Below are 102,181 nucleotides of genomic sequence, written 5' to 3' on the forward strand. Positions count from 1 at the left end.
CTTACTGAAGTCATTAGATGTTCGAGTAAGCAGGCATGGTGCTGGAATCTGACACAAATAAAACAACACAGAAAAAGATGCAAGTCTGTGTTTCTTGAAGTGCACATTTTCGAGGTCACGTTTCTTTTCCAATACTGTGATTCTCTCCTTGGATATAATTTGCAGCGGATGTTAAACTTGATGAAGCCATGCAGATGATCTGTTTGCTGCACTGAAATCACAGCCTATGCTGCAGCAAACACACCTGTGCACCAGAGGACATCAAGAAAACAAAAAACACCTTCTAGCAGACAGCAGGTGTTTCGAGCTGAAAAAGCAAAGGGAGAGTTGAAGCTCGGGGAATAATATTGTACAGATTTGTACAGAACTCTGTGAGTGGCTTTGGCTTTTGGGAAACAGTGTGGGACTGATAAATCAATGCATCTCAAGTGTATTTTTAACACCAAGCACTCCTCACATACTGTAAGTAGACAGTACTTATTTCCACCACCAAAAGCAGTCCCATTAAAATATTTCCAATTTAGATTCTGCTTCTTGCATCAAAAAGAGAAACAGACACACAGGCATCGATCCAAAGGAAAAAAAATATATCCAGTATATATATAAATATATTTTGTTGAAATCGTTGTGTGGCCCGAATCTGCACAGCAGTGTCCTTTTTAAATTCTTCACTTCAGGAGGTAACGACTGTGATCAGCTGCAGAACAGCACCAGCAGTAGGGGAGGTAAGATTCTCAGCAAACTGCTCGAGGACACTTTCTCATCGCAGGTGCTTCAATGTGTGACTCCACATCTTAACAATGACGAAGTGGAAACTCTGAAGCAGTGAACGAGCTCTAGCAATGAAAATTCAATGGGGGAATAAATAAATAAATAATCTGTCTAACTCAATTAAGGAGTATTTTATGAATTACAGCATTGTTGCCTGGTGTCATATATAAAGCAAAGTTAATTAGTTACTTCTATTGAGTTTTTTGTGTTAATGAAATATTGAGCAGGAATCCTTTATCAAAGGGATGGTGAGAGCAGCAATAAAAAGGTAGACCAATCTGCAGAAGAATGCAGTGCTTTCACTCCAAGCACAATGAGCATGCGGTTCATGTAATTGACTACAAGGTTGTACTTTTATTCGCTGAATCTTTAGCCCCTGGATTTGATAGCAATAGTCGGTTTCCAGGCTCTTGAACACTGCCCTCGCTTTATGCATTTTCATAATATAAATATGATATATGTTTACGCCATATGACCATTGTATGTTTCCACATTTTCATGGCTCTTGTTGCCTTTCCTGTGATTTGAGTGAATTGTGTAGTGCTTGAAAAACCTGAAAATCCCCCTGAAAATATTCATTTTTATTTATTTTGTGCTATGCATTGTTCTGGGCCTAACGTTTCATGTACACGAGCTGCAGCGTGTTTTCATTCCAGCTTCGAGATGCACAGCTCCGCTATGCTACTCGCATTATACAGGAATGCAGATCCTCTGAGCTTTTGCATTACGTAGTCATGCATGCATCTGCCCAAGGAATGCTAAAACCCATTCAGGTTCTGCAGGCGAAGAAAAAGAATTTAAGACTCTTAATAAAGACAAGAAACGTTACACCGTCGATTCTGGTGATGCAGAAATGAGTGTTTTATCCCATTAAATCTTATTTCTTCTAACAATTATAAATTCCACAAGCCCAGAACAGAATGAGGGATCTGAACACAGCAGTGTTTTTGATTTTCTGAGTGGTGAATGTCACTCACAATAGTAAATGGGCTTAGCTGTTCACTGCACCCACAGAAACCAAATCTCAGTTTGGCTACTCTACTTCTGCTGTTTCAGTAGATGTCCCTCTAACAATAGATGCTTATGACTGTGGCTTTAGCAGGCAGTGGCTGGGATCAGTGGATCTGTAGCAACAGTTATAATGAATAAAACACAGTGTTTTCATCAACAGGGGGCTGAGTGTGTTTCTCGACATATAAAACGACATTTTCTTTTACCGTCGGTGATCTCGTCTGATGGCCACCACTGGGTGCTGAGTCTAATGGAAGGCTGCCCACAGCTCACCTCCTACTCAAAATATTTCCCCAAAAATTAAGTGTTATTCTCATGTGAACAGCAATAGCATCAGCTGCTAGAAAGAAAAACACATTACCCCCCTTGGCAAAACATCACACATCAAAACACACACACATTTCTAACGGTCGGTGCAAACACATCATTGCTGACTGGTGCGTGTAGCTTCCGACCCGGTTTCCACTGTTCTCAGTGTTGACAAGGGGATCGTGTTTTCTCTTTACACCTCCAATATACCCCAAACTAAATCTACAGGAGTTTGAAGATGCTGCACCACAGCTGCTGTTTACAAAAATTGATTGCATCTGACCAAAGTCCCTCTTTTGGATGCAGGCAGACTAGGATTTTCAGCTTGCTTTTGCTTTGCTAAAAATGATTACAAGAACTTGCTAAAATGCTTTATGCACAGGCATTAGTAGTATCAAACTCCCGTCCATTGCCCAAGTTTCAAATTTCTTGCTCACAATTACCAATCTTAGAACTATAGAGGAAGTTTCAATCAGGCAAACTGCAATAAGCTTCAGGCAAAATTCAACTTAGATGCAAAGTGACCTCCAATCAGAGAATCAGTCCGTCCACGTGAATGGAAATGAATGCAAAACCCTCACGCTTCAGTAGGCTGTTTTTACTGTACATTTATTCTCTGTAACAGATTTGCCCTTTCAGTGAACTCTGCCCTCTGTCTCCAGCACCATGCTGATGTTGCCTGTTATTTTTCTGAAAACAAGATGAATCACCTTCTTCTACCTGACAAAGGAATTCATTATCCTTTCCCCCTCCCAGAGGACGCAGGATTGGTCTTCTCAAATGTGTTTGTGGCATGGCTACGTTCCAAAAAAGCAAGAGAGTGCAGTGATGTGCTAACAAGGATGAGACTTCATGTCTTCAGTTTCAGTTGAGGCACACCAAAGCTTGCTTTCTGAATTTGTTGCAAGAGCAGCAACAAATTCAGAAAGCATGGATATCAGCTCAACATCTGACTCAAATCTTACATTGTTCACATTGTTGCTTTGTTACATATTTTTTCCAGGGAGCGCTGACAAAACCAGTAAGCATGCAGGATGAGCTTTGACACGCTGTTTTCCAAACTTACTTTGTATCGAGAAAAGGCAGTAAAAAAAAAAAAAATCACTTTACTGTAAATACAAAAGTAAAAATGTGCATCAAACACCAAAACTTTAACCTCGAAATAAAAAATGTGTCTTTTTCTTTACTAGAGGGGAAGCCGCAAGGGGATTAAAATGAATTAGATGATAGACCTTCTAGGTACAACATGCAACTTAGGCCCCTTCGCAGATGATTTATTGTGATTCATTCATTAGCCTGCTAAGTTCATGTTATCTTTTCATTACAAAGGCTATTGGTGTAGTCGGCATGTGGCCATATTTGGATTCCCCAGCGAGAGATAAGGTGCCAGCAGCTTTACATCATGCCTGTCTCCTTACAGCACTGTGGGAAAAATAATAATAATAATAATGGATACTTTATTGATCCCCATGGGGAAATTACTTGTTTTTCTCTGCATTTGACCCATTCACTCAGTGAAGCAGTGGGCAGCCCACTAAGCAGGCGCCCGGGGAGCAGTGTGTAGGGACGGTACCTTGCTCAGGGGTACCTCAGGGTAGCCGTTAAGTGGATTCGAACCGCCGACCTTCCGATCATGGGGCGACCACTTTACCTACTGAGCTATCCCTGCCCCACTATAACCCTAAATTAGGGTTATAGTGCAATTATTGCCAAAGATAACCAGAATGCAGCAGAGGGGCTTGACGAGGGGAAGCTGTGCTCTCTGAAAAGTTACGCTAGTGTCATGGAAAATATTTAAAATCCCCTCACTAATGTGAACACTTACACTTGGCACAGAGAGGCAACCTAGTAAATGAACTACACGTGTGACAAGACAGATGAGAAGAAAACCACATTGGAGGAGAGAGAAAGAAAAGCATGGTTCTGGTGTAAGTCTAAAATGTTCCACACTCTGATTATCAGGACATTTCAGCTTCCTCAATGTCTGATTCAGCCTGAATTGGCTGAGCGTTGCAGTGGGTGAAGAGGCGTGAGGCTTCCATGATAAATGATAGCTTAGAGTCCCACACATCATCCTCTGTGTGCCGGCACGTGCAACTGCAAGTAAGTGCACTGCAAGACTGAACATTTTCCAGTTTTAGGAAGAGGAAAATAGTTAAGAGCAATCATCCGCACTTCACATCAACACTACAGGTAGTTTATCTCGCTGTTACATGAATTCCCCAGGCTAAAGCAACAGTGGTGCCATCATTAAGCACAGTTCAGGAAAATGCCAGACTGATAAAGAAGACATGTCATTTGAATGCTCTGGGTTGATATTTGGACAAAGCTGTTTAAATCCGGCAAAGTACCCAGAACATTTGACTAAAGAAAAAAAAAGAAGGTGGTTAAATACACTTATATTAGCGGTTAAAAGGATTTGCATTTGTTGAGCTTAGGGGCTTTAGAAAAATAATTTAGGGTTAAGAAGAGGGCTAATTCTCGTGTTTTCCTTTTAAGGCAAGCAAGACTTGCCCCGGCGGTATTAGTGTTTCCTTGTAATGTAGCCCAAACCCTGGCATCTCAGAGTACCCTATAGCCAAAATGATCAAAAAGCATTTTAAGCATTTTAAAGAAGAAGTGGTATTGTAATAAAATGTAATAATATCTCCATAATGTCAGAGCAAGAGAAATAACAAGAACCACCAACAAGCAATGGGGTTATGAGCAAATTTGTGGCATTAACAGTAGCTCAAGGCACCAGATAGTCAGCATAAAGCAGAGTTGCAAAGTCTGCCAGTATCAGTTTGGTAAATGCAGGCAGATGTATAGTAGCTCTACAAAATGTTTTACAATGTGTTTCTAAGCCATCCATTCACAAACACTCACCAATGGCAGTGAGTCACCATGCGAGGCATTGTTCTGGCAACAGGAGCAGTGTCTGGTTCAGTTTCCTGCTCAATAACACCTCAGCATGTTTAGGGACCAGGGCTCGAACCCCTCCAACCCCGTGATTAGAGCCAATTGTCCGTGGCCGTACTGATGAAAATGTGTGATAGTTGTGTGGCTATGTGAACTACAATCCAATCTTCTGCTTCCATATTTTTGCTTTGCCTCAAATTTCACTGGAAAGGTGAAATACATTATAAAAGTGGAAAAATGTTAAGACAATGTTGAATTCATAGTAAAATATAAAATTTAGCATCATGTGACGCCGCTAGCTGACACATTTGTCTATGTAATTGTTGATTGTGACGGAAAAAATAAAGTCATGATACCAAGTCAAGATTTGTGCACATGTTAAAGCTGACCTAGATGACAAATGCATAGCTATTTATCTGGATTTTCCAATAAATATCATTTGGAAAATAAATTACAAAAGGGAAGGAATAAACTGCTACCTCCTTCTTATATAATAATAATAATCGTTTTGCAACAGCGTCTTACCTTCACTTTGATTATACAGCCAATCAGAAAAAGACATTTTCAGTTACCATTGGATACAAATCACTTTAATCAATTTATTCCACATATACGAGACATGGCTGATCTAATGGCAGATCAACTGTGTCTTACATATGAGGAATACATTGATCTTCTGCAATTAGGGACTATTAGCGGATCATAGAGCTGAAAACTGATGAAAATGGTGACGGAAAAAGACCACATGCCTGTAGCATGTGATAGATAATCTTAATTAGCCCCAAAACTGAATCTCATTTGAAAAACATGACCAAAAACACTTACGGTACTCAAATAAATTTCCTAACCTGAATATGGAGCTGTATGATGTACAAAACTGGCGGCTGTTAAATCATTTCATCAATTAATAGTGGACGGACTAAGCCCAAGGTCTTGAATACGATCTGATTGGTCCAACCGCAGAGCTCGTAATATTCAGCGCTCCCATATAAACCCGTGCAGACTTGACGTGCAATCTGTCATGTAAGTCAAAAGGATAGCGAGGAGTCCAGTGTAGAGCCACAGCTGACAGCCTACTCGCAGTAGCCTTCATTTGTTCTGTTTTTGCGCTGCAGAAGGTTTTTTTTTTTCTTTTTTTTTTTCGGGGCGCTCTTCTTATGAATTACACACAAAGCAGGAGGCGTCTCTTTGCGTTTAGTTGTGTTATCTGTGTTGACAGGACGATGCCTTTGAGAACCGGACTTTTTCTCCTGCTGGTGCTGAATGCATCAGCCTATGAAGTGGATCAAAACGAGTCCTATTCGCCCAGGAGAGCACGCTTTTCTGCCAATAGCCCTAGTAAGTAACACGCTGCTTCCATCTGCACATCTCAGAGTGCACTGCTTGCTTTCTTATTTTTTATTTACTTCTATCTATTTATTTATTTATTTTTTCAAATGCTCAGCCTAATCTATATAGAGATCTTTCCTTCTCATAAATGTGTTGGCCTATGCAGCCGTTTCTGTCTTAACGAGCGCGTTGATTCGCGGAGAAGGCTGCGGGATTAACGCTGTGGTTTTTGCCGGTGTCCTGCCGGCAACAGATGAGCATGGAGCTTGGTGCTGACACCTGAGAGTGCAGGCTGTGTCATGCTGTTAGTGTCTTTCTCTTGGCTTCCTCCTTCTGCTGCATCGGTTCCACTATTTAGCACTAAAGCGGATTGAGAGGCTTTAAACACGGCGTTTTCTGGATATCGCGGAGCATTCTGGAGCCTTGAAGTTAGAAGAAGTAGATCACAGCATTGTGCACCGTTGCACGAAGCAGAAAAAAGCAAAACTGCTTGTCACTGGGTTATGTCGTTGGGATTAATAAATGCAACCTCTTTTTTTCCCGTTTCCTTATGTGTAAAGGGAAAAAGCCCAAATCTTTCTAATAACCACTAAGAAAAAAAAGATCCGCCGCTGTACAGCATAAATCTGTTTGGCTTCATTCAAATGGTGAGTGTTAAAAAATATTAATATTCTTTGACTACAAAGGCACAGCTCAGTGATAAAAGGCAGTGGGTAACAGGGATGCTCTTCCCCATCTGCAGGAATTGCTTCATCATCATCATAAGATTTGCAGCTCACTCTCTGTGTTTCCAGAGCAATCTCTAGTCCCTGGTGGCAGATAGACTTAATCTGACTGTGCAGGTCAACAAAAGGGCCCAGATTCAAAGCCCAAGAAGGCTCTGGGCTCCTCTGTGACATGTCTTAATGGTTATTACAAAGGTCTTCAGCCAGGCTTTTTGCCATCTTAGCGGACTCTGAGATCAAGGATAAAGAAACGGATTGTTTTAGACCTCTGTCTAGAAGTGTCAAGATTTAAGCCAGCTGTGTGCATGTGCGGCTAACATAATTTTTTCTAAATTTCTGGCACGTGGATCGAATGCTGCTGCAGCATGGCTGTGTCACAGCTCTGTCATAGAGATGGGGGTTGCTAGTGGGTTAATCATGACGTGAGCATGGCAGCATTTTGTGAACATTTAATTCATTATGTAGGTGTACACGGGATCGGCTCTGGAGGCAGAGTCCTCAAGATCAACTTGACAGCTATTTTGTGTAAAATAATTGAAGACAAAGATTGGTGACAGAGTGTGTGTGTGTGTGTGTGTGTGTGTGTGTGTGTGTGTGTGTGTGTGTGTGTGTGTGTGTGTGTGTGTGTGTGTGTGTGTTTGAGGGGTGCAACTGTATGTTTATGTGTGTCTACAGGCATGCCAACAATTTTCAGGAAACTCTTTGGTATTTCTGGCGCTGTTCATCCAAGCGCTGCTGAAAAGAACCAAACACTGGAATATAAGTTCCTGCCAAAAGAAAAGTGAAGTGGTGCCAAATAATGTCTGAGACTCTTTGAGTTGTAAGGTGTCCAATCTTCAGTCAAGTCACTGTTTGCCCCGAGTGACTGTCTGTGTTTTGTGAAGCACCAAAGTATGAAAATTCTCTTTTGTTCGCTGCATTTTCTCTTTTAGCTGAAACCCTGGCAACCCTTCAGTAATGAGCTTAGTGAGTGTGCAATGTTTCCCAGTGAACCCACTGTTGACTCCCCTGCTGATGGTTCATTCTCTGTGCCCACAGCAGATGTGGCACGCTGTCTCAGCAGTGCCCTCCAAGTTGGGTGCGGAGCCTTCGCCTGCCTGGAAAACTCAACTTGCGACACAGATGGCATGCATGACATCTGCAAGTCCTTCCTATACAGTGCTGCTAAATTTGACACTCAGGTATATGCTTTCATTCTCTGTTGCTATGTGCACATGAGCTGTGGAGGATTATATGGGCGTATGTGTCAGGACAAGAGTGTGTAAAGCACTGCTGTTTTGTTTTTTCTTACAGGGTAAAGCGTTTGTGAAGGAGAGCCTTAAGTGCATTGCCAATGGCATCACCTCGAAGGCATTCCTCACCATCCGCCGCTGCTCCGCCTTTCAAAGAATGATATCTGAAGTCCAAGAGGAGTGTTACAGCAAGCTGGATATCTGCACGGTTGCCCGATCAAATCCAGATGCTATTGGTGAAGTGGCACAGCTGCCAAGTCACTTTCCCAACAGGTGAGATCGTCCTCTGCTGTATGTGCTTTACAAGTTTTCCCAAAACCAAGTTGAGGAAAAAACCTCTGTGAATTTCAGGCAAATAAGAGAGTGCAGCTTGTTTATGAGCAGCATAAGCAATGACTACACTTGTCTTGATTTGCATGTTTTGATTAGCATCAGCGTTTTGCATTCTTTCATGCAACAAAAGAAAATCAAACAGGAATGTCAACTTTGGATGGTTTCATTCCTATTGTTGTTCTAATACATATAGAATTGCAGTTTGGGAGTGGATACAAAAGGATAGAAGGGTGGAGCACGAAGCTTAGTAGGCCAGCGACTGGAGCCGGGATGGTTACGCCCATAGAGATGACATCAGGCCATCTAGAATGCGTGCATAGAAATGCTAATTTTGAACCATTACAGATTACGACGACATGCTTTCTTGCTGTGCTGCACATTTTGTCCTTTTTCCCTTTTAAGCCCCTGAAAAAAATGTAAAAATTCATTCTGTGATGCCTTTGTGGTCCAAGGTTTTATGGTAAGCTGTTACAGAGCCTGATGGACTGTGATGAGGACACGGTGGATCGCGTTAGGACCAGCATGGTGTCGCGGCTCGGCCCAGAGATGACCATGCTTATTCAGCTGCTGCAGAACAAGCCCTGCCCATCCACCGCTGTGGCTGCAGCTGCCGTCATCCCAACTGGAGCAGAGAGCCGTGGGAGCTGGCGGCTGTCCATGGGTCCCCATGTGTACAAGATCCAGCCTAATCTGCGAAACAGAGACTCTGCCAGTCATTTTGGCAAAAAGCGCTCCGCCAGCGACAGCTCCTAACTTCCACTTCCACTCACCCTCAAAACACCACAAAAGCTCCTCTATTCCCTAGAGGTGATACCAATCTTTTCCTCTGCTAGACTGGAAGTTACAGAAATCCCACCTCTAGGGAATGCCGGACCACCCGTAGAGTCCATAGAGTCGATATCAGTTTGATTGTTGTTATATTATATATCCTACACTTTAGACTCGAAAGAACCCCATCTTCCATAGACTGTTTTCAAATGTGCGCGCTCACAGTTAGTGTTGAACAGGAGGCTGCTGCAATTGTGCGACGTGTTCCTGTTCGCTCCTCTTATCGTCCTTTAACAGAGATTAATTCGTAAGTCTTTTGACGACAAGCTAAAAAGGAAAAAAAAGGAGAGAAAAAAAGAGAAAAAAAGTGTTTCATGAATCTAGAGCACAAGCCAGTACTTTAAAAGTAAAAAGAAAAAAAATAAAATTTCATAATCCTGATATTTGTTCATGAATAGGAAATCAGTAGTTTGGTTATTATTGGTTTATTTGTAGGAATGGGTAATTACTAGTAGACTTATCTAATATTTCTGCATTGAGATTAGTCGAATTGTGAGCATGAGATGTGGCAATGAGTTTCATAACTGTTTTTGACACTATCATAACACTTAAATGTACTGTATACTAAGTTACCAGAGACAGCCATAGCTAGCCCTCTAAAAGAGAGCGCTCATAATGGAGTGAGGTCTGTAGAGGTTTCATGCTAACCTTTGAGAGGTTACCTTAAACTGACCAAAAAACTTCTAACTGCCCTGAATGCTATTCATGAAATACCAAAATTGCGTATAGCTATAGCACTTATAGATTTTTTTTTTAATTATTTCTGATGGCAGATGTAGCCATGGTCATGTGTTTTAAATCATTATCCTGCATGTAAGGATTGTTCAGGTCATGGCCAAGTCTATCAGAAGAAGTCCTTTTAGCATATCTTGTATCCAGACACTTGCAATGCATAAGACTGTTGAGCTCTATAGTATATCTAGTATGGGACCATGCTTAGTGAGATCTGTGTCCATGTTCTTAACTGAGTGCGAAGCAGTCGTGTGTGCGCGCAGTAGCTGATTAGCACGTTCACCGCTGAGACTGAGAGCAGAGTGTCTTCTCGGACTGATGAGCATCACTCTCTGAGGTGAATCATGTGACATGCACACTGGCTTCCAGGTCAAGATGGAGAATGACTATTTAAAGAGAAAAACAAAAGCCTTGTTGGAATGATATTTATTTTCCTACTATATTATTTAATGTTTTTATTTTTATTTTAATGCATTATTGTAGTTTTAACTAATTTACAGATTTAAAGAGCAGTTCAGTCATGGCTCCTATTTGAACATGAGCTCTATGCCAAAAAAAAGTGAGCTGACACTCTGGTGACTGAATGGGACCCATGTCATGACTCTGTGCTGGCCATAGGGGAACAAGGTTGGTCATTCAGGTCAGGTGATCTACTTCGCGGAGGTTACACGGGACCACAGCAAAACATTAGCTTAGTTTTTTGACACAGTTTCTGGTTGTCGGTGCAGCTGCTAGATGCTCACGTGTGGTGCTGGGGAGTCGTGCACGTTATTGAATCTAAACCAGGTAAAACAAACATCAGCACCGGGGGGCCTGTTAGGGAAGCTTCTCGATGGTTCTACACTTGCTTGCAGTGCTTTTCTTTGCGCAGAATGAAGGTGAGGCATAAATTTAACAAATATATGACACATAATCCGAGACATAACCTTTGATTTAGGTTGAGCCACATCTCTCACAGCAAAACTTTTGATCTATTTTTGCTAAGACTGGCCTTGTATTTAGCTAGAGTTAATGATTCGATGGGTAGCAAGGCGAAATATAAACATAGGCAGCGTTTATGTAATAGCGTAATGATTTTGGGTTACTTTGGACGCTCATGCTTTAGGCTGTAGCCAAGCAGTCGTGCATCCGTTAAGTGATTATCTTTCAAAAACAAATTTCACAGCTTTGAGAGACCAAGACAATCATCCCAAACCAGTGCACGATCATAGAGCCACAGTCACTAAGAAGGGTCTTGATGCTGGTGTTTGCTTTTATAGATAGATGGTGGAACTTCAATAGGATAATCCATGGCTTAGTTTAGAGAATAAAAGTATGTTGAGTAAGTGAGTAAATATTTGTGCACATTGAAAATGCAGTATGGAGGTTTGAAGTTTGAACTAAGAATGGGTTGAGTTCACTACTATACAGGTTTATTTAGCAACTATCCCATTTTTAATCTTAAACCTCGCAATTCGGTCGTCTTGAAATTCTTTTACTCCCAAGTCGTGAGAAGTAATTGCCTTACGTTTGACTTCAGTCAATAGAAAATGAGCTGGACCCAGTCCTGTTTAAAAAAAAATGCAGAGGATTACTAGTGAACTGAGTGACGCTCAGACCAGAAAAAGAGATGTTTTATTTTTCAGTGTCAATTTAATAGCTATGTTAAAATTCCAAACTATGCAATAGTCACACACAAAGGATTCACAGCAACACAGAAATTGACCTTTATTTCATTCAGTGCCAGCTGATGCTGTGTGAATCAAGCAGCAGCATGTGTGCTCTCATACTGCACTCACAGTGTGAAGGCGATGCTCCTCTATAATGCTTTATGGTTCTGTGTTTTACTTCTTTCAGATTTTATTTTACACTCGCATTTGTTTTGTTCTGTGAATCGTTTCTTTTGTGTCGTGTGGTGCAAATGGACAGCTGTTCTGAAGGAATCTCTTAGGAAGTTAAGAGCTATAGTCACACTGTAGTATATCCTAGCTTATATTTTCTGTTAAATATGCACTTTGCATCTTAACCACTATAAAGGGCATTGAAACATTCAGTACATGTGCAACTGAGACATATTTTATTTACGCAGCGAATGGAGATAAGTAGGAATATTTTGCATCCTGAAGGGTCAGGGCTTCTTCATGTGCTATTGATACATATGTCTATATCTTTGTTGTCCATGGGTAAATCCAAAACCCAACAGCTGCTGCTAAACTGTTACTAGCCTGATCGATGCTGTCTGGATGCCCCTCTACTCTGGCCGCTCTGATCTGTCAACGTGCAGTGAGCTCAGCATCGGTCCATATTTGCATTTAAACACACATTAATGTCTATCCATGTCTTCATATTTATCTCCTATGAACATTCTCCATGTCAAATATATTTGGCACGGGCAAATTGACTGTTTCCTCACCAAGTAAAATGTATTGGTACTTTTAGAGAATGTACCTGTATACTGAATGTCTCGTTCGACAAGGACATGACCGAGATAGATGACCGGTGAAGGTTATTTGGGGGAAAAACAAACAACAACAACAAAAAAGAGAAGAAAAGCTTTTATTTTCTTTCTGTTTCAGATTTGAATTCAGGTATAGGGCGCTTAAGGTGGTACTGGAATATTGTTCAATTGACCCATGGTGAGTTTTGTGAAACTGTTTCTGTCAGTGCTAGAGACAAAAATCTCCCTGACCTCTGGCACTTCGTGGTACTCTTTCCTCTCAAGACTTGAAATGCATAAATAAATGTTGTTGTGCTTAAACGAAATCGAAATGCTTCAGTGACTAGTAAAGTTTATTTTGTATTCATATATATATATATATATATATATATATATATATGAATACGACACTTATTTTAATATCAGATTCAAAAAGTTATTGCTAATTTAGGGAATTACTGAAGTTCCTGATACAGATGCTATGTAACGCATGATTGACCCTTGTGAATCACTTGCACTTTAAAATATACCCATATACATATATGCCCATACTGTGTATATGTTTGGGTTTTTCCTCTGTACTGAAAAGTCATGAAAGATACAAATGCATCAGTTGTCTGTCTTTTGCTGATCAGAAATAAAATATTTATCATATCTGGCATATGGTATGCAATATGTTGCTTTGCTCTTCTTTCACTCGTTCCGATCTTTTATAATATGCTGATTTAAAGTCCCTTAGGCTCGCATTTTTTTTCCAACCAGCTTGCCTAAAAATATTCACAAATGTCTCTTGACTTGACGCCTTCATTTTATCTACCGGCAAACTGCAACATGTGCAGTTTAATGATGGAAACTGAGGAGAGAATTTTCTCATTACATAAGCTTTGAGATGCATTTATGTTCAGACTATAAAAGATTTTAAACTACGACGACCTCCCAATTATCCAATCCAAAGTGTCAGTGTTGTACTGGGTGTTCTTTTCTGCAACACTTTTGCTGATCCTTCTCATTACAATGCTTTTTATTAGACCGTAAACAGTGTTGCCCATTGCACCGCACACTGGAAAGACACTTAAAATGATATTAAGTTCACTGCACACTCCAGCTTTGCGATGGTGCAGTGCAGTCAGAGTGTGCAGCTACAACCTTTATCACGAAACTACGATTAGCACTGTGTTATAAATGCACATAAAGCAATGGCATGTATAGATTTTGATCTTCACACCAGTGCAAAAATAAGGGGCTTTGCAGGATTATGTCAGATTGTGGATCCTACGGCGCAAGTGGATGAGGGGGTGAAATGCAGTGAACTGCGAAATGAACTGCAGCAGTGGCAGCAGGTTAGAGTCAAGACAGATTATAGGTGAGCAGCAAGGCGGCAGGAACGGCAAAAATTGAACCTTATTTTCTGACTACCATACCTTTTCCTTTTAACTCTGCTTTTCAGTCCAACTGTAGCACTTTAGCTGCTAAATGCTCACCACTACATTCACCGTCTAGATGTAAAATGTTTTCCATTTGCTGTCATAGAGATGACTTTCTCAAACATCGGTTATATGAATGAACATTATGTAATAAAACTGTAAAGCTTGGCATGTGGGAGGCCTAGTTAACTTTATCTTTAAACCTCCTCTTGAACATCACTATGATATGCCACCATTGAGAAAGGTGCATTGTCACAAGAGTGAGTCTAAATAAATGAACACAGGCCGCCTGTTGGGCACACCAGCTTTGCTTTATTTGTGTTTGTATAAGAGATGAAGAGGTAATCTAATATGGCTTTCTGCCACTGCCTAACCAGGCCTCATCTATAAAGGTTACACTATTAAAGATGATCTTTTAAACACAAGTAACCTGGAACACGCAGTGGTCGTGATTACTAGTGCCAGAGAATATAATGAAGCATCATGTCCCATTTGGTGATATCAGACTTTCGTATTAATCACTGTGGTAGCCTGTGATATTACTTTTCAGTGACTTCACATCTATGATCTGTCTTTGCCTGCGCAGTCTTTATGACTGTAAAAGGATCACAAGAGAATCCGGCTGACTTGCAAAGTAATTGCTTTACCAAACACCCTAAGTATGTGTGACAAATCCCGCAGGACCCGTGAAGGAAGCTGAAGGACGGAGCGAGCACCTCCTGATGAAAATGAACTTTCTTAAACTTCAGCACAAACAAGCTGAAACTGCACTGTTTGGTTTAAGAGCCTGAGGAAAAGAGGGGGCAGAACGTAAGAGGCTCCACGGACGCTAATCTCAGTCAGAGGGAGATATAATTTCATGCCTATTTAGAGAAGAGTCCTGAAGGGCTTTCTCATCAACCGCTCTCCAGTCTCGTGGATAGGTGATGCAGCAGCTCTGCACACAGATTCTATTATCTGCTTGAAAGAGACATCCAATCTCAACTCAATCAGTGGCTCTAATGCAAGCATGATGGACAGGAACACAACATAAATGAATTCTTCCATATGGTCTGCGTCTCACAGTCTGTCTACACAGCTGCAGTTATATATAGTGGGCAACTTTTGAAGGCAATTTGGATGGAATTACTGCTTTCAACACACAGGATCATCTTGTTGCCAGGAAACATTTGAACAGATTTTTGACCCTGCCTATTCACTTCGTTGCCTGTTGCTTGGACTGCTGCCGAGTGTATCACCATCCTGACAATCCCAACCAGAATAATAATGAATAATGACGAAATTAGAATATCATTATGCAGATGCAATTCATACCATCTGCTTGTGTTTATTTTACCTCAATGTGGCTCCTTTTGAAAAGCAGTTGTGAAACAGCGCTACATTGCAAAATCCTTTCAGCTTTACAGTACATGCACGTCCGTAAAGAACATCAAATATCACAGCATCGCATGAATATAAGCCATAAATGCATGCATTCCCTACAGCGCTGCATGGGGAGAATGACCCTGAAGGCATAAAAGACCACAGAGCCTCTGATACCAGCCTGCAGGCATGCAACAGACCCACCATTGTTTGTCATTGTTTTAACCTCTTGATTGAATTTTGAGGGAGCAAAGCAATGTATCCACAGTGCATGCAAAGTGTCAGCAATTTGATGGGACAAATGAACAATGCACTGTGGTTTGTGCGGTACGGCAATTACTTCTCCTCTCTCCCAGTGTGTTTTATATTCATTATGTTCTTCTCTTTCCCATGAAACTTGTGGCATATTCATCAGCAGTGTGACAAATTACATGTGCAGTGAAATGGAGTATGACTGAGAGCAGTGGAAGATTAGATCCACTCCAATCTTACCCAGCAATCACTATCCCTTCATTTCTGTGGGGAAATACCCAAGGACGGGAAAGAAAATGAGATCAAATTTTTTTACTCAAGAAAGAGCTGGAGTGGCAGGGGAAAGAGATGAAACGGAGCGTTTTCCATTTGTGCCAAAGCGTCTCTCTCAAAGGATTTGTCTTAGAATCGAGTGCAGCTTATAGTTGTGACTGTGCTGATTGCAAAAAACTAAACATTTACTCAGTTGCACAGAAAACGCAGGTAGATGGGTAGATTTGTGCACCCATCTTTGCCTCAGCCAATCAAAGTGACGGGGCCAACTGAGCATCATATCCATGAGTGCAGCTGAAATGCTCTTGAACACTCTTTAATCTTGCTTTCTCTTGAAGGGCCTGGCTATTTTAACAGCTCTCCAGCTGAATGACGAACACTGGAAAATGCAGGCAGATTTAACTGGTATGGCTGAAGCCACCATTAGATATTGTATGACTTTTCTTGATGCTGGAGACTAACAGGATAGCTAACAAGATGAGATTAACATTAACACACTGCTGCTACTACTTCATTCTGAGATGATCTTGGTGTTGTAGACACAATACGTTTACTGCAGTTTTGCATATGAAATGTGAACTGAACATGACATGTGGATTCAAGAGATTGACAGCAAGAGTCATGTACTCTCGTTTATTGATCGCAGAGTGTGGACAAAAGCATGTCTGAAATGAATACAGAGTGGCAGAGACATCTAGTGGACATAAGCAGGTCTCACAGATTTCTTTCTCCATTCAGGAGCTGACTCCAGCTTTGCTGTGGTTAATTCAAAGGATTGACTGTTTTTCTACCTATAATGGATTTAAAATGATGATAAAAACACAGTCTTTATCACTACCAGCCTACTGGGAATGTGACGGTGAATTTAAGTCAGTGTTAACCGTATAACACCAAGTGTATCGTATTTGAGTTTTTGAGACTTCTGTATTGTCAGTGGGATTTTTTTAACCCCTAACAGTTTGCAGTGAGCAATAAATTGCACAAAAAATGCTGTATGTAGCAAATATGAAACAAATTAAAAACAAATGCACCTTCCTTTGTTTTTCTAAAATTTGTCAGACGATTCAATGAACACTCCAGTTTAGGGAAATTTTCTGGCAGCTATTTCAAGGTTCAGGCTTTACGGGGATAATGTAGAGAGGAAGTTAGTTCGTGAAGCATTTGGATTCCCATTTATCTGATCAAATCTATCAGAAGAGATGGAAGCTGATTCAAATGTTGGAAAGTGAATAACTTATTATTAATAACAGTAAAAGTAACTGAAACCTGAGTTTTCTTAGTTTTCAAAAATTACTTTTTATGTGAATTGTTTTCAATGGTGCATGGATATTGTTGTAATAACTGACAAGATCCTCCACACTAATTCTCAAAGTTTTAATTACTCATTAGCAGGTTTGTTGGATTGCTGTTACATCTGGTATAAACTGTGCGGTGCTACAGTTGCTCAGTTAACTGAAGAGGAAATTCTCAGTTTTCAGTCTATGGCTGTTATCGCCTACGACCAAGTTGCAGAAAAATGTGTCTCCTTTCAAATGATGCATTCCTTAAAGAGGTGTACATCTTTTCATCTGTAGGCATTTGAGTGACAGGAATGCAATAACTGCCTCATGGAGTATAATTCGATCAAGGATTTTCCTTTTAAATCCTTCTTTTGAACATATTTTTAACAAAACTGAACTAAAAATACTTTGGATTTTATAAGCCATATTGTAAGAGGAGCCATAAGCGCGTTCAGAGACACATTGACTTGTTCCAGTAAAACACGCAGAATGCCATCACTAACTGCTGCTTAACAGACAGAGGTGCAAGCAACTGACAACTGCCAAGCTGATGCGGGTGAGGAAAGTGTATCTCAGGATCTTTGTCATGAATGAGGGGTGAGTGGAACAGGAGATTGACAGATGGATTTGAGCTATGTCTCCAGTGATGGTGACGCTGATGTGATGTAGAGAGAGATGAGTGTGAGAGTGAAGCTCTCGATTTACTGGTCGATCTACATTTTCAGACTCACCTATGGCCATGGATGGGTGGACACACACACACACACACACACACACACGCACGCACGCACGCACGCACGCACGCACACACACACACACACATATATTGCCTTCTTCCTGGTTTGAAGGTCTTCCAAGTTCTCTATAATATTGATATCTGGTTGAAGAAGAGGGTTAAAAGGAGCCACTGAAGGTATAACTACAGTAGTATATTTTGGTCTTGGTGTCCTCCTCCATGTTGGGCTTCTGATTTACACCCACAGTGTTCTGTATATCCCTAAAAGAAGCACCTTCAGTAGGGGGTGTCACGGGCTTAACCCTCATAATGTCCCCCCGATTTCCATAAACCTGTGGTCCTCAGGGGACAAAAATGTCCTCACTTCATTTGAGTGTTTTTTAAAGTATAAAATATAAATTGTCAATCAATTCAGTGTTAGACCTTAGTTTTACTTCAGACTAACACATTACCACAAATTTACCCTTCATTTTACAATTTAGGGGCACCGGACCTTGTTTCTCTGTTTTTCAAGGTTTTATTCATCTTTATTCCAACTCATTACATGACATTTTTCTATATTTTGGCATGGTAGGTACACTAGGGCATGGGTCTTAGTGAAGGCAAACTTTCATGAGAACAAAGGGGTGTCCATATTTGACACAGTTGCAGTTGCAGGCCAAGGGCACATGAAGTAAACAAGTTGTTACAGGTGATTGTTTTCTTTTGGAAACCTGCTGGAATGTTAGCGTGTCCTGACTGCAGGCCAGACGGTTTGCCATCGTACACTAGCATGTCCATGCACAGCTCGACCTGGCATCTCATACTGCCCATGTTTTTATCTCATAGTTCCCCGGTTTACTTGGGATGTTCTGTTGGAATGGACAGAGTCCTCTGAAGGGGACGTGGTGCTCATACACAGTCACATCAGTACCTGGATCTTACATCAACAGCAGGAAAAACACCCATTGTCCCATACACCTCAATAATTGCGTCATGAATGATGATCATCTATTGTGTCTTTATCATGAAATGATATCCTTTTTGCGATTCTATGATTAATCTTGTGTCAGTCATGGTAGCATGAAAACTTCCCTACCAGACTCAGGATGTCATAAACTGGCCGTGGCGACTTTACTGGATGCACGGCAATAAGAATCAACATACCCACATATACCTACAGCTGCATTTGATCCATTTTTCTTCCTCACTTGTTGTCCCTCCTTGTTTTTCATTGCGTTGGCTGTAGAGCAGGTCATCTACTAACTGGATGTTGGTTCAATCTCTGTGTGCTCTAGTCTGGAGTTGTTACCAAGATGTCCTTGGGCAAGTTACTGAACCCCAACTTGGTCTCTGATGCATCCATGGGCATGTGAAAATTAAAAAGCATAATACAAACATAATACATTGTGTATAATGCTTTCAGTACTCCAGTAGAAAAGCCACTTAAAGAGCATGGGACCTGGCATATGTGCTTAGACCATGGTAGATTGTCTTTCTCTGTGACGCACAAGAAAGTCATGCATCGTCTGTCACTGGGAAGGATAGAAGACCAGATCAATGTTTCCTCACATTACTGCAAATATTCCTCTGTCTCAGCTGATTCCTCTTTCTTGCTTGATCTTCATCATAATTGAAATGGAAGATGTGTAGTCCTCTGACACATCTTCTATTTCAGTTTCACATTCTGAAAATTCAAGAAACTTCAAAAAGCCCAGTCACTTTCTTTCCAATCTCCTCAGACTACCATGTCCTGGATGCCTGAGAACCTACTTGAACATAGTTCAGATTCTTCATCACTTTCCTTCACTTCATAGCCTTCTTCCACTTCTGCAGGTGGGTGATGTGCTTTTTCAGAGAAAGGTTACCATGTGATCTAAATATTGGCAATATTCTCTTTATCTTCTAACCCTGGATCTTCCTGAACATTGATTATTCCTCCTCATTATACTAGAGGACAATATATGCATTGTTCTACTGGTCATTCCTTTCCACAACATGGTAAAAAGAAATTAGCTCCAGTGCAATGGAGGCTTGTGAGCATATTATTGTAGGTGTATGTATTATTGTAGAGTCTACAATATAAAGCACCTTGATGCAACTGTTGTTGTGATTTGGCGCTGTATAAATAAAATTGAATTAAATTGAATGTAGAGCACCTGCCTCCTCGTTGTGCTGCCTGTTGTTGTTGTTATGACCATTGCTTGACCCCACACATCAGTGATCCAAGATCAAAGATGTGTGAAAGCAGTATGGTGTGAAAATATGGCCCTTTGCAACACTTTGTACTTTGGGGACGTTTTTGGCCCCGAGGACAACAGGTGTTATAAAATCCAATAAAAACCCCATAAATAAATCAAATTACGTATTAGCATAGTACTGAATAACTTTGATAGCAAAAGATTTCTTTTGCTCTTCTACCGTTGCTCCATTGAAAGTGTGCTGACTGCATTTGTGTATGGTTCTCCAGCTGCACCATGGCACACAAAAAGGCACTTCAGAGGGTCATTAATGTGGCCCAAAAAACATCCTCTTCCCTCCCTGAAGGACCTGTACAGCACTCGCTGTCTTAAGAGGGCACGCAGCATCCTACAAGACTGCACACACCCAGGACACCGGGTGTTGAAGCTGCTGCCGTCTGGCAGGAGATTCAGGCTGCTGAGGTTGCGGACAAACAGACTCAAGGGCAGCTTTTACAGGGCAATAGCCCTAATCAATGCAATCAGCTGACCCGATTGGCTACCTTTGTGGACCTTTTTTTTGGGGGGGGGGGGGGGCAATAATAACATCCATCCAGCCATCCATTCACTTTGGCTTATCCGTTTCAGGGTCGCGGGGGGTGCTGGAGCCTATCCCAGCTGTCACAGGGCGAGAGACGGGGAACACCCTGGACAGGTTGCCAGTCGCAATAATAACAATAACAATAACAATAATAATAATAATGTACAATAAACATACACTCATTCTTTTATTTATTAAGTCATTCCTTTGTTCATACCTTTCTTGCACTTAAAAAAATCCACTTTAAGTTACTGTGTTGTGTTTTGTTGTGTTTAGTTGTGTTTAGTTGTGTTTAGTTGTGCGCAGTGCAGACGTGGGACAGTTTCCAATTTCGTTGTACTGTTGTACTAGGTATGAATGTGCAAGGACAATAAAGAGTTATCTTATCTTATCTTTTGTAGTTCATTCCATCTATCCATCTATCCATTGGTCTTTAACCAGTGACTTGAATACATCTACGAGTTTCGGCTTATTTCAGCTGTTCAACATATGAAATGCAGTAACTGGCAAATAGTGGATGTTTCTTCGTGGTAACCTTGAAATCACAGCACCCCCCCACCCCTCCTCTCCACATTTAAAATCCCAGTTTACGGTGACCGACAGGAGGCAACAGGTGTCTCAGATTTTCTAAATAAGATTGCTCAGTTTCATACAGGAAATCTTTCTGTTGACCACAGTCTCTCTTTTTTTTTCAAAATAAAAGCCCTGGAATAATTTTAGGAATTGAACAGAATTATTTAAACTCTTTCTTTTTCTCTGTAGTAGTTCCCAATTACTTAATGGATATCGTATATACCATATTTTCAATATTTTGTTTTTTGTTTTTTTTCCCAAACATTCAACCTTTAATAGCAAGCAACATTCAGGTCCAGCCTCAAAAAGTTGATTCTGTGCATCTGGCGGTAACTTTTTCAGTAGGAGAGACAGTAAAAACATACAAGAGACAATGTCTGGCTGTAGCAACAATTCCACCACAATTTCTACAGAAATTAGTTAACAGTTAATAAACTACCCAAGATGAACTTTGGTGGAATAAAGATCTTGAGTGGCATCAGTAAACTGCTGTTTATTTCCCCCCTACACTGTAAAAACTGTGACTAGAGGTTACTTAAAAAAGTTATGGCAACAAAGTGACACTTGAAATAATTAAGTAGATTTTAATTTCAAAAGATTTATGTAAAATGTAGAGAAAATGTTAATTAAATTCAAATAGAAAACAAAAGTAGATATTAATAGAATTAAACTGTAAATATGTGTTGGATTTAGGGTCAAAATCTCAAACTGAAGGTTGAAATTGCCCAACTTTACCAAAAAAAATAATTGATATGAAATAAGTCTCTGAGAAAAATTACTTTGAATTTACTAACTATCTGGCAAAGGTTTAGTAAAAACTTCCTAAAATATCCATTACAAAGAAATGAAATCTTCTTGTTTTTTCAGTAAAACTCAAATTGGATTCAATAATTTTCCAAATAAACCTTAAAAATAATGACTGAATAATAAGAGAAAATGAAATGAATTTTACTTATTTTCTGAGTAAAATGAATCAATTTCACAAAGAAAACATCAAAACAGTAATTTGTTTTATTGTGGAAAATAAAACACAGTAATTTATAATATAACATTTTTCTGCTCGTATACACTGAATTCTCATCAACAATCTCCTGATCTCCTAAATACATTCCTCTGCTGTAAATTTGTTTTAGTGTCATAAACAGTTTATCACACAGCTTTGTGTACAGAGCAACAGCAACATAAACTGCATGAATGTAAACCAGTTTTGTAAAAAAGAAATTAATCTTTAGACTGTAATATCAACATGAACCTGAAATTTGAATATCCTTTACCGTTTCCTTTATCTCTGTTACTTATTTATGATTGACAAACAAAAACTTTAGTTTGTCAATCTTTTGTTAAATTGAATCACTCAATATAACTGTAGAACAAAGGTTTTTCACTCATGTACATGGAATATCAATAATGTAAATCAACCTTTTATCCCAATTTGGATGTTTAACCTGAGAAAATCTAAGACACATGTAAGAGGAAGTAACATTTCTACAGCTACAGGACTGCACTTCTGTTAAATTTTAAAGTTGTTTTAAACCAATGTTTTATAGTAACATACACTATAAACAAAGAAAAGCTTCACTAGTGATTCCTCCAATTTGCTGCCTTTCAAACAGAATATTCCTAAGAAACTTGTAGGTAATAAAAAACAAAATTAAAATGAAGAGCACAAATACAGCCTGACACATTGCAGGTCATTTGGGTAAGATATGAATAAGATGAAATTAACTTAAAAACTGAAAAGATAGCTGCATCTAACAAAGACAAACCAAAGGTTTTCAGTGAGCTTACTTCCCTTTCATTCTTTCAGAGTCCTCGTTTAAGCCAATAACTTGTTCTTGAGGTTGTTCACTTTTGGTGAGAGCTTAGCACAATCCAGTTCAAGGAAAAGTTTCTGGAATACTTCCAAGGTGTATTTTAGCTCTTTGGGATAGGCAAGATCGACTGCATATGTCAATCCAACCAGCATTGCGCATGCTCTTGGAAAATTGCCCAGAGCAGGCATAACTCTCACACCCTCCAGCACAATGCCAATGTCATCCTCCTCAGATCCAACAGCCTTGATTTTGTAGATTTTCATCCTCTGTTCAGAAAAGATCTTGTGACACACCATCCTCATCAGCATCCTGAAACAACAAACACATGGGTTTTCTGACTGTAGTTGCACACATGAAATATTTCCTGGACACATCCTGTAGCTGAATGACAAATAAAACATGATAATGCCTCAAATTATTTGAAACTTGACAAACACATATGAATAACAAAAACAGAATAATGTTTCTACTTCAACACTTACACTGTACTCTTTGATCAGTTGATCAATGGACTCCCCAAGGTACACCATCAAGCACTGAATAACCAGATTTCTGGTTATGTTATTGCTAGGATTGCTTGGTGACTGAAAATGAGCAAGAATTCCAAAAATTACCATCAGATAAGTGACCATTTATTAAGACAAAACTGTGAGAATTGGCAGTATTAAAAAAAACTGTTAAATATCAAATTATCATCACATGGAGCATTATGTGCGATAATTAGCTGATGTTAATGCACATGCCTGGGTGCTGACAGTCAACACAAAGGTATTGTCAACATGCTTGACAGGTTCAATCTTTAAATGTGTCGTTTTAGTAAATTACATTAATTTAGTCATTTAGTTTTTTTATCTAATTTAGTTTATGTTCGTCAGAAAGGCTTTTTCCTTCTTGGGACAAAACAAAAACCCAGCAATACCTGTACTTGTGTTTTTTTGTTTGTTTTTTGTTTGTTTTTTTTACTAAGAATAGACATGTATTTAAAATACAAAACATGAAACCCATAATTGTGTTGTTAATTATATCAGTGACGTCCTGGCGTCCTCTTGCACTGACAAAAACATGCAAACAAATTAGTGGAGCTGTGCACCATGCAAATGAAATTTGACAAAAAAATTCTTTAAATAAAATTCCAAGCTGAAATGTCTGTGGAAAATACCTTGGCTATGATAGCCTGCAACTTCAATCCCATGCTGATCAGGTGAATTTAAGTTGAGGGATCTTCCATTACCTGAAAGGAAAGCAACATTATCATTTTTGACGTTTAGTCAGCTGTGTAAAAACCAAGGAGGAACCCACCTGGGGGATTAATAAAGTTTTATTTTATCTAATCTAATCTAATAACTTTAATCTCAGCCAAACCGATTTACTCACGAACAAATAAAACACTGAAAAAAACCAAACAATAACATTTTTAGGTTGTCTAAGTGACTTATACATTACGTTTAAACTGAGTAGCGAAACCCCGCGGTGATCTGAAAATGATGTGCGGGGAGTTGTGCCGTTCTCAGCGGCTTCAGTGACACTCGAGCTCCCGGCTTGCTATCGAGCTGGTGGGTAGCAGATGCTCCGAAAACGTCGAAGCACTTTTGCAAACATGCGATATCTTGATAAACCGAGCAGATATTTGATGTTTACACAGCTACTTTCGCGCCTGAAAATATGTTAAAAGTTTATTTTGTGACCCAGAAAGATTACTAAGAGTAATTTTAAAACTTAGTAGCGGCCGCCATTATTGGAAACTGGAGTTCGAAAAACTGACTGTGGCTGACAAAATCACTCACAACTGACCGCAAAACCTTTTCATGAACTTTTAAACGTGGATGAAAGACGTTAAAACTCATCGGAATATACCGTTGATATTTTTTAATACGGTAAAACATGTGGTTAGTTAAAGCTGTTCAGTAACACAGTCGTGAAGGCTTGGAAAGTGACCTTGTGCTAGCAGTCCACTAACTGCCATTTGTGTAAAAATACGATACTATCATTACAGTGATGATTATTAATAAAATTTCGACGTATCATACTGTTTAAAACCTTTACTCAAAACCGATATACGTTATTGTTTAAACCGTGTCTTATATTTGAACAAATTAAGAAGTCTTACCTCTGACAAAATGGAGACGTCCACTCATGAAGCGCGTGTGTCCTGCACGTGGCACAAAGGATTATGGGCGGAAGTGTACAATGATTAAAATGAAAATGCTTTCATCAGTTAAATCTATTAGATTTCTTAAATTTTTTTAGTACTCAAACATTTTTTTTAAATCTACTCAACAAACCATTGCTGAATTTACCCCAAACAAAACTGTGTAAATTTAAATAACTGAACATCTCAAAATTGTTGAATTTTGCTTAGATTTGATTAAAACTACTCATACACGTTTTTACTGAGTAATAATTACTATTACTCTCCTATTAGATTCTAATTAACCCCAATCACAGTTTTTACAGTGTATAGATCACATTCACCCAGTTCAGTTTAAATCCACATTTTTCTTTCCTGGTACCAGTTTGAGTTTGAGTACCACTCCTCAAGAAGACGACTGCATGTCCGAACACTCAATGCATAGCCTAGAAAAGTTTGCTCAAATTTTATCTTTAATCGAAATTCATCTAAATTCTGTTAATCCCAAAAATAGATACCGGATATGATCGGCAATTATAATAAAGTTTCCAAAGCTGACTACTACAAGTATATTATCCAAATCCCCTCTTTGTGAAAGTACAGCAAGTACTCACATCTCCAGTTGCGTATAATCAGAACAGTGAGACAATTTTTTGCACTCAGAGTTGCTGCAAACGTAAATGTTATTTGCATGTCCCAGAAAATTAACCACGTATTATCGTCAGTAATGTTGCTCTGGTTGTTGGACTTTTCAAGCACAGAGAAACTGTGGTGGTGGCAGTCAGGCTGTGTGTAGTCATTTCAAGCAACTAGCGCACCCTGGTGCCTCTGATAGCCTTTTTCAATGTCAGCAATTTTCTGAGTGATCCTCAGTGTACGAAAATGATCTTATATCTTGTAACTACTGTATGAGTTTACATAGACTCTGCCTGAAAGACTCCTTCATTCCTGAATGGAAACATCAATGCAAGGCTGGTTTCAGTTTCACTCAGTGTAAGGAGACCCCATCTCTTCTTTCAGCTGCTATCAACCTCCTATTTTGCTGTATGATGAATTAGGGGTATTTGTGGTAAACTGTACTGAGCTACCTTCTTATATTACAGTTAGAGGACATGTGGTGGAAGCAATGAGAAAGGCTTTGATTTTAAACACGAGCAGTCACAGAAACCCAGGGAGAGCATTGCTTCAAGCCTCTGGAGAAAACTGCAGCAGTAATTTACTCATCAAACTGGACACCCTGAAATACCCAAGGTGTTAAACAATTGAAAGTTGACATTGAGATTTTGCCCCTCTCTGCTTTTGAAGTTCAGGTTTCTTGGTTTGTCAGCTTGTTTGTCAAAATATCACCTGAAGCTGAGCACATTTTAAAAGTTCTTCTTACCTTTTCTGAAGAAACAAAAACAACACATTTCTTACTGAAAGAACAAATCCAACAAGTATGACATAAAACAAGGCAAGCAGCAAATCTCCGTGGCATGATGATCACTGACACATCTTGTGTGTAAAACAAGATATATCGCTTATTTTGTTTTGTCTTGTTTACTACACCTTTATTACATCTTTTAATGCCCCACTGTACACATGCTGCACAATGATGGAGTAAAAATCTATGAATATTAACTTTTGCACTGCAGGTAGTCAATAAGGTCTGTGAATGAATTAAACTTCCACACAGGACAGAATAATTCACGTTCATTATTCAAACATCTGACATAAGTGAGTCCCTTTAGGATTAAATAAATTAATGATTCGTTGTGGCTTAAGCTGCGATTTTATTGCGTTACATAAAACTATTTGAATTCTTTTCTCTATTGATTAGCTGACTTATTTTACTGGATCTGGAAGATTTTATACCAGACATGCCTAATAAGTAAGTCAGAATGAGTTAACTCCTAATCTGTTAGCTCAAAGCTCAAACATGTTGGCATATTGACTTTTAGAAAGTATACATTCATTTCTGTTGTGCAAATCTGGACCAGAGGAAACTGCGCAGGAGCGCACGTGAGGTGTTCCTTCTGTTGAAGAAAGCCCTTTAAAAACTTAAAAAACTGTCACAGATCAGCGCCCCACTGTGGCTCACTGACTCACGACTTTCCTCTGGACTGTGGGTGTTTTGTTGCCGTTTTATTAATTGTGTTACTTTTCATTTTGCTATATTTTCCTGGTTTCTTTTACTCATGAAAACCATCGAACTAAAAAAAACTATCAGGTTCTGAACAAATGTTAGTACCACATAAGTCTAAGTAACTAATCTAATAACTTCTCAGGAGCTTTTAGCAATTGTTTAAGAGAAAATATTTTAAGGGTGGTTTTAAAACTGGCGGACACACTTCAAAATGAATTAGCTCTTAACTTGCAAACACAGTCCTCTATTCATCCAGGTAAAGGTCTCATTGAGGATAAAAATACCTTCTGTCAGGGTCCTGACCAGGAAGGCAGAGTTATCTTTGTTTTAACTCGCGGCACACAGCACCCTGATATGGCAAGCCCTGAAGACCATCGAGTTCTCTGTATTTGTGCTTTACAATTGAACATGTTCGTCTGTTAGAACCCCACTTGTTCTATAATATTAAAGGGCCCTCTAAATACTCTCAAAAGCACCCATCCCCGCAAATGCCCTCTAGGCTATATATCTGTGGCAGTGGACAGGCCGTGTCTATCCGTGTTCCTGTGTCTGTGGAAGCACGTCTCAGCCTTCAGTCAAGCATTGCAGGCTGGCGCCGCTGCCTCTCCACTTCCACAACATCAGGTGTAATGTTACTGTTTGTTGTGGCCTGAGAACACTAATAACATGGCTTGAAAACAATGTTGACGGTAAAGCTGGTCAACATCACCCGACATCACTCAACCCCCGAGGACCTGCACGCTGATTAAGCGGCTCAGCTCACAAAGAACGAGGACTGGCGAGACTCTGAATAAGTGCCTCCCATTTTAAAACAGAGTAATTAGGCTGCGATGGTTTCCCTTGATTGGCTATTATAGTTTTCCTATAGCAGCTTAACTTTATCTATCTATCTATCTATCTATCTATCTATCTATCTATCTATCTATCTATCTATCTATCTATCTATCTATCTATCTATCTATCTATCTATCTATCTATCTATCTATCTATCTATCTATCTATCTATCTATCTATATATATATATATATATATATATATATATATGAACAAAAACAAAAAAGCGATTGCAGGTATTTAAACTGCTACAAATCATTTGCAGGTATATGTTCTGTCAATCATGTCTCAAACAGAGACGTTTTCAAACATTTCTGGAGAGATCCTAACAATAAAGATATTTTAACTGGGCAAAAAAGACCATGTTGATTGTCATATATAACACAGAAACAGAGAGATACTAGCAAAACAGCTCATTTTTTATTTTATATATAAGCCTTTCGTAAACCACGTTTACTGGAGCCTCATTTCCAGCTTGAACAAAGATATTAGTCATAAAAACCCGCATAGAAACATCGGCAATCACAATATTTTGTGCACAATGAACTAATTAGCGCATACTTTCCGCAACTCCAGGAGTTTTGCGGTAGGCCGCGTGCTTACTGATACATGCGCTCACCAAAAGTCTCATTTCTTAATTAAACTCGGGAATTGCACCTTTGTTTCGCAGGGAGAGAAGGGCGGACATGATGAAAGGTGTCTCTGTAAGGTGAGAAGGAAAGCTGGGGCTTCAGGGTAGTGTGAGCAGGCTGTGGGTGTTGGTCATTTGGTCAAAAAGGGGATGATGTTGACTGTCTACCTTGCTCATTAGCTTGGACCATTGAATGATTCAAATCAGGCCCTCACTCACCAGTCAGTTAACACATCTCTCTGGCTTCATCAGCAGCAGCTCGAGCTCATCGAGGATCAAATCTAAGCACTGAAATGGAAGGCATGCATCCCAGTTTGACGACCTCGACACCATTTTCCGTGAAGGATATCTTGAGGATGGAGCACCACCACGACTATGAGCATGATTTTCTAACGGCTGACCAGGTTGTGCCCTTGCATCATCAGCACGTGCACGCTGCGCCCCAGAACAGAGACTTTTATGAATGCCACTCGGAGCCGCGCGCCTCGGAGATACTTGACAAACTCGATACTCACAACCCGGGAGCAGAAGAGGAGATACACGAGCAAGGTGATGTGACACGATGGACAACAAAGTAAGATTCAATTCAGGAGCCGCTGGTTGTGGATTTAGGCAGCTCCACAAAAACACGATACAGGACGCGTTAATGAGACGGGGCCCGAATGAAACAGTTTCATTTTCCCTTTAGATCTTAGTCTGATAACCTAAACAGACCACAAGAATCTCACTGAACCAGTGAGAAATGTTTCCCTAAAGTAATCAGCACCTAAATTAATAAATTAAAAAAAAATTCTGACAATTTTCTGCAAACTGCAGACTTCAAGATCAAAATATGAGCTAAACAAAATTTTTTAATGTTGTCAATGTTTGCAGTTTTGTAAATTTTGCCTTTAAAATCTCAGAAATAATCAAATTAGTTGTTTGGTTTTTTTTTACTACAATTTTCCACTTCATTTAGGCTTTATTCTTAAAAGTGTTGCACATTCCGAACAATTACAAATGATTTGGAAAATTTTAGGCAGTAAACAGGTCATGGTGTCAGAACGTGACTGTGTTTTTGTTTTGTGGTGCAGAGATGAGCGGGTTCGACAGTCCATCTGATTGTGACAAACCCCCCCAGAGGCCCAGCGTGCGCAGGAAGCCCCGGGTCCTCTTCTCCCAGTCTCAAGTGTCCGAACTAGAGAGGCGTTTCAGACAGCAGCGCTACCTGTCCGCCCCGGAGAGAGAGCACCTGGCCCACGTGCTCCAGCTCACTTCCACCCAGGTGAAAATCTGGTTCCAGAACCGCAGGTACAAATGTAAACGTCAGAGGCAGGACAAATCTCTGGAGCTGGCGGGTTATCTGCCTGCACCCAGGAGGGTCGCGGTTCCCGTGCTGGTGCGGGACGGGAAGCTGTGCGGTGCCGGTTCCCATTCAGCGCCTTACAATGTAACACTTGGACATTATAACCCCGCGCTTGGATACGGAAACAGCAGCATGTACGGCTGCAGTTATCACAGCGCGTCACCTTCTGCTGCACAGATGTCCAACAGCAAGCTAAATGATTTAACAGGAAACACCGAGACGCACTTCGGCCACGGGCCGTTTCAGGCCTCTCTACACGGTATAAGAGGCTGGTGATAAAGGGACTAAACGGCTGTATAGCAGGAACCACTGAGACATTTCAGTATCAAATGTATATTGTATAGTTGGTGTGGGGTCGTATTGTAATTTCCCGTTGTTCAAAAAGTTTCTGATGAATCGATTATGAAGAATAAACGCTTTAATATTCAATTATACTTTTCTGTGTCTAGACGCAAATTCTGAATTAGGGCAATCCGGGGTTGGTTGATACACTTTTTGCTCTTGCTGATGTTTGGATTACTTTCAATAATGAGTCATGAATCGAACAAAAACTAATGAAGCATCAACGACACTCTGTGACAACCAGCCCTGTAACGGGGTTGGTTATCAGTGGGTTTCAGTAAAAAATGGTGATTAAAAAAAGCACAACTTTTTATTCTATATCAATGTATCAAAATTTAGAAATGAAATTTTAAACCGTTTTTCCATTTAAGCCATGAATCTGAACCAGTCACAGTTATTATTTATTATAGTTAATATTCTTCATTCTTACAGTGTTTTTATACAAAAACAACTGAGAATAAATGTCATATTTTTTCGAACTCATGTATCACTTTAAAAACGGGTTTTGCAACAGGTAAACTGAGCGAGTCAGCGCAAACACGATAAAAATGAACCACATTATTATCTTTCTGACTCTGAACTGCTCTCCATTATAAGTCTTGGTCATGCTCGATCGCCTAGATAAGGAAGGTTTCCGGGATCTCTCTTCTAAGGTTGCTAGTTTTAATGTGGGAACCCTTTACTGCAATCAGAATCACACGAGTCAAATGCGCACTCCTGGATCGCCTGAGATAATCTGTGTGAGATCAGTTTTGACAACAGCACACGGAAGCCTCATTGGTGCTAAGAACTGATTCCCAGTGTGATTTTTATGTGTAATATCTTTACTTAAAATTACTTGTATTTGTAAACAGACCTCATTGAGCAGGATTTACAAAAGGTCTATATATGCAATTTAAAAATCACCTGTTTTTCAAGCATCTTTATGACTGTGTCTTATTGCACCTATACATTATAACCAATCCGGCCCTTTTTGACCACGTAAAATATGTTTACAGAACTATTGTTATATTTATTGCAATTTCTTCTTCTTGGCGAGATTACTCTTAGAGATTTTTTATGTCAACTTTTTATCTGGATAAATAAAGTTTTTAAAAGTCACTTTGCCAAAAACTGATTGCGGTTTCTACTTTGTGACAGGAATGTTGTTTGTGACTCAAGGTGGCTTGATGTCATTCACTAGTGATACATTCGAGATATATTTCACATATTACATGGCAAAAGTTATTTATAGCAGTTTAAATACGACCAATCACTTTTTGGCAAACACAAAAATTCCAAATATTTTGATTTAGTTACCACAGTAAAAAACGGATTCAAATCAAAGTGATTACTTTTGGCTTTTCTCCATAAGTGTGCATTTTTAAAACGACTAATGTTGCGTGAGCTTTTCATAAAATTCCACAAATTGACCGGTGCAAAACGATCGCGTGAAATACCCACAGTGCCCCATGCGTCCTCTACCTCCATGTAGTCTATAAACATGTGATGACTTCATATAAAGTGAGCTTTAAAAATATCATTACTGTACTATATTGCTTTTCATCAAATTATTCCTTTTTTATTTCTCCGTAGCTTTTGAGTGAAGCTTTTAAAATAAATAAAACAAAGGAGAAGCTTTTTTGAAAATTATATAAATTTGTAAGACTTTGTCACCCAGTTTTCCAGGAGGAGCTCAAAAAACGACAGCATACCTTATTAGGAACCTTTAAGTGTAACTGGTTGTGGCGTTGTCGTTTGCCAGGTTTATCAAAGAGAGCCATCAAACAGCTAATGGATGAAGTGACATCTGACCTCTATCAAAACTCAGCTCCTTATTGCCCCATTCACAAATCCGCTGATAAGGCCGGAGAGCTTGTCCTGTCCCGGGGCTCTGCTTGGTAAACAAACCCGCAGACAGAGTGGCTCTTTAACTTCTTCAAACTTTCAATCAAGCGGGAAACAGTTCCAGTCTGACGTGTCGTGTATCGACGAGCCACAGCCAGGTGAGCGCCAATCAAACTTCAAAACACAGATTTCTGTAAAATAAAATTCAGTTATTTTTTATCATTAAAACGGTCCCTTTATATCTCCACAACAACAAAGCGTGGCATTAATTTAAAATTATAAAACCATAAAATCAAATAAATCAGAGATACACATCAGCGCGACTCGTTTCCCGTCAAAATCACTTGATTGGGGGGGAAATACGTTTGTGTAATTTTTTTATTGGGCGTGAACGCAGAGAATAAACACCTCTCAGAGAAGAGTCACGGGCTGAAGGAGCATCTCTGCACAGATAAGGATGAAGCTGTAGACAGAGAGTGTGTGTGTGTGTGTGTGTGTGTGTGTGTGTGTGTGTGTGTGTGTGTGTGTGTGTAAGTAAAAGGGTTTTTCAGAAGTTATGTTTATAGTGTATGACTTTAAAATGTAACTTTAAAAATATATATAGATCTTATTCTTATTCTTATTCTTAATACATTACATTATAGATCACGTGTAGCCATAACCTTTGGTGTGAACTATTTCAATTTTAATTTAGAAGCATAAAGAAAAGCCTTAAAATGACGTAACCCGGTGATCTCATGACACAGTAACTGTCTTTCAACTGAAGTAATTGGTTACTGCAATCAGTGAAAAGGTCCTCTGTCACTCATGACAGATAAAGATTTTTTTTAAATGACATTCAGCAACATCTCACTAATGAATAGTCAAATCTGTGTCTTTTCAGGGAGGAAAACTGTGAGCTCATGCGCAGTAGCTCTGCTTTGTTTTGAAAAGGTGGAGAGGGAGTTTTTCTTTTCTCCTCGTCCACATAAAAGGTGCTTGATTACACTGCTTGTGATGAGGGGCAGTTTAAATAGAGAATGACGTGAGTCTGACCATCGCTTGAAGAGACATTATGGTTTCCAAAATCCACAAAGGGTTTAAGTCATGCTGTGGTTAGAAAGAAAGACGCGTCCCTGACTATGTCAGAGACTTCAAATGTCAGTGTGATGATGAAATGATGAACTGTTGTATATGATTGTGCAGGAGCTCATCCACATTGCAACAACTCGCCTAAACAAAATAAGAAACTGTTGATTTTTGTAGCTGAGCTGGTTGTAGACGAAATAACAGTCCATGGTACATAATCCCTTTCTTTTAAAGTAGCTGTGAGATTGGCTTTAAAGCTCCCTCTGGTGGAAAACACTAGAATTGCATTTACAAAACTATCTCACACAGACCAAAGATAAGTTACTTTAATTTTCCCCTCACTGAATTTGGAGAAGAAAAAAATGGTTCACAGTTACTAAATTCAGAGTAATTGTTTCTTTATCATTTAGTTTTTGTACAAACTTTAAACTGACCTGTTTCCTCTGATGACATATTGGTTATGTCGCGCACTTTACAAAGATGATTCTTGTGCAACAGCCAGGCGTAGGGATACTGTATAAAACAACTCTGATGCTGAGAAGATAAGAAGACAGAATGCTGACAAATCTGCTGCTGCGACAAGTCCTCGCAGTCACCCTCTCAGACAATGAAACAGCAGGAAAATAACAGAAGGTTGATGGCACGTTTGGTGGCTCAAAGAAAACATCGTCACCACTGCACCGGGGAGGACAAATGCCTTTCCAGGCTGAAAGGTCAGCAGCTCTCTTATGCTACCTCTGATGCACATCTAGATAACTATGCCACGACTGTCTAGGACAGAGTGATTGTAGAGGAAATGCCATTGTTTGGAGCAATCATGCCGATTGTCACAGAATAAGGGTGGTGGATGACTGCACAGAGTCTTAAAAGAACCACTTCAGTCGTAGGACTTCCCCTCCTCACACAGCCCAGGTGCTCGCTGTCATTGCTGACCTTGTTTTTGCTTATGTCATCAGACAGGTACGTGAGTTTTGTTATTCTGCAAAACATCCTTTTAACCACAATCAAACGTTTTTTAGATGGTGAAATAAAAGTGACATATGCCTCAAATAAATGCAATGTATGCATTTCTAGTAGAAAGTCATTTTGCACACAGCTGTGGTTTTGCTTGATTCCACGTTCAGTACAGTATGATCCAAAAATAAACGTAAGGAGTTTTATGGGGTAACAAACAATGTCTAGACAAAAGTGGGATTTTCTGTGCTTACAGTTCAACATACTTTAACAGGCAGACAGTCGCATGCAAAGATTTCACGGTGAGACATATCAAGCATTTAATCTTAATACGCTGTTGACAAGACAGCAGGTAATGCAAACGAGGAACCTTAAGAGATTACACACAGATAGCTTTCATAAATGATTATCCACAACACAGGAAAGAACACGGCAGACATGACTTAGTCTGGGGATGATATATATATATATATATATATATATATATATATATATATATATATATATATATATATATATATATATATATATATATATTTATATGTATATATATATATAACATATAATTCTGGATATTGATACATAGTGTATAATGCATACAAGGATGCAGTTTAAGTGCTGCTGATAATAGTAGCAGTCATCAGTGTGATGTAAGTGTGTATTTGGTGAAGAGAGGCTGGTGGCGTCAGCGCCATCAGGGGCCACGGAGAGGGCTGTGTCTGTCATACCAACATTCACGCATTTCCAAAGGAAGCATGAAATCCCAGAGCAACTCCGACAACGCCTGTAAACATCTTAGTAGACGGAGAAAGGTCAGACCGGACCGCAGAGAACAACAAATAAACAGCCGTCAAACAATGAGCGTGTCCATTCAGGAGCCGGCCTAAATGTGTCCAAGTCATTAGTGCTTCAGGAGGCATGACCACCCACTCTGACCCCAGCCACCGGCCCCACCCACCCCCGCTACTGGTACATTTGTCTCACTGAAGCCGCTGTGTTACAATACTGAGCTGATGGAGGGCTCAAATTCGAGACTTTTTAGTGTGTCTGGAGCAGGTAGCTCCGTCCCTCCTTGTGGACTCAAACTTCCTCCACAGAAAGACTAAACACACTTTGTGAACATGCACTGCTTGCTTTTCTGATACTAGTTTATTAGCTAATTTTGGATGTCACTCAGTTCTCTCTGTTAGGAATAGATCATAGCTAAAAAAGTACATTGCCAACATGCACCCATTATATTTTCTTGTACAGAAATGAGTTTCTAATCATTTTGTTTGAGTTTAGATCACATATTCGACACCTTTCTGCACATGTGTATAAGTAGAACCACATCAGACTGTTTTTCATTTAAACATAAAAGCATGCATAAGGACAGCTATAAATATATAAATTCATCTTTTTACAATCAGTCTAAAGTTTTAAAATCTTTCTCTATACAGATCACTTCTAAAATAAAAAAAAAGGATCAGTACTTCCTTTTGAATGTTTCAGTATTTTTATGGACTTGATACATTGCAGCAGAGCTGAGTAGGAAACTTGAATGAAAGTTAGTGAAAGTAGAAGTAAACTTTAGCCGTCCCGTCTCCTTAACGCGTCAGTGCAATCTGAGCCCGCCCCTGCTATTGTATAAATTCAGACTGTGTAAGTGTGTGAGGACTCACAGTGCTTCAGCCACTTCTCCCACTGCGCCTCTGATGCACCGAGAGTCCTCGGATTTTTTTTTTATTACTGGCTGGAAATGTCTGACTCGGCCAAACCTCTGACTTCCTTCCTCATCGAGGACATCCTCTCCAACAAAGACAGTGCGCGATTCAATGATAAATGCTGCTCGCAGAAGGAGGAAAGATGTTCGCAGTGGAATGAAGAATCAGGAAAGTTTTCACCACAGCTCTGTCTTCAGGAAACAGCCTTTGGATTACAGACAGGTGAGCGTCTGCAGGCTTTCAACAGCAGGTTTACTGCGCTTAGATAAAGTGACCAAATCAGTTTGATGTGTGTTGTTTACTATGAAGAATGTGCAGAATGGTGCAGTGTAACAACAAAAGACTTGCTTTAAAATTTTATTTGTAATGGCAGCTGTTTATCTTACAATGATCACAAACCAGTTCACAAAGCCTGCTGTAAACCAGTTTACCTGTTTAATGACTGGATCTCATCTGTGCTTCACAGAATCTCTGAACACATCATGCCCCAGCTCCTCAGAGTCAACTTTGCCCTCCCCCGGAAAGCAGAAGCGCTCCAGAGCTGCGTTTACACACCTCCAAGTGCTCGAACTGGAGAAGAAATTTAATCACCAGAAATACCTGTCGGCCCCAGAGAGAGCTCAGCTGGCCAGAACCTTAAGACTAACTGAGACCCAGGTGAAAATCTGGTTTCAGAACAGGAGGTACAAAACGAAGCGGAAGCAGCAGACATCAGAGTTTTGTAAGGATTTGTACAATGCAGAAGGACTGGGTCTGAAAGAGGATTTGGTCAGATCATCACTGATTACTTCCTTCTACAAAGCCTACCAATACAGACCCTACCTGTGGGACTACAGTGGCCCCTGGGGCCCAGTGTTATGGTGAAAATAAATGTATAACCCTAAAGTTTATCATCTACAAGCTTCTAAAATCTATGTTTACTGTCACAACTGATTCTTTGTCAGATTTGGAACATGGTGTTTGCTCATGTGTTGACTTTATCCATCTTGTGGAGTGATTTCGCTCATGAAAATGTGCTATCATACAAATCTTGCTGTATGGATATGACATGGATTTGCACAGCCAACTTGTGACATTGTTGATTAATAAATTATTAATAAATTAATGCTTATACATTTAACCTTTGTTAAGAGTGCTTTAAAATTTCGAGCATTTGAATGAAGTTAAACTGTGATAAAATTGCAGTTGGTGTCAATGAAGGCGAAAGAATGAGACCCGATTTCTTCAAGGAGCTGATGCCCTGATTGCAGGAAGATAAACTGCTCTTTCTAGAGACAGCACCACACGGAAAACGAGAGGAAACGAAACAGTAAGAGAGTCAGCTGACATCACGCATTCCAGATGCTTAGACATGCTGACATAAATACAAATATGAAGGCTGGCCAAGAGGCATCTTTGTTTAAATCAGAGATAAACGGAGCTCCATAAGGCATCGAGTTCAATCAGCAGTTGTCAGCTTTGCTTTCTTGAAAGTGGGGCATGAGGAGGTAAAGCTGTCATGTGGCTCACCTCCTGCATGCCATGGTGATTGTGAGTATACCTGGCAGTTGGTAGATAAAAAAGTAACAGAACGTGTTTCTTAAGGTATGTTCTGTATGATGTATAACAATAAGTGAGGATAACACACAAAATGTGATGTAGACTTTAGATCTGGGCACATTTTGTGACCCCTTTTTGGAAGCTTTGGTGTAATCATAGCCCTGTACACTCATGCATGTAACACATACTACAAATCAACATATTTTTCTAAGCACCTGGATTGTACAAATAAAAATTTTAAGAAGTCTGGCAGCACGATTTTTCAAACTGACTGACGTCTTGTTAGTTTATAAAGTGAGACTTACACTCACACCAGCTGCACTGCGGCTATGAAGCATTTCGGTGGCAGAGTGTTCTGCAGGTGTGTTATCACCTGGACTTCTCATGAGCTCTTTTTTCCCTCTCAGTAAATGAGGTCAAAGTTTCCTTTATGAATGTTCTTCATATCATTTCCTTCCCACTGAGTAATGCTGTGCTTCACTTACATATCCCCCAAACCCTAAAGAGTTTTTAATCAAGCATCTAAACAACAACTGCTATGTTCTGGCTTGCAAATTTACAACCACGAAATCCCAATGCTTGATAACCTCAAGTTCACCAAACACCAAGTTTAAACATGCTGTGCACATACAAAAAACAAAGACAAAATTCGGAAACAGGTCTAACGTTGCAGCGAGACTTACACCGCACTATCCCAGTCAGCTGAGAGTGATTGTGGACTGACCCAAACAGAACCAAACTTGATAATGAATTAGTCCATGGCTACAAAAAACAAACAAAGACAATGAATTTACTGCATATGAGCTTCTGTGGCTGACCCATGTGGAGATAGATGGTATCTCAGTCCTTTGATTGGTTGAAAAGCAAATGTGACAATCTCCCGTGGGGTCCAGAACCAGACAGCTCAGTGAACAATGTAAAAATTATGATGAAAAACTAAGTAAAATCCTATGAGGGAGTTTTACTTATTAGGGAAGTGAACAAATCAACAGCTTGTTGATGACACTGTACTGAGTTTTATTTAAGGAACACTTGGAGATGTTTTTAATATTGTTAGTAACTGATAAAAAAAAACTGTGGCATGTGGGTGTGGACCTTTTTTCTCTTTCTAAAGTTGCTAATAGTAACGTGTTTTTTTAGTCTGTAATATTCAAAACTTCAGAGATTTTTTATCATCTGTGCAACTGATTTCACTTCTGCTCCTCTTTATACTGTGTTTCAGTGTTGGGAAAGAATGACCAACTCAAAAGCAATTATAGAATATAATAGCCACTTTAATGTTGAATTCAATTTCAAAGATTTAACTCACCATCGGGGAGATTTTACGTCATAGTAAATGCATCTAAATCTATACTGACTTCCTTACACTGGTTTGGTTACCCCTGGATCCAGGCTTAAAAGCAGAGGTGATGGAGTCTCTTCAGTGGTGCCCAGTCCCTCAATTATTTTAAAAACCCTTAAAAATCCTGTTTGAGTCTAGTTGAGCATCCTATCCTGGCTTTGATTACGCAAACACACTCTTTCTTGCACAATTAGATATTTGTTGTGTACTTATTGTTGATTTAGCGACTGTTATCTATTGTGTATATTTTGTATAACGTGTACAGCCCCTTGCAGCCGAGGCTGTTTTTGACTTGTCTTATTTATACAAAAGCTGAGGAACAGCGCTGAAAACTAAGAAGCAACTATAGCTTCCTTCAGGATGGCATGCTGGTCTGACTCGGGACGGTGCTGATAAGATGACACAAAGGATTTAGGGCTTTACATATTTAAGAAGGGCATGTTTGTAGTAACATAACTGAAGTGTGAGCACAGGTCTGATGGAGGTGATAGGATATTTCAGCTCTTTCACACTGCTAATCTGTCTGACTTTGTGCAGCGCATGCCCTTATGCAAACCCCACAGGGCAACAAATGCTAAAAACACAACTGCGGGCATTTTTTTTTTTTTGCCCACTTCTGTGTTTTAATTGTCGATCATTCTTCTAAATGAAAGCCTCGCTCGTCGGTCATGAGGTTAAACCTGTACGGGGAGTTATAAGGTATTAGAGTGTCAGCTTAGGAAAAAGCACACGGTTTCTCATGCCGGTATAGAAGCTGGAGAAATGAAATCATTCCTCAATCTTGATGTCTAAATATTTCCTCAAACTAAAGTGACTCCTTATCAGCGATGCCAGCGGCCGTGCTGTTCACTATTCATAGGCCCTCAGAGTAAACAGGTAATTAGACATGAAGAGGGGCAGATAGCATCTGTTTTGACGGCATTTGAAACTCTGACTGTATCTCTCAGCAACTCTCTGTGTCTTTCAGCGGCTCTCAGTGTATATGTTCATGCTCATCAGATAAGGGAGCCTGTTGAAGGGTGTAGGGTTGGGAGAGCCATTATTATACTTGCCATGTGATACCTGCACTTCCGCAGGCTTGAAGAGACATGGTACATTGATTCACAAACACACAAGGCTTAAAAAAACAACTATATCATCTTGTGTTTTTCTTTCTCTTTCGTTCTTCAGGTTTGGTAAGTGCCTGTCTGCAGCCTACCTGGATTAACTGGATTTGGCAAGCACATGATGAAAACAGAGAGTAGTTGAAAACATCACTCTCTTATCTGTTTTTCCTCTATTCGAGCTGTTTTTGTTGTTGGGTTTTTTGGGGAATAAACAGGTATAAGGCAATAACTTTATCTTTCAGAGGTCTGATTGCAATACGCATTAAAAAGCACGGTCGCAGAGCCTTTCTCTTCACGGTGGCCAATGATGCTTTGAAAAACAAGCAGATCTTCTTAACAGATGGGGAGAAAACCAACCCTGACCACAAAGACAGCCTTTGTCAGTGCTCCAATATGCCGTGACTGTCTTACAAATTTGTTGGACTTGATAAGGACGTTTAAAACAGCCCTGATCTTCTCATGGGAACACTCATAAACTTCCTTGAATAGTGTAACTGGATCCCTCATGTTACGGACCCTGTAGAACAGCTGCCTTTCTTTCCTCATCAGCAGATACATAACAGCATCCAACTTATCCGATGGCTGACATCGATTGTGCCTAAGTACGTGTCGTGTGTGACAGAGAGAAAGGATGTGGGAGGAGATAGGCATGCTGAGGGAGAAGAGACTTTTTCCCCCCCCCAGTGTACTTTGAGATAAAGATATAAAGTAGTGAGACAGTTTACGGCAGATTAAGGTGATTAGAGAAAACTATAATGAGGACAGAAGACGTGGGTGAGGGGGGCTTTCATTGTGTTGTTCAGATAAACAACCTGTATGTGGAGAAGGGCGAAAACTAAACACTTCAGGGTTCCAGCAGAAGTGTACGTGTCCTGCAGCACGCTGGTTTGGAAGAAAGCTCCGCGCTGCCTGCATCTCAAAAAAATCTGATTTATTTTTTTGTCAGCAAACAGGGAATCATGGGCAGGACACACATCTGAAATATCATATTCACCTTTGCACCAATGCTGGAAATAAAATAATAGAATTACCAAGAAGATTAGTGGAACCAACATGAGGTCAATGAAAAGAAATTAAGTACACTGATGCTCAAATGTTTGGGGTCACTACAAATTCCCTGTTTTCATTTAAAAATAATAAAAACACTCAGTCAATCATCGGTGTTCTTAATGACAGTCGGTGATTAAGACCAATAAAACAATCAAAAACAATCGCTCCCCTTGTCCAGTGGCACACTGAGTTACTTAATGGAAGTTTCCACTGATGCTAGCGTGACTTAAATTTGTTTTGCTGATTAAAGAAGCCACTACAGGAGTGTCTGGTCCATCAGCCTTTGTGGACATCAAAACAGATACAATCATCATAATTAATACTGATCCAAGTTCAACATTGAAAGTATACCAGTCACATAGTTGCAATATGGAAACAACATCACACAATGCACTAAACCCTGACTCTAACCCCATAACCCTGGGAATTCTCGGACACAAAAAAGGACAACACTGAAAATAAAAGACATTCATTCTTACCTAGGGACTGACCTCAATTTGGAAAAGGATGCGGGGTTGATGCCCCGTGCACTTCCTGTTCCTCCTTCGGGTGCGACGGGCTCTATCTCCTCAATCTAACCCCATAACCCTAACTGTACCCTAGTAACCTTAAACCTAGCCACGGTTACATCCTAACCCCCGACTCTAAACCTCATGGTACCTGCCACCTTTTTTGGATTTTTTTCCTGAGTTTCCTAAAATGTTTTTGTGCTATTATGTAAATAGCACAAATTGGCTCTAACCACAGCAGAAGGGGGAGGCCACAGAGAGCAACTGTACATCAAAGCCTTTAGTTTGAGAAGCAGGCATTTCAGGTTGACCGTGTAGGTTCTCAGTTATCAGGTCATGGTAGTCTTAGAAGGTTAAAAAGAAGTGGACTGGACTTATTTAAGTTTTTTGAAGACATTTCATCTGTCATCAGAGAGACTTCCAGTGGCCTTCTTTTTCAAGCTCTTAGAGCGTTACAGGTCCTTATATAAACAGCTTGGTAAAATGGTTTCTGTAAACTCAGATTGTGTTTGTGAACTTAGTGCACACTATTGTATGAAATCTTAATTCTTGTGTAGAAAACAATAATGTGAGAAGTATTTGCCCCACTCCTTCCTGATTACTTTTTCTTTTGCACGTTTGTCACACTTGAATGGTTCAGATCCATCCTTTAATTTTCAACACAGAGAGATACTATTCACATTCACACCTATGGGCAATTTATAATAATGAATTTACCTAACCCTACTAAGTGCATGTCTTTGGACTGTGGGAGGAATGTGGAGTGCTTGGGGTGAACCCACACAGACGGGGGAAGAATGCAAAGTCCACATAGAAAGGATCGAAGCAGCAAAGCAGCCACAGTCACACTATCACCACCGTGTTTGACTGTTGGTATGATGTTGTTTTTATGAAATGCTGTCAGCATTAAACCAGATGTAGCAGAACTCATACTTAATTTTTTCTTGTCAGTTCACAGAATATTTTCCCAGATGTCTTGGGGATTGTCAAGATGTTTTTTGGTAAATGTGAGACGAGCCTTTGTGTTCTTTTGGGACAGCAGTGGTTTTCATCATGGTACCCATGGATGAGTACCATGCTCGGTCTCTCTCTTATTGTTCAATCATGAACTCTGACGTTAACTGAGACGTGAAGAATGTGATTCTTTAATGTTGCTCTGGGTACTTTTGTGACCTCCTGGATGAGGTGTTGATGTGCTCTTGGAGTAATTTTGGTTCACTGCTTTTCCAAGCTTTCTCCATTTCTGTATAATGGCTCTCACTGTGGTTCACTGCAGAAACTAGAAATAGTTTTATAATCCTTTCCAGACTGATAGATGTCAAATTTGTTTCTCAGCTGTGTCATAATGTGTTGCTTTTTGAGGTCTTTTAGCCTGCTTTACTTTGTCAGACAGCTTTTATTTAAGTGTTTTCTTGGTTAAGCATGTCTGCCATTAATCAGGCCTGTGTGTGGCAAGTGAACTTAGCTTTTCAAAAAATAGTGACTTTTTCGCAAAGAGTCAGGTAGGTTTGCATATTTTTTTCCCCCTTAATAAATAAAAAAGTATATAAAAACTGCATTTTGTATTTACTTGGGTTATCTTTGTCTAATATTAAAATTTGTTTGATTTGAAATATGTAAGAGAGGGAAACAAAGAGAGAGGGAGTAGGCTTTCACAGCATTGCGTTTTCACTGTTCAATTTTTAAGAACAGGAGTACTTTAAGTTTTTGGGACTGATTTTTTAGTCATTTAACTGACCAAACTGATGCCACAGCAAATCTTACCAGTTCTAAAATATGAAGGACATTTGTAAAGCCTCTGCTCTAGACCATTTTTAAAGCACTGTTGATATACAGTTAGATCAGGAAGTACTCTACAAGGACAATTAAAAAAACAAAAATGTTGCCTTTGTAAACCAGTGTAGGGACTTAAGATCAAATAATCAGTGTAAAATTTCAGCTTTAATTCAACAAAAGTAAAGGCTCAAAAGTAATGTAATTTAAATGTAAGCATATGACTTTTTTGTTTAAATATTATTATTTGGATGACAATCTTTTGCAGTAACTGCCTGAAAACTAGATCCCGTGTTTCCTGTGTGAGCTGTCAGCCCCTTACTGCTATTTTAATGCTCTACAATAATAATAATAATAATAATAATAATAATAATAAGTAATCTTCCTTGTAACTATTAAATAAGAGATCACAACACTTTGACAGCAAGTCAACATCACTGATTGGCGTGCCTGTTATGTCAACCTTTATGTAACAGCGCCCTCTACCGAAACTGTATTACTCTTACAAGTTAAAGGGCTGGTTCACACAAACAGTAGTAAAAAGGTTTTTCGCCGTGTTTGCTTTTCAAATAGAACTATGATATATCAGGACTGTAAAATATGCTACTTTAAATCAAACTCCACTATAAAACCTTTTGCTGTTGTTCTATGAAACAGAACAAACATCTTCCCCAATCTGCAACACTCATTCCCAACACAAATACTCCAGAAAAATCAAACACAAAAGGGCACCATTTCTCACTTACATGTTTATTTCAGCTCCAGTGTTGCATACTGTAGCAGCATTATTACAATCATTTTGTATTTGCAGGGTCAAACTTTCAAGCATTCCTGTCACTGGAGATGACACTCACTTTTGCGTGTAAAGATCATAAAAATATTTACATTATTCAAATTCCCACATAGAACATCAGCTTTTCTGTTTCAAAATACTTTTGACACTACTTTTATATCTCAGTTGTTAACAGATACCTCAAAATCTGAGATTTTCCTCAGCGGATCCAACTAAAAAAAATAATAATAAAATAAAAAAAAGACACAATGTGTGCAACAGACTGAAACATCAATCTACTTTTATATTGAAACATGTTATCCATCCATGTGAAAACAATTCAATATGAATAGTTTATGTAGTCTATTCCAAGTCAACCATATCACTATGTAAAAAATTAGGTTGCACTGTAGTTTTTCAAGATTAATTCAAACTTTTTTTTATGACATTCAAAAGAACAACAACAAAAAATAAAAGTCCAATGGCGTTTGCTCAGAACATCACTGAGCTCCAAACTTGAAGATGTGACTGTAAATCTTAACACTACTGAGTGAAAACTACATCGCAAAAAGTGGAATAAAAATCCACCGCAGGCAGGCACGCAACATCGTGCAGATTAAAAGTAGAATGCATAGGTTGTCTTTGGTTTAGTATCATTTACCCGACTGTACAAATGTGAGGAATCGGTGGCTGAAGGGGCTGCGAGATCAACGAGAATGCGTCAAACTTTTCCAGAGTAAGAAAAATATCCTCCTTAATTCAAAATAAATACATCTGACTGCTTTCTGGATAACATCAAGGTCTGGCAAAATGACAATAGGCTGAAAAGAGCAGAGAGCACACAGGAAACGTTTAACTACAACAGGATGAGTGAAAATAAAAGAAATAACAATGCCTGCTTACCCTTACTGATGCGATCAAGTTTTTACTGACCTCATGGTAACAAAGTGTACGTCTGACGTCAAGTCATCACGTTGCACTTTGCATCACAGGGGGTGTGCGTGTTCGGCTAAAGCCGAAGATAAAAATAAAAAAGCATTTTACATACAATGTACAGCTTTAATCTTCACGGTCAGCACGATTCACACGAAAGCTGAACATCACACCAGGCTAACAGAGAGGCTTCTCGGAAATAGTCACCGCTGTGTATTCGTGTTTTGAATACACATAAACAAGCTGCCTGTCTTCAGTAACAGCGAACGATCTTTAAATTGTGCGTGATTCAGATGCACTGCAGTTCTGTGCAGGCAAAAAGCTGGACCGCTACGGCCTACACACCTTCATGCCGAGAGAGAAACGGGATCTCTCAGGGGGCAGGAAGAAAGTATTTAGTATTTAATTTAAAAAAAAAATAAAAAATACAAAAAACCCCAAAACAATCAGGAGAATTGATGCAGATTTATGTGTGCGTTTAACAGATGTGACTGATGCCAATACAAAGAGCCTGTATTCATTCATAATTCATTCTAACAGAATTGTGTGCTTTTCATGATGCAACTTGGACCAAAGAAAATGTAAATATGGGAAGATTTCCTATGTCGAGAACAGAAAAGGAAAAAGGGTTAAGCAGGGTTTTATATGCTTATAAGGCACTTGGAACGTGTAGCTGTCCCATCAGCAGAGACGTGCAAATAAAGAATGTGCTGTGATGGTTCTGTGCAAACGCACCCACATACACACATGTTAAGAAAATAAATATAGAGTTCCAATATTAAGAAACAGAAACAACAAACAACATGGGAGAGTTTGGAAAAGCTGGGGTTGGTGAGTTTGTGGACTGGAGGAAGAACAATATCACCTCTTCTACAAGTATCCATCCATCCATCCATATATATATATATATATATATATATATATATATATATATATATATATATATATATATATATATATATATATATATAGTGATCTTTGTTGCATATCATGGTTGTGGAACATTATTAACTGAAAAATAACACACTGTTAGGAGTGTTTCTCTCTCTGCCACACCCCCACCATTCTTCCTTGTGCGAAAATGACTCATGTTATTTCATCAGCAGCATGTGGAAAAAAACCAAGACCTCTTACACCTTCATGTCGGAGTTTTCTGTCATCAGCCCACCTGTGTGCTGCTCAAACGCACTTTCTGTTAGAGAGGGCGAGGTCCCGCCTCATGCTCCTGAGGCAGCTGCTGCTTTGTCAGGAAGTACTTAAAGAATTCATACACCGACCAGGCGATGGCGGTGGAGGGCATCTGGTATATAACCCGAGCTTGGACCCCTTTGAAGAAGGCTGACAGACCACCGAGCTGGTACACCGTCCTGAAAGCGTTCGCCATACCGGTCAAGTGACCGCTGACATTCATGGAGCTGAGCGCTATGTTCTCTTGTGTGTTGAGCAGTGTTTTGCAGACATCGAGCGGAGTAGTAATTGCTGCGGAAACGGCTCCTGCTGCTGCGCCTGACAATATGTGGCTACCGGGGTGGTAATGTCTGTGAGGGTTTAACTGCTCCTGCATCAGTTCGTAGGTGATAAAGTGAACAGCCTGGAAGGGGATGTTCATGGTCAGTTGTGTGCTGTAGCTGCGGTAGAAGGCTCCAACGCCTTCAGTATATGTTACAGTTCGGATGCAGTCCCAAAGTCCTCGATACGGAGAGTTGTACATTTGCATCCTCTGCTTTATCACTGGAAACAGGAAGGGTGTTAGTGTGTTTGATTGCATGTATTCTATATAATTTCATGCTTTGCACACAATATCTCTGATAAAAAAGGTAAAAAAACAACAACAACCATAAAGTGATTTATTAGCCCTTCTTTTTTTTAAGAGCTCTAATTTTAAGCAGGAATGCGGTGCAAGTCTGAGAAAACTTTACTTAGAGAGAAATAAAAAGCACACACTACTTTAATCTGCGTATTAAAATTCATTCAGTGCATTTGCTAAAGTAAATTTTCAGGTGCACTTTGTACAACAGCTAAGCTGAGCGGGACAGAGGGAAAAAGTGCATTCATACACAGATAACTCTTATTAGAAGGATTAGTGACAAAGGACAAAATACCAACACTGTTAAAAGGCAAAGAAGTACCTTGTTAGGAAATGTTCTCAGTTCTTACCTTCAGCTGGATTCATGACTGCATCGTGAAGAACAGTTGCCACACTACCAGCCACACCTATTCAAACAAACACACGTTGACACGTCAAATATCTGAAGCAGTAATAAAAAGAAGACATCCCCATATTAGTTTATGACTAATATCACCCTTATTTTTGGCATTTTAGTAAAGGCTGTGCTGGATTACCATTCTTACTAAAAAAAGACACTGGCTTAAATGGCATATCCCAATCATAACACACGCTGTTTGGATTTCTCGTGTTTGCGATTGGGATTTGTCCCAGCCACTGTAAACAGGATATGACTTCTCCTAACTCAGCTCCTCCAAGTCTTGTGATGCTTAGTCTACGGTAAAAGCAGTCAGTGTAGATAGTCAAGTGGTTTGTGTTGAGATGCAGAAACTTGTACCATTGGCTAAATGGCTGTTGCCGCCGCTCTGAATGACGTCGCTCAGTGAGCGTTTCATTCGTTCGTAGCAGGCAAAGTAGAGTGCATGGGCAGGCCCCGCTCCAATCATAGTGATGTTGAGACCTCTCAGCGGCCTGAAGATCCCCTCAGTCCGGATGATCCTTTTCAGAGCCTCGTACACACTCTTGTACTGTGCATTTGGGTCCGGTTGCAGGCTCTGCATCCTTGTCTGAAGAAAATAATAAAGATCGCTTATCATTTATTCCAGCACAACAGTTACATTATCCAACTGAGGTCTTGGTATGAACGCACAAGTGTGGCCTTAAAATCAGCACCTGATATAAGCCAAATCATTGCTATTGGGCATATTTGTCCTTGTAAGTGTTATATTTTTCTGACAGTAAGTGCTCCTGGCAGTGTCACAGCCTGAGTCTGAGTGATTTCTATCTCTCCCAGGCTGGCGTAGGAGGCTGTGGCAGCTCTTTGTTTTACTCCATCATGCCAAGTTCTCTGGACAACACAAAGCATGTTTGTATTTGCGGGGCGATCTAGGGCTGGCTCAGGAGATAGGCCAAGTCTATCTTCCTCAGCATGTTCCCCTGTGTTTCCTTCCTTTGGGTTGACAATAAAATATCAATTACATTTCCGCAGGACACAGATTTGGGAACTTTGGGCATATAAAACTTGGCAGTGCAATTTACGTTTAAGCTTGTTCCACTGCATTTACACACAAGAAGACAAAACTGTCTGCTTAAAACAGAGGAACTGATATGAATGGTTAGTCACACACCATCAGGAGAGGAACTGAGAGGTAATTTAATTGGTCTTGTTTTAAACCCCCAACTTCTTCTGAACATTAAATAATGCTGGGTACACAATAACCACAAGCAGCAAATGTTTTAGATTTTTGTGGTAACTTTTTGAATACATGATAAAAACATCTGAAGTGCAACACAACTCTTTTCTGCTGTAACCAAATCCAAGAGATCAATTCTGGAAATTAACTGACTAAGGTTCAGCATCATGTTAGGAAACATTATAAATAAGGGATTTTAAACCAGCCTGGGAATTTGTATTTAGAATTGAAACTGTGAAATGAAAACTGTGGAATAACACTATTTAACCTTCCAATACTAATAATGCATCACACTCAGTGCCTGTGTAGTAAGAAGCTTAAAAAGCAGGGTTGTCAAACATAAGGTCTGGAGGTCATAATTGGCCTGGCAAAGACTCCAATCTGGCCCACTGGATGGCTTTAAGAAGTGTGTGTTTGTGTGTGTGTGTTGTACATTTTACTGTATTTTCTTAAGTTTTACAACTTTTTCAATTGATAAAGACCTCAGTTTTTCAAGTATCTACTACATTTACTACAGAAATGTTCTACCATAGAAATAAAAGTACATTATTATGACTACAGGAAAGTATTAAAACAGATGTTTTTCACTTATTTTACATATATATCACATTAAAAAAATACAAATTTTGATGAAACTGCACTGATATAAAGACATCAGGGATTACATGTTTAGTTAAATGTCTTTACACTGACACAAAGTGGAGTTTCACTGGTCTCACCCACTTAAGATCAAAGTGGGCTGCATGTGGCCCATGGTGTAAAATGTATGGATAAGAAAGATCTGCAGCTATGAACTCAAAATGAGACTAAATGCAAAAACTGTCCAACAGTGGAGATGATTTTTTAAAGCAGATTATATTATAATGGTGTTTTCAGGTACTAGTAAAAAATAAATAAATAAAAAAAATAGGTGGTTCATGGTCTTATATATATCTTTTACTATGGTCAGCTGATGTAATACAACAATCCCCAGAAGCAAATATCGATGCGGCCTTTATGATGTGCTGAAAGAAAACATGACCATTGATGGCTTACACTGTCCTGTCTTTTAGTTTAGCTTTGTCTGTTGTGATTCTGTGGCCGTTTACTAATCAACACTTGAGAAACGCAACTGCACACACACACACCCTTTGCTGTGTGAGGCTGATTCCGAATGTGTGCAACAAAGATAAGACACCCCTCCTAACAGTAACAGAAGCCCCTCCCTGATTCCCAGATGAGTCTCATGTTTTACTGGAAGACTGAAACATACAGTGAGTGGATTGTCAGCCTGATTCACCAGGCTTGAAATTCAAAATAACACCAAGTCGGTCATTCTGCAACTCGCATTTCAAAACCTATGTGAAACATACCACACAGCTTCCTAATTTGAGTTTGTTAACTAGAAATAAAGTACAGTGTGCTCTGAATCCAATCTCTTAAAATCTCATCTGTCTTTTTTGTGTAATGTGGAAAACGTAAATGGGTTAAAATGGAAAATTTCAAAACTGTATAAAGCCTGGACCGAGCAAGTGCATCCACAGCTCTTTGCGCTTATGAAAACTTTGAAAAGTCAAGAGGAAGCAGCAACAAGGCTTGTGCAACAAAGGGCCTACAGGTCAGTGTGGAAATATGTCAAGACTATCACACTGTGGGGAAAGAGGATCGAGTGTCTTTTATGGATTATGCTAATCAAGCTGTCTGTGCCGAATCAAAATTATTGTTAGGAGACTGCAGCACTACAAAATAAAGCACCATCAATACAATGCCACTCTGTTAGAAAATAACTGGTGAGCAGGATTTAGAGAGGAATGAAAGGAACAAAGTTCACCACACCTAAACCGCCCAGTTTACTATTTACTTTACAGATGCAAGTTTTTTTTAACAAAACTGGACCCTCATTTCATTATGTTACTGAACACTTACCTTTAGGTGTTAGTTTCAACATGGCATTAATGGGAGGGAGAAATGACGTTCCTCTCTTTATAAACTTGTCTGGTAACTATCAAGTGTACAACCAAAACAGGTTAGACAATTAAAAATCCAGTCATTCCTACTCATGACTTACTGTCATTGTGTTTAGATGAAACTAAATAATCTGTACTCATTATTGTTCCAAAGAGTCAGTAATTTAATCCTTTATTGCTTCACGTTCACCTTTTGCCTACACTAGATCAGTTTTACACAAAGCTAAAAAATAAAAGGCAAATAAAATGTTCTTGGCTTGCCATTTGTCATTACTAGTTATTATTGGTATTAGTATTATTAGTAGTAGTAGTAGTATTATATAAATAGCAGTCAAGATCAAACATGGGCTTTCTCATTCTAATGGAGTGTAACTGCTGTATGAAATGTATATTGTGTTCATTATTTTCTTCCTGTGCTAATAGATGGTGATGCCTGTAATAATGTGAGAAACCAAGATCACACGCTGTGTTAAAATGTTCTGTCTGAACAGCAGCCCACATTTAACAAAAAGTAGCAAACACATCAAATACTCATATTTGAAAACAGAGAAAATAACTGGGAGCATTCACAGTTTCGAAAATTGTGCCAAATTATAAGCCAATGTCATTATTATTCTTGTACTGACTTACAAAATATATAAACTAATAAATTTGCATCTATCGTGTAGTGTGTTTGTTTCCCTTAAACAAGCAGAGACAACTACAGCTGCTTCAACGAGTCTGAAGAACACAGACCAGCTTTTTTGTTAGACCAACAGCTTTAACCTGGTAGAAGGGTCATCACGACCCAGCGAAGGTCACAAACCAAACAGTGGGTTAGATTTGTACATAACACCTGTTTACTGCCACACACACTGTATATAACGAGTGTATATGCACTTTGAAGCTCTATGTAGACTGCAGTACAATAATAACCACATTATCAAACACAGTTTGGTAGGACTCTGTTAGCCTTTATTAATTAGTGATATCATCTAGTCGGGGTGGCAGGGTGTGTGGGACCACAAGTGTGCTTTTAAGTGCACTACAGAGTAATAACTTACAGAAAGGTGTTTATAAATCTTGCCTTAAATATTGGAAAAAGTCTGATATGTGATGTAACCACACTTCAGACCTGACCTTTACTTTGCCTACAACGACTGCGGGAATACCTAACTTGCTTCACTGGCTGAAAATAAAACCGTGATTCTGAACTTTGCTTTAACCTTGCTAATATGTGCCTCTTATGAATTAAGGTTACACCGGGCGTTGAGGAAGCTTCACATGTTAGCAAGTTAATCGTTGTATCGAGCAGGAAGCAAAAAAAAAAAAAAGAAAAGAAAAGAAAAAAAGAAACGAAACTGTTTGTACTTGATTGGTTTAACTATCATATTTCTTTACTCTGATTTACTTCATACGAGCCTGTGAAACTAGTTTGTTCAGCCAGCTCGTACCACGAAGGCTAACACCAAGGCTAACCGAGGATGGGCAGCCCGGAGATTTTATAGCTAGCGCTCGTTAGCGAGCTATGGTAGACAGTCGGGACAGTTAGCGCTGCTCTGGAGCTTGTTGGTGAATGATCTGTGGCGGCGAAGCAAGTGTGAACTTGTGCTTCGCGGTGAGTTACCTTGACAGAGTCCACGGGGTACATCACTGTGTGCTCCAGTATGCCAGCCACTGCTCCCGCTGTCATGTGGGTCGTCACGGAGACATGAGGTGGCAAGCTCTCGTAGTCCCCGTCACTGTTGAAAGGCTCCTCGTCTTTGCTTTTGTTCTGCGACATATCCAGCGTTGCCACCACACGGTCCGAGCACAACTCCATGCGTGGGGAGCTCTACCAGAAGCTCTCCCTTACCAGACAACACTCAAGAGAGGTAACGGCGGCATGGATAACCACAACATCATCACTACTGGAGTTCCAGCGCCCATGTGACGTAACGACCGAGGGCGTGGTTGTATTAATATGGACCACTCGCGTTTCATGTCGTTAATGTTCGGGCGGGATCTTTGCTTTAGGCGACCAATGAAAACTTTCCATGCCAGATTCTTCTCACACTCAACAGCCCCACTGTTACAAGTTGTCCATCCATGCTGGATTTCCTTCTCCGTTTTTGAATGGGTTTGACAAAAGTGCAATCTCATAGTCCAGCTTGACTAGATAAGTAGGTGTGGCTTACCTATCAGGCAGCATATGTGCAATAACCATGAGGGAAATCGTCTTATGTCAAAGGGAAGTTATCTAAAAGTCGTGGTCTCTCTACACCGCATATGGCGCTATCACGTAGTACTTGAAAAACCGACTTTAGTACACAAACAGGATCACTTATCCTTCCAGGAAATGCCACATAAATATGAAATGAACGCTCATTTAAGAAATAACTCTTCTTTATATTTTACTAATTATTTGAACTGTGCATGTTACATAACTCGCAATTACAGCTCTGAAACACAACTGGAGAAGCAAAAGAAGGGCGACATCTGTAGTTATTCAGCAAAAGAAACACAGAAGTGCACATCTTTTTTGTTTTTATCTTAAGTGATATCTTAGCTGCTGCTTTAGCGGCACTATTGTAATGTAGTGCTCATTGAACCTTTGATAACACATGTTTGCCTAACTGGAGGGAAGGAAGAAAAGCTCTTTTTTTAAAACATTATTTTAACACAAACCACCCTCACCTGCCGTTTTAAATCTGAGCATACAGATCTGCACACATCATCCGTGCTTCACGTCATGTGGATAGTCTTATGAAATAGCCTACAGTTAAAGCAGAAGCTTCAGAAAATAGCTGCTTTACACACACGCTTGAGTTCCAGTTCCCAAAAAAAGTGTAACATTGTTGTCAAACTGTTGGACTACCTCACAGGTTCCTTCCATTTGCTTTAGTCCAAGGACCCCGCTGGAGGCCAGTTATTTAAACCAATTCCTTGTTTTTTCATTACATCTTCTACTCTTAATTATTTATATGTCTTTAGATACTGTATACCTGTCTCATGTTGCAGGACAGAAGTTTCAAATTCACTTTGATATTCCACTAGATCCCAGTGTGTGCAGCGGTTATCACTGGATTCAGCTGCTCTTAAGAGTTAGTGGTCAGGCCACCCCACCCTCTGATTGACATCACAGGGAGTGATCTGAACAAGAACAACTGCTTTTTAAAAACATTTTCTGAGCCATTAATCGGTCACACAATAGCATTTTTAAGGGATTTGTCTTCAATCAAAACAAAAACATCGTAATCATACCTATAAAAATGAGTTAAACTGTCCTATGTTACGTACTATTGACTGAAACTTAAGCTCAATGGGAAAAAGCATATTGCATCACTGAGGGTGTGTTTGTGAGGCACGGTGACATCCCAGTGACTCAGCAATATAAGAACCTTAAAGAGCCACTTGTTTTCAGGGTGCCGTTACAGCTGTTGTTCACATATCACATACCACAAAAAGGTTAACATGAACAGGTAGTGTACCAATAAAAAATGAACTTTTAAAGCTACAGCTGGTTATTACAACGCTGAAGGTGGGAGACCAGAGACATGATGCAGCAAAAAGCAGAAAGAAAATGACCAGCCTGCCTTTTGTACTTCACAAACTGTTGCATGTAATCATGTCAGTCTTTGTTAATAACAGACTAATAATATCAACAGTATATATAATACTAATATTGAGACACGAGTTCAGTCTGAGAGGTTACTTCACAGCAAACAAACGTGGGAGTTTAGAACATGTTTTGAATTCTAGCAAAAGTGGCAATGAATTTATCTTCCACTCAAAGCAACAATAAGCGAGTGCATTAGTTTATGTTACTATTGGAGTGTCTGCTGAGGACTTCAAACACCACATGGCTCATTTGCTTCGTTCTCAAGACAGGTCACATTGATTTTGCATTGTGTGCATGACTTTGTTTGCTTGGAAACAAATCCACGAGTGGAATATTCTCAGTGATGCAGCACTTACAGCCTTGTAACAGAGCAGATATCCAACACAACAATGCCAGACTGTGGCTTGGAAACACTATTTTTTAAATTAAGTATTTGCATGGTGACACAGCAGTTTCTGCAGAGGGTGGCACGAATGCCCCTCTGATGATCCTCCTTTGGCTCTCGCTCTCTGGGGCCTCTGGATGTCGAGGCCTGGATCTCCTCCATGCCTGCTTCATGCCCTGGGGGACAGGCCTATGGCTCCCCACACCCTCTAGCACAGACCTTCCCAAAGTGGGGGGCCTGCCCCCTAGGGGGGGGGGGGGGGGGGGGGAGGCGCAGAGCCATTGCGGGGGGGGGGGGGGGGGCGGTATGAAAAGGGAAACAAAACAAAACAAAACCAAAAAAAACAAGCCTTCCACACTGCTAGCACGGGGCTCCCACACAAACCCAAAGCAGGAGATGAAGCATCGCTGAATATGTTTCCAAACCAACTTCATTCTAAGCCAAAGACTAGAAAATATGGTGAAGCAAATCTTCCCTTTGGTTTCACCTGCACAAGTGCCAGGTAGGTCTCCCTGCATAATTGGTTTTCCCTTGTCGGCAGCAGCGCTGGGCTCTTCAAATCATGGACAAACAGTATCCCACATTCTTGATTTTTAATTCACAAACACTTGTTGTAATGACTAACTACTCCTGACATTTTGGAGACGTTAGCTCTTTATACAGTAAAGTTACAGTGGCTGATCCTGCCACGATTTGTTCCCCGGTTCAAACCACGGACAAACAGTATCCCACAGCTGTTTATGTTTTTGAACCGATTTTGCACAGAGAGGCATTTTTTGAAAAATGTATTGATAGCAATGTTGAATATTATTACACAGGAAACTACATGTAAAACAATTACACCGTGAAGCCTCTGCCTTTCTAAATGGAGGGACAGTAACTGCATGTGTATATGTAAGTATGTAAAAACTGAAGATAGTCAGATTAACAGTATTTTGTCTCTATCTGCCATTGTGCAATTCATCTCATGTAAACAATAACGTGATGCACAGCGTGACCTGAGAAAAGGCACATACCTTTGAGTTGCGTGATGAACTCTGTATTCCTCGTCCAAACGCAAAAAATGAGTTTTAAAAAATCTCCGTTTTCGGTGATTCGAAACGCCGTTTAAGTGTGGACGAAACAGCTGCGTTTTCAAAAAATACCCGTGTAGGTGTGGACGTAGCGTAAAAGAGTTAGTAGTTTATTTTATTACTACCTGTCATTTATTGCAGATTACTTGTATTTGTTTAATTGTTTACTAAATGTTTGAGGTGTGAAATAAACCACAATGGAGCAAAATATGGGTGTGTGTGGTTGGAGGATGTGTTTGTGTGTGCGCGTGCATGGAGGCGGGGGGCACGAACATTTTTCTTGTAAAACAGCAGCAAAAAAAAGTTTGAGAACCACTGCTCTAGCAGATTGTTACATGGAGAAACATTTTGAATACCAGCGCGCGGATCCACACAGGTGTGCACACAGGTGTTCATTGTTCATAGACACAAACTACACTTTTCTTAGCTGCTACCTCAAAGCACATTGTGCGCTGTCGGTCCTGCGTGCTGCACAAAAACATTTATTTTTTTAGTATTTACTGTTATTTACACTTAGCTAGATTCATGCAGTGGTGTTGTGTTTATTATGTTGCTCTCTATTTTGCTTTTTTCCTCTCTCAACAGGTGATTCAGGAGATCTCGGCAAAAAAAAAAACATTGCTCGTACTCATGCTGCCCCATTTGCTGGGAGTAAGGGCGCCCTCCGTTTGCGAGGTGCGCCTGCTGCTTGCTGCACAGGGAGGAGAGGGCGGGGCAGCGGGGTATTCACTGGCTGGCTGGAGCATCTAATAACCAACTCGCAAAGTAAAACAAAATAAAAACAAACCAACAAACACGAAACACCAGACATTATGATACAGACTTATAATTTGCACCGATGTTTTTTTTCCCCGAAATTCTATACGCGAAAAGTGAGCGCGAGAGCCCTCGGTGTGCCTGCTCGCTGCTGAAGTCAAAGTAAACTTTATTGTCATCTCCGCTACACACAGTCCAGTATATAGAGAGACGAGACGACGAGGCTCCAGTTACAGCAGTGCAAGTAAACAAACAATAAATATAAGAAGAGTAAGAAAAGGTCTATTAGGTTATGTTGTGGCGATCCTCGGGTTGAGGGATTTGTGTTCATACTGGAGTGCAAAATTAAAACCAATGGAAGATGGACAAGAAAAGTTCAAAGCCATCAGGTGCTCAGTTTAGAAAAAATAGAAAAGAAGAGGAAGAGAAACGAGCAAAAGATACAGGTAAGCAGATGTGTCATTGGATAATGGCAGGTCATCCTGAAACAATCAGAATCAGAATCCTTTATTAATCCCTAAGGAAATTATGTGGATTTCAGTTGCTCCAAAAAGAAATGGTAAAAATAGTAACAGTAACAGACTAAACTCCAAACAATACATTGTTACAGATTTTAATATTAATTAGTCATTGTCAGTTGTTGATTTGTCCTGTTCTCATTGTATGACGAATTATGATGGCTGTTTGCATACTATGCATACTCTCTCTCTCTTCATATGTGTGTGTTTCTCTCTGGTGAAATGTTGTGTGTTCGCCCGGGGCACCAAACAGACTAGGACCGCCACTGCCCATCAGTAACAACTAAAAATAAAAATGAATAACAAAGGTTGATCAAATGGACCAATACGGCGAGGCCTTGATGATCCACTTGGTAAAGTAAATTCGTTGGGTATCTTTGTTGGCCTTCAGACAACAATTTTGATGACTAAAGAACCAAACAGGACAGGCAAAAAACAAACAAACAAACAAACACACAAACAAAAAAACCCTGCAGCCCTGTGGCCATTATTGGCTACATGCTGATTATTACCATTGATTGATTTTTTTTTCCCCATGCAGTTTTTAAACAGGAAATAAGTTTAAAAACCACATTTGGTGAATAAAAGAGGACAGAGAGGTTTGTGTTCACATTACTCCCAAAGACCACGAAATTTACATTTAATCCAAAAGATAATAAAAAAAGATCAGAATAGCATAAAATTTTTATTACTGGGTTGCAGTGTCACATTTATTTCACATTCATTTGTGAAAACATTTCATTATATAAATAATGGGGCATGTGCTCTTGTTTACAATCCCCCCCCCCCCACACACACACAGCAGTGACATGATAGCTTCTGAAAACGAAGCCTAAACATAAACATATGCAACAGTATCCAACCGAACAGCCAGATATCCACACGCAAGACTTTCAGCAAGGCCTTAGAAAAGACTGAGGCTCACGAGAAAAGGGTAGATGCATTGCAGTGATAAGACATGTATTGCACTAGCATAGCTGTTCAAGGCTACTTGTCACTTTTGGAGCGATGCGCACAGACACACTCAAACAGAAAAAGACTATTCCTGCTAGACGTGCTTCTCAACTGCAGCGCAAAAAAAAAAAAAAAATTCCCCTTCTACTGATTATAATTAATTGCATTTGAGGTTTCTATACAAATAGGGGAGTGCTTATTTCATCTAACTTTAAGAACAACAACAAAAAAGATGTGTACATGCACAAAGAAAAGGCAAAGGCATACAGAACTGTAAATATCCACACATAAATAGAAATTTAAAAAAAAAAGCCACTATAGTTTATTTGTCAAACTTTGTGAAATTAAAAAGTTTGACTAAGAAATTATTTCCCTATGGATAACCTGGAAATAAAGTACCATTTATTTCTGGAAATAAATAAGAGACACTTAAGGGCAGCTGCCCTCTGAATTAGACAGGCAAAAATATAATTATGAATGTTTAACTTAATCGCACATACTTTCCTTAGGCAAGCCTGAAGATTCATGCAAGGTGTTCCTTATTTGTACCATCTCTCAAAACACATTAAGGTGGAGCAGCCTTCAAAGAGTCACTGACAAAGGAGATGGCTTTAGAGAGAAAAGGAGCGAAAATTGGCAATGGGAAACAGACGCGCTGCCCAGACTTTACGCTCTACAAATTTTAGAGATTGATGAGGATTGTTGGCGAGGCAAGGCCCTCTTCCAGCCACGGTACAGACGAGGGGGTGCAACGCTGAGCTGTGCGCCGATGAATGCGGCGGAGTCGCCGTAAGTACAGTATAATAGAAAGCAAAACGATGAAGAAGCAAGCCAGGAATAAGTAGTGATTGTTGACAAAGGAGAAGCTGTGTCGCCAGTGAGAGTGCGCTCCTTTCAGGCTTTCCTGTTGGATGTCCCTGGAAGAGGTCACAACAAGAACAAGTCACACATATTACAACAGTTTGGGAAACAAAGACTGAGAGTTCTGTAGTGAAATCCAGCTCAACTAACCATGGCTGCACTCATTCACATGAACAGCATTATTTTCACTGGGCAAAATGACTTAAAGCTTGATTAGTAAACTGACAAGGAAAGGGCAACATGTGCGAGAAAATCCATCTTACCTTAAAGGCAGAAACCGTGTTCTGTAAAGTATAGCTCCAAGAGTCCACTGGACCTCCTTATCGTAGACCAATAAAGCAGTCTTTAGGTTTTTATAATTGGTTGGAAAAGAGAAGCCTGTGTGCAATACTTCATACATCCATGCCGATTTAAAACACTGGTACCTGCAGACAGGAAAAATACAGCACATGCTGAACATTCATGCAGCAGAGATATTGGAGGAACGTGACAAGTTATATGTTGTTTTCAGAAACTGCTGGAGAGTCCTGACTTACTTCAATCTATGGAGATCTGCATGTGAGGCATATAACCCAGACTCAAAGCGTTCCCTCAGAATCTTCCACTGGGTGGCACAATAACTCTGTAAATGTTTAATAAAAATGTCTGCAAAGTTTCCAATGATAAGTGAATGATAAACATTAGTATAACCATTCTAGTGCTCAAAATAACTCTACTCCACTGCTCAAAAGGGTTAAAGGAACACTGGATCATCACAGCCTAAATAAAGTTAAACTTGAGGGATCAATCCACCCTAATAGCAAGCGTGAGCCATTGTGAATCAACTTCACCTGCTTTCAATCAAATTGAAAACAGGTACAGTGGAGAGGTAACAAAACACATCTCAAAAAGGGAGTGGTTTAGCAGGTGGTGAGCACCATTGCCATCATCCCTGTTTACTGATGGCACTTGCCACTACTGGTAGCATGAGATTGTTCCCCCAGCCCATTCAAGTTGCACAGCTACTCGAGCATGGTGCATCCCTATGACAATGGGGTTTACTGTCTCCCAGCACAGTCTCAAGAGTGTGGAGGACATACAAGGAGAAGGGCATCAACTCAGCAAGCAAGACTGAAGGACCAGGAGGAACACTTCCAGAGCCCTACACGAGCTAGGGGGATACTCATGTGTATGTCACTGACTAAACTGTCAGAAAGAGCCCATGAAAGTGACATCAGGGTCCTTCAGCAGGTTCTGCGCTCACCACCTAGTACCGTGGAGCTCTGCTGGCACTTAAACTTTTTTAGCGCCACTCACCTTGGCAGCCTTGGCGTACTTCGAAGCATTATAATCTCCACCCATGCGCAGCACATCCTCCATGCAGTAGTAGAACTCAGAGAAGCCATAGAACTGACTGTTGCTGTAGTCAATTGCCGGCTGGTAGACGCCATTGAGGGAGGTTTGGGTGTCATTGGTGCGGTTTAGGAATGGCTGGAGAATTTGCCTACACTGGTCAAAGTCTCCAGTGCCTCGCAGATACAGGTGCTGCGTAGGTGGGCCGATCTCATCCTGCAGGTCAGTGGGTAGACATGGGTCCAGCAGTGGAGACTCCACTGTTTCACCAATATGCTGATCTAAGAGCCTGAATAAATATAATAAATATCCGCAATACAGTGTAGTGCCACCTTTAAAAAAAACAAACAAGCCCAAAAACAGTTTAATTAAGCCAAGAGAATGACCTGCAGATCTCACCTGTTTCGGGCTGCAGTATTTCTGATGAGATTCTCCTCATATCTTTGGCGTGCTGCATTTCCTCCATAACCCAGAAAGGTGGACACATAAACACGATACACATGCTCTGTGCGATGCACGTCACACCCCAAGTTAAACTCGGCCAGTAAGTTCTTGGCGATTTCCTCCTACAGAGCAAACACACATCAGCACGAGAAGTGACTCCCTCCCTCTACTTACGCATATTCAAATTTACACACCCGCACTTCTAAAGTGCGTGTATGCATATAAACACACCTTTATTATTAGAGCAGGGCAGCCATAGTCGAGGCAAGAAAATAAAAGAGAAAGCTAAATATTGTGTCTCAAATAAGGCATCTCAAAACATCAAAGAAGCAGAGATGAACTATCAAGGGAGGCTACAGTCAATCAGTGGCATATTTGCTGAGCCTGCAGCTGGCTTACAGTAGAGTCAATAGTGATGAATGGAGAGTAGATCATACAGGTTTTACCAGGAAATGATAGAGGGTGGAAGAAGGGGAGTGGGGGAGAAAAACAGAGGGTGAGTGGCAAAAACCAAAGAGCACGAAAACAGAATTGGTTGTGGATAATAACCTGCTGTGGAGAAGCAAAGCTTACAGTTTTGGGCACTTCGTACGCAATCTGTGTGGAGACACCACCCATGTCCAGGACACCTGTAGTCCTTTTCCTCAACAGCATCTCCTGCTGATCGCCGCCTGGAACATGTACCTCCACTACAGCCTCGCCGTCTTGGGTGATCGAGAGCAAAGGGGTTTGAGATTCAGTTAGTGAAGGCGTATCGTATGAGCACCGCGTTAGCAGATACAAAAGTCTCCATGGATTTAGTTAACATGCAGCACAACAGCCTTTTAGTGGCAAAAACTTAGTACACAACTGCAATGCTACCTTCTTGGATTCTTACCATTGTGCACATGGTCAAATCTTCCAAGGACAAAGTTGATTCCAATCCAAGCATAGACACCTAAAACCAATAAATACAAAGTAAATTATGATATAAGGTTTAGTGTCAGAAAACTTTTCAGTGGCTACAAAGTGATGAATCAAATAAACTCCCACTGTATTAAATATAAAACAACACAAACCATTCTCATTCTGTATAACACACTGATGTTCATTCTTGTGTACTATAAAATTTCATGTTGTAATTTTATGTATTTGTTGCCTGAACTACATCGTTGTAAATTGTCTGATGATGTGTTAAATTTCTTGTTTATTGTTTTCGTCTAACGTGCCAGGAACTCGATATTTTCACTGATTTGTTCATTTACATGCACTGTCCCTTTGAAATAAACAAATTCAAATTACGTTTCCATTTACGCACCTTCTTGTTTTCCAGAAATCACTTCCACGTGGGAATCCGAGAAGAGGAAGTTGAAGTGGACTGGGATATCTGTGCGCAGATCCTCCAGAAGTGCTTCCTGTTGACTGAAATCAAACAAACAAAATAACAAGAACTTTGCTATTTTTAACTGTAACTCAGGTCAGCTCAGGTGTTAACAGATTTGTAGTTCACAATTTTATTCTTATTGGGGTTTTACTTTTCGGGTAGGATTCTCATTCCAGCTGTGCACAGGACATACAAGGGTGTTTCCTGGTGCTTGTGTTTGGGGATGTGCTGGGCTGCAAAGCTCAGCAGTGGGTATATATAATCACTGGCTTTCTCCGGTGTTTTAGCCAATTCGGAAATACCTGAAGGAAAACACACATTAGATCGCAGCGGGTAAATAAAAGGCAGTACAAGATGCTGAAATGCGTGCATCACCATATAATATTGTGATAACAGTTTGAGCCAAACACTGGACATCTCACCTGGCTTGATTTTCATGACCACTGGCTTGCGGTTCTGATCTCGCATTTGCCGGATGTCCAGCAGTTCGTGGGGATTACCGTTGTGCCGGGGCCAGCAGTACACGAACACCCTGGAGCCACTGCTGCCACAGTCCACTACCAGACCGTAGTTCAGGTTGGGGTTGGTTGTGTCTGTTGCGTCGATATCAGTGACCCTGGCTAAATGCCTGTTGAGAATCGTAAAAGTTAGAAATGATGCTTCCCATGTTTACTAGGACATCTACAACTGGATAGTAGTTGTGTAAAACCTGTGGAAGTGATTTTCCTTTGTGATCCAGCTGACGTGCCCCTTTCCAGCAACAAGCAGCAGGTAGAGCAGCCCTATGAGGCAGACCACTAGACTGATGAAGAGCAGCTGTCTGATTGATGGTATCAGGAGCCGAGGAAGAACCTGGGATGAGAGGCTGAAGTGCCACGAAGCTGGGAAAAGGCACGAAAAGCTGATCCTGTCAACAAAAGGTAAGAGAGCCTCAGCAAAGTATGAAACGTCACAGATATGTGAAAGGTATGCAAGGAGAAACCAACCTTCCCATGATGGACATTTCTTCTACTTGTTGCTTTACTTATCACTATAAAGCATGAAGCTGGAAGATGAATATCTGCCTTGTTCCAAACGTCCTCATGTCTTCATTTATCATTGTGACCTTTTAGGGGGCAATGTTATAAATTAACAGTTATTCGCATTTTATTTTGAGGGGAACTTGAGCTCTTTTATCAAGAAGGCCCGCAGAGCCGGTACGACACAGGACATGTAGCATATTATCGCTGTAAAGGCAACGTATTTAAACTACAGACAGACATTAGCCAAACAGGAAAAGCACTGCTTATAAAAGGAAAGCCGATAAGCGCTCACACGACCTAACATTTGCGTTTCAGACGTTTGTGTTTAATAACGTTTGACTTTGGTTGTAGTAGAAAGCTAAATGATCCTATTTTTGCGCGTTTTTACTGATCGTCACTATAAAACCGGTAATGTGACGTGTTCACAGCTCCTAGCCGGTTTATTACTTACTAGGAAAGGTGTGAAAATCCCCCCTTTTCTTGAAAATGTGGCGTTTATTAGCAGCCAGATGCTAACCTCTGGCTAACTAACGTAAAGGTACGAGAAGGAATCCGGTGAGTGACGTGGTAGTCGAGACGTGGTGATTGATTTTTATCTCCGCGTAGCCCGGATCGGAAGCCTGTGAGCAAACAGCCGCCCGTCTTGTTTTTTTCTTCTTCCACGTCTAATGTAGGGATTATTGTGCAATACCGCCACCTACTTCCTGGAATTAGGTAAGAAATGATCCCCAGGTGATGTGAAATCATCGTGTTTAAAGGGAGAAGTTAGGAAAGAAAAAGAAAGGTGTCAAAGGTTTATACTGAGTTGTGCGCACGGATGGACACCAGGGTAAGGAAAATGACTTTTATTGACTGACAGGCAGAGATCATGTGCAGCAAGTTCAGGTGATTAAGGACAGGTATTGAAACGAAGACACAACACGTGTATGAATGAGATGGAAACAGTTTAATATGCGAGAGGTAGGAGGACGAGTTTAATTACTTGGGGTCAAATATCCAAGGCAATGAGAGAGAGGTGAAAAAGAGAGCATACAGTCTGGAGTGTCAGGAGTGATTTATAACAGAAAGGCAACAGCAAGAGTGAACGGGAAGATTTACAAGATGGTAGTGAGATCTGCTATGGTGGGTGGTTTGGAGATGTTTGCACTGAGATGTTTTCATTGGGAGTGACCAGAATTGACAGGATTAGAAATGAGTACATCAGAGGGACAGCACAGGCTGAGCGGGTTGGAGACAAAGGTAGAGAGGCAAGGCTGAGATAGTTTGGACATGTGCAGTGGATTGATAGTGGATATAAAATCATAAGTCATACACAAATCCACTCATGTGGTATGTAATATAAGATTTATAGCTTACTGAAAAGACAAGACATTAATATTGACTTTCTAATAAGTTTGAAAAACAATAACAAATGATTTAAAACATGGTATAAATTATACAGCACATTTTCAAATGTATCCAAGTTACTGTAATAACTCTTTTTATATAAGACAAGTCATCAAGTGTAATTTCAATATGTTCTCTCAGTGCAAAAATAACCTGTGATAACCTGCCAAAACTCGTAGAGCTATAGTAGAACCTCACACTATAAAAGGTGCACAGTAGTTTTATTTGCTGTACGTGAATCCACTGGTAATCTCTTCATTATGCCCAGACAATTTGAACATTACTGCACTTCTTGCAGGCCAGCCACTCGGAGCAACTAATTTGCCAGCAGCAACTCACATCCATATACTTCAGTCTCTTGCTCTGCTGTAATAAACTCTTCACTGTTCTAATCGTCACGTCTGTCCGCTGCAGATCAACGTGGCGTACCCGACCGAGCGGCACGAGAGGTGAGCCTGTGGATTCTGCAGAAGCACGCGGCTCATAGTTCTCTGTGCGTAGCACACTCTGTAAAGTGTAGTCCAAGGGGCACGGCAGGGAGACGAGTGAGAGCTTCTCCAGTAAAGGGGAACCGGTCAGGAGACACCTGAGGACCGTCTTCAGGGACATCCAGAACATGGCAGGCTTTATTTGGCTGTGCTCATAGGAGAAACTTCAGGGAGAGACAAAGAAGATGAGGAAAGATCTTTGATAGATTGCCAAAGTCTTGTCTGCTTATCAAAATATAATTTTCTGGCCTCATTTCTTAAGTTTCAAATAATTACTTCCTCTCACTTTATTTTGTTATATGCCACAACACAGATAGGTGCTACCGAGGCAGAAAAAAAGCTTAAAAAGAAGAATATGAACACTATAAAGGCCAGCGTTATCTGTACAATAGGGCCTCTTAAGCCTGGCAGCAAGAATAGACTTGATTTTCCTCTAATGGCATGATTAAATGTCAGATTGATGTGAAACATCATTATGAGCAGCCTACTACAAGAACACACAAAGAAACAGTGTAGAATCTTTACTGACGGGCAATACTTCCTGGTATACCATAAATAGTACCTCAGCAGTAACCTTACCTGAGTGTGAGAGAGCAAAGGTTAGGCAGACGTGGAAGATCTCCATTGTCCTGTTGATCCTCCTCATGTTCTATTTGTAGGAAGGAGGGAGAAGGCTCAGCAGAAATGAGCAGGTCTCTGAGTCTGGGACAGGCCCTGATGACTGGCAGGAGTCTGGTGTAGGAGTTGGTTTTCACCCCTTCAAGTGTAAGAGAAATCAGAGAGGACCCTGCAACTAACAGAGAGGGAAGGAGGTTGTCCAGATTTCCTGGGAATTGGACTGAGAGTCTCTGCATCTGACCGGACCAGGCCTTGAGGCCCGCGGCTAACACAGATACCTTGCTTCCTCCTCTAGTGTTTTCATTACTGTCAACACTCACAGACATGGAGCAAATGCCTGGACATAAACGACCTAAACTATCCAGAGAGTCAAAGGTTAAGCCCTTAACATCCTTCAGTTTCAGGGCAAAGTCTGACTGTGACCGATGTGTCCTTTTTTGCCCTGACTGCCTCTGAGAGCAAGGCGGCCCTTCATCTCTACTTGTATCTTCCTCACTCCCACTCCTATACTCCTCCCATGATATCCCCTCCTCCTCTTCATCCTCATTTTCTCTATCCACTGCTGTTTTTTCTCTCCTCATTCTTAAATTATCCTTGCCCTCCTTGTCCCTTCTTTCCTGCCAAACCTGTTCCAGCTTGGCAACTCCTTCCCTGCTTGTAAACTCATCTGCCAGGCTGAACTCTCTGTGCTCGATGAGGCAGCAGGCCTTTTCTATGCCCTCCATGGCTACTCTTTCCAGGGAGGGGAGCGAGAGAAGGAGGTAGGCTGCAGCAGCCACAGGTTCTTCCTCTTGTACCCCAAACCCAATATCCAGAGCCAGCAGACTGCTGAGGGGAAGAGGAGCCAGGGTTGCAGGAAAGGATGAGGACTGATCAGAGCAGGAAGTGGAAACAGAACTCTGAGCTTTAAAGGGACTGCCTGAGGATGAGCAGAAAGCCCCACCTCCAAGAGGAAGCAATGCACCTGGGGAAAGCAAATGACAGTGGGATACATCTAGATGCCGCAACAAACGGCAACGGTGAGCGATTGTTCTGATTACATGCTTGTCACAGGACATGCCAGTCAGAGAGAGGGAGCGCAAAGCAGGAAGGCCATGGAGGGTTTCGGAAATGACCTTTGAAGGTAGCTGCTGGGCTCCAGACAAATCCAGACTCCTCAAATCCTGAGACAAAAACACAGAAAATTCAGACTCACAATAAATAATCAGACAGAGTAAAAGATGAGACACGGACACGGAAGCGGTGGTTTCTCTCTAACCTGGCAGCGTGCAGCAATGTGAGTGCAGAGGGCTGGGGTGACCAAAGCAGGACAACTTTCCAGAGACAGACCTCGAAGCTGGGGAACCAATAGGAGGTGGAGGGCTGCCCTGGACAACTTCTTTCTGCTGCACAGCAGGCATGTCAGCTCCTCAACCAGTTCACTGGCTACAGGCAGAGTTAAAGAGTAGAAAAAGAAACATCCACAAAGATATCATTAAGACACGTACAGCAGGGGATCACTTATAGTGATTTAATCAAATCTGTGCTGCTGCTTTTTTAAATTTCTCCAGTTATCATTTTTTAATTAACTCACTGAGTAAGTTGAAAGGCCCCATGATGTATCTGAATGAATATTGATCCAGGTAGTTATCGGTATAGTCTTTCACCCACACTTTTTTCATGTTGTCAGCAAGGCTTAGCAGAGACAGCTGCCTCAGTGAAAGGACCGGACCATCTTCATCTGTCCTCCAGCAGTCTCCTGTTCTCTGCCTCCTGCGCCCAGGTCTAGCCTTCGCCCCACCACGTTCAGCCAAAGCCCGAAATAGGGGCATTGTGGGATTTCAGCTGACTTCAGGGCTGAAGTGGTCAAATGCAACAAGTGATGAAGGGTTAAAAGTAGAAATTGCTTTCTTTCATAAATTCATAATGTTGATAAGGAGTTTTAACTCTTATGTAATTTGAATGGTGTCATTAGGATTGAAGTTATTTTACCAACAATGTTTTAAAAAAAAAACCCCATATATAGACACATATAAAACTGACACGGTGCACACACCCCTCCTCTCACCGATCAGCGTTCATATCTAAACATTAAAACATACTAGCTGATGTTAATAACTACTTTGGTGTTCGTGTGTGAATGAGAGTGTGGGTGGTTAACCAAGCTACAGTAAACTGTTAACTATCAGTGCTGCTGTCTAACTAACTCGCCTTTGTAGTTACGGAAAGATTGAAAGGAGCAGAATGTATTGTTTAGAATAGTTTCCAGTGCACTGACACCTACCTGGCAGATGTAACAGTGTGCTGTCTTGTCGTTATGCGAAAACAAAGCACAGTTGTGCCTTGCTCTGACGCTTTCAACACTTCCTGACTGGACGCTCGTCATGTGGAACATTTTCCCCTGAGTTTTGTCTCCCAGGAGCACTTCGTGTCAGGTTGCCTGACTCGAGTGAACTTCCCCGGTCTGAAAGTCCAGCGGAAAAAAAGCAGTGCTCGAGACTTCACTGGTAACCCGGTAGGGCTTTCTGAAAAACTTAGGGAGGGACCGAGTGTCACTGAACGTCAAGTTACGTTCAAGGTCAGTGTGAAGTTTCGGAAAAAAATGTTATAAATGCAAATTAACTGATTATTATCACTTTTGTTATCTTATCTGCAAGCAAATTGTCTATGAATGTAATACTAATCATTAATTAAGGCGTTCTGTATTACTCTCAGGAAAAGTCTTTTAATTATGTGCCTGTAAAGTAACTTTAAATGCTGATATTCGTGAATCTTATAAATGAATCTTGAACTGTGTTTAAGATACTTGTTGTTAATTAAAAAGGTTTACAACCTTCCAACATTTACTTATGTTGCAATGCCACGACGCAAAATACGAATACTTTATGTAATACCACTTTGTACCACACGATGGTGCTGCAAGACAATAGTAGGACTGAGTCTACGATTGAGAGGAGTAAATATCGATGTAGGCAATTAAGATAAATAATTGAACTTCCGCTTGTCTTTCTACACAATGTGAGCGCTCAAAAGCTTTCTGCTACAAGTCTCATTCACACAGTCACACATGTATATATTTTATCTATATACCTAAGCACTTTTACCTGAGTGTGTCTGCACTTAGATATCGAAAAAAGCACTTGTATGAACGTGTGTGTGACTGGGTGACTGAGGCTTGTAGTAAAAAGCACTTTAAATGGTCAGCTAGAGTACAAAAGCTCCATAGAAGTCCATTTATCTAACATTCGCACACAAATGAAGCAAGGTTCAATATTTTACCCAGAATGCTTCAAGATCAGCTTTCAGACTGGTGGATGACACGCTCCACCACGTGAGCCGCCCTCCAACCTTACAGTACCTGGTTTCTGAGGTGGGGTCCCATTCAAGTACTAAACAGGCCTGATGCTGCCCAGCCCCTGAGATCAGATTGATGAGATCAGGTGTGCTCAGGTGTTATGGTTGTAAGCTGTAAATCTGTTAAAAGATTTGGGCAACTGGGCTTCCGTGTTCACTGGTGTACCTCATGGATTAGTCAACAGGAGGTTATAGGCCTACATTTATTTCAATTAAATCAATAGAATTAATTGTGCCAGTTTAAGCCATGAAAAGGATACCTGAGCATGCACCGTTCAAAACAATCACTAAAGTCTTTTTCACACATAAACCTGAGAAACTGTCTGTAGAATCAGGACCATCCAAAGTGTCACTTTTACATGCACAGCAGGAAAAAAGTCTTATTCAGACTCATTCTCACTCTGGGAAATATTCCATTTGGTTTAGAGACACATGTTTAGACAGCGCCACTGTGGGTGGAGTGCAGACAACCAAGTGGAAAAATATGAAGTGAAACTAAGTTGAATAGAAGTCTTTTTTTTAGACATGAACTTTTTTAACTTGAGGGTAGGCATGTGAGAGCATCTCTGCTACTTTGCTTGCAGCTATTAGCTCAGTTGAAGAAAGTTGCTCAGTTTATGGGCTGAAAGATTTTGCTCTTTTCAACAAATCATTCACAAATAACACAACACCACCTCATCAAGTTAATTGTATTGCTGTTTTGTTGTATGTTTACAATGGGTGAAATAAAAACGCTGTTTCTGTTTTGTTTTGTTTACTTTTTTTTCAGATAAAAGTGCTTTATGATGCTTTTATACTGTAACTGTTCCGACTACCGTTTTCTCCCACGAGTGGCTGTGAATTTTAGCGTGACATCTTCTGTTTTATGGGACGTTTTAAAAAAAAAAAAAAAAAAAAAAAGAGAAGAAGCCTTGATGTCAGTAGGACATGCCACTACAGCCAGCTTCATGTCTCCAGGCTGTCTCTCCCAGACTGTATAAAATTGCTAATTGAAGGATGTGTAAGCTGCCTGTTTTGCTGGAAAGAAGGGCCAGTGTGTATTTTTTTTATTCCACAAAAAATAAATTGATAACTGCAAATTAAATATCAAAAGAAATCAATACAATCTTGGCGTCATTCTTTATTTCAATCACAGATGATGTCACACATCAAAGACGAGCAAGTTTGCAAGACTTGACTTTTATTACAGTGCGATAAAAAATTAGCAGTTAAAAAAATTAGACTTGTCTTAAATACAAGTATTAAAGCTAATACATATTATGCAATAAGTTAAAATTATTATTCTCTTCATTCCCTAACAGCTGAAAAAGTCTGTTACAGTAACCTATACATAGTCTGTTTGAACTATAACTGGCAGCACTGACACACTGAAAATATTCTCAGTGAATTAAAGCTGACTATGGATTTGTATGACCACCAGGTAAGTTAGTAACAAAAAAGTTTGGAAATGTTTCATTTTATCGTATATATGTATAGAAAAAGTCTCACAATTTAAAATGTAAGACCTCAGTTAAGAGCTTTCTATTAAGCAGCAAAACCCCAGTTCCCAAAAAGATGGGACTCTATGTAAAAACCCATATTTAAATTACAATAAAATACAGAAAACATATCAAATGTTTAAAATGAGAAAATGTACGATTTTATGAATAAATCTTGGTTGATTATGAATATGACATCAGCAGCACGTCTCAAAACAGTGAGCAGAGGACAAGAAAAGGCTGGAAAGGTAAGTGGTACTAAAAAGAAACAGCATGGTTTCATAGTAGAAGAATCTGGGTGGTGGCCTGCCTGCAGTACAGGCATATTATGAAATGGAAAATACAGCAAAGAAGACCCAGGACTGTTGAGGAGCTACAATGCTCAGGCCAATATATGACAACATTCTTCCTCAAGAAGTCCAGAAATCTGTCTCCTCACTTTCTAAACGTTTATGGATTGCTGCTAAAAGAAGAGGGGATGAGGATTTTTGGAATTGGGGTTGTATAATCATGTGCTATTTGGTATTTTATAATCAGAAGTCGAGTCAGTTCCAGTTTTTGGATCACAAAGGATGCTTTAGCTGCACAAGCATTAAAAATTGGAGCATCAACCACTGAAGATAATCGGGTCAGGCACTGCAGTGGCACACTGAGCATCTTTAAATCACAAGCACAAAACTTCGTGGACAATTGTGACACTGAAACATCAACCCGCAATAGAAAACTAGTATTTAAAACTTCTCCAGGATTTAAAAAAAAAAAAAAATTAAGGAAGAAGTTTAAATAATAAGCATGATGACTTTGTGAACAAATGGAAGATTTAAAAAAGTGCTTTGTTAATCAGAGTGGTGGTGCATTAGTAGTAGGCAAAAATGACACACACCTGGCTCTCTTCTGGCAACAACCGTCTAAAAAAGTGCAAAGTTCAGTTATTAAATCCCTTATTCTCCTTTTTACAATGTAGCAGTTATGTTTAAAGACTCATGCAGCAGACTGTATTCCAGCTCAGGTTACCACTGGGCTTGTGTGAATTGAAATACAGTCTCTGTTTTATGCTCTGATTAATTCAATTTTGTCTCTTTTGCAGGCACAGGGTTGATTTCTGTCGTGTTGGATATCCTGGACCTGTATTTTAGGCTGTGAGACAGGTACAGTTGTATTTATTCTGTGATCGGCACCACCCTCCTGCCAGCTACAAACACCTCCACGATGTTACGATCATCACCTGACACAGAAAAAGAAAGGGAGATAAGCATAAAGCAAATGGCTCGTAACTAGGGATGGGTACCGGTATCCGGTGCCATCTGACATAAACGGTAGTAACCAGACCGAAAAGCAGCGAACATTTCGGTGCTTTTTTTCCTGAGCTGTGAAACACTTTAGATTCTAGCCAATCATTTTACGTTTCCGAGGATAGTAGGCGGGCCCAGGTACGTACGTTCTTTTAGAGCAGAGCTACAGATTAAAAATGCCCCAAGGCGAAGCGGTCAAAGTCTGTCTGTACTTCACAGCAAAATATGCAAACTCAGCAGCCTGCAACAAGTGCTTTAAGCTGATACTGTCAAAGGAGGTAACTCCTCAAATCCGATGAAACACCTGGCGACGCATAGCGTTTTTTTTTTTTTTTAAAGCCGAGAAATGCGCTGTATTTGATAGCTTGCTGCGAGACCTCACACCGTGCACATCTACTGCGGGTGTGGTGCCTGTTATCGGATTCGGAGTTTGCAACATCCCCAGAGAACCCGAAGAGTAGAGTATGGCCCCTAGCCCTGCCAGTGTAGCAGAAATGATGAGGATGATGATGCAGCAGCAGCCGTTCTTTGCGTGAGTAGCTTAATGTTGTTTGTGTGTAATTTACGCTGAGTAGGCTAACCACTTATTACATTAATGCACGTAAGGTGAACTAGCAAACACCACCATAGCTACATGCAGCTGTCTTCTTGTTTGATGGCAGATACTCCCTTCACCCTGGCCAAAAAGGCTAAAATGACCAAAGAAAAAGTGGAAAACAGTTAAACACGAGAAGTTTTTGGACAAAGTTTGTGTTTTTTCCATTGATTAAGCACTGCTTCCAGCCAAGAGTGACACCATATATGCCCCATAGCTGCAGAAAAGGCACACATTGTTATCTTTTTACAAAAAAAAACAAAAAAAAACCAGCTGAACATGAGAGGTTTTTGGACCAATTTTGTGTTCTCCATTCTTTAAGCACCGGCACCGTTTCAAAAGTACCGGTTTGGCACCGGTATCGGATAAAACGTAAACGATACCCATCCCTACTCGTAACACATCAAAGTCACATTAAACTGAGATTTTCTGGAGCAAAAAGAAAGTGACACTCACCCAAATTCAAGAATTTTTCCAAAAGAATCTGAAATTCAAGATATTATAGATTATTGTGAGACTCCAATTAGAGTTTATTTAGTTAGTTTGTTTTGCTTTAATTCATTCATTTCAACCAATTTAGACCAACCTTTGGTTCCTCGTCCTGGATGAGATCGATAGGCCCACCCTCAGCAGCTACATTAATCCTCAGGGCATCAAAGTCTTTGCCAACTTCAAAGTTCCCTGTTTGGTCATCTAAGGACAAGGCTACAGAAAGACAGGCATCATAAATAAACAGTTTCTTAATGTGGGGACAGTTAGTTCATCAAAAAGATGAGATATATGACTACATAGCTACTGAGCACATGCCTATTACTATTTCTGTTATCATAATAGTGCTAATCATAATGTTTACTAAAGAACTTCTAGTTTTGAATGGCTTACCCTGACTGCCTCCCAGTGTGGCTATTCTGAACACCTCCTCAAAACTGAGTGTTTTGTATTTTGGGTCCTGGATGGTCAAGACTTTAGATGCATCCAGAGCTCTCCTCACAGCATCAAGCATAGAGGCGGAGTAGCCTCCAGCCACATCTGGTACAGCACCACAGACACAGACAGGACAGGGCAATGAAAAAATATGAAAAGCAGCCACTTGGTTTGTCAGGATTTCCAGGACGGCGTTGTCAGGTTTTCCCTATAATCGTAAAAACGTTTTGAACATTTGCTGTGGCACCATTCTAGTGTTAGTGTGTGACATCACTGATTCCTGGATCTTTTCCTTATTATTCCCCACCACTTCGTGCTGCAGCAAAAGCATCTATTAAATCAAAAGTTTTATCAACTTTGAGCTTAACTTCACACCTTTAAGCTGACCTGGATTCTGAAGCTCCCAGTTGTATAATAAAACTTTAAAGTGATTGTTGCTGAAGATTAGTTAATTAATAACAATGTGCACTAGTGTGGGCCAGAGTTTACAAAAGCTTAATCATCACACATCATTTTATGACTTCCTTATGGTGTGAATTGGTCTGTTTGCAAAATTAAAACTGTGTTCACACTTGCTCTGCTCTCCCACCTGTTCCCAGCCCCAACTTTACTTTGTGTTTCAGGACGTTGCGGACATTTAACACTCCACTGCACAACCTGGATAGATGGTGAGAGAGAGAGAGATGACAATCAAACTCATTCATTATGTAAAACTTCATAGACTTTATTTCATGGCTCTTGGTCAGATATGGTTCTAGAAACCATAAAGTACTTACGAAAAGTTGGAATTGGGACAGTGGGACAAAGAGGCTCCAGTCTCTCTGAACAGAGCCAACTCTTCATCACTGAGGTGGCACCCGTGGGCCATCACTGTCTGTGAATCACCCCATCATTAATAGTGTCAGTGGTTGTAAGTATTTATATAATGTTTTGTGTAAAAATGTCTGATCGTGTGCAGGCAGGAGTGTACTAACCTTGTCAGTTAGCAGGTTGTGTTTGCGATAGACATCTGTGTAAGACTCTGATTCGGGAAACAGCTCCTTTACAAGCTTTACTTCCTCATGAGTTTCACTGATATGACTCTGACAATGAAGAAACACATCAGATATTCAAGTGATAGCTTAAGAAAACCTCTGACAAAAGCTCTAGCATTCAGATTGAGTGGCAGCACAGTTGCTGCATTACGCCAAACATGTATGTGTGCATTTTACCTCATCGTCCCAACATTACATTGTCTCTTTGGAATACAAGTCTCCTGCAGACATAGCCTAGTTTGACTCACCTGAATGTGCAGGTTGTTATTTTTAGCGATTTCTCCCAGCTGCTCGAGCAACGCTCCTGTGCAGGATGGAGCGAAACGGGGAGTCACCACAGGCTTCACTAAAGGGTACTGCCCTCAGAGGACGGAAGGAGAGACTATCAGAAAACGTATTTTTTCTAATATCTTTGAAAAGTCCTGTTTATTGTATTAAAGAATCTTACCTTTTTCTCCAGAAGCTCTTTAATGAACCTTCAGAGAGCAAATTAACAATGTAGTTTATTTATCTGTGGCAGATACATTTACTGATATCAAAAATTATCTATTTTTGCAACTGAAACTTGTGCTGAGAACAGATCTGCTGGTAATCATGTGTACTGAAGCACAACTGGCATATTTGTGTGATTTAATGTCATATATTTTGTTTTCATGTGTGATTCTGTTAAATTGGGACCTTAAAATTTTAATTCAGGGAAAGATCCTAAGTAGAATTAGATTCAAGGTTATGCCATAAGGGAGCATCCCTTACATTAAGGTTCTGGTTTTCTTAAAGCTCCGACCTCAACCCCATTGAGAATTTGTGGACTACGCTCAAAAGCAGAGTTTGTGCAGGAAACACAGGAACTCTACCAGTTGGTCAAATATTCAGCCAGAATCATGCCAGAAGACTATGGTTGAGGTGCAACTTGCTAATTGTATTTATATATTTGAAACCGTATGTAATATTTTGACGCTGTGTTGATTACTGAAAATCCCATGTAAATCTAAACTTTTGGAACCTATTCTTGGCTTTTACACTCAAAGATGTGTGCTGTACAATCATTCCACCACAGAAAACAATCAGTTAAAAAAGACCATGGCAGCCAAGCCCATGAGTTTATGTTGACTTTTGACCACAATTACAACCAAACAGGTGATACCTTCACTGTTCTTTTCCACTACTGAAAAAGTATTTCTTTTTACCATATAGTGTTGACATGTCTGTCTATGATATCAGATTAACTCCCACAAAAAAAAAAAAAAATTTGTAACACATTTGGCATCAATCTGGAAAAATCTGTATCAGGGTCTCTGACATAAAGGCTTAAAGCTTAACTGCCTCTTTTACGATCCAGACTAAATAATTACAAAGTAACCAAACCTGTTCTGTCATGGAATATCTTTACATTGAAAGAACATTGTAACACAACATCTGCTTTACGGTATTAAGCATCTAATACCTACCGACAGGTCTCGTCTTGAGAGTCCTGCAAGGTCTCTTTGTAATGTTTCACACAATCGTTCCTGTCCATGCACACCTTGCCAACCAAAGCACGCTGTCCAAAGTCATCTGCAAGAAAGGCATCAGTGAGTAAACAGGAACATAAGTAAACATTCATCCTTTCAAAGCTGTTACTGAGTATTTGATTTAATTAGATTTTTGAGGACAAAGCTCAGTCATTGTCAACTCATGTTAAATGAAGAGTATTTGTGCAGTTGCGATGCTCACATATAATAAACAGCCTCCGTAATGTCACCTGTGTGTCCTTGAAAGGCCCTACACATGTCAGAGTAAAATCTTGTTCTAACTCCTTATGCCAGTCATCTGATATAAATGCATGCAGAGCCATTTTCTAAATAAATATTGTGTAATGTGGAAGTTAGTGCATTTTAGTGCTAAACAGGTTCAGCAGCACCGCTTGCAATAATATGGCTTTTTGTTTTGATAGGACTAAAGATAGTTTAGGTCAGTCGTTCAGTTAGCACGACACCAGAGGCCTGATACGGAGGCAGCTAAGTGAAATAATTAGGAATACTCCTGCTACCAGGCTGAGTTTATCCCAGAGATGTACTGTTTGCAACCATTAAAAAATGCTTTGTTAAACAGATTATTGTGCTGTAAAATCCTCAGGTGATCAGGTTACAGAAGTTAGGATGTAAGACGGTTGAAAAACTGCACTTTCTTTTACATCCCATCGTTAGACAGCTGCATTATTTTTCATCCATGGACATGCCCACACGTGATTTAAGCTTTCTAGGTGTGTCTCGTCTTTGCTTGTTTATTATCTGTGTATATAAGATGGAAAAATTTCTATTTCCCCCTGTAAAGTGAAGTGAATGACTTCTATGGGATGATGACGCTACTGCTCACTTGATATATGACCTCAGTAAACATTTGCCTAGTTTGTTTATGTTCTCGATCACAAGTTTCAAGCCCATACAACAGAACATGATGTTCTTTTAATAAATGGCCCTCTCAATTACGGAGAACAATATTACACATTGTGGCATGCTTTAGGGTGTAGCTTGATAGGCTAGTCACTACAAATCTCAGATCTACACCTCTGTTGTCAGGTGTGGTTTCATAACTCTAAAATTATGTGGTCCAGCTATGATAAAACATTTTGTGTCTGATCTGTCGGAAAAACTATATCGCTGTATCCGAGCTTGAACCTGGACTGAACAAATTGGTTTGTTGCAAGTATATTCTTAAGCTTTTCTCATGTTAAATGTACGGTTTGGAAATACTCCAACTTGCCTATACACAAGCACATGCCTCTGTTCAACAGTTCAGAGTTCAAAGTTAAGAGTTCAATGCCCCTGATTGCACAAAATGACTCTGTAAAGTTGCCAATAACAGGGTTTGATGCGTTGCGGTTACATCATTACAAATTCATGTGCGTGTGTGTTCAGTGTTATATAATATGACAGGAACAAGATAAAGCTAGGGTATAAAGGTGAAGGACCATTTCTCTGCAGTGTTTATGAAACATATCGTTAGAGTGAAGAAAGGCAAGAAAAAAATTAAATAACTGAGTCTGAGTCAAAGCATCATAACATACTGCACATGATGATGATTGTAAAGAAGTGAGACAAACTAGTATTCTGATGATTTTTAGGCACTTTTATATTATTAGCACAGCCTTCAGTAAAGTCCGCTTCCTTATCTTGTCATCTTAAATTATGGAAAATTTAAAAATATCATCGTAGCTTATTACACATAAAAAACAAATGTGATATACATTTAAAGAATTAAGAGGCCTACTGTAATGCTTCAAAATAAACATTCAGCTCAAAGTGTGTGTTTGTGCATGTGTTTTAGTATAAGACATCTTACTTGCAATCTGGCCCAGCAAAAGAGAAGCTTCAGTGTGAATCGTAGCAAAGTAGCATGCAGTCGTTGTTCCATTTCTCAGAGTTCTTCTCTGTAAAGCACAGGGATCATATCACAGGATTAAGACCAAATCAACACTTCTGAGACCCTTAACTCACAGGCTGAGTCACAATCCGATTTCTTTTTTGGCTTGTTGAATGTCTTTAATCAACAACTTTGAACTGATGCAAATGTTCCAAGTTTCACATCAAGAAATAAGTGTCCAAAGTCACTTGTCTCTTGATGTTGGCAAACTCACCACTATTTGAGTGTAGACCTTGCGGGCGAACTCCAAGTCCTTGAAGCATGACTCCACAGGAAAGGTGTAAGCATTAAGCCACTGCAGTAACGGCATGTCCAATGCGGTGCCAGCGTAGCTGTACTGTGATGCATGGATGTGGGTATCTACAAGTCCTGGCATGAAGAACTCACTAGAATGAAGCAAGCCAAAAAAAACTGCTTTATGACATATGAAAGAAATCACTTTCTTCCAATACAAGATGAGCATCCATCTATCCATCCATTTTCTTTATATCTATATGTGTGACAATATAATGCAAGCAAGCTCTGATTTACTATAATGACATCAAGATTATATAATAAACTTACTGTTGTGCCAGCTGAGTGATGTCAGATGTTTTGAATCCAAAGGTCTGGGACAGTTTTTCTAACTCCTTGCCTTCCCTAATAAAAGCAATCTGACCGCAGAATGTAAATTAGACCGGGGTTAAAAGCATACATGCAGAAAGGTGTTTGTAATTAAGCAAGCTGAGAGAACTGAGAGCTTAGGGGGAGGCTTTGGAAGAAAATAGACAGCTGTATATTTTTAATACGTTTGCTTAAAATGTATTTTCATCAACAGTTTACAAACATATTCCTTTGTCCACAACAACCGAGACCAGAATCTATTATGGATTAAAAAAAATTCATATTAAAAGTTATATATCTTTTTTTTTAATTAGACACGTTGTAATCAGGCAGGTGCACTGTAGGCGTCTATTTATAATATAAAGTGTTCTGTACCAGGGGGTTTACTGTTGGCCATGCTGCCAAAGTTGCTCAGCAACAGCTAATTATATGAGAAAATTAAAATAGCCTAGCCTGTTATACCAGATTTACGCCCTAAAGCCTGATTTACCCCTTTGTCAGTTAAAAAATAGTCATCAAGATATTTATCAAATGTAAAACGCAAACAATGTATTCTGGAATTCCACAAACCTTTCCCTGTGCATCCACTCCCAGGAGCGCATCTTTCAGGATCTGTAGCGCCGTTTGCTGAGTCGAGTGGACAAACGTGCCCCTGTAGACGAAGGCTATTGCAGTGTCGGCTCGGTCGGAGTTCGCCATTTCTTCTCCATGTAAGTCGCGGTGCAGCAGTGAGATACAGCGGGATCGAGTGGGGTATTTGTCCTCTGCCAGTGCCAAACACCACCTGACGGCAGAGGTCTTGAGCAGCCAATGAGAGGACAGGGTGTGCATGTCGGGATCGTCCCGTCTATATGTTATAACACTTGTAACGTGTGATCTGATAAGCTTAAGGATGAATTTCATGTTTTGCCTTTGTTATCCTGGCTTAGTATGAGGTGCGTAATGCAAAGTATCAAAGTTATCCACGAGTCAATGCTTTCTGCTGAATAGTAAACTTTGTAGTGGTCAAGGTTTCTAAAAAGAAACATGACCACTCAGAAATCAGCGCAAAAGACAGAAAAAGCTCGCACTTTCCGTCGTTTCTTTTGCGCAAATTTAGACGTAAGCATATATACAGGGAGTGCAGAATTATTAGGCAAATGAGTATTTTGTCCACATCATCCTCTTCATGCATGTTGTCGTACTCCAAGCTGTATAGGCTCGAAAGCCTACCACCAATTAAGCATATTAGGTGATGTGCATCTCTGTAATGAGAAGGGGTGTGGTCTAATGACATCAACACCCTATATCAGGTGTGCATAATTATTAGGCAACGTCCTTTCCTTTGGCAAAATGGGTCAAAAGAAGGACTTGACGGGCTCAGAAAAGTCAAAAATAGTGAGATATCTTACAGAGGGATGCAGCAGTCTCAAAATTGCAAAGCTTCTGAAGCGTGATCATCGAACAATCAAGCGTTTCATTCAAAATAGTCAACAGGGTCGCAAGAAGCGTGTGGAAAAACCAAGGCGCAAAATAACTGCCCATGAACTGAGAAAAGTCAAGCGTGCAGCTGCCAAGATGCCACTTGCCACCAGTTTGGCCATATTTCAGAGCTGCAACATCACTGGAGTGCCCAAAAGCACAAGGTGTGCAATACTCAGAGACATGGCCAAGGTAAGAAAGGCTGAAAGACGACCACCACTGAACAAGACACACAAGCTGAAACGTCAAGACTGGGCCAAGAAATATCTCAAGACTGATTTTCTAAGGTTTTATGGACTGATGAAATGAGAGTGAGTCTTGATGGGCCAGATGGATGGGCCCGTGGCTGGATTGGTAAAGGGCAGAGAGCTCCAGTCCGACTCAGACGCCAGCAAGTGGAGTACTGGTTTGGGCTGGTATCATCAAAGATGAGCTTGTGGGGCCTTTTCGGGTTGAGGATGGAGTCAAGTTCAACTCCCAGTCCTACTGCCAGTTTCTGGAAGACACCTTCTTCAAGCAGTGGTACAGGAAGAAGTCTGCATCCTTCAAGAAAAACATGATTTTCATGCAGGACAATGCTCCATCACACGCATCCAAGTACTCCACAGCATGGCTGGCAAGAAAGGGTATAAAAGAAGAAAAACTAATGACATGGCCTCCTTGTTCACCTGATCTGAACCCCATTGAGAACCTGTGGTCCATCATCAAATGTGAGATTTACAAGGAGGGAAAACAGTACACCTCTCTGAACAGTGTCTGGGAGGCTGTGGTTGCTGCTGCACGCAATATTGATGGTGAACAGATCAAAACACTGACAGAATCCATGGATGGCAGGCTTTTGAGTGTCCTTGCAAAGAAAGGTGGCTATATTGGTCGCTGATTTGTTTTTGTTTTGTTTTTGAATGTCAGAAATGTATATTTGTGAATGTGGAGATGTTATATTGGTTTCACTGGTAAAAATAAATAATTGAAATGGGTATATATTTGTTTTTTGCTAAGTTGCCTAATAATTATGCACAGTAATAGTCACCTGCACACACAGATATCCCCCTAAAATAGCTAAAACTAAAAACAAACTAAAAACTACTTCCAAAAACATTCAGCTTTGATATTAATGAGTTTTTTGGGTTCATTGAGAACATGGTTGTTGTTCAATAATAAAATTATTCCTCAAAAATACAACTTGATTAAATAATTCTGCACTCCCTGTATAAGCAATCAGAGGTGAAACAGTCTTTAAAATTAGTCTTTCATTTGAAAAAATACAGCCTATAATTTCCGACAAATACAAAAGTTGTATTAATTAGATACATTTGATGACCCCAGAAACAGAACTATCAACTATATAGCGCTTTTCTACTCTCCTGGAGTACTCAAAGCGCTCTATACTGTACAACATGTCGCATTCACCCAATCACTTTCTTCTAAGCTTTTAGTGCTTCCCAACAATCAGCAACTTGGAGTTAGTATCTTGCCCAAGGATACTTGGCATGGAGACAGGAGGAGCCAAGGATCGAACCACTAACCTTCATCAGTAGAATGACCTGGTCTACCTGAGCTGCAGCCACCCCAATCAACCCACAGCTCTGGTCAGATGTTTACAGGCATTCATCATTACTGTTCCCTTTCCAGGGTGGAATGATCTACAACATACTTTTTTTTCCTTTTTTTTTTTTTTTACCAAGAACTCCTGGCACAAACTTGAATTTATTATAGATTTTCAAAAGTACACATACAGGCTCAATTATACATACATCCCCACAAATATTTGGTCAAATGTCATTTAGTAAGTTGCATCTCACCTAGATGCTTTTTGGTAGCCATCAATAAATATCTGGCATAATTCTGGTTGAAGACTTGATCACTCCTCTTGACAGAGTACATTTAAATTGGTTGGTTTCCTGGCACAGACTCAGCTTTTAGGCATAGTCCATACTTTTTCAATAGAGTTGAGTTCGAGACTTTGGGAAGGCCATTCCAGAAGTTTAATGTTAGCCTGCTTTATCCATTTTCAAAACCAAGCTTGACGTGTGCTTGGGGTCACTGTCCTCCTTCTTCATTATTCAATTCACTTTGTGCAACATACGGTACAGCCGATACCAAAACGGCCCAGGAGCATGACACTACTACCACCATGCTTGACAGCTGGTACAGTATTTTTACGTTTGAAAGCCTCACTTTTACGGCTCCAAACATTTCTTTTGTTATTGTGGCCAGACAGTTAAATCTTTGTCTCATCTGGCCAACATACCATGACTTTCATGCCTATGATGGGTGGATGCAAGCTTCTGACCACATCCGTAACGCAGAGGATTAAAAAGTGGATCTATGTGTTCTTTATTATGCACGAAAGTATCTGAACTATCCCTTCTTTTATATATAAACATACAAAAAATGTGGTTTAAATAATATAGGATATGACCCGTTACTCTTTTCCACTGTAGTTTGCCCATGTTTGACAAAGGCTGTAGAGGCTTCGCTCCCATTAAACATTTACTACTGTTTTCTCAATACCAAGGTAATAAGCAACTGGTTATTGAAAATAATAAAGCATTAATAAGGTAAATAAAAAGTAAAAGTAGGTAATATATTAGTAATAATATCAAAAATATTTTGCTAAACTATAGATTTCTATTTATAATTTGCAAGACAATTATAATAACATGTGTCAGGGTCCTGGGTCTGAGCGACCCAGGATCCCTGAACAGTTATGAATTATATTATTATTATTGTATGTATATTTGGTGTTGCTGTCCTTCTCCCTGTTTGCGTGTGTGTGTGTGTATGTATATGTGTTTCGGCGGGCGCCTTCTGGCCTGGTGGGTGTGGCCCTGCTGACGGTCTGGCCACACCCGAAGCCACACACCTGCTGCTGATCAGGCCTTGTCGGGGGAGCTACTTAGGAGAGTCTTGGAGCTCCCAACGACGCGGGATCATTCCATTAGACTCCACGAGAGGTGTGGAGTGCCAGACAGCAGCCATCATGGGGAGTGCTGAGACAGGGGAGCGGAGAGCACAAACACTGGGAGAAGACACGACACGGGAGTCTAGGGAAAGCACGGGGATTTATTGTTGTTTAGTTTCATACACTGTAAATAAACGCACTGTTTACACACAGAGCACCGCGCCTGGGTCCTCCTTCCCTACACCCCCACGGTCTGCTAGCCAGACGGTGACAACATGACATGTGAGGCAACAACAGATCGGTTAACAGTATAAAAATATTAGATGTTACACCTTCAAAAACACATATTCAATTTCTCTTCCTTTATTAATACAGCCACTTCTTTGTGGAGTTTATGTGTGGCAACCTTGAACTGGCATTGTTGGTTTGCACTGCATTAAACTTAAATGAAAATCAGCGGGTCTCATGATGATGCTGTTACCTCATCCAGTTATTAATGTATTTCTGGAAGCTCTTTAGTTGGAAAAAATTATGTGTCAGCATCAAATTAGGCTTTTTTTTTTTTTTAAATTCTCAGTCATGAGTATATAAGCAGAACAAAGGCATGTGACACAAATTTTCCAGGGAACCCTTGGAGCCCAGTGATGTGGTCACCCACTCTTGTCCTTTATTACAATGACTCATTTTTTAATGAGGAATTAGTATTTGAAACATCACCACGTGCTTTTAAATGTATGAAGCCCACATGATAAATTACAACACATGTTAATTTTAGATGATGCCAGCACGCACAAAAAGACCTGCTTTCAAGTAACTCCAGGTTATTCAGTAACGGAAAGTCGGCTTAAAGATTTCACACTACAGAAACAAAATGAGTGTATGTGTAACAGTTCTCATCAAACAAACTTACGAGCCTTTTTGTTAATGCAACCACTCGTTAAGACAAATATCTACCCAGCCAATCACATTACACCAACTCAGTTAGGCATGTAGACGTGGTCAAGACAACTTGCTGACGTTCAAACCGAGCATTAGAAACGGAAAGAACGTCGATTTAAGCGACTCTGAACATGGCATGGTTGTTGGTCCCAGATAGGCTGGTCTGAGTGTTCCAGAAACTACTGATCTGCTGGGATTTTCCTGCAAAACCAATCAGATAGGAAGGCAACAAATAACAATTTATTACAACCTGAGGTATGCAGAAGGACATCTCTGAACGCATAACATGTTCAACCTTGAAACAGATGGCCTACAGCAATAGAAGTCCACACCCAGTGCCTGTAAAAACAGGACACTGAGGATATAAATTGCTTAGAGCCGCCAAAATTGAACAATAGAAGATTGGAAAAATGTTCCCTTGTTTGATGATTCATTTCTTCTGCAACATTCAGACAGTAGGGTGATACTTGGCACAGACAATATGAAAGCATGCAACCATTCTGCCTTAGATCAACATTTCTGGTCGTTGTTGGTGTAACAGAGGTATCTTTTTGGCATACTATGTTTTGGCAAATGACGAGTTCACTGCACTCAAATTGGCTTAACTTATCAGCAGATTTCAATCCCGTAGAGCAGCTCTGGGATGTGGTGAAACGGGAGATTCATCACATAGATTTGTAGCTGAAAAATCTGCAGCCATCAGGCCAGTATGGACCAAAATCTTTGGGGAATGTTTCCAGCGTAAGGGGTCCAACTCAGTGCTGACGAGATATACGTAATAAAGTGTCTCATGAGTGTATGTACAAAAAGCAGATGACACTGGTGAATGTTTGTATAGAATATGATAAATGTTTAAATGTGTAGTAGAGGTTCTAGCTTTCCTCACACCAAGAGCCTTTCATAATTTGTGAGTTTACTAATGTGAGTTGTAATCAAAATGTTCAAGATATCCTCCTTTCAAATTCAGCAACATCAAGATTTTCAGTGTTTCTAAAGTTAGTCTGAGGAAAAACTGCTGTATTACATTTATGTGATTGTACATTTTAGAAGAATCAGTGATATTCTGAAGATTTTAATATTTAAACACAAATAAAACAAAAGAAAATCAAATAAAAAACGGCAATAATTGGTGCTACTTAACTAAAAACATATACAGTGCGTCTTGGATACATTTCAGTTTATGATAGCCGATAGCCAAACCTATAAACATCAACAGCCAAAATATTAGGAACATCTCTCGGTGTACTAACTGCTCAGCAGCGGCATAAAGCTGAACACTGCAAACACATTACTAACCAGTGTGATTTATTGCAAAATGTTTGCAAAATGCATGAAAGGCTATAAAACATTATTTATGGCAGTTTAAACAATTTACAGAACTAAAGATTCTTTAGAAAGTACACCGACTCAGTTAAAAAGAAAAATTACGTTGCTCCCTCTGATGTCATCTGGCAGTTTTTGTGCATTTCACCACCTGACTTCCTTTTTCATGCTCTGCATTCAAGCAGGCAGCATCGGCTTATTGCCATATATTAATCTAAGAGAGCTTCTGCAACAAACCCGATACTGTATTTTGCCCCAAAAAATCCCATTTGTTACACAGGTTTGAAAAGAACTCTTATTGTGTTTAATCTTCAATATTGATTGGCGACAGGTCCGGCAGCACAGCAGATTTTCTCTGTGGCTTTTTTGCTGCAGAGTCCTCGTCTAAATCTTTATCTTCCTCCTCTTCACAGTCATCAAAGTCATCTTCATCATCATCATAATCATCATCACTGTCCAAACCATCCATGTCTGTCTTCCTTCGTCGACATCCCTTCTTTCTCTGTTCATCAACTTCTTGCTCGTTTTGCTCCAGATGTGAGTTCACCCTACACGGTGAAGAAAAAAGATATAAGAACTGTTGTTTAACTTTGCACCAACAATCCAAATCTTCCAGTATTGTGTTGTCACAAAGTCAGTAACTCAACAAGCTACAGGAAATTACCTTTCCTTAATTAACACTTAGTGGAAGCATTTAGATGCCAAAAGCAATGCTTAAAAATATGAGAAGCCCATGAAATGATGTTCAGGGTCAAGTATTGGCTACAATGTATCTTATTCTCCACAAGGTGGCAGACTTACAGTAGTTACAGTATTATGTGTATGTGCTTGTCAGTGATAAAAGATGAAAATACATTTGCTTAAATCACTTCGGTGTTATCCCGTCTCTTTAGGAATCTAACACATGTCGAAACTCCTGTAATTCATGTTCATTTTAAAAACTTGTTGCCAGTGTGAAAGGAAAAAAAATTAACTGGTGTCATCAAATTTGATTTTCTCAGAACATTGAAAATTGAAAGCTCTTCTTTGGATGTCAGCTGCCTTTTCTCTGACAAGATGATCCCACACAGCTTGATTGATGATTTGAACCAAAAACTTTGGTTTCATCACTCCATCAGACCCGTTGCCACTGATTTTCAGTCCAGTTTTTGTGTAATGTGGCATACCTCAGCCTTTCCTTATTCCTTAAGAATGGCTTTTTGACAACCACCCTTCCACTGAGAGCATTTGTAATGACGCCTCAGTGAACACAACAGATGCATCTCACAGGTCCTGTGTCAGATCTTCGCTGAATTTTTTTCCCCATTTCTTAAGAACATCATTTTTAGATACTGTTCATCTGCTGTAGATATTTTTTTGTTTTTAGGCCTGGCACTTCTTCTTTTGTTTAATTTCGTCAAATTTCTTAAAGACATACTGCACACCATATGCAAGATTTCTTGGGTTTTTTTCTTTTGGCTGTCAGTTTTCTCTTTGGCACTTTCAAAGCTTCAGCTAAGGAAATGGGAACAAAACGCCTAAACATACAATTTGTTGTTTGTTGAATATCTGTTAAATGGAGATGTGACACTGGTTTATTCCTTTGGGTTAGCAGTGTTTTTTTGTTTTTTGTTTTTTTTTGGGGGGGGGGGGGGGGGGGGGTTAAGCTTGAATGATTTCATAGGTCAGTATTAAGTGGCTTAACAAAGAAAAAATCCTAAAAAAAAAATGCTCAGGTACAAGGACTGAACTGGAAATGAGTGGACAAAGCAGCCAATGTTCAAAGAAAAACTATGAAAGACTTTCTGAAAGCCTGAGGAACTATTGCTCAAGACCTTTTTTAAACAGGTTTTGAGCGGAGGACAAAGCTCTGGCACCTTGGAAGCAAAATATGAAGAAATGATGGGTGAGTTCGTACTTTGTACATTAATGTATATAAGGACAAAACACACGCAAACTTATCCTCTTACGGAATAACAATCTCCTCCTTCTTCCCACACTTGCAGCAGATCTCTTGCTGAAGAGAGCAGGGCTTACAAATGATGTGATACGCATCTTTTATTGTCTTTTGGGAGCACTTGACACTGCAAAAAAACCCCAAAAAACAATCAGTTATTAAGACCAATGTATTTAACTTGCCACTTAAAACAATATATCCATGTGTTGGGAAAATTCTTCTAAGCAGTGGAGATAAAATATTTAGTGGCTAATTTTCAAAGTCTGCCACTATGAAAAAATGAGATGGCTAAAATCATGCACGATATGAAATAAGCAAAGAATGTTTGTGGTGTAGTTTCATTTTTTGCACAGGTAAAAAAAAGAAGCTGATAAACTGAAATAAACTCTTCAATTCACCGACTGCTTTGTTGTTACTTGATGTGCATTTTCATGAGCAGCTGTAAGAATTTGCCCCTAGCCCTGCGTACTGAAATCAAAGTCTGCAATACTTATGTATACTTACCATTTTCTAGGCTGTGTTAGTGGCTTGTATTTGTTGTACTTAACTTTCCACTCAAGAACACCTTTACAGCGTTGACAAAGCCCATCATGGATCTTTGAATTTGCCTTCTACAATTGAGATTAGAGAAGCAAAGACAATAGAGATGTTCAAATATTATGTGTGTTTAACAAAGCAAGAGCTATAAACAAGTTTTCACAGGAAATGATTTATCACTGGCAGAAATGACAGGAAGAAAAAAGTACAAACTCCCTACAGTCTCAGCCTTTCTCAAATAAATGAATATTGTGAATAAGTTTAACTTTCCTTAATTAACACTTATTGGAAGCATTAATTAAGCAATAAGACCACTCTGTCTCAAATCACCATTCTGTTTGAAGATTTACCTACAAATTTTGTTGTGCATAGTTAGTTTATATAATCGTTTCTGTACAAGTATAGCTACACACACATACACAACTTTATTATTTTTTTTTTTTTTTTGCACTATGGTAAAATGACGTGACACACGAGTATCTCAAAAACTATTAAAGATAAAAGTCAGAAACTTTCACTAGCCTTTCTTACTTTCTTACCATGTATCAGAATGTATTGACTAGTTATAACATAGAAAAACTAAGAATAATAAAATAAAATAATAAATTCAAGACTCATTCAAGAACGCTAATAAAAACTTCACATTGAAGTCTTCAGACTATTCAGGTAATTTCTGAACATTTATTAGATATAATTGTGTTTCACATTAATGCAAAATTAAACACACAGAATACTTTTCGAAATTAAATTCATGGTAGGACACCTCAAGTTTTCAAATATCTTGAAAAGTATTTGATACACGAAGAAAAAAAATTCACAGCACACACACGTCCAAACTTTGGACCATAAAACCTTTAGAAAAATCTGAAATGGGCTAGCCGAAAATATTCTGAAGATTGATAAAATGGCCCAAATGCAAAATGCAATACAAGGCTAAATAACTTAGCTCAGCAAAGTTGACACACCTTCACTTGTGTAGTCGCCCCGTACTTGTCGTTTTTAAACGCAGTTGTGTTTTGATGCTTCTGGCCCCGCGATCGAGATGTATTACCTCTCTGAGAACTCATGTTATTAAACCTTTTTAGCCACACACGTTACACAGATACACAAACTAAGCACCATGCCGCCGAGCAAGAGCACTAACCCGGAAGAAGTAAGAACGCGTCATGAAACGTCATTGAGGACTACGTAAAAAAGGAAAGAAAAATGTGTTATTTTAATAAACAGTATATTTCATGTATGTATTTATTTTTTTAAAGTCAGAATTTCTTTTTACATTTACAAACACACTTAATAAATTATAGCTTGTCAATGACATCACCGACTAGAACTAGAAACACCTTTGTGGACGCTGATTGGACGATGCCTTCCAATAGTAATATCTGATTGGTTGTCAATCCTAAAAAACTTAAATCCTCAGACTGCGGCGTCTAGAAGGACCGCCCATAAACATCAAAGTCATTGGGGGAGTCGTTTTGTCGACCTCTTTTCCCATTGGTCCACAGAGCTGTCAATGAACGCCTCTTTTTCCTCAAGCCAAGATAACAAGCAGGGCCGGGCGATATTCACAACGAAAGCAGTGATGTTTCGGTGGCAGGTGATACTGCTGTGAATTGTTTGGTAAGCTGCACGGACACGTCTGCTAGATTTGAGTGAATTTTAAACTGTTATCTTTCCTATCAGCTTCACTGCTGTGCTTTAGAAACTTGAACGTTTCGAATGAGTCGATGTCGTTATCGTCCAGGACCGTATGTTGAGAAAACCGAAAGGAGGGAAAATAAAGGAAACGACAGTTCAGAAGACTGTGTGGTCCGGAGAACGAAGCTGCCAGCTAATACTAATTAAAGAAGGATAATACACACTCAAACTGACATCGCTAACCGAGGATAATCTGGCCAAGGATAACCTCGACAAGCTCTAGGTGTCGAGAAGATAAGTTAGTTGGCTTGGTGCGAAGATATCGCAAGACTGCGGTGACGTCTACCTAGTACTATCACCTTTAAACACAGAAAGAAAACCAAAACAAACCCCCAGCCGCCGTCCAGGTAAGCTTTCTTTGGAATATATGTACACTTGGTACACCATACTTTGCAGCTAATTGTAGCTGCTAGAAACGAAACCCTCACAAATAGCCTGGTGTAACTGTAATCTCTGTGAACACATTGCTACATCCACCACCATTTTACAGTAAATCGCCGCGGGGCTCCGTTTAGCCTCTGCTTGGAATGGACTTTGTGGTAAGAATGTAGGAAGCAAATAGGCTCCATTGTCGTCCCCATCCTCAGTCATCCCTGACACAGCCGTTTATTTACCCACGTATCATACAGACAGTTCAGCTGAGTTAAAAATCAGCAGCGTGTGAGTAAGATTAATCAAGTAATTTCCAGCAGCTGTTTAGCGTCGTTTCTTTAGACTGATCTAAGCAAATCAGTTGCAAGATTTATGAATATATCAGACAGAAATGTCCATCTATGAAGCTGCTAAGTGCTGTGGCTGGTCAGAGGAGCTATCGCCAAAGGAAAGAGGAAAGGTAATCCATATAACACATTGTCATAATCTGATATTAGTGAGCATTTTTTTCCCCCTGCTTGGTTAAAGAGTCACATTACAAAGCAGCATGACTGGCTAAGATAACTTGGAGATTTGCCTCCAGCTGCCATATGTTTTACCAAAAAGGAGCTGTGCTGACATCACTGCTGCAGTTTCATAGTAGCTAGAATATCTTAAGAGGTAACCTAAGGTAGGGGTCCAGGTGCAGGGAGAGACAAAAAAGCCTTTCAAGTTAATTCTCTGAGTGACTGTGAAGCCTCAGGGTAGACATGGAGAGAAAAATCACTCGGCTAGGGTCATCTCCCTTTAAAATCCTGTCTCGAGAGAGCTCTGCATTTTAGAGAGAGAGAGAGATTGTTTAGTGTAATAATAAAAAATAAAATTTTAAAAATGACAGCAGCCTGGCTCAAGCCCCTCGTCCAAGAAATCCCCTGCTTTGCTTAACAGATATAGTTGTATATGTAGAAAAACCTAATTTCGAAACTCTGGCAGAGATTTGCTTTTGTAGCATCTTTCTTGTGGGATGCATTGGCATATCGGTGTGTTTTCTTCCTCACTATGGGATATTTCTATTTTAATCCTTTTGGTTCTCTCTGTTGCAGCACTTTGAGGATGAACCACTTATCGCTCAGTGAGCTATGTTGCCTGTTCTGCTGTCCACCGTGCCCCAGCAAGATTGCCTCAAAGCTGGCCTTTCTACCCCCTGAGCCGACCTACAGCCTCATGTGTGATGACAGTGGCAGCCGATGGACGCTGCACCTCTCCGAGCGTGCTGACTGGCAGTACTCGGCCCGTGAGAAGGAGGCCATCGAGTGTTTCATGACACGCACCTCAAGAGGGAGCCGCATTGCCTGCATGTTTGTCCGCTGCTCACCCAGCGCCCGGTATACTCTGTTGTTCTCCCACGGTAATGCAGTGGACTTGGGCCAGATGAGCAGCTTCTACATTGGCCTCGGTTCACGGATCAACTGCAACGTTTTTTCCTACGACTACTCTGGTTATGGGGCCAGCTCTGGGAAGCCTTCGGAGAAGAACCTGTACGCTGATGTAGATGCTGCCTGGCAGGCGCTCCGATCACGGTAATGAAGCGTTATAATGGATGGATAAGTAATATAAAATGACGTGATATTAAAACAACTGAGCAGTATGCAGAATCCTGTAAGAGACTTATTTGTGAATGCACAAGACTCCTGCAGTCACTCAAAACCTGTTTATTAGGATGTGATAGGATGTGATAGCATGGAGAAATGAACCTAAATGGCCGTTTAGATGACTCATGACAAACAAGGAGTTAAACCCGATGAACTTTAGGGAAAAGTAAAGTTCCCACAGTACTTGAAATGATTGGATTTTTTTTTTTTTTTTTTTAAATTAGAGTATCTGAAGGGGAAAGTGAAGTGACATAACACAAAAAACTGTAAGGAATATGGTTATAAAAAAAAAATCCCCTACAGTGTGTGTGGTGGTAATATTTAAAGCCTTATTAGTCATATTAATAGCAGGTCCCTGTTTTATGTCTTGGTTGGCAGCTTTGTATTGCTAACAGGAATATTATGAATAACAACAGTGTCAACCTGTGTTTCTGGCATGCTGTAGAAATATGGGGGCATTTTAGAAAGTGTTAAATGATGAGGATTAGTGAAGGAAATGATGATTTAGATGGAAAAGGGCAAAAATGAGAAGATGTGAACTTCTGAAGGTGCTGGGGGCGGAGGGATGACTACTTAACAGAACTTCACAAAATCATGAGGGAAGATGATGAGGAATGGCTTAGTGGGGATGACATGATGTTCTTGTAGGCGAAGAAACGTGGGTTCTGTGATTACGCTGCGCCCCCTCCTCCAATAATATGTAGGTGTGAGCGGTTGCTCTGCTACATGTTTGTACAGGTGACTAATTATTGGCTGATTGGAAACTGGTATTTATGTTTTCCCAGTTGATGATAACCTACTTGTTCAGGACTTTCTGTTATCTTATTGTGGTTTCAAAGTGCACACGACCCAGCAGGAATTCAGTTTGCAGTTGAAGTCTTGTTCTATTACACTTCGATAGTTATTTTTAAAGAATCAAACTTCTTAGTAATTGGTTTATGAAAGACTCTGTATAAAGAACTCGTTCTCTGCATCACTTGTATCTGGTCCTCATGCTCATGAATAGTTTGTTACTGCAGGTGTGAACTCTTGTTCAGCTTCAGTTCCTTCCCCCAGATAAGGTCGTCTTACATGTAAGCAGTGCTTATCAGTTTGTCTAACGCTGTGGCCTTCACTTCCTTCCATTTGTGTTTAAGGACGTCTGCTTATTGTCTCCAACCATCTCGTCATCTCCTTCTTTTGTCCTTTGTGTCACCACATTGTGCTTAAAGTCTGTAGGTTTGCCAGTAGAGTGCCTGTACTGAAAACCCACAAACAAAACATAAGTAGAACTGAAACGTAAACAGAATTCATCAGTCGCTTTTCAGATTATTGAATCAAAGCCCAAAATACTTGTTAGTTCCCGCTCCTAAGATATTTTGGGGGAAGTGGATGAAGGTAGATCTTTGATCTGGGGAATCTGTGGTAGACCTATTTCACTGTGTTCCTGATATTTTACACAACAGCTAGCTGGAACGTATTTAGGGGGGGATGAATTAAAAATGAAAATAATTTTTAGTTGAAGCTCTACCTATACATGCAGGGTAGAAGCAAGAAAGCAAACATCAACCTGCTGCGATGAAACAGGATGTGGAGGGTGTGTGTGTGTGTGTGAGTACTATGTCCATTATATCTGTGAGTTCTTGTTTTGGGAGAAGGGAAAGATAAAATTTCATCCAGTAAGACTGCTTGTCTGTATGTTTCCTGCTGGAAGACAAATTACTAAGAGAGCAGATGGGGAGACTTCAGAAGTGTTAAAAATGCTGGAAGAAAGGAGACAAAATGATCGAGATCAGCCTTTGGGGGGGGAAAAAAAAAAAAAGCTGTTCTTTAAGTGTGGAGTGTTCCTCCTGTGTTATTGCTAGTGTGGGAGTATGTTCTTTCTGTACTAAATGAAGGTTTTGGCACTGCAGAGCTTTAAAGTGCTGATAACACTGCTAAGAGCCACTGACAACAAATCTTACAGTTTATTAGCTGCTGACTTTTGATGTGAACCTCCCCAAGCACTTTCACAGAATCTAATGAATGGGCTTCTGTAAATAAGGACCTCTTATATAAGGAAGCTACAGAGTTTAACTAGAAAATTGACGGTAAGGCTTTTGCATTTAAGAAGCAAGCCACTGCTGTAAAGATGAAAAAGAACCTGCTTTTCTGGTGGTTAAAAGTCACATGTCTGTAGGTATAGGCTTGATTGTTTTCTTTTCTCATCACCCGTTCGAAACCACACTCCTGGAATGACCTGATTGCTTGTCCCTGCTTTTTTTTTTTTTCCCCTTCTTTTAAACATCACTAACGACTTCTCCAAGTCAAAATAACAATCTAGTTTACACTGGTAAAACTGCTTGGACTGTAGCTATAATATGCAAAGGCAACATGTTGTCATTAGCTGATTGACTTAAAAGCTAACACTACTCACTCGGCTCCATATTTAACACCTTCAGGCCACTTTAACTTTTTTACACTGCTTGCTACCATCAGGTACGATCACTGAAGCAGGGCATCAAATACAGGTTCTCATGGTTTTGTAGGTTTATTTGGAAGAAATGTCTTTGAGATAAGATGAGCCTTTTAGGAACAAGAATTTGTTTTTTCTTTTCCTGAAGGCCTAACCTTGGGGCTTGACTGCATATCTCGTGCTTTGTAGTCACATGGTTAGCAGTCCCACAGCAGAATTAAACTACGTGACCCATGGGTCTTGCAACAAAGACGAGTTGAACAAGGTTAGATGACTTGTTTTTTTTTTTGTTTTGTTTTTTCAGTCCTGTGCTTCATATCAGTGTTTTATTACAGATGCACACATTTGTAATCTGTCCGTCCTAGTAATGGGCAGGTGCTGAGTGTCTGAGAAAGCTTTCTGTACCCGAATGGTCAGCATTTAAGAAAAGGTCATGAGACATCAAGGTATTTTAGAGCTTTAGAATTTAGCTTTTCAATGTGATTCTTAGAAAATCCACTCTCTGCGTACAAGGCAAAACAGATGCAGGACATTAAGTTGTAGTGTTTTTTGTTTTTGTTTTTTGTTTTTTTTTCTCTTCAGTCTAAAGGCCAGTGTAGACACTAGTTGTATTTGTGTCTGTGTGTGTGTATAGCTACTTTCAGCTGCTTCCTTGTCACATGGGTTCACTGGAGCAGGTAGCATTTAATCTGTATCTTGATAATAACATCAGATGTACCTAGTGTCAAAGTGCATTACCTCAATATCTGATCTCAGTTCTCATTAGTTGGGCAAAGTTGGCTGACTTGTCGACATGGTGTGTCCCACGTCACATGAAGCAACGCTTCTGATTAAGCTTTCATTCTTTCCATTGTTACTCTAACATCACTGCACCTACATGTAGGTCTCTCAAGTTTTCTTGGTTAGCAGGAAGAGTTGGAGTTGGATGACGTTTCACCTTGTGGTAGTAGGAATGTGGTCATACCAGGGTTTTTCCTTGCTTTGCACATGCCTTTGGGGGGTGACCATACGCTAAAGCACACATCTCCTGCGTACATTAAAAGCAACCTAACATTATTTCACAGAAATCAATGTTTTTTATTTTAAGAGGGTTGTTTTTTTTTTTGTTTTTTTTTTGGTTGTTTTTTATTTTTTTATTTTATTTTATTTTTTTTTAAACATGTCTTATTTTTGCTTGAGTAAATGAAACCTGGATGTAAAACAAAACAACAAAAAAAAAACCCTCAAACAAACATTGTGATGAAATGCTAATGATTTGATTTTATAAATTTTTTTTCCCCAGCTGGTTACAACCCCACTCCTGACTGAAATCAGATTTGGAGCAAACCTGACCACTTACTGTGCTGTCTAGCTGATTGCATCACATTCTGTGTTTACAAATCAGTCTTAAAATTTACAACATTACACACACAAGGCTTTTTTTTTTTTTTTTCTTTTCTTTTTTTGCTAAAGCAAATGATGTGCGTCCATTTGAAATTTGTGGTTCCCTTGATCCCTGGATCTCTTGGTTTATAGCCTTGACTGTGTCATTCTCTCCTTAGCTCTGCTCATTTTCCTGTTACGTTTTATATACACATTATGTAAATATTCCCACTATCAGAAATCTAACATCAACACTCTTCCTTTGTTCTGGATGGTAGTATTTGGCTAATGTCAACAAAACCCTTTTGCTATCTTGTACCATATCAGTTCAGGACTCAGTTCTGCTTTTAGGCCAGTGCTGCAGTACATCAGATTCAATTCTAAGTAACTCGACTTCATATTAATGCTGCGTTGGGCTTTTTTTTTTCACAGAAAGATAAAATGACTGACTTTTATGATTTTATTTTTTAATCAACACTTAGGATTACTTGCTTGGTTATCACTGAATTATATTTTGGTAGTTTAACACTCCCTACAGACTTAATTTTGGAAACAAAATTAAGTCTGTAGGGAGTCTTTTACAGTTTTATCAATATTTTAGTCTTTGCATGCAGAATCTTTAGATTGGTTTAAATAAGGTTTCTAGTATATTGGTCTTTCTCTCAGCTGTCTCTGCCTGATCTTGAGGGCTGTGTCAGATTTATAATTGACTGAGTATGTGATGGAGAGTACAATTCAGCCTTTTGACCTCGCTGAACATGAATCGACTAGATGGCATTATCACATCAAAAGGCCTCTCTGCATGGCTTCACATTAGTCGGTTGCCTACATACCTCGTGCTTGTATCTCACGTTAGATCAGGCTTCCAGCTTTTAAGAAGAAATGAGCTCTCAACTCTAGCGGTCTGCGTTTCTTTTCTGACTGAATTTTGAACACTGTAACCTGACACTTTCTCCTTTTCTTGTTTTTCTGCGTCCTTCAATGTTTTTTCACTGTATGATTCAGCAATGTGCAAATTCACCTCCTCTTGAGTATTCACTTACTCGTGTGGGTTTCACTTTACTGTGTTACTCTGTACTGACAGAGGCCAGCCACCTGTCATTTTGCTGACTGTGTAAGCACAACTACACAGCCTTTGCCACCAAAACACTCCCATGCCTCACTGGATATGGCACGCCTTTCACCTGAGCTGGGAGTGGGTGAGATAATGTGAGTCAGCAGGGTTCTACACGTACATCCTCCAGTATCACACTAGGAGTGTGCTTAATGGATGAATGAAAAAGATTATTTTAGAAGCGATGAAACTATATGTTGTGAAATCAAGTGCCGGAAGAGGGCGAGTAGTTGATGAAGGCCTCTGGTCCAATTCCTTGCTGTATTTGTGTGTTTAAACATGAAGTGGCACTGTATTGTTTTCTTTTGCCTTGGAGGTGAAGGCATGCCAGCAGTCAATCCTACTAGACTAATATTGAGTGGTAGCCTAGCAACCAATGCCTGAGCTTTCAGACTAAGGTGTTTCCACACTGTGGCCAATAAAAACAAACAGGAAACTCACTTCCTCATCAATAATCTTATTGATCCAGGTCGCAAGCACTATCCATCTTCTTGGAAATGAATGGAGGGGAGAAATTCCCAAACATCAGCATGCATCAAGACACGAGGAAGGCAGCTCGATGCTCTTTGTTTGCTTTTCTTACCTTTAAATACCACTAGTTGCCTGGAGACAAGCCGGCTTTATCTATGAAGTAATCTGGGTGGAGTTTGATTTCTCACCTGACTGTTCTCTTCAGCACAGAAACAAACTCTTCTTAATGTCCTCACATACTAATAGATTTAATTCACTTTCACTGACTTCAGTCCACATCACCCCTATGTACTTGTACACAAAGTGTAATAATGGATCATTGAGCATTTCAGTGAAGAATTCCCCTGCTGTAGTGCAGATGGTACTCTAATCTGTGGTTTGTTTTTTGTTTTTTTTATAAATTGCTGTACATATGCGCAGGACTTCCTGAGCATATGTTTGTGATGGTGACGGCTGTGGAAGGAGGATATTTTTGGTCTTCAATGCGCAAGAGGTGGGTGGTCAAGAGGGAGTGAGACACACAATAGGGGAATGAGGGAGGACGTGATGCATAATAGAATGGATTTGTGTCAGGGGACTAAATTGAAGGTTTGAGGGATTGGTGCAACTCGGAACCATGGAGCAAGCCGAAAGGCAGTGGAGTGTGGTGTTGGCTGGGACTTAAGCAACTAAATAAAAAGACTAGGAAACAGTCAATGTGTAGTTATCATCTTAAAGGTTCCTTATCCCGGCCAGTGTTTAACATTGTTGCTCCACAGCAAGACGTTCCTGCTTCCTGGTTTGAGGGCTTTTTGTGCAGAGTTTGCATGTGCTAACCCTGTTTGCATGGGCCCTCCCGAGGTACACTGGCTTTCTTCCAAAGTCCAAAGAGGTATATGCTGGGATAACTGGTAATTATAAATGTTACCATTTGAGTAATTGTGAGCATGAATACTATCTCTGTCTGTGTTGGCTCTGCGGTAGGTTCTTCCAGGGTGTTCCCTGCTCTTTGGCCCATTGATAGCTGTTATAGGATCATTGGGTTCATAAGCCTGTATGCCGGTATTAGGATACATAGCAAGGGTAGCTTTCACATCTGTGAGTGCACCATTAATGCTGAACAGTGTACACAGATTTGTATATACATTTTGCTCTTTAAACCAAAGCAACTGTTCTCCTCAGTTCCCAGATGCCTATAGAGAGGAGGTGATACTACTACTACATTTTATATGTGGAAATGATTCTTGTTTGCTGTCTGATTTATTTTTGTTGTCGGAGTTCTAGTGACTAATAATTTTTGAGTGTAAGCAGGTACACAGTTGGTGTCAAGAGTAAAAGACAAATTGCATTTGCTGTAATTCAGTCTTGAAACCATGGCCATCCCATTTACAGACAGTGACTGAAGGATGGAACAAGAAGTCATGGCCCAGTTATTTGCTGGCTACATCAGAAGCCCAAATTAAATGGCCATTGCCCTTGGAGGTTTCTCAGCAGTCCAGCTGAATGATGGGTTTTCAGATTTTTCTAATTTTATTTATTTAATTTTTACCTTCCTTACAGTTTCTTCCTTTTTTTTTTTGTTTATTTATTTATTTTATTTGAAGCTAAAGTAACATGCCATAAATAACAGAAGTTGTTGCCAAAAATTCTCATAATCAGGCAATTAGGTTAATATTTAGCATTATATTAGCTTTTAGCTTCTGAGAAATGGCCTTTCTTCAGTAGGGCTACGGGAAGGGGGACGGCAGTTTGATTATAGTGAGTGTTGTTTATTTTTTATTTTTAAGTTTAATAATCCATTCGTCAAATTTGGCAATTTTCAAACCATGGTTCAGTTTCAGGCAAAGGCGCTGCCACATCAGAAAGGGTGCTGTCATTCTTCTACAGTTTTGTACAAAGACTTGACATTTTGTTCTTGTCCTTACAATTCGTCTGTTACCTAAGCAGCTATATTGTGTTGTATAACCAAGATAGGCTTTCATTCCTCGAATTGTGTACATTGCAGTCAGCTGAAAGTCAAGTTGCTTTTAATACTGTAGCATCAGCCTTTGCTAATGCTTTTCCCATGCAGTGCCAACCTTTTCACCCCTATTTATACTGTGTAAAGACCAGCTGATACCAATAAACAGTTCCTATATTGCTGCTCGTGACTGTGTCCAAGCTAGACTTTGCTGCGCCTGTGTGTACATTTCCATATTTAATACATCACCCTGCACTTAAAGTCTGTTACCTTTAATAGCAGCAACACTACATTATTGCAGGTTGTTCTCTTGCAAAGGGTGTAAGTATGTTAATCCATCACAGCGTTTTAAAGCGCTGCTAGACTTTGGTGTTCGTGTAGTCATCAGTGTATTATAGGAGTGCTGCAGAGCTAAGGCTCTAATGTTAGTGTTCATTTGAAGTCCCTAATTTTAATACTAGAGTAGAGCTTTATTTGTCATGTTGTGACTTTACCGTGCAAAATCCAGCAGTGCAGCGGCAGAGACAGCAGCAATGCAGTGTTTTCAGACTAGTTTTCAGGTCGTCAGCAAGAGTGGGTCACGTTCTCTGTAATCAGCTGTGGAATGCCGCTCCCCCCCACCTATATTTATTTCTCCCTCACCCTAAATACAGTATCTGTCCCTTTTGCTCTATTTCAGCTTCTTTTGCTCTCACCCCCCCCCCCCCCCCCTTCTGAATCACGAGACATTAGGGGTGGTCCTCTTTTTAAGCTGCCCTGAAAAGCAGCACAAAGACAGACTTACTCAGCTATAGCTTGATCACATCTTGGTGTGCTTGTTTTAGGAGTCACTGTAATCACAGAGTCCCTGACATGATGGGTTTTACTGATAAGTGTATGAGTAAGCCTCATTTTCTGATAAATAAATGTGGATCCTAAAATAAAGCATTTGCTCTTTTTGTTTTGCCAGCTAAGCTGCTTTGTGTAATTAACTGAAGGCCCAACTGGATGCTTGCCAGTGTCTGGATGAGCACACAAAATGTATCTAGCTACTAGTAGTGTAAATATCCTATTCACGATAAGCAGAGGGTGATGTTCCTGTACTGTTTGTCCTCCTTGTAGGTATGGTATCCGTCCAGAGAATGTGATCGTGTATGGTCAGAGCATTGGCACCGTGCCCTCTGTAGACCTGGCTTCTCGCTATGAGACTGCTGCAGTCATCCTCCACTCCCCGCTCACCTCTGGCATGAGAGTGGCTTTCCCTGACACCAAGAAGACATACTGCTTTGATGCCTTCCCAAAGTGAGTGGACCGTACGGACAGATGGCATATGTGGTAGTCAGGCTAAATCTGCCACACAGTATACACTTAAAGGGCTGCGGCCTCACGTGCATTTAATAACGCAGCACTGTATGAATAAATGTGCCAAGGAAAGCACACAGCTTAGTTGAAAACTGGATTTATTTATAAGACAGCAATTCAGGAAGTAAGTTTTGTTTTTTGTTTTTTCTCTTTATGGGCCCCCCCCTTCCTTCCTCCCACCTCTCTTCCTAGTTAAGCACCCAGGAGAGTCCTTAAAAAAGCAGATATTCAATAGCTCCCCCTGGTGTAAAATCAGGAAACTAGCTGTGCTCCTTTTTTTTTTTTTTTTTTTTTTCAGTTAATTATTGTTTTAATTCATTCATTTAGAGAATACTTTTAGTAGCAAGAACATTAACTAAGCCTCCGTTTCCCTTTTTTCTTTCTTGTGTGTGGGTTTTTTTTTTTTTTTTTTTTTTACACTTCCCTATTTCTGACATGTTTCCTCTCTCTTTTTTTTTTCTTTCTTGTTTCTTCTCTCCCTCCCCCCCCCCCCCCTCTCTCTCTCTCTCTCCAAAGCATCGACAAGATTTCCAAGGTAACATCACCAGTACTCGTGATCCACGGTACAGAAGACGAGGTCATTGATTTCTCCCACGGGCTGGCACTATATGAACGCTGTCAGCGCCCAGTGGAGCCGCTCTGGGTAGAAGGGGCCGGCCACAACGATGTGGAGCTCTATGGACAGTACCTGGAGAGACTGAAGCAGTTTGTTGCACATGAGCTAGTCAACTTGTAAAGGAGCTGGGGGAAAATGGCGGAGAGGGAAGAAGAGAACACCGCCCCAGATTTAAGGAGAAGCCGAATGATGAATGAGGGGTACAACATTTTATTCTAATTCAACTAGAAGTTGTGTGTTGTACCAACATTTTGATGGTTGACTGCCCATAAATTGGGCTTGCCCACACCGTCTGCTCCACACGCTGCAGCTGTGAAGTACTCTTTTTTTTTTTTTTTTTTTTTTTTTTTTTTTTCCTCCTTTTTTCTTTTTTAAATTTTCTTTCTATCATGTTGAAAATTGCACATTGTGAAATTCTGTGTGTGAATAAAAGGAGAAGCAGACGTGTGCACAGGCAACATACCATGTGTACTTGCCATGTATGACTGTGTATGTGCCACATTTTTGCTGCCTTTTGTGAAGGACATGGTCCACAGAAACTTTTGACAAGCTGTGCTGGACCAGACTCACTCAAATTCAACTGAACTCAGTCTGACTCTACAGACAGATTTGGTCTAACGCACTGCAGTCACCATGAATTCTTCTTTTTTTCTTTTCTTTTTTTTGAGTACTGTTTCTTATATATTTCTTAACATTCTACTTAATATTGCACGTATCAACTGTCACTGAAGAACTGTACAAGACAAACTGACATATTACCCTTCCGTGTCGGTGTTGCCAAATGTGTAGTATGATACATTGCAGAGATTTAGGAATACAAGGAAGTGTACTTTTACAAATCATGTCTAGAACCATCTCCAAAGCTTCGTTAGTTGTGTGAATCCTCCACTTCTGTTTAGTTTTAAAGTGGTACAGTCTACAGAGATACAGCACAAGGCACTGTCAGCAGCTTATTGTATGTAGCCGGTTTAAAGGCCGGGACTGTACGTTGTTAAACAAGGAAGTGTGAGTTATTTCCTCACACTGGAACAGTGCTTACATCAGAGTTTGACTTGAAGTATTGTTGGTATAAGATCAGTTTACTACACTGTAGTTGATGAAATTGATTCTTCTTGACAGAATTAAATGCAGGGCAAGTCTGTCGACAAAATGCCATCTACCTGTTTTGTTTTTTGGATTTTACCCATTTGTCTGTGCAGTAGTTGTCACGAAGCTCTGTGTTGACAGTGTTTTATTTCCTGCCTTTGGATCTGAAGAGGTCAAGTTACATAATGTGCATAGCTACAAATCTCTGGTGTATCTGGATCACATCTTTCTGTCTTGTTTGGGTTGTTTGTTTTTTTTGGGGGGGGGGGGTTTGTTTGCTTTTTTGCTGACAATACTGTAATTACTGTGACGGCAGAGGTAAACCACTAAAGCCAATCAGGAATGGTGAACTTTATGAAAACTGCTAGTTTTTCCAGCATTGTCTTAAAAAACAAAAAAGACAATGCTGTGTTTTCAGTCCTCCCATACATTTGAGCTGAACAATCCTCCCTGTGTGTGTGTTGGACAGTGGGTAATGTCAGTGTGAGTGGCTCAACATTGAAGGCCTGTCATGGACAGAAGGTTTTCCTTTTGGTTTGCATGAGATGTTCATTTGCTTTTTAATGCCAAGTGAGGCAAGATGAGCTCTTTTTCAGTGCCCAGACAAGCCAATGTCAACTTGCAGCTGCATGTCACCCATGGCTTCCTCCTGTTTTGTCTTTTGTTTTTGTTTGTTTCCCCCAGTATCTGGGTTGCACTTGAGCCTGTGTTTAGAAAGATGGATCAGAATTTGTTAGTAAATTAAATGAACCAATAAGCTAAAGGGTGCTACTGTAAACCTTCAGGTCTGATTCGTTACAGGTTGAGAAGAAGAAAATGACTCTAGATCAGAACCATCATTTCTCATGATGGTCTGTTATGAAAACAAGTCAATCATGCTTTTCTTTTTTTACTTTTAATTTGTTTACTGGACTTTTTTTTTTTTTTTTTTTTTTTTTTAAATAAACCTGTTCTTTTTACAACCTTTTGTCTTCGATTAACCTATTAACTGTATTTCTTGGTAGTTCTCAAACTATTGATATGATGGAGACTAGGCCAAAATTTTGGCTTTTCAAATGATCTTTGTACTGCTCATCTTGACAAAAGTCATGTCTGGTTTGATTTGATTTTGTATGACATATTTCAATACAAAAAGAAGCTGTATGTAGTAACATTAATAAAGTCATT

General features: G+C 40.0%; 9 protein-coding genes and 3 long non-coding RNA genes across 15 annotated transcripts; 6 read left to right on the plus strand and 6 right to left on the minus strand.

The window, feature by feature from the left end:
• Positions 1-5,946: 5,946 nt before the first annotated feature.
• Positions 5,947-9,806, plus strand: stc1 (stanniocalcin 1). 2 transcript variants are annotated; one of them, XM_026188675.2, is made up of 4 exons: positions 5,947-6,330; positions 8,085-8,227; positions 8,340-8,551; positions 9,064-9,746. In XM_026188675.2, the coding sequence occupies exons 1-4, from the start codon at positions 6,150-6,152 to the stop codon at positions 9,362-9,364; spliced, it is 837 nt and encodes a 278-aa protein (XP_026044460.1). In that variant the 5' UTR covers positions 5,947-6,149; the 3' UTR covers positions 9,365-9,746. The 2 variants fall into 2 exon arrangements, with proteins under 2 accessions (XP_026044460.1, XP_026044461.1); XM_026188676.2 differs by having other exon boundaries at positions 6,011-6,330; positions 8,088-8,227; positions 9,064-9,806.
• A 12,434-nt stretch (positions 9,807-22,240) lies between these two features.
• Positions 22,241-25,255, minus strand: LOC145419425 (uncharacterized). Its single transcript, XR_013900810.1, has 4 exons — positions 25,169-25,255; positions 24,221-24,292; positions 23,544-23,645; positions 22,241-23,370 (listed from the first exon to the last, which is right to left on the minus strand). It is a non-coding gene; the product is annotated as an uncharacterized LOC145419425 (long non-coding RNA).
• Positions 25,256-28,551: 3,296 nt separating this feature from the next.
• nkx2.7 (NK2 transcription factor related 7) lies at positions 28,552-30,558 on the plus strand. The gene is made up of 2 exons (XM_026187029.2): positions 28,552-29,328; positions 29,853-30,558. Exons 1-2 carry the CDS (start codon positions 29,073-29,075, stop codon positions 30,398-30,400), a joined length of 804 nt encoding a protein of 267 aa, XP_026042814.2. The 5' UTR covers positions 28,552-29,072; the 3' UTR covers positions 30,401-30,558.
• Positions 30,559-35,964: 5,406 nt separating this feature from the next.
• On the plus strand, positions 35,965-37,138 carry nkx3-1 (NK3 homeobox 1). The gene is made up of 2 exons (XM_026188489.2): positions 35,965-36,240; positions 36,485-37,138. Exons 1-2 carry the CDS (start codon positions 36,054-36,056, stop codon positions 36,880-36,882), a joined length of 585 nt encoding a protein of 194 aa, XP_026044274.1. The 5' UTR covers positions 35,965-36,053; the 3' UTR covers positions 36,883-37,138.
• Positions 37,139-44,764: 7,626 nt separating this feature from the next.
• Positions 44,765-52,331, minus strand: slc25a37 (solute carrier family 25 member 37). Its single transcript, XM_026188094.2, has 4 exons — positions 52,015-52,331; positions 47,607-47,835; positions 47,200-47,256; positions 44,765-46,773 (listed from the first exon to the last, which is right to left on the minus strand). Exons 1-4 carry the CDS (start codon positions 52,207-52,209, stop codon positions 46,238-46,240), a joined length of 1,017 nt encoding a protein of 338 aa, XP_026043879.1. The 5' UTR covers positions 52,210-52,331; the 3' UTR covers positions 44,765-46,237.
• A 5,061-nt stretch (positions 52,332-57,392) lies between these two features.
• Positions 57,393-63,338, minus strand: entpd4 (ectonucleoside triphosphate diphosphohydrolase 4). Of its 2 annotated transcripts, none has more exons than XM_026186628.2 (13): positions 63,148-63,338; positions 62,661-62,779; positions 62,384-62,581; positions 62,097-62,302; positions 61,826-61,976; positions 61,609-61,712; positions 61,189-61,248; positions 60,885-61,015; positions 60,267-60,433; positions 59,832-60,156; positions 59,072-59,157; positions 58,799-58,960; positions 57,393-58,591 (listed from the first exon to the last, which is right to left on the minus strand). In XM_026186628.2, the coding sequence occupies exons 2-13, from the start codon at positions 62,675-62,677 to the stop codon at positions 58,357-58,359; spliced, it is 1,842 nt and encodes a 613-aa protein (XP_026042413.1). In that variant the 5' UTR covers positions 62,678-62,779; positions 63,148-63,338; the 3' UTR covers positions 57,393-58,356. The 2 variants fall into 2 exon arrangements, with proteins under 2 accessions (XP_026042413.1, XP_026042412.1); XM_026186627.2 differs by having other exon boundaries at positions 60,861-61,015.
• Positions 63,339-63,400: 62 nt separating this feature from the next.
• On the plus strand, positions 63,401-64,579 carry LOC113033165 (uncharacterized). Its single transcript, XR_003274003.2, has 2 exons — positions 63,401-63,525; positions 64,497-64,579. It is a non-coding gene; the product is annotated as an uncharacterized LOC113033165 (long non-coding RNA).
• On the minus strand, positions 64,014-66,999 carry LOC113033162 (uncharacterized). Its single transcript, XM_026186625.2, has 4 exons — positions 66,762-66,999; positions 66,447-66,613; positions 65,150-66,351; positions 64,014-64,734 (listed from the first exon to the last, which is right to left on the minus strand). The coding sequence occupies exons 1-4, from the start codon at positions 66,997-66,999 to the stop codon at positions 64,341-64,343; spliced, it is 2,001 nt and encodes a 666-aa protein (XP_026042410.2). The 3' UTR covers positions 64,014-64,340.
• A 2,624-nt stretch (positions 67,000-69,623) lies between these two features.
• On the minus strand, positions 69,624-78,695 carry gda (guanine deaminase). The gene is made up of 14 exons (XM_026186629.2): positions 78,420-78,695; positions 77,811-77,899; positions 77,461-77,632; positions 77,166-77,253; positions 75,293-75,398; positions 74,293-74,320; positions 74,093-74,200; positions 73,785-73,892; positions 73,587-73,684; positions 73,400-73,467; positions 72,769-72,915; positions 72,473-72,591; positions 72,343-72,370; positions 69,624-71,224 (listed from the first exon to the last, which is right to left on the minus strand). The coding sequence occupies exons 1-14, from the start codon at positions 78,678-78,680 to the stop codon at positions 71,160-71,162; spliced, it is 1,485 nt and encodes a 494-aa protein (XP_026042414.2). The 5' UTR covers positions 78,681-78,695; the 3' UTR covers positions 69,624-71,159.
• Positions 78,696-78,834: 139 nt separating this feature from the next.
• On the plus strand, positions 78,835-80,287 carry LOC145419426 (uncharacterized). The gene is made up of 2 exons (XR_013900811.1): positions 78,835-79,279; positions 79,355-80,287. It is a non-coding gene; the product is annotated as an uncharacterized LOC145419426 (long non-coding RNA).
• Positions 80,288-84,210: 3,923 nt separating this feature from the next.
• c12h9orf85 (chromosome 12 C9orf85 homolog) lies at positions 84,211-88,123 on the minus strand. The gene is made up of 4 exons (XM_026188811.2): positions 87,916-88,123; positions 86,918-87,024; positions 86,427-86,540; positions 84,211-85,025 (listed from the first exon to the last, which is right to left on the minus strand). Exons 1-4 carry the CDS (start codon positions 88,015-88,017, stop codon positions 84,782-84,784), a joined length of 567 nt encoding a protein of 188 aa, XP_026044596.2. The 5' UTR covers positions 88,018-88,123; the 3' UTR covers positions 84,211-84,781.
• Positions 88,124-88,433: 310 nt separating this feature from the next.
• abhd17b (abhydrolase domain containing 17B, depalmitoylase) lies at positions 88,434-101,083 on the plus strand. Of its 2 annotated transcripts, XM_026188424.2 has the most exons (5): positions 88,434-88,570; positions 88,695-88,995; positions 90,103-90,579; positions 99,073-99,252; positions 99,829-101,083. In XM_026188424.2, the coding sequence occupies exons 3-5, from the start codon at positions 90,113-90,115 to the stop codon at positions 100,046-100,048; spliced, it is 867 nt and encodes a 288-aa protein (XP_026044209.1). In that variant the 5' UTR covers positions 88,434-88,570; positions 88,695-88,995; positions 90,103-90,112; the 3' UTR covers positions 100,049-101,083. The 2 variants fall into 2 exon arrangements, with proteins under 2 accessions (XP_026044209.1, XP_026044208.1); XM_026188423.2 differs by having other exon boundaries at positions 88,484-88,995.
• The last annotated feature ends 1,098 nt before the right edge of the window (positions 101,084-102,181 follow it).

Source organism: Astatotilapia calliptera, chromosome 12, assembly GCF_964374335.1.
Source record: "Astatotilapia calliptera chromosome 12, fAstCal68.1, whole genome shotgun sequence".
NCBI classification, from domain to species: Eukaryota; Metazoa; Chordata; class Actinopteri; order Cichliformes; family Cichlidae; genus Astatotilapia; species Astatotilapia calliptera.

Coding starts and splice junctions, on each gene's coding strand:
- stc1 (XM_026188675.2), top strand. CDS start 6,150: ATGAATTACACACAAAGCAGGAGGCGTCTCTTTGCGTTTAGTTGTGTT. Junction 6,331..8,084: donor CTTTTCTGCCAATAGCCCTA/GTAAGTAACACG, acceptor CTGTGCCCACAG/CAGATGTGGCACGCTGTCTC. Junction 8,552..9,063: donor CCAAGTCACTTTCCCAACAG/GTGAGATCGTCC, acceptor TTGTGGTCCAAG/GTTTTATGGTAAGCTGTTAC.
- nkx2.7 (XM_026187029.2), top strand. CDS start 29,073: ATGGAAGGCATGCATCCCAGTTTGACGACCTCGACACCATTTTCCGTG. Junction 29,329..29,852: donor AGAGGAGATACACGAGCAAG/GTGATGTGACAC, acceptor TTTGTGGTGCAG/AGATGAGCGGGTTCGACAGT.
- nkx3-1 (XM_026188489.2), top strand. CDS start 36,054: ATGTCTGACTCGGCCAAACCTCTGACTTCCTTCCTCATCGAGGACATC. Junction 36,241..36,484: donor AGCCTTTGGATTACAGACAG/GTGAGCGTCTGC, acceptor TGTGCTTCACAG/AATCTCTGAACACATCATGC.
- slc25a37 (XM_026188094.2), bottom strand. CDS start 52,209: ATGGAGTTGTGCTCGGACCGTGTGGTGGCAACGCTGGATATGTCGCAG. Junction 47,257..47,606: donor CAACAGCCATTTAGCCAATG/GTACAAGTTTCT, acceptor TTGTTTGAATAG/GTGTGGCTGGTAGTGTGGCA. Junction 46,774..47,199: donor AGTCATGAATCCAGCTGAAG/GTAAGAACTGAG, acceptor TCCTGTTTCCAG/TGATAAAGCAGAGGATGCAA.
- entpd4 (XM_026186627.2), bottom strand. Junction 61,977..62,096: donor GGTCATGAAAATCAAGCCAG/GTGAGATGTCCA, acceptor GTTTTCCTTCAG/GTATTTCCGAATTGGCTAAA. Junction 58,592..58,798: donor ACACGGTTTCTGCCTTTAAG/GTAAGATGGATT, acceptor GACCTCTTCCAG/GGACATCCAACAGGAAAGCC.
- LOC113033162 (XM_026186625.2), bottom strand. CDS start 66,999: ATGCCCCTATTTCGGGCTTTGGCTGAACGTGGTGGGGCGAAGGCTAGA. Junction 66,614..66,761: donor GGGGCCTTTCAACTTACTCA/GTGAGTTAATTA, acceptor CTCTGCCTGTAG/CCAGTGAACTGGTTGAGGAG. Junction 66,352..66,446: donor ACATTGCTGCACGCTGCCAG/GTTAGAGAGAAA, acceptor TTTTTGTCTCAG/GATTTGAGGAGTCTGGATTT.
- gda (XM_026186629.2), bottom strand. CDS start 78,680: ATGCACACCCTGTCCTCTCATTGGCTGCTCAAGACCTCTGCCGTCAGG. Junction 72,592..72,768: donor CACACTGGGAGGCAGTCAGG/GTAAGCCATTCA, acceptor GTCTTTCTGTAG/CCTTGTCCTTAGATGACCAA. Junction 72,371..72,472: donor TCCAGGACGAGGAACCAAAG/GTTGGTCTAAAT, acceptor CTTGAATTTCAG/ATTCTTTTGGAAAAATTCTT.
- c12h9orf85 (XM_026188811.2), bottom strand. CDS start 88,017: ATGAGTTCTCAGAGAGGTAATACATCTCGATCGCGGGGCCAGAAGCAT. Junction 87,025..87,915: donor GGGCGACTACACAAGTGAAG/GTGTGTCAACTT, acceptor TCTCAATTGTAG/AAGGCAAATTCAAAGATCCA. Junction 85,026..86,426: donor AAGGAGGAGATTGTTATTCC/GTAAGAGGATAA, acceptor TTCACCGTGTAG/GGTGAACTCACATCTGGAGC.
- abhd17b (XM_026188424.2), top strand. CDS start 90,113: ATGAACCACTTATCGCTCAGTGAGCTATGTTGCCTGTTCTGCTGTCCA. Junction 90,580..99,072: donor TGGCAGGCGCTCCGATCACG/GTAATGAAGCGT, acceptor TCCTCCTTGTAG/GTATGGTATCCGTCCAGAGA. Junction 99,253..99,828: donor TGCTTTGATGCCTTCCCAAA/GTGAGTGGACCG, acceptor CTCTCTCCAAAG/CATCGACAAGATTTCCAAGG.